This window comes from Galleria mellonella, unplaced genomic scaffold (assembly GCF_026898425.1).
Source record: "Galleria mellonella isolate WM207_F2 unplaced genomic scaffold, CSIRO_AGI_GalMel_v1 utg200, whole genome shotgun sequence".
Classification (NCBI taxonomy): Eukaryota; Metazoa; Arthropoda; class Insecta; order Lepidoptera; family Pyralidae; genus Galleria; species Galleria mellonella.
Window position 1 is genome coordinate 1,414,102 of NW_026442034.1, and position 144,179 is coordinate 1,558,280.

Here is a 144,179-nt window from a genome sequence, read left to right on the forward strand (position 1 = left end):
CACTCAGTCATTTAAGCATGATTGAGTAATAAATATGTAAACAAACTTTTACATTTATAATATTAATGTATTTTGGTGCAACTGCACTGGGATCAAATGAAAATTACATCGAATAAATATCAAATACAAGGACCACTTGACGTCTCTGAAATTTTTGACGTGAACATTTCGAAACAGGCACTCAACTGTCGAACACGCCGTCGTGAGAGACTCAGTTATTTTTTAATTTTATTTAGTTTCATCGATAGAACACACCCACTTTTTTTTTATACCACTTAGAATGGCAAACAAGTTGAAGTGATAACTGTCGCCTATAGACATGAGCAGTACCATGGACATAACAGAGTATACTGTTTCGCCCATGATACCCCCTCCCATGCATTGCCATTCTCGAGAACTCAGATGTTGTTTCTCTGTACCCTATAAATTCACGCCATATCCCACCCTTCAAACCGAAACATAGCCATGCAAACGCAACTGCTTCACGGTAGAAACACGAATGGAACAGAGGTTGGGTACCTCAATCGACTAAAGCAATCGACTTTTGTACAAAGTCTCCCTCCCTCCCTTCCATAAAATGATTATGATGTTTTAGATTTCATAAATCTTAATTGGAGCTTGTTATGTCATATATCCCAAGATCATCGCACGCATTGTACAAGATTGTCCATTATACAGGTAGAGAGGTGATGAAACAGACTTGTTCACCTTGAAGTAGGACGCAATCCCTTGGACACTGAAGATGAACATGTTAATTTACTTATAACTGGTTTATACACGCGACTTCGTCCGCGTAACCGAGTTATAGTTACTCACCGGGATGAAAAATATATATCCTATATTCTTCTCCATCCCATATATTACGTGTATAGTAAATTCCATAGTGGTTAGTTATGCTATTAAGACGGTATAAGGTAACAAACAAACTCACTTTTACATTTATAATATTAATAAAGTATATGTATATAAAATTAAAAATAATCTGTATTTATTATATTTTATTAATAAATAATAATAGAATGGTAACCCCGCACTAACGGTGAACGTTGACGGTGCACCAGTGAGGGATGACAAGTAAGAATAAGTCGCAGGTCAGTTGTGGTGAATACACCTGGAATTCAGCGTGATGGTTTCCAGGGGGATCACGGGGAGGTAGACCTGAAAAGGTCATTGTTAGAAATGAGACTGGTAGTCCGCATTACTAACAATCCCTTCCCCCTAGTTATTATTATCTGTAATAGGTTAGTGTAACCTTTCTTTGCATGATTTTTTTTATTGGTGAAATAAATCAAGGTGATATAATTCATGTTCAAAATTAAAAGAAAAATGGTTAAAAAAATAAATTTGACAGCTATGTTTTTTTTTTCTGCAATGAACATTAAAAAGGTATCCAGACACGATCTACTAAAAGTGAACTTGTTCTTTTATATAATTTTTGGGCATTCAATGTTATGATGGAAATTTCCACCATTATGCAAAGAAAGGTAAAGTCTTCCCTAGTACCCACATTCATTCGCATTGTATACCTCTTTATTGAACTTTCTTTCTACATACCTGAACTAACGTAACTTGCTCTTTCTCAATTTAATACGAATTCTATCTGAGAAAGAAGTCAAAAGTCTTCGGAACTGATGTGCATGTATTATATGATAATTATCAAAATGCATATAGCAAGACATGTGTGTAAGGATTAAGATCATTGGCATTTGGTTTTCTCTATTTATCCTGCCAGTGATCTGGCGTAAAGACAAATGAATTATCTATAATTATCGCGTATTAAAGGTTGACAAGAAAAAAATACTTAAAGGCTGAGGGTTTAAGAAGTAACATTTTAAAATATTACCAAAAGCCTAATTGCAGTTGCCAATACTCCTGCCAAGCTTGGCAATTACTGACAAAACCCTCCAAGAATAGGAGGAGGCCTATGCTCAGCAGTGGACAGTAAACCGCTGATATGAAGCAAAAAATACTGATCAAGTGCTGACATTGATAATGTAAATGCCATGTTAATAAGACTGTACGGAAGTGACACAGTCATCAGCCACAGGACGTCGTAGGTGTTAGAAATTGCAATGATGGTACAATTGTAGAATTAGTAATCATTTGTCCTTATCACTTTGAAATACAGTTCAAAATCGCACATCATTTTTGTATAAGTGCAATGTAGATGTAAATCAACTAACTCCGATGAAGCAAAGAACATTAGAATTAATAAAATAGACATTAGTTTCAAATTACATTGTTTTGATTACCTCCCTAATGCGTGGTAGGTTTTGAATGAAGTCTAAGGTCTATGATGAGTCAATTTAGGAAATTATATTTTCTAAATTGACTAAGATAAGGATGTTCTTTTGGTCCCATGTGTTCATTGTTTAATTTCTCATAAAAATGAGTAGCTTAACTTAGTAGGTACTTGGTTATAATATTTTTACTTGTAATTTTATATCTATTTTATTCAGTAATAGAGTTCCCAATACTCCTCTCCTGATAGGACAAGGATTGGATTCAGTGTTGGACAATTAGCGACTAATATGGCGTGATATAGTCTTCAAATTAGGGTACAGATTTGCTTTTAGAAATATTAGTTCCTCAATGTTTTTTCTCAGAGCAGAGCAGAGCATTTTGACTTCTCAATATAGTATAAGTAATGTTTGGATTCTTTAAGGAAAATGTCATAAAAATTTAACTACTAAATGATGCGGCATTCTGAATAAGCAGAAACTGCGTAATTAATGACTAGATGTTTATTAAAAAATAACATTTGAACATCGAAATAAACTCTAATGTCAAGCTCATGCTCGCATCAAAGCCGCTAACACTGATGGTCCCGAATAGTCATGAAACTACTTGAGATTTTTCAATCTAATTATACGGAAGACAAAACCGGTGGTTTTTTATATTAAAATGAAATATATAGTTGAACCTTTTCGTCAATCCATTCCATATATTGTTTTTCCTTTTACTGTACTGTAGGTGGTGGATACCTCCAACAAATATATTCCCAAATAGGGTTGTCATCAGGCCGGTCGTAAAACTAAAATCCAAAATCTGGTGCAGTATGAATAAACTCATATGATCTCAACCCTAATAATTAGAAGGAAAAGGGATTGTTAGCAATGGAGTTGGCAGCCCCATTGCTAGCAATATGCCTTATTAGGTCGACCTCCATGTGGTTCCCCCTGGAGACCATCGTGAACAATTCTTGTTGAATTCGTCACAATGGGCTAACTGACCTACTTCATCCTCACGTATTTTTATTTTATTTTTATTTATTTAACACTTTATTGCACCAACATAACATGATTTGTTAAAACAATTTACAATACGTATAGTGTAGTACAAAAGGCGGTCTTATTGCTAAGCAATCTCTTCCAGACAACCTTTGGGTAGAAAGGATTAAAGCATAAGTAGGTAGGTGGCGCGTTAAAAAAGATAGATTTGTAAAAAATAATATTTGTGACAGCATAGTCAAATACATATACATACATAAATAAACACATACAACCAAACATATACATATATATACATACACATATAAATATATATACATACATATACATATATACGCATAAATACATACAAATATACCATATTAATACACATATATATAACACACATAAAACTGGAAATACGTAGGACTAAGTGATTATAAGGATAGGTAGTGGGCTTTAACTAAGTTTTTAAAAATGGGCAACGATTGAGCGCACCGTATAGAGGTAGGGAGTGAGTTCCACAAACGAACTGCTTGCACGGAAAAGGATTTGGAGTAGAAAGAGGAAGAATGGGTAGTCACGTATTCACGTATTTCACCCTTCACTGGTGCCCCGCCGGTGTATACCGATAGCGCGGGTGGGGTTACCATTCCATTATCATCCATTAAAAAAAAAACCCCTAATAATTAAGATAAGGTTAGAAAGATGGCGATAATGATGAGTATACAGCTGAATCACAACCAAGAACTATAGACAGGGCAATTTAAATCTTAAAACAAACAGATAGAGTCACAATTTACCGTGTACAAGTTTATATATAAATTTACTTCCGTATGCAACTACCAGCCTGTTACCCAGTTACGAATACAAAACACTATTATGTCTGCTAGCCTTGATGGATGAGCTTGTTATCAAGTCTTGAAGTCTTCAAGCAGCACGTTTGTGCTAAAACGAGATCGGTGTTAAATAAAGTGCTAATGAGATTCGTGTTAAGTAAATTTACGGTACTTACTTATAGTAAATATACCCATTTATTCATTATTCTAATGACATAGGAATGATTTAGGTAGATCGAGTGTAAAATGTTTAAATACATATATTTGGACAGAGAGGTTAAAAAACTTGTTTTAGTATCTATACGATTTGTTTTAAGTTTTTTATTACTTTTTGTTTTTGGGTCTAAAACTGAACGAATAATTATCTCGAAGGAACAAATGGCCGTGTGGTCCGGCATAGAATAGGCCATCTCTCATTATCCCGTGGGTGTCGACTAAGAGAAGGCGAGAGATAGGCAGCAGCGTCCCTCGTAAAACATATCTAAAGCCTAACTGCGGTTGCTAATACGTCTGTCAAGTGTAGCAACTACTGGCAAAATCCCCCAAAGGGGAGGCTAATGTCCACCAGTGGACAGTTATAAGCTGATATGATGATGAACAATACAAAACTCGAAGTATGGAAATAAATTTTGTAATTTTTGAAATAAAATTAATTCGCTAAATTTGTTGTAAAGTGCAAGACGACTATGTCAGTTTAGCAATTTTTTTTTCAAACATTCGCGGAATTCTGAGAAACTGAATTGTGATGAGAAAATTGTCTGAAACAATACAGTTTTTCTTTTGTCTAAACTATTCCTAACTGGCAATTCAAATATTTGAATCAAATGTGGATTTCAAACACGTTAATTAATATCTTTTAGTACAATGACATTTGTCGGATCAACTAGTATTTAATAATATTTTGATCTATGTTCTTTAAAGAAAATTGTTCAGTTTTCGGGTTGTCGATTATACTAATCCGAAAACTGAATAACTCACTCCAAGTATGGGTGGGTAATATTGCAATATCTACATATATATTTCAATTACAATATCTTTAAATATCTTTATACTGGTCCAATAACGAATATGTTAAAAGTTGTCATATTCGAAAATGGATAACTGCCCCTAATGGGCGATATCGAAATGGGTGACAACTTGTTCAGCCATCAGTGTCCAGAGGAACCCAATATATAAATATCGGACCGGTATCCATATTACGAATGCCATACTCCAAGTCACTGGCAAAGCTAATATAAGTAAGGATAAGATTATTAAAAGCAAGCAAGAAATAAGTATTTGAAGTCCAAAAATGAAACAAATTGGTACAATATTTTCGGCAGTGACCGATAACCAGTTTCCCAAGGTCGGTAGCATCATGTGGTATTTAAAGAAACGATACTTTATCCTCTGCATTCGAGTTATAAACGAAAGAAATGAAACTTGTTTGGGTGTTGCAATTTTAGAGAGTATCCGATATCATGCAATGTCCGTCACAGAGAGAGAACTTAAAAAGAGTTCTTTAGCGTCAAATTGAAATCTGCTATGTCATCTCTATGTTCTATTATATAAAACGTACTTACTATATACTTGTAATATTATTTTTTTAATTTTTATAATAGTCACATCTTATATTTAAGGAGAGGAGATAGCGACTAACCTCCGGCAGAAGCACAGTCGGCCGGGGTTCATGGCCCCAGGGAGAGAAACCGGCATACAATGCGGGCAGAATCTAAGAACACCGCTTTCTGCATTTTCCCCGGGTGTGAGCCGCCTCGGAATCCCAACCGTCTGAGATGTTGTACTTATAATATTAACATATATATATATATATATATATATATATATAATATTATATAATTTATATTATTTATAGTGTTAATATTTTCGTATTTTGCCACTACATCGTCATTTTAATCGACTTTAAAAAGAGGGAGGTTATTAATTCTTTTTAATGTTTATAACTTTTTTTTTAATTGTATATCGATTTAAAAAATTCTTTCCTTTTCTGAAAGGCTATACTTACAGATTGATTCTACAGAAATCTTACTAAAATGGGTCCAGCACTTCAGTATTTAGATTAAAAAAACTGATTTTGTCACAATTGAACTCGATTTTTTTTTTTTGTAGAATTTGTGGAAGAAAACAATTTAATTAATAATATTATTAGTTGTTTAATTTTTCATTAGATTTTTGTTTTTAATCCGCTTTATAAAAAAAAGGAAATTTTGTATTTGACGTAATTGGATTTTTTTTCTACGTATATCGTTTTTCTGTGTAATTTGTTTACATAGTATTATTGTTTTAAATTCCTTCTTTTTAACCACAGAGGTGCCAAACATATAGGCCGTCTGATGGTAAACGGTCACTATGGACGCCTGCAACACTAGGGGTGTCACGTGCGCGTTGCCGACCCTGAAGAAACTTTAATATACCTTTTTTGAAGAATCTCATACTGTAATCTCTTGGGAAAACCTCGGCAGGGAGCTCATTCCATAGCTACAGCGTTCGCGGTAGAAAATTAAATTTTGTAATTAAAATTAATTTCGGAGAGGTTTTTACAGTTTATTTAATAAAAAAAAATATTATGGTTATTAATTATTTATTATATTAATCACATGTTTTGGAATATTCTAGTCTTATGAAAATATCGAGGAATTATAATGGTTACTGTTATATAAAGGAATTTCGGTGGAATGTTGACTTTCATCACCTATTTCCTCTCACACTTAGGTTGCTGGTTCAATGAGTGGTGCACTGGTGCCCCGCCAGCGTATACCGATAGCGCAGGCGGGGTTACCATTACATTTTCATTCATAAAAAAAAATGCTGTTGATTTCTGGAGTTCAATGAAGAGTGTTTTATTAAGGTGCAGTTTATTTAATGAATCGTGTAGAAGTATTGGGATAACACCGGTAGAAGATATTGTTTGTAAAATATGCCGGTTCTTGTTTTGTATATGTTATTTATTAATTACATTAGTTGTAAAATAAAATGCCGTCTGTTGACTTGAAGTATTGTATATTTTGTTTTTTATTTTCAATTGTTTATAAATATTCTTTTTTATAAAAAAAAAAAAAAAATTATAATTGTCAGTATATGTAAAAAAAGGTTCATTTTGAACAGATGTTATTCCGGGATTATTTCAACATTTTTTCGTGCCTTGTTTCTTGCTTCTTTTCTACAATAATATTGTGTTGTTGTATGATTACTGAATTAATAACACAGGGAGTCCTATTGTACAGTTTTGGGATCTAAATGCGTAGTAGTTACATGATTTTTCAGTTACAATAAATACCAATTATTATTATTATAGTAATAAAACAAAATACCGAGGTAAATAAATGGATTGCTTACTTGCCATTATAGTACAATTATTCTGACAAAAGTATTTTATTAAGTAGGTATTGTATTCATTCTAGCTGACCTTGTACCCCTCTCAAGGTCACCTCTCTGTTTCGTTGGTAGTAATTCACAACATCATTGCTAAAACCCTATTCACACTGCTCCGGTCTGATTATTACCGGAAAAAGTCCGGATTAACGGCTGTTAAAGTTTTGGAGCTCAGACTTTTTGCATTTTCGTCAAAAACAGGAATAGATTCAATTATTAATTTTATACAGTTTTATATTATTAATACAAAATTGTTATTTAATATTATAGATGTGAAAACTAAGTTTATTTTTAGTTTTTCGTACATTAACATCGCTAAATGGTATAAATATGGTGTGACTACTTTTACATAGTGTTTAATCCATCATTATTATCATCATCGTCATCATAGCCATTACCTCTTTACTATTTAATATAAGCCTCTCCTAGGTTTTGCAAGTAATTGCCATGCTTGGTAGGTAATTAGGCAACCACAGTTAGTCTTTGGTGATCTTTTAAGATGGACGCTGTTACCTATCTCTTAACCATTGCGTTCCCTTAGTCACCTCTTACTCTTAGACACTCACGGGAAAGAAAGAGGTGACCTATTCTATGCTGGAACTACACGGCTTAATTAATATATATATATAATTTTATTACCGTTTCATATTTTATTAGCTACCTAATATCCATCGTAGGTAGAGAGTCACAGTGGAAATGAACATTTGTATAGTAAATATATTTTGTATATACAGACGTATAGGTACAGCACAAGACAAGCATTTGAATAGAAATAAAGTTTAATATAAAGTAAAATAATATCTACTTATAGATGTGGCCAGACTTAAATTTACGTAATGACTGCAAATAAGTTTCAATATTGTAGAGGCACTGTTTAGTTTGGCTTGATGGCATTGGTTTTATATAGTACTTCCAACATTAATTAATAAATAAATTATTATTATTTATTCCCGTAACTTTATACGTGTGGATTTTGGCAATGGGTAATAATAACTAGATGGTGTATTAAAATTTATTAGATTTGATTTTAAGTTAAATTTTTAGGAATATATCAACTGCATTTAATTCGGTACAGCAGATAGCTTTAGTGTGATGTCACAATAAATAATATAGACAGACAATTTTTTTTACTTTTATTGTCTTTACGAGTATTATTTTTATAAGTAAAATCGTTTGTACTAATTCACTATTAACACACAGTTAAAACTATTAAGTCAAGACAGTTGCATGCTGGAATATATCTCTCTCTCTTCGTCCTCTTCATTACTGAAGGTCGTGTCCTTGAAAGGTGTCTGTTGCCTCTCTTATGATGTTATTCCATTTTGTACGGTCTTCAGCTTCTCACAGGGCAGCTGCAATTGACAGTCCCGTAACGGCGATAACTTGGTCCGACCATCGATTAGGCGATCGTCCGTGTGGTCTTTTTCCCTCTATCTTGCCTACAACCATTAGTTTGTCCAGATTGTCGGACTGTCGTCGAGCAACGTGACCGAAGTATCCAATAATCCTCCGATAGCAGACTGTCGAGAGCCTATCGAGCCGTTAGTTACGTCATAATATATATATCGTGCGCTTTGCTGTCCAGTGAATTCTCAGCATCCTTCGCCAACACCACATCTCGAGAGCATCAAGTTTTTTTCGCTCCTTTGCTCTTATTATCTATGACTTGACTCCATACAAAAATATCGAAAAAATCAGAGTACGGACTAGTCTTGTCTTGGTGACATTTGAGATCTTTCTGTTCTGCCAAATGCACGTTAATTTTTTAAGTTTTTTTAAGTTGGAACATAACATATAACAGGTTTATTTTATAATGTAAGCATCCGTTGAGAAAGGTTTGGGCAATATTGTATATATTATATTTAGTAGAAGTAGCTACTGAAAATCCGGCTGCTTTACTAATCGCCGGATCAGTCGGTCCTGCGTAGTGTAAACAGGGCCTAACTTTGAAGCATCTCTCGGATAATAGGTATCCACTTAATTAGTTTTGTTTTCTCTCTATTTTATAAGTGGTTTCTCTGTGAAAACAAATGTTTTTTAATGAAATACGAGCGGACCTGGTATCATTTACTGTTAAACGATACCTAATTAATTTGATACTAGAGGTGTCCAAGCAGACGACTTTTGTTTTAAAGACTCTTTATAGTAGTATGTAAGGCTTTGAATTTCTTAAGATCCAATATTATCTCTTAACATAAAATATTTTTTATTCTAAAACCATAAAGTAACAATGTAAATTTTGTATATGGAAACTGAATAATACCACTGTAACACGGCGATCTGTTTCCGTTCCTTCTTCCTCCATCAACTTTCATACGGGTCACTGTGAATTTCTCATTCTTGTAGAATAAATAAATAATTAAAATAATTTCAGCGCATTTTGATTCCAACATGCGTGTGTGTGTGTGTGGGGGGGGAACGGATTGTTAGTAATGGAGACTGAGAATCCCATTGCTAGCAATATACCCAACCAGGTCGACCTCCTCGCGGTTCCCCCTGGAAACTATCATGGTTAATTCCTGATGGGCTAACTGACCTGTTTTAATTCTCATCGATCACCCTTTACCGGTGCCCCGCTAGCGTATCCCGTTAGCGCAGGTAGGGTTACCATACCATTTTCACCCATCAATAAAAAAAAACATGCGTGTGTGGTCCTTCGAGCCGGATTATAAATATTCGACATGACAAAAACCATACTTTTACTGAAGTAGGTGCTACCTTGCAGAAGTCCATATTTCTTGCTATTTGTTCAGAATTATTTTGTTTAACTCCGCTACCATTAGTATGTGTTCGACTGCCAACACTTGAAGATTGACCACCACTATTACTACCAGAAGTTCCACAACCTTTCATATTAGCCACTGCTTAGAGCCTAGTTAACCGTTCGGCGTCTAAACTACGAAATTTTAAGAACTAGTGATATGGACTTCTGCAGGATAACACCTAGTTTTAAAAAATATCTTCTAGACTTCTATTAAATATTCCTTGTAAAATATGTCCAGCTTCTTATAAGTAAAAAATGCCTATTATTTTCATTTTAATTTATATAAAATAAAAAAAAAAGTATTACATATTTTTTTAACGCCGACATCTGTTCTTATCATAATTACAGAGACAATTAACGTCTGTACAGGTGGAAATGTGTGCGTGAGTACTTTTTTTTAAATAGATAATAGTGGAATGTTAACCCCGCCTGCGCTATTGGTTATACGCCGGTGGAGCACCAGTGGGGGATGATAGCAGGTCAGTTAGCCCATCGTGATAAATACACCTGAGGGCCTACCATGAAATATTTTCCGAAATTTCGGGCACGAACCAAACAGAAGTTTGATGTTAAAATTACATAATACATGCCGTTTAAAATTATTAAAAATGTTAAAATATCATTCCTCTGGACTATTAGGATAGGATTTATGATGAACGAAATGTTAAGCTTCATTTACTGGGTCGATTTTGGTACGAATGAAAACACGAAATTGAGTCCGAAAATTCGGATTTTCGTTTCATGGTAGACCACCTGGAATTCAGCACGATGGTTTTCAGGGGAAACCACGTGGTAGACCTGACAGGGTATATTGTTAGCAATGGGACTGGTAGTTCGCATTACTAACAATCCCCTCCCCCTTGAGTACTTACGATTAGTGCGTGAAAATAGAATTTGGGTGCTGACGCGTGTTTGAAGGGAGTGAGGTGAGATCGCAGCGGTAGGCAGGCAGTGTCCATACTGTATATTTTACTTCACTTTAGTACAATTGTTTATACTATATATATATATATATATATATATATATATATATATATATCTGTCACGCCTGTCTCCCATTAGGGTAGACAGAAACAATGGAACGCCAAATGCTTCGATTCAAACAAACCTCATTCGCTTCTTCCACATTCATCAATCTTTTCATACACGCTCGCTTCGCTTTTCATTGTTTATATCGTGGTATTAAATTTATTAATTTTATATTTCAAACCAGCTATCAAAATTTCTCCACTAGACGCAAGTTCATTGCATCCAATAAAATAATACTGCGATATCAAATGCAAAGCACCGTAAAATCAATTTTATGTATGTAGGTTTATTATTGCATGTCAGTGAATATTGAATATGTATGGTTGTAATGCATACGCAATATCTCAATATCTATTCAGTCATCTATAGGAATTTAATTATCCTATTGTAACTACACGTGAACGAATATTGGACATGCGTGTAGACTGCTTAAAAATGTGACGTATATATAATTTTAAATCATTTAAAAATATTAAATTTTATACTCGGCATAGAAGAGGCCACCTCTTCCTTTCCCGTGGGTGTCGTAAGAGGCGACTAAGGTGAGCGAGGGCAGCAGTGTTCCTTTTTTTTATACAACTTAGAATGGCAAATAAACTGACCGCCCACCTGTTGGAAATGTGGTAACCGTCGCCTATAGACATGAACAGTACCATGGACATAACAGAGTTTACTGTTTCGCCCATGATACCTTCTATGCGTTGCAATTCCTGAGGACTCAGGTGTTATTCCTCTGTGCCCTGTAAATTCACGCCATATCTCACCCTTCAAACCGAAACACAGCCATGCAAACACAACTGCTTCACGATTGAAACACGAATAAGACAGAGGTATCCAAGCAAACGACTTTTGTACAAAGTCTCCCTCTGGATGGTTCCTCTTAAAACATCTCCAAAGCCTAACTGCTTTTGCCATTTCGCCTGCCAAAAATGCCAACTACAGCGAAACCCCCAAAGGGGTGGTTTATGATCAAGGCTGGTATGAAAACGATTGCTTGTTACTGTAGTAGAGCCTTCAAATAACGTATTAAGATAACAAAATATACTATATTTTAAATTATACCTTTAGGTATAAATCTATAAAAACCTCATCCAATTTCGTGCAGTAATTATGCGTGACACCAAAATAAAATGTACAGATAAATATACGCTCATCAAGCAGACCTTGATATATTTGGACTGAGTATCAATATCGTAGACAATTGTATTAAATTATTTGAATAAAGTTTAAAAGCGTCATAATTAACTTTTGTTTTGTTTTTTATTTAACTTACATTTTTATGTTTCATTTTAGTCAGGTTGCTTGGAAGATATCGCTCTTAGCGATAAGGCCGCCCATTGTTTTCTCATTGTGATTATTTCTTGTAATTATTTATATCTATAATAAGTTTACTATTGTAATCTTTTGGAGGAAACAATAAAGAGTATCTATCTATCTATCTGTCACTAATAGTTGCAACCGAATGGTTTTGTTGCAGTCGCATTTATTATTGGATCATGCTGTGTGCACATGTTGTGGCAAGTTTACCTGATCAATACATAAATATACTTGCATGTTATAGCTTAAGTTTGTATTTGTAAACTTCTGTCATGTGCGCTAAATAAATAAAATAAAAATAAAGAAAATACAATAGACAAGATTCCCAAAAATTATTATTTTGGTTTTTTTTTTTATACAACTTAGAATGGCAAACAAGCTGACGGCCCACCTGATGGAAACCGGTAACCGTCGCCTATAGACATGAGCAGTACCATGGACATAACAGAGTATACTGTTTCGCCCATGATACCCCCCATGCGTTGCCATTCCTGAGGACTCAGGTGTTATTCCTCTGTACCCAGTAAATTTACGCGATATCTCACCCTTCAAACCGAAACACAGCCATGCAAACACAACTGCTTCACGGTTGAAACACGAATGGGACAGAGGTACCCAAGCAATCCACTTTTGTACAAAGTCTCCCTCTGGTACCTCTGGTTTCCGTTACTCTTAGATTATATTATTAAATCCGTCATATCAATTTATCTTAAATACCTTCTATGTACAAACTTCGTCTAAAAGCAATTTTATTATATTACTAAGATTAACTTAGTATTAAACTAACTTTTACCTGCAACTTCGTCTAATCCTCTATCTAATACGTGTACGAATATACCAAATTTCATAGTTATTAGTAAAGCAGTTTAGGCGTTATAAGGTAACAAACAAACTCTCTTTCACATTTATAATATCGATAAGGAAAAGATTAATTCCGAAATAATATTTTTGTAATAATCAATCAAAATTAATTACATTAATTGTAATGATACAAGAAAAGAATAATCCAATATTATTTCCTATTAATCTCTTGTGTGCACAAGAGGTCCAACTTTCCAATCATTGTTTTTTTTTTCTTTTTCCTTATATTGTACAATGCATAATAATATTCTGCAGTAAAAGGGCTCAAACGGATTACCCCACCATTATCCCCCCCATTAAATATACGCGTGTACAGAATAAATCAGTTTTTGTTTACCCCGTATTGAAAAGTTCCTGTCATATAAGAAGTTACGGTATACTTTCGTCGGAGTATTAATGCATGTCTGAATTATTCAATAATCATTCGTATTTTACCAGAGGGAGACTTCGTACAAAAGTTGTTTGCTTGGGCACCTCTGTCCCATTCGTGTTTCTACCGTGGAGCAGTTGTGTTACGATTTGGAGGGTGGGATATGGCAGTGAATTTACAGGGTACAATAGAATAACAGTCCTCAGGAATGGCAACGCATGGAGGGTATCATGGGCGAAACAGTATTCTCTGTTATGTCCACGGTACTGCTCATGTCTATAGGCATAGTTAAGGTAAGTTGCATAAAAAAAAATGAAGTCAGTTTTTTGGTGGGACAAATTTTTATTGCATGTAATGATTTCAGTGTACATACTCCGGCCGATGTCGTGTGTAAAAGCAAGTATCATTTTAATTCTTGTTATAAAAAGCCCATAAATATGTTTCCAACTTTCATGTGTCACCATTACCCGTATATAGCCACGATAAAGCCCCCATATTGGTGCTATGAATGCTACAACACATTATTTGCTGTCAAATACAGCACACAAGTTAAAATAGTATTATTCCTTACTATTATTATAAATGGCAATGGGTTGGTTACATAGCTTGAAGAACCGACAATCGATGAGGAAGAAAGGTGTTTAAATGGCGACCCTGTACGGGCAAACGCAGTGTGGGACGACCCCCTCTCTATTAAATGGAGCGACGACTTAAAATGCATTGTAGGGAGTCAGTGGATGCAAGTGGCTCAGGATCGGTCCATGTGGCAGTCTATGTCTAGCAGTGGATGCAAGTGGCTCAGGACCGTTCCATATGGCAGTCTGTTTCCAGCAGTGGACGCATAATCGCTGAAATGATGATGATCTTGATGGTGATTATAAATGTGAAAGTGAGTTTGTTAGTATTTGAGTATTAGCTCAAGCAATTAAAACAGAATTTGCTATAGACTTATTATTTGGAACACAGAAAGAGTTAGGTTACTTTTGATCCCGGACAATGCGCGAATAAAATTAACGAATTACATAATATTTATTGTGGTATAATATACGTATATATATATTTACAGGGTACAGAGTTGTATATATACAGATAAATAGATATAGGCTACATATTCCGATCGCGAAAACAAAGTCGCAAATGGGAACTAATGTCAAACAATACACAAATTTAATCAAAGCATCCCATCAAGCTAACAGTCGTGATTCATATCTGTTTAATCACCGTGTATTATGACACTAACCTAGTTTTATCAGCGGCCACGTCAAGTACCCTTATCAGAATAGATGACAACGACCAAACCCTGAACACGACGAGTTTAATGACTCACAGTTGCCTCCAGTTTACCTGATAACAAGTTTTAATGACTACCTTTGTAGTACAGTAATCACAAAGATGAATTGGTGAGTCGGTTTCGATTCCCGTTCGAGTTAACTAAACAACAGGTTGACTTTTCACGTGATTTTCTGTATCATTGAGACTATACGACTCGCTCCGGTTTCGCATGGGGTATTTTTGTTTATGTAACTTACAGTGGCAAACAAGCTGACGGCCCACCTGATGGAAAGTGGTAACCGTCGCCTATAGACATGAGCAGTGCCGTGGACACAACAGTTACTTCAGTTAGTATACTGTTTCGACCATGATTATTCCCATGCGTTACCATTCCTGAGGACTCGGGTGTTATTCCTCTGTACCCTGTAAATTCGCTGCCATACCCCACCCTTCCAGAGACGGCCCACCTGATGGCAAGTGGTAACCGTCGCCTATAGACATGAGCAGTACTATGGAAATAACAGAGTATACTGTTTCACCCATGATATCTCCCATGGGTTGCCATTCCTGAGGACTAAGGTGTTATTCCTCTGTACCCTGTAAATTCGCTGCCATACCCCACCCTTCTAGAGACGGCGCACCTGACGGCAAGTGGTGACCGTCGCCTATAGACATGAGCAGTACTATGGAAATAACAGAGTATACTGTTTCACCCATGATAACCCACCATGCGTTGCTATTCCTGAGGACTCAGGTGTTATTCCTCTGTACCCTGTAAATTCACTGCCATAACCCACCTTTCAAGCTGAAATACAGCCATGCTGACTGCTTCACGGTAGAAACACAAATGAGACAGAGGTGTCCAAGCAAACAACTTTTGTACAAAGTCTCCCTCTGGTGTTGTTTTTTTTTTTGTCAGTGAACATATCCCAGTTATACGAAGCCGCGGGTGAAGACTAGTTTTGTTATATTAGTAAGATAAGGTTTTATAACATTATTCAACCAATCAATTTCCACAGTTGAAACGTTTTTCGTGTTTCAACAAAGAAACCTTCATGGCGTATTTACGTGACTTCATCTCTAGGTATTTTTACATTATTCATGTAGTCACGTCTTGTACAACGTGCTATTTTCACAAAACTATAAAACTTATCGTATTGGATGGACGTAACAACTGGATTGGATTTTAGTTAATCTACTTTACTAATTACTATTACTGATCTTAGTTACTTGTATTTTAAATTTTTTTATACAACTTAGAATGGCAAACAAGCTGACGGCCCATCAGATGGAAAGTGGTAATCGTCGCCTATAGACATGAGCAGTACCATGGACATAACAGAGTATACTGTTTCGCCCATGATACCCTCAATTGCGTTGCCATTCCTGAGGACTCAGGAATCATTCATCTGTATCCAGTAAATTCAGTGCCATTAAATCCCAGTAAATCCCACCCTTCAAACCGAAACACAGCCATGCAAACATAATTGCTTCACGGTAGAGCCCGTTAAGACGTCGGTACAGATGGGTGTTATTGTATACAAATGGTTCTAAGTTGTATAAAAAAAACGGTTCTGAGCCACCTGCATTCACTCCCTGTAATGCATTTGACGTTCTACAGAGTTCGTCTCAAAACATCACCAAAAGCTAAACTACAGTTGCCTATCCACCTGCCAAGCGTGGTAACAACTGCCCCAATTCCCCCAATGGTAGATTGACATAAGAAATAGTCCTGTTCCTTAAGACAGTCTTTGAAGGAGGCCTATGCTCAACTGTTCACAGATAACGACTGATTGATGATGATGATGATGATGATGATGATGATGAAGGGGAAAAGGATAATCAATGGTTATTAGAGCAAAGAACATTGGTACATTGTACTGGCACCAAACCTTCACGCAAGGTTGATGTAATTGCGTATTTACATTTAAAAGATTAAAATACTATTTGTATATGTATTGTCGAGAATACAAAACGAGATAATTTGAATACAAGGTGTGCACGTGAAATATATGAGAATTCCATTGTCTTTATAAAATATTAATTGATTTTTAAACGTCCTTGTCATAGGTATTGCAAGTACCGCCATCTAGTTTCAAATTGAGGAAAACTATTGTTGTAGCTAATAGTCAGTTTTGATTTCAAGTAATTTATCCATACTATTTACACACAAATAGATTAAATACCTTCTAAAGTTAACAGTTTCTAGATCACCTTTGTAATATAGGAAGGCTTGTGATATGGCTTGTTGTGTATGTCGTTTATTATCCACTGCTAAACATAGCCTTCTCCATAAGAGGTTTGCCAGGATGCCTGTAGCTGCCACGAACCCGCTTGGGGTTAGCAACGGCATTTTAGCTTTTGTTGCTGAGGGACGAGATATAATAGGGACGCTCCTGCCTAATCCCCTACCATAATCTCCCTCAGTTGAGGTTGCCTATTCTATACTGGGACCTACGTGATGATTGCGATATAGCTTATCGGGTGATAATTACTAGAATTTTTTTAGACAATAAACAGTTTTATTGGAGGCGCGATGAAGATCGTTTCAGCGGTCTCAGAGATGTTTTCTCCCACGAACATTCAGATTATGGAATGAGCTCCCTGCCGAGGTTTTTTCAAGAGACTACAGCATGGGGTTCTTCAAAAGGGGGGTAAAGAGGTTTCTTCAGGGTCGGCAACGCGCGCGTAATACCCCTGATATTGCAGGCGTCCATAGGCTACGGTAACCGCTTACCATCAGATGGGCCGTATGCTTGTTTACCACCTTAGTGGTATAAAAAGAAAAATCAATGTTAAATATGTTTTATTTAATTGTAGATTTTTTGCTGATTTGTATGTTATTTATAAAGTGTAATAAGAAATAGTTTGTCTCCCAAATAGTAAAAAAAAAAAAAAACACTTTTACGATTATGTATGTAGTATCAAAACAAGTCAAATCCAAATATTTCCACGTACCGACTGCCTGCCATCCATGTAAGTGGTAAGTGCACTGACCTTATAGTTACACGCAATTGATTTGATCTCCAGTCACCGTGGCAAAACAAACAAACACCGGTGACCTAGATAATAGTGTGCTGCCTATGATAATGCAACCGACAAACACGTCAATTTATTTTACTGCTTGTTAGTGAAAGTAGCTTATGGTGTTTGGATATATGGGCGATTCACACCACGCTGCTCGCTGTTTATCGATAGGATATTTTGGATCGAGGTGTGAATAGTCCAACGGGTTTTTTTTCTATGTAGCAAACCATTAATTGAGATCAAGAGACAAGAGTCTTTAAAGTACTAATTTATTAACTAGACAACAATTCTAGATGATCAATACACATAAACAAACGAATGGTAACAAATAGAATGGCAAACAAGCTGACGGCCCACCTGATGGAAAGTGGTAACCGTCGCCTATAGACATGAGCAGTACTGAGGAATACCACCTGAGGTGTTATTCCTCTTTACCCTGTAAATTCACGCCTTATCCCACCCTTCAAACCGAAACACGGCCATGCAAACACAACTGTTTTACGATTGAAACACGAATGGGACAGAGGTGTTCAAGCAAACGACTTTTATATAAAGTCTCCCTCTGGTAACAAAATACTTGTCATTGTTTCTGTAGTTTAAACATCTTGCCATTATCGGGACCCAATTTAGAGACCCGACAATAGAGGGGCCGTTGTTTCTTGTTCTGCTATCGGTACGCGGTATTTTGATTGCCAACACTATGATGTTCTTTTTAAGGGTGAAAATGGAATAGTAACTATACTTGTACTAGTGGTGTATGCTGGCGAGGCACCAGTAAGGTATGATAGGTGACGATAGTAACAGGTCTTTTTTTTATGGGTGATAATGAAATAGTAACCCCACCTGCGTTATCGGTATACACCGGCGGGGCACCAGTGAAGGATGGTAGGTGAGGATGAAGCAAGTCAGTTAGCCCATCGTGACGAATTCAACAAGAATTGTTCACGATGGTTTCCAGGGGGAACCACGTGAAGGTCAACTTGATTGATCATATTGCTAACAATGGGACTGTCAACAGTCCCTTTCCCCCCAGAGGGACGCTGCTTTTTTTTTGATGGATGAGAATGAAATGGTAACCCCGCTTGCGCTAACGGGACACGCTGGCGGAGCACCAGTAAAGGGTGATCAATGAGAATGTAAACAGGCCAGTTAGCCCATCATGATGAACTCATCAGGAATTAACCATGATAGATTCCAGGGGGAACCGCGTGGAAGTCGACCTGGTTGGCTATATTGCTAGTAATGAGATTCTCAGTCTCCATTACTAACAATCCCATTCGCTCCGAGGGACGCTGTTGTCCATCCCTCGCTCTCCCTTAGTCGCCTTTCAAGATACCCACGGGAAAGGCTATAGAAGGGGTAGCCCATTCTATACGGGAGTAGACACGGCGAAAATTAGCAATAAGTTCTGTTTATATCTACAACATAATTTAGAACCTCATTCTTTATGAAGTCGGTTGAAAATAGATCAGTCCCAGTTAAAATTAGAGAAGACATAGCCTTAAAGTATAAAGTTTCCGCTTAAAGTTATAATAAGTTTTGACAAATTTCCGTGGTTACTAATTTTATGAAGGTATTAAAATTTATTTAACAGTAACTTTGTACCCTTAGATTTTAGAAATAAGAAAATCAATGAAAAAGGAAATTCTTGAATGAAACATACACCGGATTTTAAGTCAAATGATCAACACAATTATGCTAACTGCCTCCAATTCGTTCCAGCAGTTTATGCGTAACGCCGGAACAAAAATACTGATAGGCAATAATAATTCTAATAATTGTTCTTTTGGCTTACTTCTCGTAACAATATACCTTAAATATCTTCTTTGTACAGTTATTTACAAATTTATAAAGGCATAATCCAGCCTGCTGTCTTTTACGGATCGAAGTGTTGGCTAGCAAAGATGTTGGATGAAAGGTGACTGCATGTTTCTTTTTTTTCATGTAACTCAGAATGGTAAACAAGCTGACGGTCCACCTGATGGAAAGTGGTAGTCATCGCCTATAGACATGACCAGTACCATGGACATAACAAAGTATACTGTTTCGCCCATGATACTCCCCATGCGTTGTCATTCCTGAGGACTCAGGTGTTATTCCTCTGTACTCTGTAAATTCACTGTCATATCCCACCCTTTAAACTGAAACACAGCCATGCAAACATAACTGCTTCACGGTAGAAACACGAATGGGACAGAGGTGGCTAAACAAAAGACTTTTGTACAAAGTCTGTAGCTGAGATTTGAATGTTAAGATGGGAGTGTGGTGTGACAAGAATGGACAAAATTAAGAATGATTTGGAAGAAGTATGAAAGTAGCGCCAGTGATGGAAATGTTAAGGAGTAACTGTCTAATCTGGCCCTCTAGACAAGTAGCAAGCGAATTCGTCGATGGAATCGACATCGCTAGCGAGTGCGTGACTTGGAATGAGTCATCCGGCGTTGCTATCTTATTCTGTCTCACGGACTTGCTAGCGATGTCGTTTCCATCGACGAATTCGCTTGCCACTCGTCTAGAGGGCCAGGTAAGGATACGTGATGTGCAGGGATGAAGAATATATTTTAAGAAAGATATTAACCCTTCTTTGCATGATTTTTTTATTGGTGAAATAAATCAAGGTGATATAATTCATATTCAAAATTAAAGGAAAAATGGTTAAAAAATAAATTTGACAGCTATGGTTTTTTTTTCTGCAATGGACATTAAAAAGGTATCCAGACACGATCAACTTAAAGTGAACTTGTTCTTTTACATAATTTTTGGGCATTCAATGTTATGATGGAAATTTCCACCATTACGCAAAGAAGGGATAAGTATATGAATGGCTATAAAGGCTGAAGAAGACCTAAAAATACATGTATGAATTGTATGAAAGATGGTATGATCAGAATTGGAGTGTATGTGCAAATGACTGCGAGTAGATAAAAATAGTCCTGTCTGGTCACGGCATAGAATAGGCCACCCCTTCCTTTCTCGTGCGTGTCGTAAGAGACGGCTAAGGAGGGCAAAGGATGGGTAGCAGAATCCCTCTTAAAACGTCTTTAAAGCCTAACTGCGGTTGCCAATCTGTCTGCCAAGTTTGGCAACTACTGGCAAAACCCCTCAAATGGGTGTCTTTTGTTCATCAGTGGACATTTTAAGACTGATATGATGAGAGAAGAATGAAAGAAAATAACATATTACGCCGATCTCAAATAGTAATTGGGCAAAAATTACCAATGTACAGACACCATCCAGTTATAATTTTATATTATTATGTATTTTATATATAATTTTATATTATTATATATATTTTATATTAATATGTATGTATCTTATGAATATCTTATGACTTTAAGAAGATAATGAAAATTTAACAAAGAATTAAATTAACAACAAATGGAAACTTTCGATCAATTAATGAATTTTTAAATTGTTCTATTATTGAATATCAACGGACTGTTTTACAGTCTGGTTAATTAATCATTAATTTATAGCATCATTAAATTTAGTTAATGAAAACAGATTTTTAGGTGAATGACCCCTCATTAGATGGAGTAACGACCTTACATGCATTGCAGGGAGTCAGTGGATGCAGGTGGCTCTGGACCGTTCCTTACGGCAGTCTATTATATAAAAAAAGAACATATATCTCCCATATATGTTCTTTTTTTATATACAACTTAGAATGGCAAACAAGCTGACGGCTCAACTGATGGAAAGTGGTAACCGTCGCCTATAGACATGACCAGTACCATGGCCATAACAGAGTATACTGTTTCGCCTATGATACCCCCCATGCGGTATTATTCCACTCAGGTGTTATTTCTCTCTACCCAGTAAATTCACGCCATATCCCACCCTTCAAACCGAACCACAGCCATGCAAACACAACTGCTTCACGGTTGAAACACGAATAGAACAGAGGTACTCAAGCAATCGACTTTTGTACAAAGTCTCCCTCTGGTGAACTGTGTTCAGCTGTGAACAGACGACGGATGATAAGATGATGTAGATAGGTGAATGAAGTCACTGTAAAATAAATATGATATCGCAAATGGTGACAAAAATACGAGACACCGATATAAACGTTGAATCGATGTGTGTTTTATAACCATGCGATTGTTTCAATTAAAATCTCCGAATCAAATGGTCGGTCGTGGTTAACGGCTTGCCGTAGATGAGCGATATGAGCAATACGAGGCGTTTTTTGTTTTTAATTTTTTTTAAATTAATTTCTAAATTTGAATAATGCGTATCATTATTTTCCGCGATGTAAGGTTAATTAAATTTCCATCTTGTTGCCAGTTTGTATATTTTTACGTTAAAAAATCAAAGAGTTTTTTAACGTAAAAATACTTCCGCTAAAATAGATGGGCTATCTAACCGGATTTCTACGACATTGTTTTAGTCTATATTTTGTATCACTTCTTATTAAAATTGACTGTATTTTTTATTTTTATAAATGGTGCACTAAATGTTAATAAATAAATAAAGTATAGATTAGTATTAGTATAGACGTTTTAACATTCCATCCAAATTCATAAAAACACAAACGTCTTATATATCAAGACTTAGTTGTGGGACAGAAATGGGCTGTTTTAATAATGCCAGTTACTACTTAGATAAAATGCAAGATGATGTATACTGTATATTATACAGGTAAATATAGTGTGAGGTGATTCTCCGCGAGATGGAGTGACTATCTCAAAAATGTTGCAGGAAGTTGCTAAATGCAAGTTGCGCAGGATCGTATTTCATGGTGAAATATGAAGGTGGTATAGTATGTATAGCGGTGTTTCCCAACGTGGTGCCCACAGGGGGGCAATTAGATAGTTATGGGGGAGGGGGGGATTTAAAAAATGGACTCGAAGAATTTAATCCTTTTGCTCCGGGCCATTTAAATGCAATGCTACAAGTGGATATCGGTCCCAAATTTAACAAAAAAAGTAAATTAAGAAAAAATGCTGTACATATTTATTAGGTAGGTATAATTTCGTTTCACATTACCAAAATATCAACTGGGCGATTAGAGTCGTCAAGTAATCTTTTTGGGGGAAAATTATGTATGGGGACATAAAAATTAAAAAAATGTTCAAGTGGGGCATGGTACAAAAAAGGTTGGGAAACACTGATGTACAGTATACACTATCTGTGATAATAGAAATTTTAACACCATCTATTGGTTGCTTGCTGTACTAATACGAATATGGTAGATTCACTTATAGCTAAAGGATGCCTAGCCCAAAAATTACCAGGAAATAAGAAGGAAAAGTCAAGTAGGACCATTCTAACTCTCCTTTGATCGAAGTTATCTAAAGTAATAAAATATTTCATTACCTGTGAAGGAGATTTATAGTAAAAGTGGACAATGAATAAGTTAAATGAATAACCAAAGGTTGTCTGTAAGAGATTACCCTAGCGATAAGACCGCCTTTTGTACCTTTATATGTATATTTTAATCTGTACTTAATGTTACTGTATTTCTGTTGAATTGTTTATATGTCATTGTTTATTTTTATGTTTTTGGTGCAATAAAGAGCTAAAGAAAAAAATAATATATAAAGCTATAAAAAGATTAATCGCAATCGACGCTCGTGTACCACGATCCGGATTCGATAGTTTTTTAATCGATACAATGGCGTGACCGCGGATGTCGGGCAAAAACATCACGGTCGAACGGAAATTGTATTAAATTGAGCGTGCACTGGAATTGTTGCCGCTCGTAACGTTGTGGCCAGTGGAAGATACCGAGATGAGTTTTGTAGGTTATCTTTTTAAGTGACTTCCGAATGGAGGGAAAATTCTTATTTCGATTGTTTTTGTATAGTTTGGTCAATTCTGAATCGTTTCAGAATAATTAGTGAGAGAAAATTTTAAATATTTTATACTAATATACACGCATGTATATGTACTTCGAAGAATGGGTAGAAACGTTCCTCTTAAAACATCACCGAGACCTAATTGCGGTTGCCAACCCGTTTGCTAAGCATGGCAACTACTGGCAAAATCCGCCAATAGGGGGAGACCTATGTTTAGTAGTGAACAATTAATGGCTGATATGATGATGGTATGGTATAGTATGGTATACTAATCTATATTTATAGATACTATATTAAAAATATAGACCTCTTTTAGGGATTGTCAAGAAGCAATGTATAATGTTTTTTTTTATAATATTTGTATATTATAAAAATAAAACTGTATTAAAAAGATAGAGTAAGAAACAGTGTGATTAGAGAGAAGTGTGGACTGAAAGACGATATAGTGACAAAAATCGAAAAAGGAATGTTGCGTTGGTTTGGTCATTTGGAGAGGATGGATGAAAGAAAAATTACGAAAGAGATTTATCGAGCAAGAATGAATGGAGATGTCGGTAGGGGCCGCCCTAGACGGACGTATGTCGACCAAATACGCGACGTGCTGAAGAAGGGCCAAATTAAAAGTACCCGTAACCGGCGAGCGTGTGTGAAAAGGTTGATGAAATGTGGAATAAGCGAAAGAGGTTTGTTTGAATCGAAGCATTTGGCGTTCCATTGTTTCTGCCTACCCTAATGGGAGACAGGCGTGACAGATATGTATGTATGTATTAAAAATATTATATTATGCAGACACAAATAATGTATGATTTATAATTAACTTGAATATAATATCAATTTTAATACAGAACTGTACGAGAACACATAAAAAGAAACGGTAATGAACGCCATCATTTAGGTAACTATGATAATTTAGTTGAAATACCGTCGTTACAATTTGGCCGTCTTACGCCGGCTGTGGTCACGAGTAGACTGATGTAGCGCTGTTATATCTTCATTTTCTAGGCAGAAATTTTTACATCTACCCACTGATTGTCCCATATCACACAAATGGTGCCAATGTATAAACCATAAATTATGCAATGTAAAGGTGAGTTTTCTTTTTTACGGATAATAATGAAATGGTAACCCTGCCTGCGTTAACGGTATACGCTGGTGGGGCACCAGCTAGGGATGATAGGTGAGAATGAAAAGGTAGGTCATTAGCCCATCATGATGAATTCACCTGGAATTCAACATGATGGTTTCCAGAGAGGATCACGTGGATGTTGATCTGACTGGGTATATTGCTAGCGATGAGACTATTGTATACTGTTAGGAATGTAGATTACAGTACTAACAATACATTCCCTACCCCGCCCCCCTCCCGTGCAAGTAACTAGATATATATACTACTTCCATGTTCCTTTAGGAGTTTACAGTGGATGTAGATAAAGTGAAAGACTTAGACTAACATATTCTGAGCAGATAGACCGTGGTCTGTGTGAGAGAGAACTCAAATACCTATTAAATATAAAAGTTCAGGAACCAATGTACTGACGTCTTTAAGAGATCTTTGGCACTCAATTCTCTACCTACACAGCAAAGGATTCGGCGTAAAGATAGACAGATAACAAGACTAGACAATTGTCTATCACAATAAGTCGTTTCTCTATTGTGTTTATGTTGTGGATACAGTAGTGAGATATTGTATAAGATAAGCTAGAACCTCCCAGACTACTCAGACTGAAGGCAATTTAGTAAAGATTGTTTTCTGAATTAACGCCTACCAAATTTATATTTTTAATTATACAAAATCATGTGCTGGATAAAAATTGTACAGTTATTTACATGAATTGTAAAAATTCAATAATATATCTCCCTCTGATATATCAGAGGGAGACTTTGTACAAAAGTCGATTGCTTGGGTACCTCTGTCCTATTCGTGTTTCAACCGTGAAGCAGTTGTGTTTGCATGGCTGTGTTTCGGTTTGAAAAGTGGGGTATGGCGTGAATTTACTGGATACAGAGGAATAACACCTGAGTCCTTAGGAAAGGCAACGCATGGGGGTATCATGGGCGAAACAGTATACTCTGTTATGTCCATGGCACTGCTCATGTCTATAGGCGACGATTACCGCTTTCCATCAGGTGGCCGTCAGCTTGTTTGCCATTCTAAGTTGTATAAAAAAATCTATTTATAAAAAATATATATAAAATTTTACATCTCTACGATTTAAAGGCAATCCAGAGCTTCGTAACGTCAAACCATTGCGGCCATTTTGGATTTGGATTTTATTATTTTGGAATTTTGGTAATGTTGAATTACATCATTATACAATACGCCATGAACTAAAGTTTCATCTCAACCATCTGGAAGAGTGGCGGTTCTCCATTATGCGTTTTTCAAGGCACTTTCCTCTACGCACTACAACGCTTTGTAATCAACTTCCATCAACTGTATTTCCGGATCGATACAGCATCTTTAAGAAGAGTGCATATTTCTTTCTAAAAGGGTAAGGCACACTCATAATTTCTCCAGTGCTGAGAGTGGGCTCTCAGCACCTGTCATTATGGGCGGTGGTAGTCATTTTTCATTAGGTATTAAATAAAAATAAAACCTTTAGAGGTGAAACACATATCATAAAATGTCTGCAAACAAAATGGCAGTCGAAGATTGATGATTAATATGGCCGGCATAGCATATTTCCCGAAGCGACCAAGCTCCCTTGGTCGCCCTCTTGGATCTTGGACTCCGGAGGGCAACAACATTCTTCTTAAAATATCATTTAAAGCCAAACTGCAGTTAGGCTTTGGAGATGTTTTAAGAGAAACGCTGCTGTCGATACCACGGGCGAGAGGGGGGGGGGCGGGGAAAGAGATTGTTCATAATGCGGCCTACCAGTCCTATTCATAGCAATATACCCTATCAGGTCGACTTCCCCGTGGTCCCCCTGGAAACCATTGTGCTGAATTCCAGGTGTAATCACCACGATGGGCTAACTGACCTGCTCTTTCATCTTCATCTATCATCCCTCACTGGTGCCTCGCCAGCGTATTCCATTATCATCCATTATAAGATACCCACGGGAAATGATGAGGTGGCGTATTCTATGTGGACCACACGGCCAAAGCCTTTTGGCCGTGTGGTCAAATACCTTTATATTAATTTTTCTCAAATATCTCCCATGTAAATACAATTTTATTATATTAGTAAAATAAAATGTTCTCTGAAAATAAATTATACTTGTCGTACATACATATGTCGCATAGTCTATCAATGGAAAGATATTTCACCTCTGGGAACAATCCCGGACCCTCTGCCTTACTATAACATTCTTTTATGATGAATATCTTACATTTCCTTGAATTATATCTGTATCTAACATGGCTGCCTCTGTGAACAGCATTTCTTTGCTTATTTACAACTGTAGGAATGATAAAAGGTTATGTTTTCTACCTCGCTCTTTTGACCGAGTAATACATACATACATATTTTTATTCACATGCTTGTTTCTTATTGAGGTAGGTAAAAATGGATGAATGAGTATACTTTATTTGCCGTATAGGATATAGGGAATAAGCAAGACAATTAATAAATGTAACGATACAGTTGTGTAAGTACAGTAAGGCGGTCTTATTACTGAGCGCAATCTTTTCAAGGCAACCTTAAGGTAATGGACTAATTGTTGTACGAGTACAAGTAGGTATGATAGTGCTGTATAATTAAGAAAGTAAAACATTAGGTAAAATAATTACAAGCATCTATTATCTTTCCTCTTTTCATGATTAAGTAAGTTGTACCTCCTTCATGCCTCTAAGGTCCGGCCTTGTAGCTACTGCAGTTTTTTGTTTCTTTTTTTTTCATACAACTCAGAATGGCAAACAAGCTGACGGCCCACCTGATGGAAATTGGTAACCGTCGCCTATAGACATGAGCAGTACCATGGACATAATAGAGTATACTGTTTCGCCCACGATACCCCCATGCGTTGCAATTCCTGAAGACTCAGGTTTTATTGCTCTGTACCCAGTAAATTCACGCCATATCCCACCCTTGAAACCGAAACACAGCCATGCAAACACAACTGCTTCACGGTTGAAACATGAATGGGACAGAGGTACCCAAGCAAACGACTTTTGTACAAAGTCTCCCTCTGGTAGTCTTCTATGTGTTTTTACGCGAATTGAAAAGAGAGGAGTTTTTCGAATTGTTTGATTTGTTTTGTTCATATGTTAGGCGATATCTTCGGATTTAATAATTGTTGATATTTAATTTACAGGGTACAGAGATATAACATCGTAAACCTCAACAGCAACGCACCCTGTACTAGGCGTAATAGTGTATTTTGTAACATATCTAGTGTTGTTCATGTTTATAGGCGACGGTTACCACTTTCCATAAGAAGGGCCGTTAGCTTCTTTACCGTTATATCATAAAAAAAATACATTTCAATTTTTAATACACGCGGTAGGGTGGAAAGGGATTGTAAGCATTGGAGTTTGACAGCCCCATTGCAATATGCCTTATTAGGTCGACCTCCACGTGGTTCCCCCTGGAAACCATCGTGAACAATTCTTGTTGAATTCGTCACGATGGGCTAACTGACCTACTTTATCCTCACCTATCATCCTTCACTGATGCCCCGCCGGTGTATACCGATAGCGCGGGTGGGGTTATCATCCATTAAAAAAATACACGCGGTATTTATATGTCGTGAAAACTTTCAAGAAATATAGATGTGTCGATATGACCTTAAAGATTTTGCTAAGAAAAAAATAGCGGCTTTAATCCTCATAAAATGAGTATAGTCTAGTAGTTACTAGAGTTGTTGTACAAATACGAATACAAATAGCTTTGTTTGAAAAGTGGTATAAAGGTTTGTACATAATATTTAAATATTGTTCACACTTTTCACCAGAATTTGGCGTACAAAATTAATTTAATTGTGCTACTGTGCTATACTACTACATAAAGACATTTATATAATATATACGTATTATATAAATGTCAACATATTTACATATTAATAATTATATTGGTTAGTAATAATAATTAATTAATTGAGTCACATATTTAAGCTTTACAATGATTAAAATATTCATTAACCGAGTAAAAACATTTTTCTATCAGCCACCTTTTTAGTTTCTTTTTAATAGTACATTACTGCAGCGGCCAGCAACTGAGGCATTGATGGACGAACGTGCAAATGTGGGCCGAGGTGTAGCCGAGGCACACATACGTGAGTCCATCAATAAATATAAAACTGTATCTTGTATTACTAACAATCCCTTCCTCCCCCTATTTACACATATTAGCGTAAGTATAAATAACACATATAAAAATGAAAGCAATAATTTCCCCAGTTAACCCGGTTTCGTTGGCGAATCGTATTGGCCATATAAGAAAATATAGTACTCGAAGCGTAACGAGGTCGAAGGATAATAAACAATAGTAACGACGCTCATGTATTTTTAAACCGACTTTAAAAAGAAAGTTTTCATTTTGGTTATATTTTTTATGTTTGTTGCATTATAACTACATACATCATAAAAATTACGCAAAAGGAAGGAAAGATGCTTGAGGCATTTGAAATGTGGACATGGAGGAGAATGGAAAGGATAAGCTGGACGGAAAAAGCAACATATAAGTCTAACAAGAAATCTTAAAAAAGGAGAATGAGAAGAAAACAATAGAGAATAGAAGATGCAAAATGCTGGCCTATCTTATTCGAAATGACGATTTTTAAAGAGCATAGTAAAAGAATAAATAGAGGGCAATAGAGAAAGGGGACCCAGGAATAACTACATGGGACAGATAAAGGAAACATTAGGTGTTATGTCGTATAGGGAAGACAAAGATATGGCATGGGATAGAACTACCTGGTACAGTATGAATGAATTAGTTGTGCCGACAAGAGGAAACTCTTAAATGAAAATAGAGACACTGGTGCCCCGTCAACGTATCCCGTTAGCGCAGGCGGGGTTGCCATTCCATTAGCATTCATCAAAAAAATATTAGTGAACATAGGCCTCCTCCTTTGAGGGTCTCACTAGTAGTGGTCACGTTTGGCAGGTTGGTTGGCAACCATAGTTAGGCTTTGGACATATTTTAACAGGCATGCTGCTGCCCGTCCCTCGACTTTTAAGTTCCCTTAGTCTCTCACCTCTTTTGCCGTGTGTTTCCCAACATAGTATGTGCCAACCCTTCCTTTCCCGTAGGTGTCGTAAGAGGCGACTAAGGGAGGACGAGGGATTGGCAACAGCGTCCCTCTTAAAACATCCTCAAAGACCTAACTGCGGTCGCCAACCCGCCTGCCAAGCGTTACCACTACTAGCAAAACTTCACTAATGGGAAAGGCTTATGTCCATCAATGGACAGTCAACGGCTGAAATAATAATAAAAAAAAGTCACCTCCTGCGACACCCTGGGAAAGGAAGGATTGACCCATTCTATACCGGAATCAGACGGAAAACTGTACAGTTACGCCACAAGTATTGATTTTTGTTCCTATTTCGACATTTGTTTCGCTAGTCACCTCACTAGAAATAGCTAGAAATAAGCACTTGAGTGATTAATAATATAGATAATTGACTTGAGTAATTAATATAGGTATAAATGTGTTACATGTGTGAACAGGTGTGTAATGTATTGTGCAAATAATCAATATTTACACATACGAGTACAATAACCTTATTAAATTGTTCTAGAAAAACATGTGCAATATCAATAAATATTTTATTGTTAAGTGGAAGATATTGTTTCTTTTTAAACGACGTCAGACAGGAGTTTTACAATTCGGTTGTATTTTTTTTTATGCAACTTAGAATGGCAATCAAGCTGACGGCCCACCTGATGGAAATACTTTCGGATAAAAATAATAATTTTCATCCTTCCCTTCTCTATTTCATTTATTATATCTCTATATATATTTGAAAGCGAACAGAGTTTTGTGTCTCCAATCAAATTGTTTATAATCACTTCTCTTCATCCAAAGGTTAAAGCCTGAAGAAGTTTGCCTATTGTGCGATAATTTCTTATAATTGTTTGTATCTATAATAAGTTTACTATTGTAATCTATTGGAGGAATCAATAAAAAAGTACCTATCTGTCTAACTATATAAAAAAAAATGTGTCTGATTTTATAATGGCATTATTATGGTATAATTTACAATAACAGGGCAAGGTAAAAGTGACCTTTGATCACAATAGCTAATAGTGTCGAGTTGACCTCGTGCGCGCGCGCCGATTATGGCAATATGTCACAAATGTGCAATATATTATGTACGTGTCATTATTGATAGGTATGTATGTTGGAAGAACTATTAAATGTGGATCTATGTTAGTTTTACAAGGTTACAAGTTAAAGCAAGAAATAAATTGTACAGTAATGTATTAATTTTAGTATTATTCTATCTTTTTTCTTTTATACAACTTAGAATGGCAAACAAGCTGACGGCCCACCTGATGGAAAGTAGTAACTGTCGCCTATAGACATGAGCAGTACCATAGACATAACAGAGTATACTGTTTCACCCATGATACCCCTCATGCTGAGGACAGGTGTTATTCCTCCGTACCCAGTAAATTCACGCCATATCACACCCTTCAAACCGAAACACAGCCATGCAAACACAACTGCTTCACGGTTGAAACACGAATGGGACAGAAGTACTCAAGCAATCGACTTTTGTACAAAGTCTCCCTGTGTTCTCTTACACTATGCTTCCCATAGTACCCCTTATGCATTGATGTTATTAATATATAAATAATTTCGAGAAATATTTGTTTATTTTACACTTTATTGCATTATTTATAAAATAAGTAATACAGTAAATTTTATTGAGAAGTGATACAAAAGGCGGTCTTATCGCTAGGGCAATCTCTTACAGACAACCTTTGGTTAGTCTAGCCTAAACTGGTTTATCCTAACGGGCTTAGGACAAATTAGTTTGAACTAGGCTATACTAGTTAATCCTATCATGTATAGGAAGAACTAGTTTAGCCTGAGTGGGGAAAGGAATTGTTAGTAATAAGATCTAGAAGTGGTTAATTCTTACGGAATTTTTCACGATGGGCTAACTGACCTGCTTTCACCCTCACCCATCACCTCATCACTGGTGCTCCGCCAGTGTATAGATAGATAGATAGATAAACACTTTATTTGAGCCATTTGTGACACACGTAAATTAATAAATAAATTTATACAATCTGATTATTTACATTTTTTCAAATATAAAACAAAAGATGAATATTGGAGATATGTTAGTATACCGATAGCGCAGGCGGAATTATCATTCCATTTTCACTCATTAAAAATACTAGTTTGTCCTGAAATCGGGTTTGGCCGGTAACATATATATATATATATATATATATATATATCATTATATTGCATATAACATCTGTCTGTGTACATAACGTACACAACTGCAAACATAATATTATCATATCATATTTATTACCACATTGTAAACTGTGTATTTGATTTGAATCAACATTCAACAGTATTGATACGATTATATTGTTTATTGTTGATGTAACTATTGTATTTTACTGCGGTAGATAAATACGATAGCTAGTTAAATCTAACGTAACTATTTAACTATAACTGAAAACGGGACATCGGTTTATTTAGGTCAATTAATAGGCAGTCTTAGTATTTATACAGAAAATGTTTCTTAAAAGTTACGAATTAAAAAATATATGTATTTATGTATCAGAGGGAGACTTTGTACAAAAGTCGATTGCTTGGGTACCTCTGTCCCACTCGTGTGTCAACCGTGAAGCAGTTGTGTTTGCATGGCTGTGTTTCAGTTTGAAGGGTGGGATATGGCGTGAATTTACTGGGTACAGAGGAATAACACCTGAGTCCTCAGGAATGACAACGCATGGGGAGTATCATGGGCGAAACAGTATACTCTGTTATGTCCATGGTACTGCTCATGTCTATAGGCGACGATTGCCACTTTCCATCAGGTGGACCGTCAGCTTGTTTGCCATTCTAAGTCGTATAAAAAAAAAAAACATAATAGCCAATATAAAACAGTAAATCTTATTAAAAAGGATGGTGAGTTCACTAAATTTACTAAAAACAGACATAGTGGCAAATTATACTCTTTGGTCTTCTGTATAATCTGCCATAGCGTATGTATGTAGTTTATGGTGCTAAAGCCCTTTTGGAAATTGTATGTATAATGGAGAAATTGCCTGTACTACAATGTCTTATATATATGTACGTATGTGTGATTGTTTGTCAAATAGTTTGTTGTCGTTTGTTTAGCAAGTTTATAGGCAGTAAACCGTGAGTGGTGAATACTCATAAATTACTATTCTGTTTACGTATTGAATTAGGAATTTTCCTCAGAATGTGCCGTTTTATAGTATTACTAAATTATCTGTATTGAGTTTAGGCATAAAATTTCTTTATAAAAAACAACTATACGAAAAATTCTTGACTAAAATATTATAAACTGTTTTTGTATACAAATAAACAAATGAAACCCGCATGCGCTAACAATATATGCTTATCGGTCAATAGTATAAAACGAGTTGAGAACATAATTTTTTAAGTCGGTTAAAAGTACATTCCTAATACTGATCGCTTCACTTGTTCCAGGACACGGAGTAGCTCGACTAATGTGTAATTGAGAGACAAAAGCAAAAAAAAAAATTAATTACAGACTGTTGACTGAGGAGTAGTCAACCGGAGTGAATAGCTCGCCGTCCGGTACAGGCTTGACAATCTTCGTATAATTGTAATTCTATTTAAATCCGGAATAACATTAATTGTTACATTTTTTTGTTTGTATTGTATTTATATTGATTGTAAATTTAATTACACGACGAATAAGTGTTCATGAGTTTTACAATTTATTTTTAATTTACAATCGTGCAACTATCGCCGTATTTTTGAGAAGCGATTTCGCATTTGAAATTCGAATAAAAAATTTTAAATTATGCGTAAATACGCATTTTAAATAAAATTTAATATTTGTTCATTTATTTTTTATTGCACATTAAAATTTGTACAAATTTTTACTAGCAACCCGTCGATCGTCGATGCCTTTTATTTGTTTTAAAATAACAGTATCAAGATTACTTGTTTATTTATTTATTTTTATATTCTTTTTTGCATTAGTTATTATAGAATATGCAGTAATTAATTTTTCAAACATTATTTATCAATAACTGACGTCGCTTTTTTGTCAATTGTCTTCAAAAAGATGGTGGTTATCGATTCAACTTTTTTTTTTATGTTTATAACTCCGTCAGTTATAATCTAGTTTAATTTTTTTGTTATCTGAAAGATAATATTTCTTTTTTCAAAATCGCTTTAGTTATTTTTAAATCTTAACAAATGATTTGCAACAAAGTTGATGGTTTTTTGGAACATCGACAAACCGACCGGAAAACCGAATTCGATCTTTTATTTAAAAAATTCAGTTATGTTGATTTAAATACTAAACTAATGAGACGATTTTGTTGTAATTTATATGAGACCAATATATGCTTTCAGACAAAAAAAAAAGATTCTACCGAATTGGTTTTTTTTATACCACTGAGGTGGCAAACAAGCATACGGCCCACCTGATGGTAAGTGGTTACCGTAGCCTATGAACACCTGCAATACCAGAGGTGTTACGCGTGCGTTGCCGACCCTGAAGAAACCTCTTTACCCCATTTTTGAAGAACCCCATGCTGTAGTCTTTTGGGAAAACCTCAGTAGGGAGCTCGTTACACAACCTGAGTGTTCGTGGGAGGAAAAATCTCTGAAACTACGCAGTACGCAACCATTGAGGCTGTAGGACATGAGGATGAACTCCCTGTCGATGGCGAGCCGTACGATGGTAGAAAGTGGCTGTGGACATCTTATGGAACAATTCCTCTAAGCACAGTCCATTGTACAGGCGGTAGAACACGCAGAGTGAGGCAAAATCTCTCCTAAGACTTAAGGGTTCAATACCGCTTATGAGCCTGGGATCATCGACAATTCTCATAGGTCCGATCGTTTTCGAGTAATCAGGAAATGTATATAAAAAATAATAATAATTCTGACGAAATGACAAACTTCTCCTTTTTTGATGTCAGTTTAAAATAACCCAATACACATCATTCGTACACAGCACTGATTACAGTCGGTTAGTTCAAAGTTTGCGAAGCAGTTAAATTAAACAGCGGGATTAGTTTGTAGACTAGACTGTTCCCGTCGATAACACCGCAGGATTTAGCAAACGGAACGCTAACACTGACTTCAGGATTTGATACAAGTCAAAGCTTATGTGTACTTTGACGTACGAATGATGTTCTGAGTACGGTTTGAGATGCCCTCGTATTGGTTTTGATGTTTATTACTTGATATAACTTACGTACACATATGTAGGTGAAATTAGTACCTACTATATATGTGCCTCTATACCTAGGGTTGCCAAATCTCCCGGATTGTCCGGGAGATTCCGGTAATAATGTTTAACATCCCGAATTGCATTTTTTTGTTTTTTTCCCAGTTTTTCTAAAAATATATATTGACTTAGACAGTGATAAATTGTACGATGAGGTTGGAATTGTGTGAGATGTAACCACTTCTCGGTGAAGAAAATCGAGTGGATTTATGCTAGGTTGACGAAGTCTTTACGAAATCAAAAGACAGAAGTCCCTGTCGTAAATTGAAAACTGTGGTCTGGTTTGTTCTTTTCATTCCTGTCTCTCATGCCTCATGCGAGCGCGTATTTAGCGTGATGGAGCAAGGAAAGAAACCGATTAGGTGTTTCTTTAATAAAAGCAGAGTGTAGTAACTCTCCTTTTACTGGGGGGAAGGGATCGTTAGTAATGCGAGCTACCAGTCCCATTGCTAGCAATATACCCTGTCAGGTCGACCTCCACGCGGTTCCCCCTGGAAACCATCGTGCTGAGTTCCAGGTGTATTCATCACGATGGGCTGTCTGACCTGCTTTTTTCATTATTTACCTATCATCCCTCACTGGTGCTCCGCCAGCGTATACCGTTAACACAGGCGGGGTTACCATTGCATTAATCATGCATTTAAAAAAGCTCTGCTTTTACTAGTAGTTAGTTACAAGTATGTACTGACAAACTTCGATTTTACATGTAAATTTTTATATGATAGTGAAAAACTAACAAATATTTTAGATGCTGCCCGATAACAAAATAAATATAAATTTTAAAATTAATTAATGATTTTCTTTTAATAACTCCCTCCTTTTCTTCTATGAAATTCTTACACATAAAATTCTCCGGGTTGGTCCTTTTGAAAGTTGGCAACCCTAATGATACCTGATACTTACTATATATGATTTTACTTGTGATTCCGCCGTAGTATAGGTAACTTCTTCCCTTCCCGTGGGTATCTTAAAAGGCGACTAAGGAACTTTATGGTCGAAGGATGGGTAGTTACGTCCCTTTTATAACATCACCAAAGCCTGCTTGCGGTTGCTACTCTGCTTGCCAAACATGGCAACTACTGACAAAACCCCCAAGAGGACGGCCTACGTTCAGCAGTGGAAAGTTTACGGCTGTAACAATGTCGTCACGATAATGATGGCTGCTTAAAAATAAGTTGTATCAACAAAAATGGATTGAGAAAAAACTGTTTACCTTCAACTTGGTCTCATAATTCGTGTGTACATGTATACGAGTATACACACTATATAAATATACTGTATATTTTTATATAAATAGATAGGCACATACATACTCATATTTTGTCTTATTTTTCTCAACAAAAACCTACGTAGTACTTAAACTAAATTCTTATAACTTATTCGGGTTCTGTACTCTATTACTTAATTAATAGTAAGCAATAATTATACATATAAAAATGTTGCATGCCACGCTGGCTAAATGTTAAGGCTATACAAATGTATAATATTATTTTTCTCAAACATGCTTGGATATGTGAGCATTATTTTGACAATCTTCTTCGAGATAAATCAAAATTGCCGTACTGGCCAGATACATGCGGGCAGCGGCCGGCAAAAGTTGTATGAAAATCCATATCTGTCGTGTTTTGCGGCTAGATAAATTACTATGTAAACTCATATCTGTCCTGTAAATTAAAAATGGAATGACCTTTTAGTTCAAAACATGGCTACCAAGGAGGTAACTGATAAAAGATTTTATTTAAATTTCGAACTGGTTTGCAAATAGAAAGCTGTTTATTGAAAAAAAAATCCTGATGAATTCATCATAATGGGCTATCTGGCCTGTTTTCATTCTCATCGATCACCCTTCACTGATGCCCCGCCAGCGTATACTGTTAGCGCCGTCGGGGCTCCCATTCCATTTTCACCCATAAAAAAAGGGGGTTGGAAGTCCGCGTTACTAACAATTCCTTACCCCAATAAATAGCGGTTTCAATCATGGAAAGGCATGATAACCTTATCGATATAACACTTCGTCTAGCCGATGTGGTAATAGTAGGCTATATCTTCCTTTTATGGGGCACTTCCCATAAAATAACTATATTCCAATATTCCATAATGATAGACCGTATACACGTCTAGGGACTCATTATAGGGAGCCCTAAAAATGTTTTATAGATTAAATTGAGCTGCCCTGTAATTTGGCGCCAAATTTATAGATAAAACAGGTGATTTTGCATTAGGTCATGGTATGTGTAAAAGAGGAATCGGTTTCGATTTCCGTTTGGGGCATTTTAAGAAACGAACTTTTTGTTTTTTTACCAGAGGGAGACTTTGTACAAAAGTCGTTTGCTTGGGCACCTCTGCCCCATTTGTGTTTCTACCGTGAAGCAGTTGTGTTTGCGTGGCTGTGTTTTGGTTTGAGGGTGGGCGGCGTGAATTTACAGGGTACAGAGAAATAATATATGAGTCCTCAGGAATGGCAGCGCATAGGGGGTATTATGGGCGAAACAGTATACTCTGTTATGTTTATGTTACTGCTCACGTCTATAGGTGACGGTTACCACTTTCCATCAGGTGGGCCGTCAGCTTGTTTGCCATTCTAATTTGTATAAAAAAAAAAGAACTTTTTGGATAGACTCTGATCTATGTGTTCTAGCTTGGATCCCTAGATGATAGTGGGCTAGTTCCTTTTAATTAGAGACATTTTTATTTCGTTCACTTCAAGAATTCAGAATAAAGTCGAAATAATAGTCGGGAACCACAAACATATCGAGTTTATAAATATCCCTTTGCACACACACACTCACACGTATGCAGACATGCACACACGCACACACGTACGCGCACCTACGTACGCATGCACGCGCGTGTTCCATGCACGCACGAATGCACGCATAGCCCCACGCACGCACACGCGAACACTTAAATATAAATAAATGTAGTTTTAGATATACAGGTATATGAACCCGGCCCCACGAACAACTGCAGTTTCTGATTGGGTTAGTACCCTAAAAGCAACTACAATGTTCTCAATTAATTTTTATTACCAGCTTTCTTTACGCATTCCAATGTCCCCTTCCTTTTTTCTTCATATCGTAGGTGACAGATACCACCAACAAATATATTCCCAAGGAGGGTTGACGACAGGCAGGTAGCTGGTCGTAAAATCAAAAGCGAAAACCTTAAGTAATATAGGAAAAAAAAAACATATTACGCCGACCCTAAATAACTGGAATAAGACAAAATGATACGTTGTAAATACTCGTATCACTGTACGACCGCGTGGATCTCTAAAATACCCGTTTCGCATGGAACGTTTCACGAGAAATCTTCGTGATGTATGGTATGTCTATAAGTATAATTGAGTATTATTCATAGCAGTGCATCATCATACATATTAAAATAATCTTTACCTATTTATAGCATTATTCTATTATGCAGTAGATACTGTACTTTGAAATTAATATCAATTTGTTTATTCCTACTTATTATTTGTTTGTTGTTTATTATTTGTTTATTAAATTTTATGTCAACGGTAAGGGGGGGAGGGATTGCTAATAATTATCATTATCATCATCATCATCATGTCAGATATTAAATGTCATCTGCTGAACATAAGCCTCTCCAGGTGGGAGGGGGGGGGGGAGAGCTTTGTCAGTAGCTACCATGCTTGGTATGCAGGTTGGCAGTTGCAGTGCTTTGGTGTTGTTTTAAGAGGGATGCTGCTGCCCATATCTCGACCATAAAGTTCTCTTAGTTACCTTTCACGCCACCCACAGAAAAGGAAGGGGTGGCTTATTCTATTCTGGGACCTCCACAGCCATGGTATAACTTTGTACCCAGTAATTTCATTACCTTAGCTACTTCAGCCTTATAACAGCGACATAGAATGAAAAACATCCGACGACTCACCTGAATGAAAGTGGCATGGACATGGAGAGTATACTGTGTCGCCCATGATATCTTTCATCTGTTACCATTCCTGAGGACTGAGGTATTGTGCGTCTGTACTTTATAATTTCACTGCCAAATTTCATCCTCCAAACTGAAACATAATCATGCAAATACCACTACTTCACGACAGCATAAACAATGGGGCAAAGATATCTAAGTAGCAGACTTTTTACAGTCTCTCTTTGGTAAAAATTTTGATATCAAATGGTAGAAAATAGTAGAATTATAGTTCTTTAAACATTTTATGGTGGACTACACTGGATAAGGAATAGCTCGATCGATTCCCGATAGGTCCAACTTAGGGAGCAAACTTTAAAATTGCTTCGAAATGTTCGCTATCTATTTGCTGATTATGTAGATACATCTATATCGAGGGCTCAGGCCATCAGTATACTTGATTCAAACCTATTATTTGCTATAAGCAAGTTTGGCTTAAAAAATGCATCTTAAATCATATATTTTTATACCACTGTGGTTGCAAACAAGAATACGGCCCACTTGATGGTAAGTGGTTACCGTACCCTATGAACACCTGTAATACCAGAGGTATTACACGTGCGTTGCCGAACCTGAAGAAACCTCTTTACCCCACTTTTGAAGAACCCCATGCTGTAGTCTCTTGGGAAAACCTCAGCAGGGAACTCATTCCATAACCTGAGTGTTCGTGGGAGGAAACGTCTCTGAAATCGCACTGTACGCGACTATTGAGGCTGTAGGACATGAGGTTATTAATGAGCCACTGGGAAAATGAGCCAAAGGGAACTGAATAGTTAAGGCATGGGCAGCAGCGTCCCTCTCAAAACATTATCAAAAACATAACTGCGGTTGCCAATTCGAATGCCAAACATAGCATCATTATTATATTAACCGTTAACTGTTCACTGCTAAAAATAAGCTTTCCCTATTGAGGGATACCCCCCTTCCATCCATATGCCAGTAGTTATCAAATATGGCAACTGTTTTGTTGGCAAAATCCCGTTATAGGGGAACCTTATGTTTATCATTATAGTATATATGTAGATGTGACTAGGGAACAAATAAAAAATAATGCGTCTTTGTAAATAGTGTATTTAGATGATTTTTTTTTATATATATTTTTTATACAACTTAGAATGGCAAATGACCTGACGGCCCACCTGATGGAAAGTGGTTACCGTCGCCTATAGACATGAGCAGTGCCATGGACATAACAGAGTATACTGTTTCGCCCATGATACCCCCCATGCGTTGCCATTCCTGAGGACTCAGGTGTTATTCCATCAAATGTAAATAATTTAGGATAAGAAAAGAACTGACTTCAATTGTGTCGAAATTAGTTATTTAAATTTAAAAAGAAAACTGTTAAAAAATTTTTGGTACTAATCTGTAATAGATAAAAAAAACCCAAATCGGTTTATAATTGACGAAGTAATGAGGTAACAAAAAGATACCATCGAATTGAGTACCTACTCCTTTTTTAAAAGTTATTTAAAAAAAAAATATATACGAGTATCAAATCGAATATTAAAAGAAATAAAAATCGGTAAAAAAACTTTTAAGTTAAACGGTTTTATTTTATGTGCACTGAAAACTACAAAATAAATAAATAGTTACTTACCTATCAACCTACGTAGGTGATCTCGGTCATTAATATCTCTGATGGTAGTGGTTGTCATAACATGAACCATGTCAGCGGCCGAAAGGCAGTTCATGAGAGAACACTAACACCAGGGTTTGCTTGGTAGGTAAACTAAGCAGCCCGCACTATAACAAGTAGGTATTTTGACCTTCTAGTTCAGAAATATTTTAGTACTAGGCAGAATAGCTTTTAGGCATATTAGACTAAAATAAAAACGTGGGGCCCATTAACTATTTCTGTATTACTTTCTACTATACTAAGTGTGGATTGCATCGACTTATTATAATCGTCATCATCATCATCCTAGTGGTTTATCCCGGTCGCATCCGAAACCTCATAGCTCCGGAGTCCAGGGTCCGCTGAATCGACTTACTATAATCGTAACTGGAGGTTTTGACCATCAATAACCAGCCGTTACGGCTTCACCAGCGAACGCCGAGCTCATGATCTAGCAAAGTATAAGATATGCTCTGCTATAGGTATGATTTCAGAGGGGCCCCACGTTTTTATTTTAGTCTAATATGCCTAAAAGCTATTCTGCCTAGTACTAAAATATTTCTGAACTAGAAGGTCAAAATACCTACTTGTTATAGTGCGGGCTGCTTAGTTTACCTACCAAGCAAACCCTGGTGTTAGTGTTCTCTCATGAACTGCCTTTCGGCCGCTGACATGGTTCATGTTATGACAACCACTACCATCAGAGATATTAATGACCGAGATCACCTACGTAGGTTGATAGGTAAGTAACTATTTATTTATTTTGTAGTTTTCAGTGCACATAAAATAAAACCGTTTAACTTAAAAGTTTTTTTACCGATTTTTATTTTCTTGTTTTTAGTATTTAGTGAAATTGTTTACCGAATATTCCTCATTTTATTTAATTCATTCAGTGCATCATCATTACATGGTTTCTTACCTGATAATTTAGTACAATCTAATTCCTCAATACATAGCCCTTCCAGAGACTTGACTCGACTTAGAGCCACGTATGCTTGTCCTTCCTCAAACCATTTTGAGCCCAAATATACTACTGCATGGTCGACGGTGCTGCCCTGCATTTTATGGACGGTGAATGCTCATGACAAAACTAAGGGCAACATCCTTTTTTCAGCCGTACCATAATTGAATTTTGCTGGAAACTGTATGGCTTTAGGGTAAATAACGTGCATGCCGTCTGTGCCAAAGTGAATTAAAACTGATGATATATCTGTTTCGTACATTTGGGTTCGACGGAACTGAGGCCAAAAAGGTGTCTGAGTGTCAAGTGTCTGAGAGTCTAGTGTCTGAGTATCTTGTATCCGAGTGTCCAGTGTCTGAGTGTCTAGTGTCTAGTGTTTAGTATCTGAGTGTCGAGTGTCGAGTGTCTAGTGTCTGAGTGTCGAGTGTCTGAGTGTCTAGTGTCTAGTGTCCGGTGTTTAGTGTCTGAGTGTCGAGTGTCGAGTGTCAGAGTGTCTAGTGTCTGGGTGTCTGAGTGTCAAGTGTCTGAGAGTCTAGTGTCTGAGTGTCTTGTATCCGAGTGTCCAGTGTCTGAGTGTCTAGTGTCTAGTGTTTAGTGTTTAGTGTCTGAGTGTCGAGTGTCGAGTGTCGAGTGTCGAGTGTCGAGTGTTGAGTGTCGAGTGTCGAGTGACGTCGAGTGTCGAGTGTCTGAGTGTCTTGTGTTGGTGTTTAGTGTCTGAGTGTCGAGTGTCGAGTGTCGAGTGTCGAGTGTCTAGTGTCTGAGTGTCTAGTGTCCGATTGTCTAGTGTCTGAGTGTCTTGTATCCGAGTGTCTAGTGTCTGTGTGTCTAGGGTCTGAGTGTCTGAGTGTCTAGTATCTGAGGGTCTAGCGTCTGAGTGTCTAGTGTCGAGTGTCGAGTGTCGAGTGTCAAGTGTCGAGTGTCGAGTGTCGAGTGTCGAGTTTCGAGTTTCGAGTGTCTAGTGTCTTAGTGTCGAGTGTCAGAGTGTCTAGTGTCTGGGTGTCTGAGTGTCAAATGTCTGAGAGTCTAGTGTCTGAGTGTCTTGTATCCGAGTGTCCAGTGTCTGAGTGTCTAGTGTCTAGTGTTTAGTGTCTGAGTGTCGAGTGTCGAGTGTCGAGTGTCGAGTGTCGAGAGTCGAGTGTCGAGTGTCGAGTGTCTAGTGACAAGTGTCTAGTGTCTAGTGTCTGAGTGTCGAGTGTCTGAGTGTCTTGTGTCTAAGTGTCGAGTGTCGAGTGTCGAGTGTCGAGTGTCGAGTGTCAAGTGTCGAGTGTCGAGTTTCGAGTGTCTAGTGTCTGAGTGTCTAGTGTCTGGGTGTCTGAGTGTCAAGTGTCTGAGAGTCTAGTGTCTGAGTGTCTTATATCCGAGTGTCGGAGTGTCTAGGTGTCGAGTGTCGAGTGTCGAGAGTCGAGTGTCGAGTGTCGAGTGTCTAGTGACAAGTGTCTAGTGTCTAGTGTCTGAGTGTCGAGTGTCTGAGTGTCTTGTGTCTAAGTGTCGAGTGTCGAGTGTCGAGTGTCGAGTGTCGAGTGTCAAGTGTCGAGTGTCGAGTTTCGAGTGTCTAGTGTCTGAGTGTCAAGTGTCTGGGTGTCTGAGTGTCAAGTGTCTGAGAGTCTAGTGTCTGAGTGTCTTATATCCGAGTGTCGGAGTGTCTAGTGTCTAGTGTTTAGTATTTGAGTGTCGAGTGTCGAGTGTCGAGTGTCTAGTGTCTGAGTGTCGAGTGTCTGAGTGTCTAGTGTCTAGTGTCTAGTGTTTAGTGTCGAGTGTCGAGTGTCGAGTGTCTGAGTGTCTAGTGTCTGGTGTTTAGTGTCTGAGTGTCGAGTGTCAGAGTGTCTAGTGTCTGGGTGTCTGAGTGTCAAGTGTCTGAGAGTCTAGTGTCTGAATGTCTTGTATCCGAGTGTCCAGTGTCTGAGTGTCTAGTGTCTGGATGTCTGAGTATCTAGTGTCTAGTGTTTAGTATCTGAGTGTCGAGTGTCTAGTGACGAGTGTCTAGTGTCTAGTGTCTGAGTGTCGAGTGTCTGAGTGTCTTGTGTCTAAGTGTCGAGTGTCGAGTGTCAAGTGTCGAGTGTCGAGTTTCGACTGTCTAGTGTCTGAGTCTCTAGTGTCTAGGTGTCTGAGTGTCAAGTGTCTAAGAGTCTAGTGTCTGAGTGTCTTATATCCGAGTGTCGGAGTGTCTAGTGTCTAGTGTTTAGTATTTGAGTGTCGAGTGTCGAGTGTCGAGTGTCTGAGTGTCGAGTGTCTGAGTGTCTAGTGTCTAGTGTTTAGTGTCTGAGTGTCGAGTGTCGAGTGTCGAGTGTCGAGTGTCGAGTGTCGAGTGTCGAGTGTCTAGTGTCTGAGTGTCTAGTGTCCGATTGTCTAGTGTCTGAGTGTCTTGTATCCGAGTGTCTAGTGTCTGTGTGTCTAGGGTCTGAGTGTCTGAGTGTCTAGTGTCTGAGGGTCTAGCGTCTGAGTGTCTAGTGTCGAGTGTCGAGTGTCGAGTGTCAAGTGTCGAGTGTCGAGTTTCGAGTGTCTAGTGTCTTAGTGTCTAGTGTCTGAGTGTCTAGTGTCTGGGTGTCTGAGTGTCAAGTGTCTGAGAGTCTAGTGTCTGAGTGTCTTATATCCGAGTGTCGGAGTGTCTAGTGTCTAGTGTTTAGTATTTGAGTGTCGAGTGTCGAGTGTCGAGTGTCTAGTGTCTGAGTGTCGAGTGTCTGAGTGTCTAGTGTCTAGTGTTTAGTGTCTGAGTGTCGAGTGTCAAGTGTCGAGTGTCGGGTGTCGGGTGTCGAGTGTCGAGTGTCGAGTGTCTAGTGTCTAGTGTCTGAGTGTCGAGTGTCTGAGTGTCTTGTGTCTGGTGTTTAGTGTCTGAGTGTCGAGTGTTGAGTGTCGAGTGTCTAGTGTCTGAGTGTCTAGTGTCCGAGTGTCTAGTGTCTGAGTGTCTTGTATCCGAGTGTCTAGTGTCTGTGTGTCTAGGGTCTGAGTGTCTGAGTGTCTAGTGTCTGAGGGTCTAGCGTCTGAGTGTCTAGTGTCCGAGTGTCTAGTGTCTGGGTGTCTCAGTGTAGTCCTATTATTTGATACCCATATTGTGGTGGTTGTGGAAAAATATGTACCTAGTCCGCCATATTGGAACGGCGTCCATCTTGAATTTTAAATTTTGACATAATCATCGTGTTTTACTAGTGTAGCCCTTTCATTTGATACCCATATTGCGGGGGTTAAGGAAAAATATGTAATCCGCCATTTTGTATCGGCGGCCATCTTAGATTTATAATGTTATTGATTTTATTATATTGTATTGTCATCTAAATTAAATGTGTGTACCAAATTTCAGATCAATCTGACAACGGGAAGGTGCTTAAATTCCAATTTCTAATTTTGACCCAAATAAATAAATACCGTACAGGTCGAGCTAAATAAAACCGTTTAAAAACGGCAGGCTATTTAAGTTGCCAGCTATATTATTCTAAATTTGAAATTAATAAAATGTACCGACAAATAGCAAGATTTAAAAAAAAAGAAATTACTTTGACTTGAGAGTGTGATGCCCTTTACAGAAGGTCATACACCTTCTGTAAATTACTATATTGTAGTATCCAGGGAAAATCTTAGTAGGAAGCTCATATAATGATCCGAGAGGAAATTTCTCTGCAAGACAGCACTGTGTATGATTATCTAGCTTTTATTTCAAATATCCGTTTGCAACGTTTAGCTGGAGTTATTCCAGGCAAAAACTAAACCGTAACATATTATTGTACGTGACTGTATACTAGTAGGATTGCTTATAAAATCACGACACGAAAAGGATAATAACTCAGATGTCACATGCACGACTTCGCTGAATGTATGCGTTGAAATATAAACTTTAACCGTACGTTAATAGGGTATAAAATTACTTGCAAGTATTTGAAATAGTCTAAAATCGCATGAAGTTTACTCGAAATAGGTTTCCGAGTTTGCCTCCCAGCATGCAACATCTATATTTGCTTAAAATTTCAATTTAAAATGTGAAGCGATCATGCGATGACACGGCATTATTTTTATTGCTGTGCTGAGTGCATATATTGTGGTTGTACAGTCGACAAAATATTTTAGATTTGCTCTACATAAAAAATATTTTTGAGAAAACTTTTTAAATATTCTTGATTCGACTTTATTTCCAGATGTTCTGAATTCGGGTGTATTTTTTTTTTAATGCTGTTATCTCATAGATCTTTATTTATAAACAGAATTGAATTTTAATTATCTGAAAGTATATACCTTAAAAGTGAAGTTAGAGAAATTTTATTAAAATCGGTTTAGTGGTTTAGTTTTAAAAACAAAATAACTACGTTTGGCACGATTAAAGTTTTTTTTTTGTGGAACACAGTGCTAATTTTATCTAGTATCTATATTCTTGCGTATACATATACGTAACACACTTACATACCAGAACAAAAAATACCTTATTCAGAAATGTTGCTTTAACTACTGTTTCGATTTTATATAAATTTTGCTATAATTGATATTTCGTTTTGTTTCCAAAAATTTCGCTTCATCATCATCATCATCACTTAATAATTTCAGAGATTGATGCATTTTAACAACAAACTCTTCCGTTTCATTACATTAGTACCATCATATGAGCCATTAACTGTCCACATCTGAATATAGGTCTCTCCTATAAAGGGGGGTTTTGCGGTTAGGTGATGTTTTAAGAGGGACGCTGCTGCCCATCCCTCGCCCTCCCTTAGTCGATTCTTACGACACCCACGGGAAAGGAAGGGGTGGCCAATTCTATGGAACGCCGAGACTACACGGCTATTTTATATATATGATGGGGAGAGACTCATGTTTGTGCTACGTTTCAAAATTAGGGTATCAGTACTGAGAAATCGATTGATAGATAGTCGATAACACTCACCATTTCTATTGTTTGTAACGCTCTAATCCGTTCAACTATCAACTATATACATACATACGTACAGTCTCTAGACTTTGCTTAAAACAACACAATGACTCGGTAATCCCTTTTGTTTTGTACAATGTAATTAAAATTCAGCGCTAGTTTGCTCGGCCCTAATGTATCTAATTGTAAAGCAAACGATAGTTGTCTATTGTATGACAGGTCAATGGTCATACTTGCCATAATAATAAAAATTAATACAACATATTGTTCATACAAAATTGTTAGTCATACATACTATGATTTGTTTTACAATAGAATTTATAAAAAATAAAGATTGTGTCCTCTCAAAAAAGAGGTTTCACTAGAGGGAGACTTTGTACAAAAGTCGATTGCTTGGGTACCTCTGTCCCATTCGTGTTTCAACCTTGAAGCAGCTGTGTTTGCATAGCAGTGTTTCAGTTTGAAGGGTGGGGATATGGCGTGAATTTACAGGGTACAAAGGAATAACACCTGAGTCCTCAGGAATGGCAACGCATGGGGGGTATCATGGGCGAAACAGTATACTCTGTTATGTCCATGGTACTGCCCATGTCTATAGGCGACGGTTACCACTTTCCATCAGGTGGGCCGTCAGCTTGTTTGCCCTTCTAAGTTGCTTAAATTTTGCAAAAATTGCAAAAAAACAATTATTACAGTAATTACCATGGAAATGATAATCTGGAAGAGATTTTCGTTTCAACAAGATTTTAATCAATACAGAACTGTGTGTAAAGAAAATTGACTCGGTCATTATTATAATCAGATTTATAATCATTGTATAGAAACAAAAGCCATCATCGTTGTCAATTATAGAATGATTATGTTTTCATTAAACACGCACCATTGTTCATGGGATGGAACAATTAAACCGGCTCACGTGTTGTTTTATAGATTTTTAATTTTATTTAATTGGTGTGCAAATAGTGTTTTTTTTTGTTTTTATGACACTTAGAATGGCGGACAATTTGTTTTTAAACGGTTTTATTTAGCTCGACCTGTACGGTATTTATTTATTTGGGTCAAAATTAGAAATTGGAATTTAAGCACCTTCCCGTTGTCAGATTGATCTGAAATTTGGTACACACATTTAATTTAGATGACAATACAATATAATAAAATCAATAACATTATAAATCTAAGATGGCCGCCGATACAAAATGGCGGATTACATATTTTTCCTTAACCCCCGCAATATGGGTATCAAATGAAAGGGCTACACTAGTAAAACACGATGATTATGTCAAAATTTAAAATTCAAGATGGACGCCGTTCCAATATGGCGGACTAGGTACATATTTTTCCACAACCACCACAATATGGGTATCAAATAATAGGACTACACTGAGACACCCAGACACTAGACACTCGGACACTAGACACTCAGACGCTAGACCCTCAGACACTAGACACTCAGACACTCAGACCCTAGACACACAGACACTAGACACTCGGATACAAGACACTCAGACACTAGACACTCGGACACTAGACACTCTGACATTAGACACTCGACACTCGACACTCGACACTCGACACTCGACACTCGACACTCGACACTCGACACTCAGACACTAAACACCAGACACAAGACACTCAGACACTCGACACTCAGACACTAGACACTAGACACTCGTCACTAGACACTAGACACTCGACACTCGACACTCGACACTCGACACTCGACACTCGACACTCGATATCAGACACTAAACACTAGACACTCGACACTCAGACACTAGACACTCGACACTCGACACTCAGATACTAAACACTAGACACTAGACACTCAGACACCCAGACACTAGACTCTCAGACACTGGACACTCAGACACCCAGACACTAGACACTCTGACACTCGACACTCGACACTCGACACTCAGACACTAAACACCAGACACTAGACACTCAGACACTCGACACTCGACGATACTCGACACTCGACACTCAACACTCGACACTCGACACTCGACACTCGACACACGACACTCGACACTCGACACTTGACACTTGACACTCGACACTCGACACTCGACACTCGACTCTCGACACTCGACACTCTGACACTCGACACTCAGACACTAAACACTAGACACTAGACACTAGACACTCAGACACTCGACACTCGACACTCAGACACTAGACACTCGACACTCGACACTCGACACTCAGATACTAAACACTAGACACTAGACACTCCGATACTCGGATACAAGATACTCAGACACTAGACACTCAGACACTTGACACTCAGACACTTGACACTCAGACACTTGACACTCAGACACCCAGATACTAGACACTCAGACACTAGACACTCAGACACTAGACACTCAGACACTAGACACTCAGACACTAGACACTCAGACACTAGACACTCGAAACTCGACACTCGACACTTGACCCTCGACACTCGACACTCGACACTCGACACTCGACACTCGACACTCGACACTCGACACTCGACACTCGACACTTAGACACTAGACACAGACACCCAGACACTAGACACTCAGACACTAGACACTCGGATACAAGACACTCAGACACTAGACTCTCAGACACTTGACACTCAGACACCCAGACGTTAGACACTCAGACACTAGACAGACACTCGACACTCGACACTTGACACTCGACACTCTGACACTCGACACTCAGACACTAAACACTAGACACTAGACACTAGACACTAGACACTAGACACTCAGACACTCGACACTCAGACACTAGACACTCGACACTCGACACTCGACACTCGACACTCGACACTCGACACTCGACACTCAGATACTAAACACTAGACACTCCGATACTCGGATACAAGATACTCAGACACTAGACACTCGGATACAAGACACTCAGACACTAGACTCTCAGACACTTGACACTCAGACACCCAGACGTTAGACACTCAGACACTAGACACTCGACACTCGACACTCGACACTCGACACTCGACACTTGACACTCGACACTCGACACTCGACACTCGATGCTCGACACTTAGACACTAGACACTCAGACACCCAAACACTAGACACTCGGATACAAGACACTCAGACACTAGACTCTCAGACACTTGACACTCAGACACCCAGACACTAGACACTCTGACACTAGACACTCGACACTAGACACTTGACACTCGACACTCGACACTCGACACTCGACACTCGACACTCGACACTCAACACTCAGACACTCAGACACTATACACTCAGACACTAGACACTCAGACACTAGACACTCAGACACAGACACTCAGACACTCGACACTCGACACTCAGACACTCAGACACTAGACACTCAGACACTCGACACTAGACACTCAGACACTCAGACACTCAGACACTAGACACTCAGACACTAGACACTCAGACACTAGACACTCAGACACTAGACAATCAGACACCCAGACACTAGACATACAGACACTAGACACTCGGATACAAGACACTCAGACACTCGGATACAAGACACTTAGACACTAGACTCTCAGACACCTAGACACTACACACTCGGACACTCGACACACGACACTCGACACTCAGACACTAAACACTAGACACTCAGACACAAGACACTCAGACACAAGACACTCAGACACAAGACACTCAGACACAAGACACTCAGACACAAGACACTCAGACACAAGACACTCAGACACAAGACACTCAGACACAAGACACTCAGACACTAGACACACATCTCACCAGATGGATGGTGATGATGTGGTCTTAGACGAAGCTTGTGGACCCGAGAATAGCCTATTCACAATTGCTTTAAATTAGTTGTGATTATTTTTTAAACGGTTTTTATTATTATTATTAAACGGTTTTTTAAACGGTTTTTAAACGGTTTTATTTAGCTCGACCTGTACGGTATTTATTTATTTGGGTCAAAATTAGAAATTGGAATTTAAGCATCTTCCCGTTGTCAGATTGATCTGAAATTTGGTACATATATTTAATTTAGATGACAATACAATATAATAAAATCAATAACATTATAAATCTAAGATGGCCACCGATACAAAATGGCGGATTACATATTTTTCCTTAACCCCCGCAATATGGATATCAAATGCAAGGGCTACACTAGTAAAACACGATGATTATGTCAAAATTTAAAATTCAAGATGGACGCCGTTCCAATATGGCGGACTAGGTACATATTTTTCCATAACCACCACAATATGGGTATCAAATAATAGGACTACACTGCAGAATACTGTCATTATGTCAAAATTTCAAATTCAAGATGGACGCTGTTACAAAATGGCGTATTAGGTGGAGGCATGATTAGTCGTATCGAGAACAGTTGCGTCTAAGATTGTGTGACGTTAGAGGGGCAGATAAAAAAAAATAGGTAATTAGATACCTCGTTAGTAAGCGGTAGTTATACCACCCAAGTTAAGGTAATAGGTTAAAACGTGCCGAGGACTGTATGGCATTAGGGTGGATAAAAATGTAATGTCGCAAGCGCTTCCCCCTCAAGATTGGGCGCATCTTGTTGTATATTAAGCCTTGCCCCTTTACTGGACTGCGGGGGGGGGGGGGGGGGTCGACCGTCAAAATGCCCCTTAATCGTGGGAACAACATGGTAACAATAAACAAAAAATACCAACAAATATAAATAAGACTGGAGGCTTACCATCAGTACTTGAAATATTTATAGGTGCAAAAGTAGTGTTGCGGTCCAACATTGACGTTACAAAAGGATTGGTAAATGACGCTATAGGCCACATTACAGAAATTTTTTGGCCTCAGTTCCGTCGAACCCAAATGTACGAAACAGATATATCATCAGTTTTAATTGACTTTGGCACAGACGGCATGCACGTTATTTACCCTAAAGCCATACAGTTTCCAGCAAAATTCAATTATGGTACGGCTGAAAAAAGGATGTTGCCCTTAGTTTTGTCATGAGCATTCACCGTCCATAAAATGCAGGGCAGCACCGTCGACCATGCAGTAGTATATTTGGGCTCAAAATGGTTTGAGGAAGGACAAGCATACGTGGCTCTAAGTCGAGTCAAGTCTCTGGAAGGGCTATGTATTGAGGAATTAGATTGTACTAAATTATCAGGTAAGAAACCATGTAATGATGATGCACTGAATGAATTAAATAAAATGAGGAATATTCGGTAAACAATTTCACTAAATACTAAAAACAAGAAAATAAAAATCGGTAAAAAAACTTTTAAGTTAAACGGTTTTATTTTATGTGCACTGAAAACTACAAAATAAATAAATAGTTACTTACCTATCAACCTACGTAGGCGATCTCGGTCATTAATATCTCTGATGGTAGTGGTTGTCATAACATGAACCATGTCAGCGGCCGAAAGGCAGTTCATGAGAGAACACTAACACCAGGGTTTGCTTGGTAGGTAAACTAAGCAGCCCGCACTATAACAAGTAGGTATTTTGACCTTCTAGTTCAGAAATATTTTAGTACTAGGCAGAATAGCTTTTAGGCATATTAGACTAAAATAAAAACGTGGGGCCCCTCTGAAATCATACCTATAGCAGAGCATATCTTATACTTTGGTAGATCATGAGCTCGGCGTTCGCTGGTGAAGCCGTAACGGCTGGTTATTGATGGTCAAAACCTCCAGTTACGATTATAGTAAGTCGATTCAGCGGACCCTGGACTCCGGAGCTATGAGGTTTCGGATGCGACCGGGATAAACCGCTAGGATGATGATGATGACGATTATAATAAGTCGATGCAATCCACACTTAGTATAGTAGAAAGTAATACAGAAATAGTTAATGGGCCCCACGTTTTTATTTTAGTCTAATATGCCTAAAAGCTATTCTGCCTAGTACTAAAATATTTCTGAACTAGAAGGTCAAAATACCTACTTGTTATAGTGCGGGCTGCTTAGTTTACCTACCAAGCAAACCCTGGTGTTAGTGTTCTCTCATGAACTGCCTTTCGGCCGCTGACATGGTTCATGTTATGACAACCACTACCATCAGAGATATTAATGACCGAGATCACCTACGTAGGTTGATAGGTAAGTAACTATTTATTTATTTTGTAGTTTTCAGTGCACATAAAATAAAACCGTTTAACTTAAAAGTTTTTTTACCGATTTTTATTATTTCATGCTGTGATAAGGTAATGTAGGTAACAGATATTGTATAGTGAAACAAAAATGATTTATTGGACAATAATTATTATAATAAAAGGAAATAGAAATATTTTTGAGTTCTCTTTTTGTTTTAAATTATTATCAAAAGAATGAAGATTTCAATTTGTTTATTTTGAAGCGAATTAAAAAAAGTTCGTAATTCGGTTATATTATTTTTACGAGTATGTTTGTCACTTCATAACTCAGCCATTTATAAGCCAATTTGGAAAAATCTTATTTTTATCTAAAGTATCAAAAATTTTGCCGTATTAAAGCTAATATAAAATACTATTATTATACGATTATTTTTCTATCTGTGTAGCCGTGCAAAGCCGAGGCAAATTGTTTGTATATAGTGAATAAAATATATAAATGTGCCGTGTGTATTTTTTGTATATTTTGTAACAGGTGATAAAGTAAATGGTCTAGGAATGGGCAGTAGCATCCCTCATAAAACGTCACCAAAAGCCTAACTACGCTTGTTAATTCGCCTGCCAAACGTGGCAACTACTGGCAAAATTCCCCTTTTAGAGGCTGTGTTCAGCAGTGGACAGTAAATGGTTGATATAGTAACAAAAATAAAATAAATTTTAACTCGCAAATTTTCGTAAAACATCTAAAAAGTGTACTCGTGTTTGTTACGTAAATGTATTGTATTTGTCATGATATATGAGATTTTATAGGAATAATACAAGTTCGTGGAACTTCTCGGAATCGTCCATTTTATATGGCCGTGAAAAATTTCTTGTGTCACGAACTATAATTTTGTGTTTTTCTTAGAAATCTCTACTGTGTTTGTGTTAGCGTGACGCGAATTTTTTTGGATTGTGTTGTCAATTGTTTCGACTTCGTCTGGACTTCTACAGGGTTTCGAGCTGCAGCCCGCAGTGTACGACGAGACTCTTTGATTTTGACGTTCTTTAAAGAAGATATCGTTAAGAAATGTTTTTTTTATACAACTTAGAATGGCAAACAAGCTGACAACCCACCTGATGGAAAGTGGTAACCGTCGCCTATAGACATGAGCATGGACATAATAGAGTATACTGTTTCACCCATGATATCCTCCATGCGTTGCCATTCCTGAGTACTCAGGTGTTATTCCTCTGTACCCAGTAAATTCACGCCATATCCCACCCTTTAAAATGAAACACAGCCATGCAAACACAACTGCTTCACGGTAGAAACACGAATGGGACAGAGGTAACCAAGCAATCGACTTTTGTACAAAGTCTCCCTCTAGTTCAACTCGTATCACTGATTCGAAGATATTATCCTTAAATAAAATGAGATAAAAAAAGAAAAAAAGCAAAAAGCATATTAACTTTCTTCGGCTTATTACATCGTATTACTTTCCGATGGTCGCTGATTCGATTTTCGTACAATACAAACATTTGTATTCACGAGTGAATCTATTTGTATTGCTTTGAATGCTTTCTATGTACATATGTATTTACGAAAAAGTACTTATGTATGTATATCAATTATATAGTATATTGATACATTTTTTTAATTGGTGAAAATGGAATTGTAACCCCGCCTGCGCTAACGGTATACGCTGGCGAGGCACCAGTAAGAGATGATAGGTGACGATAAAAGCAGGTCAGTTAACCTATCATGACAAATTTCACTAGAATTAACCACGATCGTTTCCAGGGGTAACCGCGTGGAGGTCGACCTGATAGGGTGTATTGCTAGTAATGAATTCATTAGACCCCATTACTAATACTTCCTTTCCCCCAAAATATTTATACTGTATTTTTTTTTTGATGGGTGAAAATGGTATGGTAACCCCGCCTGCGCTAACGGGATACGCTGGCGGAGCACCAGTGAAGGGTGATAGATGAGAATGAAAACAGCCAGTTAGCCCATCATGATGAATTCATCAGGAATTAACCATGATAGTTTCCAGGGAGAACCGCGTGGAGGTCGACCTGATAGGATGTATTGCTAGCAATGAATTCATTAGACCCCACTAATAATACTTCTTTAGAGCCTAATAATAGACTAATAGTCCCTTTCCCCCAAAATATTTATCCTGTACTGTATATACCAGGGGTGGCCAACCTGTCAATGGTGATCGACCGGTCGATCGTGACTATAAGTCTAGTCGATCGTAGCAATGGCCAAAAATATAATATTTTGCTAACCTAGCGGAAGGTGATCAGACGCAATGATCACACTGATATAAATAAGTAGTTACTAAGAATAATTTTTAGTTTTATATTTTCCCTCTTAATAAAATAAAAAATACTACAACACTACATAATAGATTTTCTTTGTTCCTTATCATGATGGCAGTTAGTAATATATTACTGATGTTTGTTTCTGTGGAGGGGGGCCTGGTGATCTAAGACACAGGCAGCTCGCTGCCCAATTTAGACGCCAGTCTCCCACAACTGTGTGTAGTTTTATATTATTGTTGCCAATTAGTGTATAATATGGTTGTGGTGGAATAATAAGAATTATTATTATTATTATTGTGTAGTGAACTATGTTGTTTCATTTGAGATTTCAAAAAGTATATAATTGATCGCACAGGGTTTCGTCAGTAAACAGTAGATCTTGAATCTAGTCAAGTCGGCCACCTTTGGTATATATTGTAAAATTCAATCAACGGGCTCTTCTAAACATTCCTTGTTAGGAGGGCTATGTATGGGCCTCGGAGTGAACCCTTTTGCTTCGGCTTCAACTCTGGGGCAACTGGCCACAGTTCACTGGCTCTAAGCTTCTTTTGAGTGAGGCGACTAAGGAGTGTAACGCATGGGGGGTATTATGGGCGAAACAGTATACTCCGTTATGTCCGTGGTACTGCTCATGTCTATAGGTTGTTACCACTTTTTATCAGGTGAGTCGTCAGCTTGTTTGTCATTCTAAGTTGCATAAAAAAAACTACAATAAGTCTGTAGACAAAATATCAACAGGTAGTTTGTAGAGACTAAATTAACATATTTTCTTGGTATGAATTTAACGTTTTAATTGTCAAAACCTTAAAAGCTACTTGGCGAGTGCGAAGTGATTTTAAGCCTTTATGGAACAGTAAAGCCTTTTCTTTAAACCCTCATTAAAATTTTAAATGGCCCTTACAAAGCTTTGGACCATTAAGTACTTTGTATAATTAATAGTCGTAATACATTTGCTTCGATCAATTGATCATTAAATATTTATTAAAAAATAATTTTAGAAAAATGCAAGTATCGAAAGATGTCTGACATTAAAACCTAGGTATTATTAAGAAACATTTTTTTTTTACAATTTAGAATGGCAAACAAGCTGACGGCCCACCTGATGGAAAGTGGTAACCGTCGCCTATAGACATGAGGAGTACCATGGACATAACAGAGTATACTGTTTCGCCCATGATACCCCCCATGCGTTGCCATTCCTGAGGACTCAGGTGTTATTCCTCTGTACCCAGTAAATTCACGCCATATCTCACCCTTTAAACCGAAACACAGCCATGCAGACACAACTGCTTCACGGTTGAAACACGAATGGGACAGAGGTGAAGCAATCGACTTTTGTACAAAGTCTCCCTCTGGTAAGTGGTTTATTTATTTATTTATATGTGAAAACAAAACCAATACTTATTTGCATAAAAAAAAAATATTATATAACAACAATGAAGTCACTTATAGGTTTTCACCAATAGACGGAATATACAAAATTTGACAGTGGTTGCCTCAGTTTTTTTTGTAATATTGTTATTCCTAGTTTGATACTACACTTAGTCGAACTAGGTGTCCTCACCATTTTGCTTGACAATACATATACGCAAATATTTTGTACATACGCAGAAATCTTCAATTGTTTCTTAAAAACAGCGATCTCAATTATCTTAACACTAGATATAAATATAAACTTGCTGTTCCGAAGTATCGTTTAAAAAAAGTTAATAGGTCTTTTATGGGAATGGGCATTAAATGTTATAATAAGATACCGAAGGTTATTTTGGATCTGCCTTTTAATAAGTTTAAAACTGTTATTAAAAAACACCTATTGAACAAAGCCACACACACTAAACTATTGCTTTAATGACAAAAGTGCATGATGTTAGTCGATCATGCATGGGTTGTTAACGACCATGTAATTTAGATATAGTTCATTGAAATAAATAAACATAATGTTAACAGAGATATAAAAGAGTAACTGTTGAGTTTCTTGCGGACTCTTCTCCATAGATTTGTCAATTTTCCGAACCTTGCAGTAGGTTAAAAAAAATGACAATTTAAAAGTGCTTGTAAACAAGTCTATTTAAATAAAAACTGATTTGAATTTGAACACCCAAAGGTGTGGTGTTATATAATATATTTTTTACATTTTTTTGATGATTTTTTTTTAATTTTTATTTTTTTATGATTTAGCATTGAAAAGTACATACAACTTAAAATTTTCACCCATTTACGATTACCACCACCCACCTGTTAATCGCAATTTTTATATTCTCCAATAGGGTTGAAAGATAACAATCGAATATAATAATTGCAGTACGATGAATTTTCATGTATAATTCTAAAAATAATGTATATGGCAAAACAACGTTTGTCGGGTTAGCTAGTATTAATATATATTTACTGTCTTAAGTTAAAATCGAAATTTTTAGAAACTGACCCGTATTCATAGAACGAGTTAGGTATGTTATTTAAGTAAGTTATATATATAAAAATAGAGACATTTGACACTCGAGTTTTTCATTGTAACCGGCGTTTATCTGGCGTGAAGATAGAAAATAAATAAATGCATACGAACAGCAAATAACCATTTTGCTGTATGTTTTATAGATTGCATACAATGAAAAGCACTCTACCACTTCAAAGTGACGATTTTAAGCGCGTGCAAATGGATGCCGTCTCGGTGCGATGACATTGCTGAATCGTGGAATTTGTACTAAATCTAAGCTTTTTTTTTTACACAACTTAGAATGGCAAACAATCTGACGGCCCATCTGATGGGTAGTGGTAAGCTGTTAAATTTAACAATTTTTATTTGAAATAAAAAAAAAAATATTCGTCATGTAATATTCCATACATGTGTTTTGTCGATTATATAAAATAAATGTGTTGACTGTATTAAAACATGATAAATCATTACTAGTTGCATAAAAAAAGTCATTAATTTCAAGTATCTGAATTAGTTATATCCGTAACTATTTTAAGAAATAAAAATGGAATCAGTTATAAAAAAAAAAATCAGCACCAAATCTCAAACGCACAAAAAAAAAGTAAACGATTTTCCTGTTTACTTATTAATAAAGTGTATGTATTTTTGTGAAGTTAAAATTAACTATATAAATATGTGAGTCTCTTTAATAAATAGATTATGCACTCTAACAAATACACAGTTTACAGAACTTTCAACGGATAACAAATAACTCTCACATTGAAAGTAGCATCTCTAAACGATTCAATTTCCTTGAAGTAAATCACCTCATTCCCAAAAGACATTTAGGAAGCTGCGGGGACGAACACAAACCCTCCGATATAAACAAAATTTGAACGCACCATAAACAATAGATCTACTCTCAGATTAATTCGTCTGGTTTATGGGGGAAAAAAATAATGTTTGTATTCTTTGTGTAACCGGAAATGGCTGACAAATCGTTGGACCATTTGGCACAAAGTGGTAACCGTCACTTATAAATATGAATTGGTTTTGAATTTTCGTGTTTCTTAGTTTTTTTTTTTTTATATTAAAATAGTAATCTATGTACTAATTGAGGTACTTGAAATTAAGGACTTGTTTATGCAATCTACAATGGCATACCTGATAGAAAGTGGTAACCATGGCCTATAGACATGAATAGCACCATAGAGATAACGGAATATTCCTATGATGCCGTCCACCCGTTGCCATTCCTGAGGATTGTTTTGCCTTCTTATTGCTAAATATCGCTGCCAGACTACATTCTTCATGTCTAAATACGGTTATACTTGTATAGTTGCTTCACGGCAAACACACAAGTTGGTCAGAGGTACCTACCCACTTAATCAACTTTTTTACCAAATTTCTGTATATGATATGGTAAATATAGATTATACATAATTTTTCCTCTGTTTTTAGTAGATTCATCATCATCATCATATTAGATGTTATTTGTCCACTGCTGAACATAGGACTTATCGATAAACTGCCATAAGGAACAGTCCTGAGCCACCTGCATCAACTGACTCCTTGCAATGCAATTTGTGGTCGTTGCTTCATCTAGTGGAGATCGTCCTAAATTGCGCACCACCAAGTACGTACGTAAGAACCTTTCTACCCCATCGGCTGCCACTTTTTCAAGTTATGTGACCAGCCTATTGCTATTTTAATTTGTTTATTCTTCGGGATATATTGGTCAGTCTGGTTGTTTTGTGGATATCCTCATTCCCTTTGAGCATAGCCCTCTCCAGATATCGCTGAGTAACTTGAAGCTTTTGCATACAATCGTGCAGGCTCTTTTTTTAAATTTTCAACATTTTATATTTTTTATTTATGTATTGTTTTCTTAATTTTGTTTTGTCATAGTCTTTTATATATTTTATTATATCAGCCATTAATTATTTACTGCTGAACATAGGCCTCCACCTATTGTAGTGTTATGTTGGTCGTTGCCAGTCTTGGCAGGCGAGTTGGCAACAGCATGTTTTAGTGATGTTTTAAGAGGAACACTGTTGCACGTCCCTCGACAATTAAGTTCCTTTAATTGTTCTTTCCTTTTGTCTTACGACACCCATGGGAAAGAAAGGGGTGGCCCATTCTATGCCAGAGCCACTAGGCATTTATAAAATATATCTTATATTTTTTCACTAAATCCAGAATATATTTATTACAAATATATGTATACATATAAACGTCTTATTACTGTATTCTGCTGTTTACATCAAAAATAAATTCACATTATACTAAGCAGCTTGTAAACAAATTTCGGATTGAAGAGGGAAGCCGCAAGTTTTCCATAAGATTAATCCGCAAAGAAGTATGTAAAGGTTCTTTATAACTTTTTCTTTATAGCCGACTTTGAAAAGGAGGTTTTCAATTTTAATATATTTTTAGACGAAAACCTTTTATTTGTATTTTTAATTGAAATTGTTTTCACAAGGCCTTATACCGAACTAGCTGAATCTCGCGGCTTTGTCCGTATTCTAATCATGATGTCAAATAGCTTATAAACCAGCTATCAAATGCAAAAGGATTTTGAAATTTTTCAAATAAATTCTTCCTCTTGACTACATTAGTATCAACATATCGGCCGTTAGCTGTCTACTGCTGAACATAGATCTCCCCATAAGTAGGATTTTTGCCAATAGTTGCCACGCTTAGCAGGCGGGTTGGCAACCACAGTTATAGTTTGGTGATATTTCAGTTCCTTTAGTCGCCTTTTACGACACCCACAGGGGGTGGCGCGTTCTGTACCGGGATCACACAGCAACATTGAATTATCTTGTTTGTTAAAAACGAAGTCGGTTTGATTTTGGAAAACAATTATAAAGAGGATAGATTTTATTATTAATTAATAATAATAAACTTAACAAATTATTTAACTGATTTTAACCATGTATTTATTTCTGTATTATTTTTTTAATTATTAAAAATACTATACGAAGTCTAAACGAATCACTAGTATGAAATATTTAACAAATATTAACGTTACTGTATGAAATATATTATTAATTTTGTTACAAATTATGATAGAATTAGCTGTTTTTATGCGCATTATTTATATAAATTACATATATTAGAAAAATAAATTAAAATATATGAAATTGTAAATTTTTGTAATAAATAAACAAGATCATTTAATATATTTATTAAACGTCAAGGTTGTCTTTAGAATGTTATATAAATCAATATAAAATGTAATTAGCAAAAAGAAGAAAATATCTAGGAAGTTGCATGTATTTGTGTGTGTAAATTTACATTATCTGTATTTTAACATTAGGTTTAATAGTAATAAAATTTTACTAATTAAGAATTCAGATTAATTGTTCGCATATTGAAAGATGTTTATTTTTCTTTAGCTAATTAAGACTATTATATTCCAATGTATAAAATTTGAGAAATTATTAAACACGTCACTTAAAAGCTCGGAATATTCTTGGAAAGCAGATATTTATACATTTTTAGTTAAAATTTTTTGGACATGATAATAAATGAAGGTTACATTTCGTTAATGTAAAAATAATTAGATTCTTAGAATAAGCAAGTTAAATAACATTTTATTGCTCATCAAACAAATAAACACAAATATAAATAGCTATGTAAAACAGCTCATAGGTTTTCAGGTACTGTTAAAGGAATGGTATATTAAATATTCATATTGTGAATTCACGTAGGTGGATTCTAAGCTCGTTCTCGTGTTTATACTATAGAATATATAATATTATTTTTATTAGATAATTATTATTTTTATTATTTATTATTTTTTTTAGATAAAAATTATACATTATTGTAATACCTACTTGTACAACAATTAGTCCATTACCCTAAGGTTGTCTTGAAAAGATTGCTCTAGCAATAAGACCGCCTTACTGTACTTATACAATTGTATCGTTGTGTTTGTAAATTGTCTCGCTTATTTCCTATATTGTATAATGCAAATAAAGTATACTCATTCATTCATTCGTAAAAAAAAAATATTTTTCCAAATCCATTTATAAATGACAATTGCACGCCCCTCCAACTTATTACTTCTATGTGTGTGACCATATAAATTATAAATTTATTATTAGCCCTTTTTTTCTTCCATTTTAGCCTTATTATTTTTCGCCTTGACCATTACTGGCCAAGTTTTAATTATTCCTTTCCATCCTAAGGTTGCCTGGAAGAGATCACTATTAAGCGATAAGGCCATCCATTGTTGCCTCTTTGTCTTGCTTTTATGTAATTAAGCTTATGCAATTATATATTAATTTTGTTTGTCTTCATATTGTTAATTTTTATAGTCTGTAACACTCTTTGAAGGGAATAAAAAAGACTTTTCATTTATTCATATACAGATTATTTATTTATTTATTTATTTATATTTATGTTTGTGTTTATGAGGAAACGTCTTCAGTAGTGGTCAAAACCTTGTAAATATTTTTACTCACACATTTTTGTGACTTTGGATTTTGGGGTTGCCATATCTACGTAGACAATCTATAACTATACCGACTACTTTTGCACTACGTCTCTATTCTGTGAAATGTAAATTTTAATACAAATAAACTCAAATTCAGACAAGTGAATTATCTAATAAATATCTCGGATGATACAAGAAATGAATACGAGTATTGTGTTACGTCTTGAATAAAACCTCAGCTTGTACACCGAGTATCTCATTGTGTTCCGCCGAAAGCAATATTTCTAACTTTCTCATAACAATGAAAAAGTGCTTCTTGATACCTTAATGGCCTAGCTCTTTGTGGAGTTGTATGCAAAGAATTCCGGCCTCATACTTTTCCCGGCATATTGTGTTAGCTTTGATTTATTCGTCCTATTAACATTACGGGACGCTTGGCTCTTTGACATCTCTTGGAATTAATTCTTAATTAATAAAAAAAAAACCGCCGTGTGTGTCCCGTCATACTATGGGGCAACACTTCCTTTCCCGTGAGTGTCGTAGGAGACGATTAAGGGAACTTAATGGTCGAGGGACAAACAGCGGCGTCTCTCTTAAAACATCCTCAAGGCCTAACTGTGGTTGCCAACCCTTCTGCCAAGCGTGGTAACTACTGGCAAAACCTCTCTTATGAAGAAGGCTTATGCCCAGCAGTGGACAGTTAATGGCTAAAATAATAATAAAAAAAAACATTTTTTATTTTCTCCACATTGTTACTTAAAAAGAGAATGCAATTGACAAAGGAATCTGTTGGTAGTGATGTGTTAGAAAGAACAAGAGAGATAAGACGTTGCTTCCTTTGTCTTATGCATGGGGTAGTGAAAAAAACTGCATATAATATCTACTGATACCTTCCTTTCAAAACTTTTGGGAGACATAAGTTCAGTTATGGTAATGTCCGAAATGATATGGTTATCAATATAAAATATCAAAGAGTCATATCAGTACTAAATTAGAAGTATTGGTACAAATGACCTGCTAACCCTGAACTATTATACTTCGCCAGCGTATACTGATAGCGCGGGCGGGGTTACCATTCCATTATCATTTCACAAAAAAATAAACCCCGGTAAAAGCACAGTCGGCTGAGGTTTTCAGGGGCTCAAGGAGAGAAACTAGCGTACTATGGATTTACTACGTGCTGGTGTACTACGTAATATGAATTTTCCACCTAATAAAGGTATTACGTATTTATAAATAACCGCCTAATCTTATATCTCTATAGAATGATATACAGTGCCTTCTATGTTTTGTGTATTTTTTCTTTATATTACTTTTCCGACTTCCCCTCCTTCATTCACTAGATCTTTTATTAAATTTGCCGTGAGGCTGAAAACAACCGCTATCCCCTTACAGCTTTTATGGGGAACATAGCGGGAATTCGAATTCACTTGGAAATTTACTCATGGCATTATTACCGAAAGAAGTATAAAAGATTTCTTTTGAAAAACCTCTAGCGATTTATTGAGTTACTTCATTCTATTTGTGGGACTTCTTTGCAGTTTTTGAGCAATTTACAAATGGAAGTAATTCTTATTTCGCTTTGGTTTTTGGCGATCTTCAAAATTCTATATACGAGTAGATATTGCGTTAAAACAAGCAGTTGGTATTTTGTGGAGCTTCAAACATAATAACATAATATAAAAACCAAGTCAAAATTTTGTCTTTTAAATATCACACTGGTTGACTGAATTTACAATAGAGCTTTTCAATTTCAGTGATATTTTTTAAGTTAGTTAACTCATAATTCCGTCAGTTATAAAACGACATACATACTTTCAGATTGGTCCTATAGAAATGTTATCAAAACCGATTTAGTGGTATCGTTTTGAAATCAAAATATCTGTTCTTTTTTAATCAAGATTTTAGCACAAATTAAATAGGTTTTCTTGTGGAGTCCAAACTTAAATTATGAAGTTTTTTTTTTAAATCATAACGAAGACACCACTTTTTCAGTTTCAGTTCAAATAATTTAATTAAAAATTATTCGGATAATTTTTAATTTTAATTGAGAAATCTTTTTTATATAATATTAATATTCATATGTACATATTATTTACAAATTATTAAATATGTAGTAATTAAATTGTTAGGTACTTTCAATGATTTAAAAAATAAATTAAGTCTATTCGCAGATAGATATAAAAGCGAATGACTTTTGTTTGAATCGAAGCATTTGGCGTTCCATTGTTTTTTCCTACCCTAATGGGAGACAGGCGTGACAGATATGTATGTATGTATATAACAGTAACCAGTGAAGATAAACATCATTTTAAATCATTAAGCCCCGTTTACATTGTTTTTTTTTATATTATAAATTTCTCCTATATATGTACTCAGTAACATATTCTAGTATCCTGATTAACGTAGGTATACATAGATAAATAAGTTGATTTGTTTTTGGTGTAGCATTTGTATGGAAACACACCGCTTATATAAACTAAGTATTATGTACTTATTATACTTACATTATCTATATCTATCATACATATAATATAATCGTAACTGGTCGCTGTCTGTACCTGGTAGATATATAAGAAAAACTATCACAGAGAGGCTACATGAACGCAATAGAACCCAAAACAATTAGTTACAGAATTTTTGTGTTTGTCTGTATGTCTATTTGTCTGTACGTTTATGCATGGTAATCTCAGAAACGGCTCTGGTTTTCACTTATGCATTGCGATTGGCTCCACTTAATATTTAGTGTTTGTTTTATTTCAATCGGTTTAAAAATAAAAATAAAAAAATCAATGTAATGAATGTCCACCCGTGCGAAGAAGAAGAAGAAGGCGGGTTGCTAGTTATATATATATATATATATATATATTATTTTATTATTGTACTATTGGTCACACCAATACGGGCATAAATGTTATGCACTCAGGTTACAGGACGATGAAAATTGAAGCTATAATTAAATACATATACTGTTTCCTACTACCTTACTACCAAACCGCAATGTACCATTTGCCTCGACAATAAACAGTATTGGCTTTCCTCAAGCAGCACAAATAGTGACCTCTGAACACGTCAACACGTGAGATGCATGTCAGTTTCTGCAATCGTTGGCGGCTGATCGGGTTTTGCAAGAACCTGTTCGTGGAAAGCTGGAGACGGCTCAAACATACACGTTATATTTAAAATTTCTCCTATTTATTAATGATATTTGTCTATATTAGTATTAAAATTAGAAAATATTTTCTTTTCTCGTATGTATGTTTATTTGTTTTTGTAATGCTGGCAACCCGCCTGCCAAGCGTGGCAACTACTGGCAAAGCTACCCAATAGGGGCAGGCATATCTTCAGTAATAAAAAGTTAATGACAGATATGTTTGCGACATTTCTCTTCGTCCATCGAAGTGTGTATTTCATTAAATAAAAATCGTGAGAAAATCTAAGCCTGTTTGTGAAAACGATACAAGAAAAATGCCAGTTAAATTACAAGGTACGGAGGCATACAATTTAAGTTCTTAGGAGTGGCAACGCATGAAGGGTGTCATGGGCAAAACTACACTCTGTTATGTTTATGCTACTGTTCATGTCTATAGGCGACGGTTATTGCGCTTGATCTTACCTCACCTGACGGTTAGTGATGATAAGATCTAAGATCGCGCTTACTCATAACATACTTCTTCATCATCGACTTGAAGAGAACCAGATTGTATTTAAAAGGAAATGTATTTTATTACTCATCATGAGGCTCTAACTGGTGGCAGCAAGATGGGCCTTTTCCTTTAGGTCCCTAAAATATGTTTGAGTGTAATCATGGCTGACTTATCCATCATACTCGTGAACGGGTGCTGATTCCGTAAATTGATCTGCTCGTATTTGCTTGTTTATTTTCTATTTAATATGTAATACATACAAATAGGACTTAATGTTAAATTTAGTCACAGAACCCATGAAAATGTGAAATTCTGTAACTGTTGAGTTTCTAGCGGGTTCTAATCAGCAGAGAATAACTTTCTGAACTTAGCAATACAATTATAAAAAAAATACTATTTAAAAAAGGTTGTAAATAAGTCTATTTGGATAAGGATTACTCTATTCATTTTTAGTAGTTTGCATTAGAAAAAAGAGGCAAATAGCTTCGTGTAAATGTACAGAACTTATACGACGTAAGAAAGAATAGTATGCTTGATTCATCATTCAAATATAATAACAATTGTACCTCTACTTAAGGTACTTGTTGCTTTTAAATTCTATTCTTTTTTACTATTCCACTTCTTACTTATTGAAGTCAATATAACAAAATGACTAACAAGCATAACAAATATTTAAAACGTACAATATTAACATGTTTACAGGCAGTGTTGCCAGATTAGGTATTTTTTCGCAATTTCGGGTAAAAAATTTTTTGTTTACGAAATTTTAGAGAAATGAAATTCTTGGAGGAAAGTGAAATGGAGATTGAGAAATTTGGGTAAATTATTTGAATACATTAATAAAGATAGAATAACAGAAGTTTGAAAGAGATAATGAAGAGGACAACGAGCTACGAAATTTGTCGATGAGCTCAGTTTTACAAGTATTCGATAATCTTCAAGTCTAAGGAGAGATTTTGCTTCACTCTGTATTCTATCCCTTATACAAAAGATTGTATTCGGAGGAATTATTTAATATGACGTCTACGGCCACTTTCTATTATAGTACAGCTCGCCATCGACAGGGAGTTCACTCTCATATCATAGAGCCTGGATTATCAGGTACAGCGCGGTTTCAGAGTTGTTCCCTCCAACGAACGCTCAGGTTACGGAATGAGCTCCTTGACGAGATTTTACCAAGGGTTCTTCAAAAAAGTGGTAAAGAGGTTTCATAAGGGTCGGTGTGGCGCGCGTAATACCCTAGATATTGCAGGCGTTCATAAGGTACAGTACCTACCATCAAGTGGGCCGTATGCTGATTTTCCACCTTAGTGGTAAAAAATATATAGTACGATTATACAGAAGTACAGATTTTTATGGCGTCGTTCATTTTGTGATTCATGGTTAATGTAGTAAATACATACACATTTTTTAGAGTAAAGGAAAGCGATCTATTTAGAGAAAAAAGAAATGAACATTTGGCAAAAATCTACAATCGCATCTGGCAACACTATGTGTAGACAACCTGGTTTACTTCTACCTTATTTAAGCTAAAGTGCGCCGGCTGTTTCACACAAAGAAACGAGATGAAAGAAAGAAATTATACTTAACAACTCAAAATGGAACTTGAAAATATTTTAAAGTAAACTCATAAATATCCCTCCCACTTACAAATGCGGCCATGAAAAATGGTCTCGTTTGTATGAATATAAAAGCTTTCCACTTAGTGGCAAAAAGATGACTCAGATATTAGCATACGAAATGAGTAACATTATGTATAATTTGGTTTAACATTAACGCATACAGTTTGTTACAGAGAGACATCTTTGTTATTCAAATATTTTTCCATATTATTTCTGTGTCACATTATGTTTTTTTTTAAAGTTTATTTAATGAGTATTTTTACTTTATTATTGTGCAAATTTCTGTTTTGTTTAGTTTCTAATTGACTTCACTTATTAGTTTTGTAAGAAAAAAAAAATTATAGGTATCTATAATATGTTTTGCTCATTTCAGAACAAAGCAGTAAATTGAAATTCGATTAATTTGTATTTAATGATGAATGAATTTAGATCCGTTGAATTTTTGTCTTATCTTTTTTTATGCAATTTAGAATGGCAAACAAGCTACCTGTGGATAGTGTGAAATGTGTAAGTGGAAAGTGGTAATCGTCGCCTATAGAAAGAAACAGTGGCATGGCCATAACAGAGTCTACTGTGTCGCCCATGATACCCTTCATGCGTTGCCATTCCTGAGGACTAAGGTGTTATGCCGCTGTACCCTGTAATTTTATTGCCGTTTTCCACCTTTCAAATCGAAACACAGTTTTGCAAACACAACTGTTTCACGGTAGAAACAAAAATGGGCAGATATACTCAACGAGCCGACTTTTGTATTAAGTTTTCTTTTGTTTTTTCTTTGTTTGTTTAATCTTTGTTGTATTGTACCCGAACAAGAAAACTGAAAGAATTTTCAAGGTACTCAAATTTTTCTTAGAAAAAAATATGTTCCAGTTAACTAAAAGTTCAAATTATATACCTATAGATAGAGTGTTTCCATACAAATGCTTCGAGAAAAGCAGTTCAAGTTTTTCATACAATTTTGCAAAGAGGCGAACGAGCCTGCGGCGCACCTAATGGTAAGTGACTACCACCGCCCATGATCACCTGCAACACCAAAGGCATTGCAGGTGTGTTGCTGGTCTTTTAAAAAGGCATTTAAGCAATTTTAAGTATATGAAGTCGTATCGGTTCGGAAATACTGCTGCTGGAAGTTGATTCCAAAGAGTGGCTGTTCGGCGTCTTGCTTGTCTTCAGCAACTTTTGACCTTTCCCTGTATTATAAGCTGCAGAAGACGCTGTTATGCCCATGGTACTGCTCATGTCTTTAGGCAATGGTAACCATTTTCCATCAGGTGGGCCGTCAGCTTGTTTGTCATTCTAAGTTGTATAAAAAAAAAAACTGTATTTTCTGTACCGTATTATGTGTCCCAGGTACAGCAAATTACAGCGTAAATAAATAAATAAGTAAAAAAACAATGTTAAGTAACTTTAATTTTGCAATAAACTATTAATAGACAGGAAATATTTTATATTATTTTTATAGTAAAGGTCGTGGTCATAGTAAGAGGGTATTTATTTGCTTTACATAAGGCAAATGGGAGAGCGTCGAACTAATCTGTGATTTTCAATAGAAAATCTTATTAGAAAGAATACAGCGTTCCACGAACTCTTTGCTGAATATATAATTTCTTTACATCGAAGCAAAGCAATTTTCAAATGTAACGTTTATGTTTCTGGGAAACATCAACTTAGTGAAATTCCGATACGGGATCGTACAAAAACGTTATTCGATACTGTATCGGTGTATAACGAAAAATCAACACAGGAGTAAATTATATTGGTGGGAGGAAGAGATTGTTATTGATGGAGATAGGATCCCATTGCTAGCAATATACCCAACCAGGTGGACCTCCTCGCGGTTCCTCCTGGAAACTATCATGGTTAATACCTGATGAATTCATCATGATAGGCTAACTGGCCTGTTTTCATTCTCATCTATCACCCTTCACTGGTGCTCCGCCAGCGTATCCCGTTAGCGCAGGCGGTGTTATCATACCATTTTCACCCATCAAAAAAAATTATATTGGTTGCAAATAGTATTACGAAAATCATTCCCGAATTATTTCTTGTGGCTGTGTAGTCCCGGCATGGAATAGGCCACTCATGCCACACATGGAATAGGATGAATAAACTTGGAATTTAGCACGACGGTTTCCAGGGGGAACCATTGCTAGCAATATACCCATTTTGCTAGCAATGGGGTCCTCAGTTTCCATTACAAAGAATTCCTTCTCCCCCTAGGTACCTATATTAGAAAACAATTAATTATTAACCCATGGTGATCACTATAATGATGAAATAGGAATTTTTGTTTTGTCTTCAAATATTGACTTAGATACTTCTATATTTTTTAAATATGTTTTTGCAAGTTTAACTTTTCCGAATAAATTAATATAAATTCCGTTACAGTTGAGTTTCTTTCGGGGAACAGAAATTAAATTTGATTCTACGAATTTTTTTTTTATAAATACAGATACCTACAAAAATATGAGTTTTGTATATATTCTCTCCATTATACATTTTTAACCATCATATTTTGTCCGCTGAATTAGAATTTCCACAAATATTTATTATTTACTAGCTTTTACCCGCGATTTTGTTTGCGTAACCAGGATGTGTGTATACCAAATTTCATAGTGATTGGTTTAGTAGTTAAGGCGCTATAACATAACAAACTCACCTTCTTTACCAGAAGGAGACTTTATACAAAAGTTGTTTGCTTGAGCACCTCTGTCCCATTATTGTTTCTACCGTGAAGCAGTTGTGTTTGCATGGCTGTATTTCAGTTTTAAAGGGTGGGATATGTCAGTGAATTTACAGGGTACAGAGGAATAAAACCTGAATCCTCAGGTATAGCAACGCATGCGGAGTACCATGGGCGAAACAGTATACTCTGTTATGTCCATGGTACTGCTCATGTCTATAGGCAACGGTTACCACTTTCCATCAGGTGGGCCATCAACTTATTTGCTATTCTAAGTTGCACAAAAAAAATGTATATTAAAATGAATATAAAATACAATACAATAATAAAATAAAAGAAAATATTTATCTTCGGAGAAAACAAGAACCTTTAATCAGGAAAAACTATACCAATAGGCGAACTACTTCCCTCCGTAAACAGTTTATAACTTATCCTACTATACGATGAACAATTAAAAAAAAGGGGAAACTTCTCAAGAGTATTGGGAATATTGGTAATCTGCAAGTAAACGGAAGTTATTGTTTGCAAGGGTTGAGATCGGACGAATTGTTCGGATTGATACCTGCTGCTGATTTTCACCACCGCACAACCCGCCACAAACTAAAGTTTCATCCCAACCATCTGGACGAGTGGCGGTCTTCCACCATGCGTTTTTCAAGGCACTTTCTTCCACGCACAACCATTCTTTGGAATCAACTTCCAAGAAAAGGGCATATTCCTTTTTAAAAGACCAGTAGCACACCTGCAATGCCGTTGGTGTTGTACTTACCATCAGGTGAGCCGCATGCTCGTTTGCCCCCTGTGTTGTAAAAAAAGTATAAATAAAATTTTATATTTTAATTTAATATTATTCGGATGATAATGTACTTTTTTACTTTATATGTAAAGTTTTAATTCGCAGCTTCGACCACCAATGACCAGGATATGTCAATTGATTCTCCATTCCATACAGTACATGAGTTTCTTGCTTTTACTTTCTTACTTCTCAACAGATAACAGCTTTCCGATCCTTGCATATGTACATAAAAAAATACGATTTGAAAGTGCCTGTAAACAAGACTATTTGAATAAAGAAATGATTTGAACTCGAATATGCCAAATTTCATGATAATTAGTTAAGTCATTAAGGTGGTTAGAAGTAAACAAATTCATTTTTATATCTGTATAAATAAAAATTAACTGGTGACTGTATCTAAGTGCATCACAAAACAACGGCATTACTTTTTGTTTTGTTTATAATTGTCAGGACAAGAAAATGTTTAAACAAATAAATAAAATATCACCTACCCACTTTTATCTTTTATTCTTTAACCAGAGGTTGTCTGTAAGAGATTACCATAGCGATAAGACCGCCTTTTGTACTTTTATATAATTTTTTTGAAGTGAAAACTTCTTTAGGCGTTTTGGGCATTTTTTGAGATAGGATAAACCATTGAATTTGCGACACTGTTACCGTTTCGTAATCGACACCTCTGACGATTCAAAAATACAAACGTAATTGTTCAAGTTTTCACTTCTGTCGGTACTCCCGGACTGGTTTTTTTATCCGTACTTTATGCTACTGTATTTTACTAGAATTTTCTAATTGTCTATGTATATTTTTGTTTTTAGTGTAATAAGGAGTTATATAAATAAATAAAAACTTTTTATTTTAGATGTGTACCATTAGTTTACATTCATTTGTGTATTTTATTTTATATATATATATATATATATATATATATATATATATATAATATACTTGTACGGCAATAAGACCACTTTACTGTACTTATACACCTGTATCGATACATTTATTAATTGTCTTGCTTATTCCCTATATTGTATAATGCAAATAAAGTGTATTCATTCATTCATACATATATTTGAATAATATTTCAAATAAGTACACCTCTTTGAAGTCAGGATTGGTATAATATTATCATGGCAAGGGTGAGGATAAATTGAAGTAATCACTAATACAATACAATATTAAGTACTGCGCTACACGAAGTCGCTAGAGGAAATGAGCTTGCAGATAGCTAGAGACTCAACTTCATATAGAAACGCTAAGAAGCAAGAGCTTTAGTATCCAATATCGCCAAGATTGGAAAGTATTCTACATGCAGGTGTGACGAGCTGAACGTTTAAATTTCACTATTTTAAAATTGGATTTGCTTTATAAAGTGCAACGCTGAATGGAATGCATTAAATAAGGACTTTCATTGGCAATTTTCTTATTTAAATATTCGAGAGCAGCGTACTCAAGTAACACGGCATCTGGGAGGAATGTCGCAAGCAAGATGAAATAGATGCAAGTTTTATGCATTTTTTTTTAAATTTTTACTTTTAAAATGATGCTCATTTAATGACGACTGTCGACAATTGCCTCAACTACCACTTTAACGACTACTGTTGTGATAAGTATATTTATTTATTTTATTATGTTGGTCCTGGAATTAGAAAAAAATAACAAAAAATTAATTTTTTAAATTTTCTGTTAAATTTAATTAGAAAAACAAAACAGAAAGAATAAAAGAAAGAAATAAATAAAGGAAGAAAGAAACTTTATTTTGATAAATATTGCGGCGCAAAGAAAGTAATAAATAAATAAAGAAAGAAAGAAATGAGAAAGAAAGAAACTTTATTTTGATAAAAATTACGACGCAAATAAAGAATGAAACTTTATTTTAATGAATATTGCGACGCCCTTGCGTATTGTATTGAAAAGAAATAAATTTTATTTTACAAAATATACGACAGCACCCACAAACGTGTAAAAAATGACAAAAAAATATAATAAAAAAATAACTACAAAGTCAAGTAAATACATAGCAAAAAAAAAAACATATTATAGTAGCTTCAGCCAGAAAGTATGTGTGTGTATGCGTGCGTAGCAATATTTGTCAAAATGAGGTCCGTAGTCAGCAGTTGTAGTGTCAGGGACGCTAATAGAAGTAACTCAACCGACTAAAAAAGTCGATTGAGTTTCTTCTTTTTGAAGTCGGTTAAAAATCATATCATCATCATCTCAGCCATTATCTGTCCACTGCTGAACATAGGCCTTCCCCATAGACTGCCATAAGGAACGGACCACCGTGCAAATAATATAGTAAAATAAAAGTTTGTGGAAGTATTACAATGTATTAACTTATAAAGATTTATTTCATTGTTTGAGTAAATAATTAATGATTATTAAATTGCAATAAGAATTAAAGAAAAAAAAAATAAGAAAAAAGTCAGCCAGGGACAGAGGAAAGTGGAAGCAATGGGGTAAGACCTATGTCGACAGACAACCTGACCAACATAATGGTTGCTACTAAGCTAGCTTAGTAATAAGTAGTATGTAAGTTAAAGTAAAATTGTGGTCAGAGAATAAAGGCTTTATTATTATATTATTATTATTAAGAATTAAAGAAAGACACTAAACAAGATGTTGGTATATATTTTACACACACAAAAACCGGCTGAAATTATCGAGTTAAATTTTTTTTTTAGCGCAACTTAAAATGGCAAACAAGCTGACGGCCCACTTGATGGAAAGTAGTAACCGTCGCCTATAGACATGAGCAGTACCATGGACATAACAGAGTATACTGTTTCGCCTATGATACCCCATTGCGTTGCCATTCTTGAGAACTTAGGTGTTATCCCTCGGTGCCCAGTAAATTCACTGCCATATCCCACCCTTCAAAGCGAAACACAGCCATGCAAACACAGCTGCTTCACGGTAGAAACACGAATGGGACAGAGGTGGCCAAGCAAACGACTTTTGTACAAAGTCTCCCTCTGGTAATATAATATAATTAATTATTAATCGGTCAATTCGTGTAATTTATTATAAGCTAAGAACAATTTCTGATACTGACACTAGTAACAATTTGGAAACAATTTTCTAACCGTCCAATAAAATATTGTTATAACATATTGTATAGTTCAATTGAAAGTTAACTTTAAATGTTAGCAAATAAGAACTATAATGCTAGTCATATTGCAACAGATTCTTTCGAACTAACTAATAACTACTTGAAGTGCCAATCAAGTATATACTTCGAAATAGAGTGAGATCGATAAACGATATGATGTTTTTGAAGCGCAACTTGTTTATAATGATATAATCATAAAATATTATTATTTTATCATTTTTCATCATCATCATCATATCAGCCTTTAACTGTCTACTGATGAACATAAGCCAGAGGAAGACTTTGTACAAAAGTCGATTGCTTGAGTACCTCTGTCCCATTCGTGTTTCAACCGTGAAGCAGTTGTGTTTGCATGGCTGTGTTTCGGTTTGAAGGGTGGGATATGGCGTGAATTTACAGGGTACAGAGGAATAACACTTGAGTCCTTAGGAATGGCAACGCATGAGAAATAAATAAATATTATTTAAACGCTGATTTGTGGATGACCCCATCAACGTAACTAACTTCGTTCAACTGATGATAGTAACCGAAATTCGACCATATAAGCTTATCAACAATTCCACAGCGTAACAAACTTGTGCGCACTTTAATAGAATATGTACTTTTTTTTTATGGGTGAAAATGGTATGGTACGGTAACCCCGCCTGCGCTAACGGGATACGCTGGCGGAGCACCAGTGAAGGGTGATAGATGAGAATGAAAACAGGCCAGTTAGCCCATCATAATGAATTCATCAGGAATAAACCATGATAGTTTCCAGGGGGAACCGCGAGGAGGTCGACCTGGTTGGGTATATTGCTAGCAATGGGATTCTCAGTCTCCATTATTAACAATCCCTTTCCCCTCTAGAATATGTACTCGTAATATTTCGCAGTAGTGACTATGAAACAAAAATCCATTGAATCCGATATTATGATTAAAACATAAACCGTTGATTTAATTAAATAAATAAATAAATTTAAATCGAGTGTTGCCAGCTCGTGAAGTTTTCACAGTACAGTTACTCTTGAAGTAATACCCACAAGTTTGCTCATGTGTAAACCGCCTATAAATGTGAGGGAGTTTATTTAATATTGCCTCTTAAGAATTTAATTAGTCAAATTTTGTTAATGGAAAAATAGTTTACATTATTATTCAAATGGAATTTGGCAGGTTAGTGTAAGAGCGAGACTGAATTTTGTAAATCTTTAAAGTGTATGTATCGTTATCACCATATCAACCTTTAACTGTCCACTGCTGAACATAAGCCTCCCTATTTAGGGGGGGGGGAGGGGTTTGCCAGTAGTTGCTACGCTTGGCAGGCGAGTTGGCAACCGCAGTTATGCTTTAGAGAGGTTCTAAGAGGAATACTGCTGTCCATTCCCTTGCCCTCCCTTAGTCGATTCTTACGATACCTATGGGAAAGGAAGGGGGGAGGTTCTTATGGCAATCTATGGGTATAGTCTTCATAAAAGACAGGGTAGATACTCGTGTAAAGCCGGTGTGGATTGCTAGTGTTTTATAATTATATAATTAGGGTAGAAACTTTGTGAAACAAAATTTTAAACACAACAAAAAAAAATGAGCCACTTACTAACTCCGCTTGACACACCTGTCAATATAATATTAACAGACCCGTCAAGAAGTTAAACAAAATAGGGGAGGTTTAAAATTTATTTTTCGTTTATATATATATATATATATATATATATATATATATATATATATATATATATATATATATATATATAACCCATGTAAGTTTCTTACCTTTGTGAAAAATGTTTAGTTTCACCGTCTTAAAAGGATTGCATCCTTTTAAGATGGTGAAACTAAACATTTCAACTAAGCATTTTGATTTTATCCTTTAAAGTTAGATAGTCGTTGGTTAGGTGAATATTTTGTGGTATACATTCACTTATTAGACATGACAAAGTCATAAAAGAGATGATGATTATAAAAAAAGTTCTCGTATTAGCAAGTTTGTCACATCAATAATGACTAAAAAGTATTTTTTATTAACAAGTTCGTCACATTCACTTATTAAACCTAAGTCATAAAAAACAAGTAGACATAAGAAGTAGCCCATAGGCTACAACTACAGTTTACCATTAGATGGACTGTATGTTTGTTTATCAGCAAACCATGTCATTGGTGTATAAAAAAAATATAGTTAAATTTTACAATTAAATTATTTTATGATACATATTCACTTATTACACATGACAAAGTAAAAAAAAATAACGACTAATATTACAATAATAATATTCGTTAGCAAGTATGTCACATCGATTTATTAGATGTGACAAAGTCATAAAAGAGATAGTGACTATAAAAAGTGTTCGTATTAGCAAGTTTGTCACATCAACATTACGACGAAACAAAGCAACTTTTATTAATAAGTTCGTCACATTCGCTTATTAGACATGATTAAGTCATAAAAAACAAGTAGACGTAAAAAGTAGCTCATAGCCAATGTTTACTATCAGACGGGCTGTATGTTTGTTTGCTACCATCGTGTTATATAGAATAATGATAGTTAAATTTCTAAATCAAATAATTTTACATCATTTTGACAAATCAGAATGTTTAACAATTTCAGACAATTTCAGTAATTTTTTATTCATGAAATATTTACCAGCATTAGTTATATGAAATCAATTAAGGCTACATCAGAAAAGCATTATCCTCTGTTTTCGATAGTCGGCTAATAATTCTATTTAAATAATCAATAAAGCTAGTGCCCTCCGATGGACTTCCATAATAGAATAATAGAAGCGTAAATTGGCACTGAATCTATGTCTAGGATCGTCCGTTTTACCTATAAATCTAGTCAGTCTCCGTTGCTTTTTCAGTATTCAGTGGGGCAGTTGGAGTATTTGAACAAGAAATTTAACCACAGTTCTTTAGTTTGCGAATGCGCGTAATTCTGTAGATAGCTATATTCCATTGACCTCAAAGAAGGACGAAGTTCTTAGTTCGGTTGCATTATTTTTATGTTTATTAACGCAAATCTCCGTTATTTATAAACCGATTTGAAATACGAGTATTTTCTTTTTTTAAATGAAAACTTTTAGATACTTTTCATAGAAACTACATCAAAATCGGTTCAGTTAAGGTCCTGAAATTAAAATAAGTGATTCTGACACAATTGAAGTAGTTTTTGTGGAATTAATGTTCCACAAAAAAAGATTACTTAATTATTTAAAGCACCTTTTATTTCTCTAGTTTTGCGGATGCTCATGGACGGGTGATCAGCGGGTCTACCATGAAATGAAATTCCGAAATTTTGGACTCGATTTCGTGTTTTTGTTTGTACCAAAATCGGACCAATAAATGCAGTTTAACATTTCGTTCGTCATACATCCTATCATAAAAATCCAAAGGAACAATATTTTAACATTTTTAATATTTCCAAAGTTTCGATTGGCTCCGAAATTTTGGAAAACATTTCATTGTAGGCCCGCAGGTATTAAATTTGTTTATCCTTTGGGCTATATCAGCTACATTGGTTCTTCTGCGGATATCCTCATTTCGGATTTTAATCATGCAAAGATACATGAAGCATAGCCTTTTCAAATAGCTCGCTGAATAACATGAAACGGGCGATCGTGTAGGACCATGTTTCTCAGAATTGAGAAATTTTACTTAGAATTCGGTTTGAAGGGTGGGATATGGCGTGAATTCACAGGGTCTGTACCCTTAAGTCTGTACAGAGGAATAACACTATGAGTCCTCGGGAATAGCAATGCATGGAGAAACAGTATACTCTGTTATGTTCATGGTGCTGCTCATGTCTGTAGGCGACGGTTGCCACTTTCCATCTGGTGGACCGTCAGCTTGTTTGCCATTCTAAGTTGTATAAAAAAAAAGAATTAAAAAAATAAATCACAATCTGGTAATTATACGAGTACTATAAACTCACGAGTATTAGAAAATAAAGAGGAGTGTTTATTTTATCAAATAGAAGCCTCTTACAGTACAATGTCGCCGTTCTAAAGAGTTTATTCCTGTAAACAAAAGTGGATGAATGGCTTTTCATAGACTCGCTTTGGGATTAATGAATTGTATTTCAGTTTTGTTCTATTTGTTCTTGTACAGTGAATCATTTTTGTTTCTACACAAATTTAATTTATTCCATGAAATGTTAGGAAAACTCAAGATTGATAGAAAATTGTTAGAATAAAACTAATGCTTTTGTTTGTTTAATAAGAGAATTAATAGATTTTTTTATAAACAAAAAATGGACTTGTAACTTAGCATAAATAATTAAAAAAAAATGAAATAGAGACATTTTTGAGCAACATCCTTTTTACAACGTGACTGAATACCTAAATGCCAATATTAAATTATGACTGACATATTTTATTTATTTACTTTTTAATCTATATATTAATACGCAAAAACTTTGTACCCCTTTTTATGAAAATTGCGTAAACGGAGGTGTATGAAATTTCGCACACTTATATTTTATATAGAGAAGGAATACAAAATGATAATATTGTTTTTTTTTTTAATATGCATATAAATGTATTTTTTAAATAAAAAAAAAATATACACCCTACCATGTATTTGACATACACACGCATATACATTCTTTTGTTTATTTTTAAAGTCTGTTCAAATTAAGAATAGATTAGCATTGTTCATCTTTAATATTATTTGTCTATAGTTGTACTAAATGTCAAACATTACCATATTTTTTTTTATACAACTTAAAAAGGTACCTTTGTCCCTTTGTTGGTACCTTGGTACCTGTGTCCATTTGTATAAAAAAATAAAAATTCGGTTACGTCCATAGCACTGTTCACGTTAATAGGCAAACTTTACTATTTTCTATTAGGTAGACCGTCAGTTTGTTTGTTATTCTAAATTAAAATATATTCAAGAATGTATATCATACATTAGATAATTTACATTAATTTCAGAAAACTGCTAAAAGTCAATTTATGCTTAACACCGAACGAATTAGGCAATACCATTAGACCGTAATCACTTCACTTCACTAATAAGTGGAGATAGAACATTGCTGTACTAGTTAGGCACGTCCGAATCGATTGGCGTCTGAAGCAATAATGAGCTGCTTTGCTGAGTGATTTAGGTTTTATCGCTACATTATATCTTTATTTAATATACAACTTAGAATGGCAGACAAGCTGACAACCCACCTTTTGGAAAGTGGTAACCGTCGCCTATAGACATGAGCAGTACCATGGACAAAACAGAGTATACTGTTACGCCCATGATACCCCCCATGCGTTGCCATTCCTGAGGACTTAGGTGTTATTCCTCTGTATCCAGTAAATTCACGCCATATCCCACCCTTCATACCGAAACACAGTCATGCAAACACAACTGCTTTACAGTTGAAACACGAATGGGACAGAGGTACTCAAGCAAACGACTTTTGTACAGTCTCCCTCTGGTATCATCTATTATAAAAAAGCAAACAAACATTCAAGTTTTTATTTTTTCCTTTTGAAATTTATCACCTCGACCGTAAAATATATTTTTACAAATGTTTAAACTGTTTTAGTTTTTAGTGCGCCCGTTCAATTTATTCATGTCATCAGACAGATTATATCGACGCTTGAAAGGAAAAACGTGTTAAGCGACATTTAGTGAATAACAATAGGAGAGCAGAAACATGAAATGAAAAGACAAAATTAATGATAATAACTAGTAAAGTTAATGTAATATAACAGATAAAATGACATGTTTTATTTCAATAAAAAATATAAAACAACTGCTTAGGCCTTTACTAGTCTACTAATAACTTTAGTAATTGTTTAAGCTCTCAGTGTTACAGCATGATTAAGCTCGAACAACAATCAAAAGTTATTTATTAAGACTTAAAAATATTTATAAAGTTGGCCATTCCCATTTAACTTCGAATAAAACAGGAATTAATCGATTCGGTTATATTTTTTTTATTATTTTTTATCTCATAAATCCGTTATTTAGAAATCCATTTAAAAAATCTTACTTTTTTGTTTAAAACGTTATCCCTTAAGATTACTTCCGTAGAAAATTTTGAAAAATTGGTCCAGCTGTTTATTTCTAAACCAAAATAATTGAATTTGGCACAATTGAAGTTTAAATTATGTAACTTAGCTAAATTACCATCAACTGTTCTGATTACTTATATTTTTTTTTTATTATCCTTACTAAGTAACAACGCATAGTTAAATGGATTAAGTCTAGAAAGCTGAAATTTAAAACATAGGTTTATTGAACAATAGCATCCACTAAGAAAAATCGTTGTAAATTTTAACTTAAAGGTAAAATATGATTCGACGCATGTAACAATAGGCAACAGCTAGTTAAATATAAGATGCAGAAAAAAACTGGTTGTAATGATATATAATGTATACAGTATGTTAATTAACGTAACTCATTCCTTAAAACTGGTGTTAGTATTCATTAATAGGATTTTCAAAATTTCTTTTTTACTACAATTTTTTTTGCCAATAATTAAAAAAATTAATTGTAAATTTCAAAAAAAGAACAGTCTGTAGTTTTATCAATAGCACTACATAATAATAGGTGTATAATACTTTGTACTATGTTTTGTCATTGGTACAGATACATTTTATTCTTTTTTCGGGAACTTTAATTTATATTTTAATTTTTGGTAAAAATATCATACATACATACATACATATCTGTCACGATAATCTCCCATTAGGGTAGGCAGAAACAATGGAACGTCAAATGCTTCGATTCAAACAAACCTCTTTTGCTTCTTCCACATCCATCAATCTTTTCATACACGCTCGCCGGTTACGGGTACTATTAATTTGGCCCTTCTTCAGCACGTCGCCTATTTGGTCAACATGCGTCCGTCTAGGGCGGCCCCTACCGATATCTCCATTCATTCTTGCTCCATAAATCTCTTTAATATCTAATAAAAATATCCTTCAATGAAATAAAAAAAATATATTTTCTCAAACCACATTAATGAATACTAACACAAGTTTTAAAGAATGAGATGGATTACCTTAATTAACATATTAGATACATCTTAATATTGGCACTTACAACATTATGCCTATAGGGCGTCGATACACACTTGTGTCGTAAAGTGATACGAGCAAGTGTCGTTGGCAAACTTTTTACATATAAGTTAAATCAATTTAAGTCAAAATCCTACACGATACGTGTAGCGTCAAATAATTGAATTATTCAAATCCAATACATTTTACGAGAAAGCAGCCTAGGTGTTCTGTGATGAAATGGCAATTTCTGAAATATCTTATAACTTGTGTGTACTACGAGTAAGCTTTGCCTGCGACTTCGCACGCGTGGGTTATAGACATAACCATGGACATAACAGAGTATACTGTTTCGCCCATGATACCCCCCATGCGTTGCCATTCCTGAGGACTCAGGTGTTATTCCTCTGTACCCAGTAAATTCACTACCACATCCCACACTTCAAACTGAAACACAGCCATGCAAACACAACTGCTTCACGATTGAAACACGAATGGGACAGAGGTACTCAAGCAATCGACTTAAATTATGTAATTTAGCTAAATTATCACCAACTGTTATAATTACATATAAAATTGTTGGTCCTTACTAATTATCAAGCCTAGAAAGCTGAAATTTGAAACAGGTTTATAATAGTATCTACTAAGGTAAAATATTGAAAATTTTAAAATAAAGGGGAAATAACTCGAGAATGTAAAGCTACTTAAATATACGATGTAGGAAAAAAAAACTGATCGGAATAATATATAGAGTATGTTAAATAACGTAATTTATTATTATGTAATTTATTGAAGAAAGAGATACAATATGTGACAATAACCATTAAGAGACTACCGACTAAACTGTCTTTCAAAAAAAGTTCACTTTTTTTCCTTTGTCTGAGCAGTAAGTACTTTATATTATTCTCAATTTCGAGTAAGTATAATATAGTATATTTTATATATGTGTAAGTATATTTGTTATTTATATATATTTATTAGTTTATATATATAATTTTAGTATGAATGTATAGGGTAAAAGTGGGAGAGATGCCATACTTTTTGAAAAAAGGGTTACAAAAAATAAATTAAAACCTATAATTGTTTATTTTTAATTCTCAAGGCTATTTCGCTTATAGTCATAGCAATACTTTTTGGTTTGGACTATATTTGAAAATAATAATAAATGAAAAATTTAAATTAGGAACTGGCCATCTCTCCCAATGCGAAGAGTACATTGTGCATGACTCATGAAGCCATTTTTGATAAGAAGAACATTGAATCAACTTTTTTTTTCGTTAGGAAATAATTTTTCAGCACTCAGTGCATACATTATTATCGTTTTCAATCGGGTTGGATGCATTTCGTTGTAAGAATGATGATGCAGATGCATCAGCCAGCTTGCACTTTTGCTTCTCCTTTTATTAATTTAATATTAGCTGTTTTTTGTGGACGTTATCTGAAGATGTTAACACAGGCAAATAGTTTTCTCTTCACAGTTGATCGTGATAATTTTGGTATTAGGTTCGTTATCTCTAGAATCTTTGAAGGTGCAGTGTTGCCAGTACTAAGACGCCTAGATAAGGTACGAATTGTTATCCCATAGCGTCTTTGTGCCTAATTTTTTGATATTTCACCTTTTTTTACCTTTTTCATTGTCAAACCTAAGTTTTCTTAGGTCCATTGACCTCTGACCACTCTGTTGTTCCTAATATATATATAAAATAATATTTTTCACTGATAAGGACAGAATGTGTAAAAAATAATCATAGGTAAACAATGTTCGCGACTTATTTTAAATATACTATCGGTACTTAACACGATGTAAAAGCTTTTGCAGGTAAATAGTACCTACATACCTGCTTCTTTATTGCCAAAATTTTAAACAACAACACAAAAGTTTAAAATTAATTATTTAAAATGAACTAAATTTACATTTGCTTTTAATAATTATATTATATATATAATTTTAATTCAAATTATGAACTTAAGTAAATAAAGGTTGCATATATCGATTCTAGATCTAAGTAATTATGAAGACTAATTCAATAATTCTGAAGGCCGGTGCCACCGCACAAGTTAATCTAAGCTTTGGCACTGTTCCAAGCTCTGGTTAAGCGGGTGTTGACGGTTGATCGATAAAGTTAAGTGTGGCAGTCTGGAGTTTGGTGGTTAAGGAAAATTTATTAACAGTTTAAACATCGTTTTGATTAGTATTTACCAACTTCAATAAAGGGGGGTTTCTTAATTCTCCTGTAGATTTATCGTTTATACTATATAATATAATATAGTCTATTATATATATATATATATATATATATATATATATATATATATATATATATATATATATATATATATCCTCAGTGTGTCAGACAGTGACATCTATTCCTAAACTAAGTCCAACGTATCATCATCATCATTATTTCAGCTTTTATCTGTCCACTGCTGAACATAAGCCTTCTCCTTGGGAGGCTTATGTTTTCCTGTAATTGCTACGCTTGGCGGGCGGATTGGCAATCGCAGTTAGGCTTTAGAAATGTTTTGAGAGGGACGCTGCTGCTCTCCTTTAGTTATCTCTTACTACATCCACGGGATGCCTATTCTATGCCGGGACCACACGGCCACAGTCCATCGTTTACTACTACTTAATAGGTAAATATATTTTGTATAAATACACATAATATACAGAAAAAGCTCAGGCAAGTACAAACAAAATACTCATTAATACATATTTTTGTATTGTACGAAGATTGATCCCGCAAACATCGTCAGTAAACCATCAATGATGAATAACTTGCAGAGTTTTGAGTAGCAAATTCCGACACACCAATGACGATTGCCTGCACTTTACATTTGCAATACTGATCAATGCTAATAATGGCTTAAACAATAACTTTGCGACCGGCCTTGTAAGTTCATATAGATAAGTAGATTCTCGTGTCAGTATTAAATTCATGTGACGAACCCAAGCCTTGACTGTGCCTTGTTCAGTTATATTTAAGACATTCAAGGTGCAAAGGGCAACTGAGTTAAATGTACAATATTTCATTCCACAAACACGACGTTTGCCCTTATTCTAATTGTATTTGGGATCGTAATATCTCAATCCGTTCAGACAGCGGTGGCTTTGTTGTAAGTCATTTTGAGAGGTACCTTTGTCTCATTTAGTTTTATGCCGCCGTTTTTAGCTCTACTTGTTTGACTGTGCAATAGATTTTTTATACTACGAATCGTTCCAGTAATACTCTCCAATTATCTATCCCCTCTCACCGTACTGGTTTCGCTTCAAATTCATTCTCCTACATTCTTCACGACTCTGGAACGTGCTTTCTGATGCCATTAAGAGACTACCGACTATAGCGTCTTTCAAAGATAACGTTCACGCTCACTTTTTTACTTTATCCGAACAGTAAGTACTTTATATTATTCTCAGTTTCGTGTATTATATAGTATATGTTATATATGTGTAAGTATATTTGTTATTTATATATATTTATTCGTTTATATATGTAATTTTAGTATGTATGTATATCAATAATTAGTAGTACCGCATTTAAAAGGCCGGCAGCACACCTGCAATGCCGCTGGTGTTGTGGGTGATCATGGGCGGCGGTAGTCACTTACCATCAGGTGAGCCGCATGCTCGTTTGCCCCCTGTGTTGTAAAAAAAAAAAAAAATTCAGTATTCTGACACTTCCCTCTGATTGACTGAAAGAGAATGCTTTTAGTATTAAGGCCACCATGTACACTTATATGTACTAATGAATAAATAAAAAAAAATAAAAAAATGTGGTGAAAAAGCATACAGCCATATTTTTTTTATAACACAGAGGGCAAACGAGCAAGCGGCTCACTTGATGGTAAGTGACTACCGCCGCCCATGATCACTCGCAACACCAGAGGCATTGCAAGTGTGCTGGTGGCGTTTTAAAATGGAGCATGCTCTTTTCTTGAAGGTTAGGATGGTAAACGGTCACTGTAGCCTCTGAACGTATGCAATACTAGGGGTGTCACATGCGCGTTGCCGGTTCTGAAGTAATGTTGATAATAAATCACCAATATTATCATTTTATCAGCCGTTAACTTTTTTTAAGCAACTTATAATAACAAACAAGCTGATGGCTCACCTGATTGAAAGTGGTAACAGTTAGATAGATAATCTTTATTACCAGTAATAAATATAAAAAAATCAATAATAAAAAAAAAAACAATTAATGTTGCTGGTAATAGGAGCCGCCTCAGCTGTTGCTATATATGTAGAGCTCCAGCGAGAAGTACCTATATAGCGCTGACTTTCAGGCGGCCCCTTAACTCCTTTACCTTTAGCATGCGTGCGGGTCGCCAATACCTATTTCTCAATACGCTTAACAACAAATACATAAAACATTAAAACAAAAACTGAAAAGAACAAAATCTGAATAAATTATCGCACTTTACAATGACAGTATCATAAAAGTTGTTTATAGATTATAGACATGAGCAGCACCATGGACGTAATAGAGTATACTGTTTCGCCCATGACACCCCCATGCGTTGCCATTCCTGAGGACTCAGATGTTATTCCTCTGTACCCAGTAAATTCACGCCATATGCCACCCTTCAAACCGATACACAGCCATGCAAACACAACTGCTTCACGGTTGAAACACGAATGGGATAGAGGTACCCAAGCAATCGACTTTGCCCACGTGAGTCCATACTAATATAAATATATGTAAAACAGAGTTTGTTTTTTCTTTGCTTTTTAGCGTCTTAACGGCTTCTATTAATCACTATGAAAATTTCTTTAAATTTTGAATGAATGAATTAGGCGTGTGTTGCCAACCTTGAAGAAACCTTATTATCCTTTCTTTGAAGAACATCATGCTGTAGTCTCTTGGAAGAACCTTGACAGTGATCTCATTCCTTGACCTGAACATTCGTGAAATTTGAAAACCTCTTCCTATTTAAAATTGCTTGAAAAATACATTAATTAATGCACTGCCTATTGATATCAAAAAGTCCTTAATCAAATTTTCCTTCGATAAGTCCCTTCGTGAACATTACCTCAATTTATCACAACAATAAAAAGCCTTAATCTGTTATATAATTAGTTATTATTTATATATTTATTAATTAAGTCTATACTATGCATGGTTATTTATATATGTATTGTATGTGATTTATGTGTGTATATATTTTTGTAAGTATATTATTCTATATGTTTGTATGTTTATTTATCATAAATTGTTACTTTTTAAAATGTTTATTTAATTTACATTTTTTTTAAATCTGTGCACCGCCATTTGCTCTCTCTGTTTAGCGTGGCGGTTGACTGGTAGAGAATGCCATCAGACATATTTAGACATATTTCAATATGTGCAAAAGTATATATAAATAAATAATTTCGTTAAAGTAAGTTGTGTTTAAACTACCAATATAACTAAGTATATTGTATTATTTAGCCGAACAAACTTTCATTGAAGAAAAGCTGGCATTTTTAAACGAAGCAATTCAATCTTTTTGAATTTAAAAATTCAAAAAGACTTGTTTACGAGCGCTTTTAAATCATCATTTTTTATGATTCTACCGCTGGATTCAGAATGTTATTATTATCTGAGAAAAAGAAGCAAAAAAAAACTCAACAATTATTCTTTTAAATCTCAGTTAACAATATTTGTGTTTATTTAAATGACTAAAATAACATAGTTATTTAGCTCGTGTATGTAACGCCACATACGTTTGTCCTTCAAGTAACTATTTAGCATCTAATAGGCTTTGTTCAACAAATGATTCTGAATAACAGTTTAAAATTTGTTAAAGTTTTGATCTAAAACATCCTTCGGTATTCTGTTATAATATTTAATGCCCATTCCCATAATAGACATGTAAACTTTTTCTAAACGTTACTTCAGAACAGCAAATTTAACTCTTTAAAATGTTACTTTAAGTGTATTTGTATCTAGTATTAAGATAATTGAAATCGCTGTTGATTTATTATAGAATATCAAGGTCATTGATTCTCTGCAATCATTAGTTTATGCACTTTTTGTGAGTTACTACACTTGAGAACTGAGAAGTTGTACTAACACTAAAGAACTAAAAGTCAAAAATCATATATCAAAAATTCCTTAGCTTACCTACCTGTGTGTACCCTTCAATTTATTACACGGTTATATTTTAAGAGAAATGGGTTGATAATAAAAGTGCTTAATATTGTAGTTCTCTTTTATCACGTCTCCATCGGTAGGGAAACAAAGATTAATAATGACAGAATTCTAAAAACATAAGAACAATAAAAATATAAAAATATGAAAGACGGAATATGATGGCCAGTTATATAAAAGGCGTATTGTGATGGCCAGTAATACGCCACATATTTATTGCTAATCCGCCTGCCAAGCGTGGCTACTACTGGAAAAACCTCCTTTATGGGAGATATTCAGTAATTGTGTTTGCATGGCTGTGTTTCGGTTTGAAGGGTGGGATATGGCGTGAATTTACAGGGTACGGAGGAATAACACCTGAGTCCTCAGAAATGGCAACGCATGGTGAGTATCATGGACGAAACAGTAACTCTGTTATATCCATGGTACTGCTCATGTCTATAGGCGACGGTTACCACTTTCCATCAGGTGGGCCGTCAGCTTGTTTGCCATTCTAAATTGTATAAAAAAAAAAACCAAAAGTATTAGGAAATACTTTGGTATATAGACTTTGACATAATTTTAAAATTACTGTTCATCATTACTTTTTGTCTTGTCCTTTGTTGTTGTAATAAAAATGCACAATTCTCTCTGAATAAATTTTTCCTTTCCAATAATCACTTTATACATATATTCGATGATTTACAACACTCACTGTATGTACTCGTATACTAATTTCCTTTGCACCGTTGCAGTATTAAGGTAATTCGTTCGCAACTGTCTAATGTGAAATCCAATACAGTCGTACTCGCTGCTTGTTAGGAAATAGTTTAAGATCTTGTTTTACATAATTTCATTGTACGCTTTGCGTAAGAATTGAATAATGGAATACATTCCTTTAGCAAATTTAATCAAAAAGAATATAAAATGTAAAACGGAATACGAAGATACGAAGACAGATGGTGATTTGTACGTAACAAAGATGGTTGGCCATCTGAGGGTCGTATTATTTTGAATTTCTTTTATAAATCTTTGTACAATATATTTTTTTAATGGATGATAATGGAATGGTAACCTCGCCTGCACTAATGGTATAGGCTGGCGGGGCACCAGTGAGCTATGACAGGTGAGAATGGAAAGTCAGGTCAGTTAGGCCATCGTAATGAACATCTGGAATTCAGCATGATGGTTTGTACAATATATTAGGTTTTTTCTTTATACGACATAGAATGGCAAACAAGCTGACGGCCCATCTGATGGAAAGTGGTAACCGTCGCCTATAGACATGAGCAGTACCGTGGACATAACAGAGTATACTGTTTCGCCCATGATTCCCCCCATGCGTTGCCATTCCTGTGGACTCAGGTGTTATTCCTCTGTACCCAGTAAATTCACGCCATATCCCACCCTTCAAACTGAAACACAGCCATGCAAACACAACTGCTTCACGTTATATACATATGTATATATACCAGGGGGAGATTGTTCAAAAAGTCGTCTGTTTAGTTACCTTTGTCCCCTTCGTGTTTCTGTCGTGAAGCAGTTGTGTTTGCTTGTTTGTGTTTGGGTTTGAAGGATGGGATATGGCAGTGAAATTACAGGATACAGAGGAGTAGCACCATAGTTCTTAGCAATGCCAAGGTATGAAGGTATCATGGGCGACAAAGTACACTTTGTTATGTTTATGGCACTGTTCATGTCTATAGGTGACGGTTGCCACTTTCTATCAGGTGGGCCATCAGCTTGTTTGCTGTTCTCCCATGCACAACCACTCTTTGGAATCAACTTCCAGCAGCAGTATTTCCGAATCGATACGACAACATAACCTTCAAGAAAAGAGCATATTCCTTTTTAAAATACCGGCAGCACACCTACAATTGTTGTGGGTGACCATGGGCGGCGGTAGTCACTTACCATCAGGTGAGCCGCATGCTCGTTTGCCCCCTGTGTTGTAAAAAAAAAAGTTGCATAAAAATACTTATAAACACATAAGAAGATACGTTTATACTTATAAGTACAGTTAACCTTTCTCAAGGCTGACTACCCAGTCAGCCTTAAGAGAATTAATGTTTTTATAATAGGGGTTGTTTAATGGGTGAAAATGGAATGATAACCCCGCCCGCGTTATCGGTATACGCTGGCAGGGCACCAGTGAGGGGTGACAGGTGAGCGTGAAAATAGGTCCGTTAGCCTATCGTGACGAATTCCACAAGAATTAACGAAGTTAATTTCCAGGGGGTATTTCATGGAGGTCGACCTGATAGAGTATAGTAAAGGAGCAGTTCGATTCCCATTATTAACAATCCCATTTCCCAAAATATGAAGTCGGAGTAAAAGCATTCTATTTATTTATTTAAAGGAACACCAACAGCATATTGCTATAATGCAATATGCTCTTGGTGTATGTGTAACACATATAACAAACATTAAATACAATACAATATTAATGCACACGCCTATTAAAGGTATTCACAGCATTTACTTTAACATAATTATACAGTGCGAGAAAATGAAGTAACAAGTATAATGAAATGAATAACACTAGACTATTCTCAAAAATATGTCCAATACATTCGGCTAATTTAATCTCTAGAGCTTTATGTCATCAAGCTTGATGCAGGTGCTAGCTTTGATTAGTTTGATTAACTTTTCGACTTTCGAGCTTATTTCATGGAATATAGAAGCGAAGAGAAAAAAAAAAACTTCAGCCTCAGAAGCGGAGACATGGCAGTGTTACATCAGTCTACTCGTGACCTGGTCGAAACGTCGAGATAAATCGGGTAAATTATTATAGTTTACCTTACTGATCGCATTTATTCTCGTTTTTTATAGATCATATACCAGAGGGAGACTTTGTACAAAAGTCGTTTGCTAGGGTACCTCTGTCCCATTCATGTTTCAACTGTAAAACTTTTTAACTTTGTGTTATTCTTCAATTAACACTTCAACGATTGTTATAAATTCGTAAGACAAAAATATATACAGCCACCTATTTACTTCTATCTGTTCTCCTTTACTTAAAGGTTGTCTGTAAGAGATTGCTCTAGCGATAAGACCGCCTTTTACCTACCTTGTACCTTTATGTATATATTTTAATATGTATTTATGTTACTATATTTCTTTTGTATTATTCAATTGTATATTATATATTTTTGTTTCTTGTGCAATAAGGAGTTAAATTAACAAGTAAATATATTTTCATTTTCACAAATCTCCTGTTTCAATACCGAATACATAATCTTTCCGATAGCCGACCTATCGTTTAACTGTAATATGCACATTAAAACTAAACCGTTTAGATTTAATATCTAAATTTAAAACTTTAATTTCCTATCCATTTGCGAGCCCGGATATTAATCACTTGTAAATTTTGAATGAAAAGTAGAATTAAATCCTCTGACAAATTAATACTGAAGGTTCTTCGACGTTTTATTAATAGTGAGTTCCGAACGTGAGCAAAGATTAATCTATCTATAAATTGATGCAAGATTGCTTATGGGATAGGCAGAGAGAATTGAACAGCAAGGGGTTCGTCATCATCATCACCAGGGGGAGACTTTGTATAGTCGATTGCTTGGGTACCTCTATTCCATTCGTGTTTCTACCGTGACGCAGTTGTGTTTGCATAGCGGTGTTTCGGTTTGAAGGATGGGATATGGCGTGAATTTACAGGGTACAGGGGAATAACACCTGAGTCGTCAGGAATAGCAACGCATGAGGGGTATCATGGGCGAAACAGTATACTCTGTTATGTCCATGGTACTGTTCATGTCTATAGGCGACGGTTACCACTTTCCATCAGGTGGGCCGTCAGCTTGTTTGCCATTCTTAGTTGTATAAAAAAAAGTCTTTACCAGTCCACTGCTGAACATAAGTCTGCCCCTTGATGGGTTTTACTAGTAATTGCCTCGCTTGGCAGGTGGATTGGCAATTGTCAGGCTTTGGAGATGTTTTAAGAGGGACGCTGTTGTCTATCTCTCGCCCTCCCTTAGTCGCCTCTTAGAACACCCACAGGAAAGGAAGGGGTGGCCTATTCTATGCCGGGACCACATAGCCATAAGGGACTCAAAAAACCTGTTTAATTAATTTTCTTAAATTGTCTCATATTTATACTCGCAGGCAAGATTTCGCTGCTGACTTTTAAAGACGTAAAGATTTATAATGGACTTCAAAAAAAAAGGATTCAATTTTGGCTGACTGCGGTTGCCAATCTGCCTTCCAAGCGTGACAACTAATGGAAAAACTCCCCTTATTGGGAAGGCCTATGTTCAGCAGTGTACAGTTAACGGCTGACATAATAATAATAAAATTTACTAAATAAATGTCCTTCTTAGAAATGTTTTGTTTCAAGAATTCTCTGATACACATTTAAGAGCTTTTTTGGTTTGAGTTGGTTTGGTCATTTGGAGAGGATGGATGAAAGAAGAATTACGAAAGAGATTTATCGAGCAAGAATGAATGGAGATGTCGGTAGGGGCCGCCCTAGACGGACGTATGTCGACCAAATAGGCGACGTGCTGAAGAAGGGCCAAATTAAAAGTACCCGTAACCGACGAGCGTGTATGACAAGATTGATGAATGTGGAAGAAGCGAAAGAGGTTTGTTTGAATCGAAGCATTTGGCGTTCCATTGTTTCTGCCTACCCTAATGGGAGACAGGCGTGACAGATATATGTATGTATGTATGTACATTTAAGAGTTCACGGACACTGCCATTTTTGTTAAAATCGTATCTCTGCAATACTCGCTCCCAATATTATTCTCTCAGTTAGTACGCTCCCCCGTTTAGTACAAAATTGCTTTATTGAGTGATCCGATATTTAGGGACAGCTGCGCGTATTTATTTTATTAGGGTCTCGTAAACTTATAGAGGAAGTTTGTAAAATAGGGCATACAGATCTTTAAATATAGTTATGGACATCATATTTGGAAAGGGTTATGCTCGGAGTTTTTTGCATGATAGAATCTGAAACGAGAGTATCTGCAAAAGAACCAAAGTAACCGATATAGCCTGAAGAATAAGCAAACTGAAGTGGGAATGAGCGTTTTTTTTATGGGTGAAAATGGTATGGTAACCCCGCCTGCGCTAACGGGATATGCCGGCGGTGCACCAGTGAAGAGTAATAGATGAGAATGAAAACAGGTCAGTTAGCCCATCATGATGAATTCATCAGGAATTAACCATGATAGTTTCCAGGGAGAACCGCGAGGAGGTCGATCTGGTTGAGTATATTGCTAGCAATGGGATTCTCAGTCTCCATTACTGACAATCCCTTTTCCCCCAGTGGCAATGGGCTGGTCAGATAGCTCGAAGAACCGACAACAGTTGGGGAAGAAAGGTTCTTAAGTGGTGACTTCGTACGGGTGAACGCAGTGTAGGACTACCCCCAGTAGATAAGATGACGACCTCAAATACATTGCAGGAGGTCACTGGATGTAGGTAGCGCAGGACCGTTTCTTATTGCAATCTATGGAGAGGCCTATATTCCGTAGTGGACGGATAATGGCTGAGATAATGATGCTATTATATTATAATATTGGAGAACGTCTAAATGATCCAGCAATGAAGAGATACGAGCTAAAATTATGACGTTGATGTATACAACTAGTGTTACTAGGTACATTTATTAACAATAGTTGTAGATTTTTTTTTTATGGGTGAAAATGTAATAGTAACCCCGCCTGCGTTAACGGGATACGCTGGCGGAGCACCAGTGAAGGGTGATAGATGAGAATGAAAACAGGCCAGTTAGCCCATCATGATGAATTCATCAGGAATTAACCATGATAGTTTCCAGTGGGATCCGCGAGGAGGTCGACCTGGTTGGGTATATTGCTAGCAATGGGATTCTTAGTCTCCATTCCTAACAATCCCTTTCCCCCCAATAGTTGTAGATTCGACCTGTCGTTGATAAGCTATACGCCACTGTGAATCAGTATATGAAGTTTCCAATTATACTTCGCGCTTCGTCCTCGAGATTAGTATTTGTAGAATATAAACAACATGTAGACTTTAAAAGTTCCTTCATACATATGCACATATACATACATGCATATAAACGCCTACACAAATACATAAAAATACTGTTCACGAAAAGTATGCAAGTAATAAGTATGCTAACTAGACATATAAACATATTAAGAAGATGACAACTTGCTCAAATAAAAGTCCTTAAGTTTTGTTTTAAAGCTAGCCAGACATTTTATATTTTGTATGGAAACTGGTATAGCATTCCACAGCCGTACAGCTTGCACCGTAAACGATCTGTCATAGAAATTAGAGAAATGTACCGGAATCTTCAACTGGAGGCCCTCAGAAGGTCTAAGATTAAAAGAATTGAGTGTGTGTAATGTTTTTTTTATTGATTTAATGTATTTTTAAGCATAGTTTTGTTTTAAAATATTATCATTCTGCACTCCTTATTTATATAAACTATAAATGTGCGAAATTTCATACTCCTCCATCCGCGCAATTTTCAAAAGGGGTACCAAGTTTTTGCTTCACATATTAATAATTATATAGATTATAATGGTCAACACAAGTAGGAAACACTGAAATGTAAAAGTTTGCAGTAAAATTTATTCAGGCGCGCATTTGTTCTCTACAAGTTAGGTCAAGTTTCCAGATGGTTTGAAATTTATGTTGATTTTTTTCCCCCGCTGTAAATAAGTCTTGAATATATATGTCTTAATTTTAGTGTTTTATTTTTATAAATTATTACGAAGCATTTGGCATTCCATTGTTTCTGCCTACCCTAATGGGAGACAGGCGTAACAGATATGTATGTATGTATGTATGTATGTATGTAAATCTAAGAGCTTTAATTGCTTTAACGATATAATCAATTCATACGACATTTAGCATACACGATCTGTTTGGGATGAAGACGAACATACATTACTTTTATATCGGTTAATCAACATCTTACCAGAGGGAGACTTTGTACAAAAGTCGACGGCTTGGGTACCTCTGTTCCATTCGTGTTTCAACCGTGAAGCAGTTGTGTTTGCATGGTTGTGTTTCGGTTTGAAGGGTGGGATATGGCGTGAATTTACTGGGTACAGAGAAATAACACCTGAGTCGTCAGGAATAGCAACGCATGGGGGGTATCAGGGGCGAAACAGTATACTCTGTTATGTCCATGTTACTGCTCATGTCTATAGGCAACGGATATCACTTTTCATCAGGTGGGCCGTCAGCTTGTTTGCCATTCTAAGTTGTATAAAAAAAAATCTTACATATTTGTCGTGAAGCAGTTGTGATTGCATAACTGTGTTTCGGTTTAAAATATTAGATATGCTGTTAGTTGGTAATGAAATTACAGAGTACGTAGGCATAATATCGTAATTCTAGGAAGTAAGGGATTGCTAGTAATGGAATCGCTTCATTGCTAGCAATATTAAATCCACCTCCAAGCAGTTCCACTTGGAAATTATGTAGTCAATTCTTATGTAGGGGCCAATTGACCTGCTCTCATCCTCATGCCATCTGCATCCACTGTCTACCTATAATTGGTGTAATTGTATGGCAATTATTGATATATTTAAACATTTTTATCCAATTATGTTTTTTCACTTGAACCGTGACGAAATAAACAATTCGTTTAAATTTATAAGATTTTAATAATATAAAACCCTTCTTATAAGGTTCACAACTTTACTGTTAGCTGACTAAACATAGACCTTTAAGAAATTCCGAGAATTTCGTCTAAGCAGTAGATTTACGATGACAAATTTTCCCTATTTGCTCTTGCATGTAAACTCAAGCTTATGAATATTAAGACAAAATGTGATATAAAGTGTAAAACCTTCACTAATAAAATTATAGAAGGATACATTAATCATTTTCGTTGTATATTAATCATTTTATATGTGGACTAATACACTTGTTATATCCGTGTCACTGTTGTAACATGTTCATTATTTCATCATTACTTCAGTCGTTATCCGTTCACTGCTGAACATAGGCCTTTTCTAGAGGCCATAAGGAACGGTCCTAAGTCACTTGCATTCACTGACTCCCTACAATGCATTTGAGGTTGTCTCTTCATCTAGCAGGGGTCGTTCTATATTTTATCTTTGGCTCTTACACAGGTTACACTCTGGGTTTGTTGTACGCGTCCGTGTAGCCTAACTTCAGGCTGCAGCTGAAAATCAGTGCTTTGCTTTTAAGCAAAACCATCACTGAGCTGTAGCCTATTTGGGTCCTTGCGACACACATGGCGAAACCATATTTTCATATTTTATCTTTTGTTGTATATTTTGAAAAGTATTAATAATTTTATTGTATAAACTCATTTGTAAATTTTACGTGTGTCATAAATGGCTCAAATAAAAAAGTTTATCTATCTATCTATATTGCGTTTACTACGAGGTTACCACTCAATATCTTTCTTTCCCATCAGCTGTCAGTTCTTCGAACTATATGACCAGCCTATTGCCACTTCAGCTTGCTTATGCTTCGAAGTGTGTGTGTATTCTTATTGTGTTTAGTTTCGTTGTTATAATTCTTAATAATTTTGTTTTTTTTTAACCCCTGTGTGGGTGTAGTCGCATATATATATTTTTTTATACAACTTAGAATGGCAAACAAGCTTACGGCCCACCTGATGGAAAGTGGTAACCGTCGCCTATAGACATGAGCAGTACCACGGACATAACAGAGTATACTGTTTCGCCCATGATACCTCCCATGTGTGGCCATTCCTGAGGACTCAGGTGTTATACCTCTGTACCCAGTAAATTCACGCTACATTTCACCCTTCAAACCGAAACACATCCATGCATCACGGTAGAAACACGAATGGGACAGAGGTACCCAAGCAATCAACTTTTCGATAAAAATCTTTTCTTTTCTTTATTTACTTTACTTACTTTACTTTACTTACTTTATTTACTTTTCGAAATAAATCGAATAAAGTTTCATTCTTTCTTATTTCTAAGTATGTCGATCATTTTGTTTCTTCTACGGATATCCTCATTTCGGATGCTATCACATAAAAAAACTTCAACTACAGCCCTCTCCATAGGGCTAAAAGGGATTGTTAGTAATGGAGACTAAGAATCCCATTGCTACCAATATACCCAACCAGGTCGACCTCCACGTGGTTCTCCCTAGAAACTATCATGGTTAATATCCTGATGAATTCATCAGGTATTAACCATGATAGTTTCTAGTTAGATAGTATTAACCATGATAGATAGTTAGTTGATGGGCTAACTGACCTGTTTTCATTCTCATCGATCACCTTTCACTGGTGCCCCGCCAGCGTATGCCGTTATCCCTGCCTGTGCTAACAGGGCACAGGCAGGGCTACCATTCCATTTTCATCCATAAAAAAAGACCTTTCACATAGTTCACTGAGTAAATTGAAGTTTTTGCATACGGAGAAACGTGTATGACCATGTTTCGGTTCCGTAGATCATCACTGGTAAAACGCATTGATTAAAGACATTCATCTATAAATTTTGAAGTATTTTGAATGAGAAGGTTTAACGTAGTTTTCCAAACGTTGTTCAACTGAGTTTGATTTGTTGGTGGACCTCTTGGTTGGAAGACCTTTTAGTTCTCAAGAATAACAATACATGAGGGATATTGTAGGCATTACGGTATACTCTGTATGATTAGATATAGACAACAGTTACTACTTTTCATAAAAAAAAATTTAACGTATGACCGGGATAAACAGTTTTTAATGGGTGAAAATGGAATGGTAATCCCGTCTGTGCGATACAAGCAAAAATATATATTAACATTTTGCAGTGCAAAAAATTATGGTTAAAAGAATTTACTTTAAGTGGTTCAATCGGAATTATACATAATAATATATCTTCAAGATATAACATCAAAGGAAATAGGTTTTAATTAACGTTTAATGAAAATCTGAATAATGAGATATTTTGATTTGATATGCAAATGTGTTTGTTTTGCCTTATTTTTTTTTATTACCACAAAGGAGACATTCAAGCATACAGCTTGTCTAATAATAAAAGATTGCTGCATCATCCAGACATCTGTAGCATAAGGGATGTCAAATACGCGTTGCCAACCCTGGAAAAATATTAATAAACTTATTTTAAAGAACCCTATTTGGAAAATCTCGTTTATCGCTGTTTTATTGAAAGAGTTGGTTTCAAATTTATTTTATCGTAATTCGAGCTGGCGTTTGTTGTGTTCAACAAAGTATACCAATTATTAGAATTTAATGGACATTTCTAGGAATTGTGAAGAATTTAAAAAAAAAAAAAGATTTAGCATAATCTTCATGTTTTTAGAGATAAATTAATTCCGAGAAGTGTTAGGCATTCCAAATTGTTTTTTCCGGTAACACGTTTAAGTCTTTCTCGTGTTTTCTTGGAAATTGCTTCACTATTTATGAAACAATGCGTAGGTACATTAACGAAGTATTTATTTATTTAGTAGACTATATGCTAGTGTAGTATAATCCCACCATTGAATGGGCATCCCCCTCTTTTACCGTGGGTATCGTAAGAGGCGACTAAGGGAACATAATGGTCGAGAGATGAGCAGTATCGACCATCTTAAAACATCACCAAAGCCTATTTGCGGCTGCATACTCACTTGCCAAGTGTGGCAACTGCTGGCAAAACCCCCCTTATGGGGAGGCTTATGTTCAGCGGTTGTCAGTGAAAAGTTAAGGTATTTTAATACTCGTATTACGTTCCATAGAAAACCGACTTCAATCGTAGCAGTATCGTTATTTTGATTTAAAAATTAAACAACTTAACGATTTGCATAAGATTTCTGTAAAACAAATGTGCAAGTTTATAGGTCTCGATAAGAAAATAATTTTCCAAATCGGTTCAAAACTGATGGTAATCGTCGTCTATAGACATGAGTAGTACCATGGACATAACAGAGTATACTGTTTTGCCCATGATACCCCCCATGCGTTGCCATTCTTGAGGACTCAGGTGTTATTCCTCTGTACCCAGTAAATTCACTGCCATATATACATAATATATAGGTAATATGAGTATTATATATCATGTGCCAATTATTTAATTACTGTTTTAAGTTAATATTGTATATTACGTTTCACCGTCAATTGCATTTTCATCATCAACATCAGCATTCACTCCTTCTTCAGAAGAAACAAGGTTTATCTGATCATAATAGGTTAGTATAGATCTCTCTCGGTATCCATTACGGAGCTGTGGAGGAAAGGACTGTGATGACGTGATGAAATGATGTAAACACGGAATTTAGTAGCAAAACAAATGTAATTAAACAGCAAGCAAGCAACAGAACAATATGATATATGTAAAAAAATATAATATTTAAATTACAAATAATAAGAACATTCTAAAAGTAAATGTATATAAAAAAAGAATCATAATGTCTAAAGAGTTTGCATCGGCCGGTCGCCAATAGTATCTGTATCATCAGAGGGAGACTTTGTACAAAAGTCGATTGCTTGGGTACCTCTGTCCCATTCGTGTTTCTACCGCGAAGCAGCTGTGTTTGCATGGCTGTGTTTCGGTTTTAAGGGTGGGATATGGCTTGAATTTACTGGGTACAGAGGAATAACACCTGAGTCCTCAGGAATGGCAACGCATGGGGGGTATCATGGGCGAAACAGTAAACTCTGTTATGTCCATGGTACTCCTCATGTCTATAGGCGACGGTTACCACTTTCCATCAGGCGGGCCGTCAGCTTGTTTTTCGTTCTAAGTTGTATAAAAAAAACTATTTTTGTATAATTTAACATTCAACAGATCCTTCGTCAATGATATAAATTCTCTGTGTTCAACTTCATGAAGCCACTAGGACGAAATAAGCTGTGTTCATCGTCTCTTTTGCAGAGATGCGTGATACCGTTAAAAGGGCGGAAGGAAGCTGCAAGATGGTGGTTTCACGAAATGTAAACATACAGATCATTATTTGGTATGTTACCGTCCAATGATTTTAGATCGAGCGGTTTTAGTGGCGTTCTGAAAGTTGAGATTTCAATAATGTTTACAGATGCTCCCGTTAGAATCGTGAGACAGATGCACCCATTCATACAATACCACTACATACTACTGTGGTGACAAACAAGCATATGGCTCACCTGATGGTAAATTGTGCTAGGAGCACTATGCGCGTTGCCGACCCTGAATAAACTTCTATATTTATTTATTTCAACTTTAATGCACAGTAAAATTCTATGTACCTTTGGTGGACTTAACACCGGACGCTGTTCGATACAAGTCAACCATTGGGAAACCGAGATATAAGTAGGCAGTGCATTTTTGAATAGAGGAAAAATAAAGCAATACTTGATATATTCGTATAATATAAACATACACATAATATATTAAATAAATAAATATATACGAGTACATACAATAAATACATGAATAACTAAACACATAAAATATGATTATATAAAACAAATAAAACAACTTCAACAGAAGAGCAAATAGTAATCTATGACTCAAACAGAGTAACCAGCAGGAAAAGCTTTAAGGAAAAGTGATTTTTCTAGGAAATAGATGCGCAATTTGTGTTTAAAAGTTACCTTGCTTAGGGTAGATCTTATGTCAAGCGGGAGTCTGTTTTATATCCCTTTTTTAAGTACCCTATGCTGCAGTCTCTTGGAAAATCTTCGACAGGTGGCTCATTCTATAACCTGAACGTTCGTGGGAGAAAACATCTCCTAAACCGAGCTGTATGTGAGGCTTTAAGGTATGGAGGTGATCTCTTTGTCGATGGTAGAAGGTTTTGATAATTCATATTATATATAATAGATAATATTTACTTTCGTGTTGTTTGTACATTAATACTGTCATATTTTTTCTTTGTGGAGCTACAATTTGTTTATTGCTTAAAAAATACTACATATAGATACATAAAGGACGCGGTTGCTAACGTTATAGGCAGCCGTATATTTCGAAATACAGACCGAGAACGTCCGAGAATCCGCGATAAATGGAATCCCACTGTCGTCACAAAGATTATCCAAGGCTTTGCAAGAAATAATTTTTAAGACAGAATAAATTCAGTTATTCAATGACAGCTCAGCTAAAAAATGACTTGTTTTCAAGTATAGATATTAGTACCTATCTAATTAACCTACATCTAACCACTGTTGGTCTTACGTGCGTAGACTTCATTTTTGTCTTTTAATATATTAATTTTATTACATTAAATTACTTATAAGTAATTTCTAACATAACAAAATATAAGCCTCCACCTTGGGTGGTCTTGCCAGTAGTTGCCACGATTGGCAGGTGGATTGGCAATCGCAGTTAGGCTTTGGAGATGTTTAAGCAGGATGTTGCTGTCCAACGCTCGCCGTCTCTTAGTCGCCTCTTACGACATCCACGGAATAGGAAGCGGTGGCCTATTTCTATGCCGGAACCACTCGGCAATAACACATCTGTATAATTAAAAGGAATAATATTAATAAGAATGAAATCTCATAACAATAATAGAAATTGATTAATTCTATTAAATTTCTGAATACAAAAATTCTGTGGTCATTCGGCGAAACTCCAGCAACCCAACCATCTGGACGAGTGGCGGTCTACCACCGTGCGTTTATCAAGGCACTTTCTTCCACGTACAACCACTATTTGGAATCATATACCAGCAGCAGTATTTCCGAACCAATACGACATCATGACCTTCAAGAAAAGAGCATATTCCTTTTTAAAATACCGGCAGCATACCTACAATTGTTATAGGTGATCATGGGCGGCGGTAGTCACTTACCATCATGTAAGCCGCATGCTCGTTTGCTCCCTGTGTTGTAAAAAAAAAGTTGTACGCAAACATTTTTTTAATTTCTTTTATTGTCATTTAATAATTTCTATAATAAAAACTGTTTATGGATGAATCTTTAATCTTATTGACTTAAAATTTCAAAGTTAAACATTGAAAATAAATTCAAAATTTTAAATAGTTGATTAATATAAACCTTAGATTATATAGATAGAGCATCGAGTCGCAAAATCGGGTCTACTTTTTGTCAGCTAATTGTCAAATAAGCTGACTCATTTTTTATTAGTGTTCTATATACTTGACGTATATATATTTAATTGTTTAAGAAATAAAATGAGTGTTTACGTATAATATTAAAAAAGTAGCAAAAATTATAAGACAAAACTAATATAGAAGTTTTAAAGGAGTCACTCATAACTATTTATCGCGCAAAATTGTATAAAAAAGTTGACCCGCTTTTCTCGAAACATTTGTATGGACTCTATCTATATAATCTAAGTATAAAAAAGCAACTTGTTTCTTTGATTAACGATATAATTTATTTAAACTGATTAAAATTTAAATGAAACTTAATAAAATTATGTTGCAGACGATGCTAGCCTTGGCAACTTTGCGTGCAAATACCTTTAGTGCAAACCTTGACAAGTGCACCCTTGTAAAATGTAAGGAGTGAAGACAAGCATCAGTTGCATCTTGTTTAAGTATTAGTTATGTCGACTCCTATGCAAATTTTTTTTATACCACAAAGATGGCAACAAGCATACAGCTCGTCTGATAGTAAACAGTCACAGTAGCCTATGGACGCTTGCAGTACTAGGGATGTCATGGGCACGTTACTGTTCTTGAAGAAACCTTAATACATCTTTAAAAAAAAAAACTCACACTGTAGGGAAAACCTCGACAGGGAGCTCATCTTACAGCCTGAGCGTTCGCTGGAGAAAACTTCTTTGAAACCGCACTGTACGCACCGCACCAGAGGGAGACTTTGTACAAAAGTCGATTGCTTGGGTACCTCTGTAAAAAAAAAAAAAGCTAAGCAGAGTTTGTATTGTGGATTCTAAATAACTGATAAACATGTAAATTGGACTATATTTCTCGTACTAAGCCTCTCCTTTGGGCCGTTGTACGTAAATCACACTGTAAGACATATTTAAATATTTTTCTTTTATAAATACATACACTATTATTATTATCTCAGCCCTTAACTGTCACTGCTGAACATAAGCCTTCCCTATAAGGGGAGTTTTGTCAGTAGTTGCCACATTTGGCAGGTGGGTTGGCAACCGCAGTTAGGCTTTTACAGATGTTTTAAGAGGGACGCTGCTGCCCATCCCTCTATTATAAGCTTCCTTAGTCGCCTCTTACGACACCCACGGGAAAGGAAGGGGTAGTCCATTCTATAGCGGAGCCTAAATAAAAAAAAAATGAAAATAATTAGTTGAATTTAGATCACGCAAACCTATATTCAAAAGTAAATTTTTCTTAAGACCAAATAATTGGTACTGAACAGGAACATATACATTGCAAAAAGAACCATCAAAATCGCTTCACAATTGAGGGCATATTCGCGCAACACAGCGACACAAAATACAGACGAATTGAAATAAAATATTTGATGTTCAATATGAAGCCACTCTTACGTGCGTTGAATTTCGTTCCGTTTCTACATCACCACAGCTTCCCCTTCCATAATTTATTTTATGTCGGCGTGGATTTACTCTGCCTCCTTTTACATAGTTATTTTACACGATCAATTCATCTTGTTTAAAAACTATTTCTCCTTCGATGTAAATAGTAAATATAAGTAATATAAAAGATGCATTTATTTTCAGAGTAACACACATGTAATATAAACACCGGAGGGCAGCAACTTCAAAAGTGTTGCAACTGCAAATATAGACTGCTCTGTTTATGCAGTGCAATATTAGATTGTATTCAGTTGATGGAAAAACCAGAGGACTGAAACCGTCAAAGGAAATATGTGGAGTCATGTGTCGCAAGTTTACAGTGTGGAAGTTCTACAAAATGTGACTTTAATCGTGACCGTCTATAGACGGAACGCGGAATGTTTACTAATAGATTTCACATATACATGCACGCACGCACGCACGCATGCACGCACGCACGCACGCACGCACGCACGCACGCACGCACGCACGCACGCACGCACGCACGCACGCACGCACGCACGCACGCACGCACGCACGCACGCACGCACGCACGCACGCACGCACGCTCGCACGCACGGACGCACGCACGCACGCGTAATGCACGTATAATGGATGACAATGGAATGGTAATGCGCTAACGGTATACGCTGGCACGGTACCAGTGAGGGATGATAGGTGAGAATGAAAAAACAGGTCAGTTAGTCTATCGTGACGAATATACCAGGAATTCAGCACGATGGTTTCCAGGAGGGACCACTGGGATTGGTGGTCCGTATTACTGAAAATCCTTTCGTCCAGACCATGCACGCTTGCACTCACACACATAACTTAAGCAATATCAACACTTAACTGCTTAATAAGGATTATATTAGTAAGGTTGTCTGTAAGAGATTGCTTTTAGCGATAAGGCCGCCTTTTGTATATTTTAACTCTGGTAAATCGAGTATGCCTAGCACAGATTGCAGCACAGGCTGAGGTAAATTAATATCACCTTGCAAAGAAATACCCATCCACAATTGTATCTATTATACGAAATGTGCATATACACATTCTGTATAAATACTCCTTGTATACATCTCTATTGTGCGCAATAAAGAGCTTATTATTATATTAAATATTGTAAATTAGTAATTATCTATAAGTACTAGAAATAACACTACAATATTGTAGTTTTAAAACTAAAAACTAAAATTGAAATCACGTAGGAGTAACTGAGTCAAAAGGAAATCATATAAATCAACTCCTTTAGAACTTGCATTTCTATTGTAAACGAGAATGTGAAGAAATATCTCGGAAAGGCGTGAATGTTAAAATAAGTGTTGTAAATTTTATTTGGTTTTTTTTTCATTTTAAACAATATTTTCTCGTTTAATATAAAATTTCTTTAATTTATTATACATACAAGTTGCATGACGTGGGTGCATTGCATGCATTTAAAATCAATCTCAATCAAGACATAACTAGATTTGTTCTAACATTTATTTTAGGGGATTTAGTTACTTATAACTAAATCCCGCGGTTTTACTCGTGCGAATCACTGTGTACACACAATACTTCATTAAAGCTAAATTTGGTTATAATCTACTCATGTACCAAATTTCTTTTAAATCCGTTCAATAGATTTAACGTGAAAATGTAAAATAAACATCTATCTATTCATTCATCCATTCGTCTATCCATCCATTTATCCATCCATCGATCTATCCATCGTTACAAACTTTAAAATTTATGATATTAATACGACACGACGAACTTATGAACATTACAATAGAAGGTAAGATAGAAGGAAGGAGGGGTAGAGGGAGACCGAGACATAGTTACATCGGGCAGATCAAGGAAGGAGTTGGTGTCGTGTCGTATCAAGAGGTGAAGAGACTCGCTGAAAATCGTAGTGAGTGGCAAGAGCTCCACCGACAAGAGCGCAGCTCTTAAATGGAATAGATAAATAGATAATACGATGAAATATTTTTTACTAAGCTTGTCTATTGTGTATCCTTTAAGCATGACAATGAACTTGATTACTTCGATTTCACTGAATAATAAAATATTATTTCTAAGCTGGATTAATTTAAAGGGTTTTTTAATACACGAAAAGGTAAATTCATTAAGTCAATTATGAATCCTTTAAGTTTTAGTTATGTTAATTGAAGAGCTTTGCGTAAGCAATCCTTAATCCTCTTTTATTCTTGGTCATTCACCTCATAGTCAAATAAGATATCTTTTTTCAATTTTGAAAATGGGAGACTTTTTTATATATTTTTATAACTCTTAATTTAGCAAAGAAGTTTACGGCCCACCTGATGGAAAGTGATAACCACTGTTATGCCCATCCCTTCTACATTGCCATTCCTGAAGATTGAGGAGTTATGCCTTGGTACCCTGTAATTTCACTGCCATATCCTTCAAGCCGAAACAAAGTAATGCAAGAACAGCTGCTTCATTCATGGCTGAAATATTAGTGGAATAGAGGTATCCAAGAAAACGACTATTGTACAAATTCATCCCTCAATATTTGGCTGAATGGATACCTCTTTTCCATTCTTTTACTGATGTTAACTTGCTTTGTATTTATATTACAATTTCAATTTGAAGATTGGGATCACCATCATCATGTCAGACTTTAACTATCTACTGCTGAATATAAGCCTTCCCCATAAAGGGGAGTTTTGTTATAAATTGTCATGATTGGCAGGTGGATTGAAAATCGCAGTTAGAATTTGCAGATGTTTTAAGAAGGACACTGCTGCCCATCTCTCGCCCTCGCTTAGTCGCCTCTTACGTCACTCACTAGAGAGGTGTGGCCTATTTTATGCCGGAATTACACGGGAAGGTTTGGATTTGGCAGTAAAATTACTAGATACGGAGGTATAACATCAGACTTCATTAGAAGGACAACGCAAAAGGGGTAACAGGTGTGTTCATGGTGTCATTTATAATGTTCATGGTGTCGGTGTGATCATTAATTTATATAGATGATGGTTACCACTTTCCATTAATGGTAATGTCTGGTAATGGTACCACTTAATAAATTATTATTTCTTTCTTTCTCTGAGGACGTTATAAATTACTAATTGTATTATTTTTTGTGTGATGTTTTGCAATTTAAATTCTGCATGTAACAGTAATGTACTCGTAAATTGACATTGTACATTGGTTTTAACCTTCATCATCTCAGCCATTATATGTCCACTGCTGAACATACGCCTCCTCCATAGACTACCATAATGAACGGTCCTAAGTCACTTTCATCCACTGACTCCCATGCACTTGAAGTCGTCAGTCCATCTAGTTAGTTGGTAAGGGGTTGACCTACACTGTGTTTGATCGTACGGTGTCGTAACTCAAGAACTTTTCTTCCCCATCAGTTGTCGGTTCTTCGAGCTATGTGACCAGTTCATTGCCACTTCAGCTTGCTAATTCTTCAGTCTATATTGGAGACTTTGACTCTTTTGCAAATATCCTCATTTCGGATTCTGTCACGCAAGGAAACTCCAAGCATAGCCCTCCTTATAGCTCTGTAAGTAATAGAAAGGTTCATTCTCCAGTTCCATAGGTCATTACTGGCAACACGCACTGGTTAAAGAACTTCGTCTTCCAACTGTGAGGTATTTTGGGTGAGAAGATGTGGCGTAGTTTACCGAACGCTGTTCAGCTGAATTGGATTTGTTCATTGACCTCTCGGTCGAAATTGCACTTATCTAGTCGTACAAGTTGTCCCAAGTATACATACTCATCGACAATTTCGAGCGTAGTGTTCTCAATCATAACCGGTATAGGTGTGACATTGGCTTTAGACGTGCTTTTAGTTTTGTCCATGTTCAAATTAGGACCTACCTGTTGAAAAGCACTATTGAGGTCATTGAGAATAGTGTTCAAGTCCAAGAAGAATTCCACAATGATTATCATTGGCTACTGCTAAACATTCACAACAAGCCTCCCCCTTGGAGGGTTTTGCTTGTAGTAGTAGTTGCCACGCTTGGCAGATGGGAGTTAAGCTTTAGAGATGTTTTAGGAGGGACGCTGCTACCCATCGCTCGTCCTCCTTTAGTGGATTCTTACGGCACCCACGGAAAGGAAAGAGTGGCCTATTCTATACCGGGACCACACAGCATCATCGGCAATAGTCATGTGTTTAAGTTATTATTCTTTTTTATACCACAAAGGCGACAAGCAAGCATACAGCCCGTCTGATGGTAAACGGTCACTGTAGCCTATGGACGCTAGCAACATTAGGGGTGTCGCGTGCACGTTGCCAACCCTGAAAAAAACATAATATACCCTTAGTTATTATTATTATTAATATATAAATAAATAAACCTCATTTCTATTTCCCAGCATCATTAAGTCTTAATTATATCCTTTAAGCCGATTTTAATGAAGAGAGAAAATTATAATTTCCCGCTCTGTGGAGTAAGTTAAGTATTTTTAGGGGAACTAAAATAGAATTGCTCGGTTAATGACACTTCTAATGACAAATACGAGGTGCATTAATCATCATCATTATTATAACAGTCTTTAAATATCCACTGCTAAACATAGGCCTCCTCTATAAAGGGGGGTTCTGCCAGTAGTTGCTATGCTTTTTTTTTATACAACTTAGAATGACAAAGAAGCTGACGGCCCACCTGATGGAAAGTGGTAACCGTCGCTTATAGACATGAGCAGTACCATGGACATAACAGAGTATACTGGTTCACCCATGATACCCCCCATGTGTTGCCATTCCTGAGGACTCAGGTGTTATTCCTCTGTACCCTGTAAATTCACGCCATATCCCACCCTTCAAACCGAAACACAGCCATGCAAACACAACTGCTTCACGGTTGAAACACGAATGGGACAGAGGTACCCAAGCAAGAGGTACCCATGCTTGGCAGGTGGGTTGGCAACCGCAGATATCTTTGATGTTTTAAAAGAAACGCTGCTGTCCATCCTTCAACCTATAAGTTCCCTTAGTCACCTTTTAAGATACCCACGGGAAAGGAAGGGGTGGCCCATTCTATGCTGGGACCACACCACAATTATACGCAAAAGTGCATTAATAATCTACACTTATAGTTTGTGGTGTGGTCCCAGCTATGCTGCACCTATATAGTTTTATATATACCCACGCGAATCCGAGGCGGATTGCTAGTTATAAATAAACGAGTCAAAAATACCGTAATATGTAATGTATATACAGGGTGATATAAAAATATTAGTATACTTATAAAGACATATCACACAAAAATCACATAAGGGAAACTGAGTATTTTTACAATTGTATATAAGTCGAAAAATGATAAAAAATATCTAGCCTCCTATAATAAATTGATCGCACTTTGCGTCATTTGGATGGAACATCAAAACAATCTTTATTGTTACGTACGTATTGTTACATTTTTTTTTAAAATAATATTTTTTTCTCACATGTACAATGCTAATTATTTTCATATCATACTGTAGTTACTCAATATATTATTTTAGTTAGATACCAAAAATGGATAACTACCTTAATTAATTGTTACTAATATTATAATTTGAAGAGTTAATTTTTTGGTCATCTCTCTCTATGTCGATTGTCAAGATTTTGAACACTTGAGGATTTAGAATGGAGGAGGGCATAGGCTACTTTATTTCGGTCAATAAACTTGGCTACACAGACGACGTCGCGGGCAAAAACTATAGGGCAGATAAATATATATTTCAAGTAATACACTCTTTTCGTAGAATACACCGTATCCACTCCTTGTATATTTGGGAACATCATCGTCCGAAATTATACAAAAGTAAATACTCGCCCAATATTGCTTAATGTATTTACTCCTGTAAAATTTCTAAACAGAAACAATTTTGTTTACGTAACAAACGGAAATTAATTCGAGAATTTAGCAAACCGTTGAACTGTGGACATTTCTCGGTCTTCTAATATTGAACGGAGCTTGTGTTATTATTTTTGGCGAACATAAAAATCTGTACACTCGACACGCACTTGTCCGGCCGTTACGTCTCTTGCGAGAAGTTTTAATAAGTTCGTGCCACCGCCAAAGAATTTATTAGACAGAATTCTCCAACGAATTCTAAAAGGACAAACAGGATTGTTCTCTGTTGGAGTTCAGCGAAGTTTTAATTTTTTTTCCAAGACAATTCTTGTCCACGTGCGGTGTTTTGCTTTATTATTGGTAACTACACGAGCGTTTATTACGTGCGGCCTGTGGATCGCAAACAGCGAATCCAAATGTAAAGACAATTGTTAGTCTAACGGCCTTTAGACATTCCTATTCTATTAAGTTGAAACCATCATGGTTAATTCCTTATGTATTTTTTTTATAGATGATAATGGAATAGTAACCCCCACCCACGCTATCGGTATACAACGGCGGGGAACCAGTGAGGGATTATAGATGAGGATGAAGCAGGTCAGGTAGCCCATCGTGACGAATTCAACAAGAATTGTTCACGATGGTTTCCTGGGAAAACCACGTGGAGGTCGACCTAACAGGGCATATTGCTAGAAATGGGGCTGTCAAACTCCATTGCTAACAATTCCTTTCCCCTATTCCTAGTGTATTCATCACGATGTACCAACTGATCTGGCTTCACTCTTATTTATTATCCGTCACTGGTATTTCGCTACAATTAATAGTTAGTAGGACAACTATTCTAATTTTATTTCCAAAAAAAAAATGAAATCAACAAAATTGGTTCAATGGCCAAGAGTTTTTTTATACACAATAGAATAGAAGTAAAAAAGTTGACGGCCTACCTGATGGAAAGTGATTACTGTCTCCTACAGACATAAACAGTACTATGTCCTTACAAGAATATACATATACTGCGAATGATTTTTTTTATGCGTTGCCATTCCTGAAGACTAAGGTGTTATGCCACTGCATCCTGTAATTTCATTGCCATACCCACACACAGAACTGAAATACAGGCATGCAAATAAAACCGCTTCATGACTGATATATTAATAGGTAAAGATACCCAAGCAGACTTTTGTATAAAATCTCCTTACGGTAAATAACAGACATATCTGAATTGAATAAATCCTCCAATTAACATCAAAAATGAAATTACTAATAATAACTATGTAAGTGTCAATTTACATTATAGGTAATATGGGCTATTATTCGTATCCTTTGAGATATACGAGTATTCACCAGAGGGAGACTTTATACAAAAGTCGATTGCTTGGGTACCTCTGCCCCATTCGTATTTCTACCATGAAGCAGTTGTGTTTGCATAGCTGTGTTTCAGTTTAAAGGGTGGGATATGGTGTGAATTAACTTGATACGGAGGAATAACACCTGAGTCTTCAAGGATGGCAACGCATGGGGGGTATCATGGGCGAAACAGTATACTCTGTTATGTGCATGGTACTGCTCATGTCTATAGGCGACGGTTACCACTTGCCATCAGGTGAGCCGTCAGATTGTTTGCCATTCTAAGTTCTATAAAAAAAAAAGATACACGAAGTAAATTTGTTTAGAACTTCAGTTATTCGGAACAGTTGTTTAAGTTTCTGGTGGGATAATAATTTTAAACTTAGTATCACTTTTGTATTTCCTGTTTGATTATCATATAACAATGTTTACGTAAAGTCCTTTGTACTTCCAAATTTATCTCGTTTCATGCAATTTCATAACTTGTCATTTGCATGCACGTCGGTTCCTTCTATCCTTACACTATACACATTTCATTTTATACATTTTTAAAATTTTTCACATGTGTGAACTTCAGTTACAGAGATTTTAATTCCTCCCTTAAGTATACATCTCTACCGGTACCTTCAGTAATATACCCTATCACCCGTTACTTACCTGCTATTGAACACGTGCCGCCCTCTGTTGGGGAGTTTTGCCAGTAGTCGTCACGTTTAGCAGACGGGTTGGCAATCGAAGTGAGGCTTTGGTAATATTTTTTTTAATTTCATTTCATTTCATTTAATGTCACTTCATTTCACTTTATTTCACTCATTTAATTTCATTTAATTTCACATCATTTCACTTCATATCACTTCCTTTCACTTCTTTTCACTTCATTTTAGTTCATTTCACTTCATTTCACTACATTTCACTTAATATTATTTCATTTCAAGAGGGACGCTGAATATAAGATCTGAAATATAAGAGTATATAGAATTATTCAAGTACATAACGTAGAGACTGTATTGATGGAGACTTGAGATTTTCTGTTTACTGGTAATTAAGGGATATTAGGTATCAATTATTTATTTATCTTTTACAACTTGATCTGTGTAAGGGGTATCATATCTGTAATAACGTTTAGTTCTTAAATTTGAATTAGATATTATATTATGTAAATTAAAAAATATAATCTAAATCTATATATATATATATATATATATATATATATATATATATATATATATATATATATATATAAGCTAATCAAGAAAGTCTTTCCTTTAAACAACCGTATAATACCACAAATACCACTAAAGTGACACTCGCCATAAAACTTGGTAGTAACACCAGGAATTGTCGCAATTAGATTCACTTCGCCAAGTGCTCTGAATTGGATGCTTTAGTGTCTGGAAACAATAAAATTCCCGGCGACTTCATTTTTCAGCGGTCACAAATAATTTTAGTTTGTTGGGAGGGGAGTTTGGAGAACACAAATACCTATTTGTCTCTGATGAAAATTATTAACTTCACTTGGAAAAAAAGTATAAAATGGATTCTTATTAATATTATACATGCTAAAGTGAGTTTTTGTTGATTTTAATTGGTGTATTTAAATTAAAAATGAGACAAAATATAATATAAATTACCTGAATAGTCAGTTCTCAGTTTCTCAGTTAGCAGCTACGTAGGTTTGCCAGACAACCCTCCCTTGCGGCCATTTTTTATAGGCAACTATATTTTAACGTGTATAATAATGAATAAAATTGATTTATTAAAATTATTACCTATTTTTCCCTGGAATTTTAGATATTTATTATATTTTTGTTATACTTCCATTTAAACAAATCTTCAACAAAGAACTTTTACCTGCATTCTATTTTTAAAAATTACATTAACAGTTTTTTAAAAAATAAAAAAGAAACTGTTTATTGATATATAAAGTCATCTTCTTATTGATCTGTTTCGATCGCTAGAACTTTGTATTGATTTGCAAAAATACACATAAAACTTCTCATATACAAGTGCTCGTTAATCAAAGACGATGGCATTTCTTCCAGCACGTACCAACTTCATCTCTTAAAGCTACGGTCTCTGAGAACGTAACGTTGTAGACAGTTTAAGTATATTTAAGTAAGGAATAAACGTCTTTTATAAATTTTAGTACAAATAAATAATATAATAAATACAAAAGTTTGTGAGTATGGATGAATGGAAAGATGAAAAATAGATGGTTTGTTACTCTTTCATGCCAATAAAAACTAAACAGATTTGAATAAAATTTGATACATGGGTAGGTTATATCCTAACCAATATATGAAGTATATAAGATACTTCATATATTGATTTACGCGAAAGAAACTGTTGGATATATATAATATAAAATATATCAGTGGAATTTGGGACACTCGTATTATTTGGAGTAATAAAGGATAAAAGCTAAGTTTTATGCCGGCCAATCAATTATATTTATTCTGCTATTAAAATAAATTGTTATTACTTATTCTGTCAGTGAATACACTAGCTGAAAAGTACATAAAATTTGTCTTTTTTTATACAGCTTAGAATGGCAAATAAGCTGACGGCCCACCTGATGGAAAGTGGTAACCGTCGCCTATAGACATGAGCAGTACCATGTACATAACAGAGCATACTTTTTCGCCCATGATACCCCCCATGCGTTGCGATTCCTGAAGACTCAGGTGTTATTCCTCTGTACCCTAAATTCACTGCTATATCCCAGCCTTCAAACCAAAACACAGCCATGCAAACACAACTGCTTTACAGTAGAAACACGAATGGGACAGAGGTGCCCAAGCAAACGACTTTTGTACAAAGTCTCCCTCTGGTAAACGACACTACGATTGTTATTATTTTACCAAAATACACATCGCCCTCTTCCCTTTTTAAGGAGGGGTGATGGCAAACTAACCAGCAGAGGCACTGTCGGCCAGGATTCAAGGCCCCAGGGGAAGAAACCCTATACACAGCAGTACCCAATGGCATTATTATTATATGAGTTAGTTGGTGCCTAAACCAAATGGATGTTAATATTATTAAAGCCCCATTAACTATATAGATCTAAAATAATTTATCGCTGGATTCCAACCCTCAAATATCTGTACAGAATTCGTGACGGCCCACAAGGAATGGCGGGATTTGGATTACTACAAATATCTTCTCAGCTTCTAAACTTGGACAAATGGCAGGCCATGCCATTTGTTTATCTATATACATATTAATATGTGAAGTAAAAACTTTGTAACCCTTTTTACGTAAATTGCGCGGACGGAGGTGTGTGAAATTTCGCACATTTATAGTTTATATAGAGAAGGAGTGCAGAATGCTAATATCATTTAATGCTCATGTCTATAGGCGACGGTTACCAGTTTACATCAGGTGGGCCGACAGCTTGTTCGCCATTCTAAATTGCATCAAAAAATGTGCGTTAGTAACTTTATGGGACAGCAAATAAAACTGAAAATAAGTCTATTTTTTCATCATTTCCGTGAAACAGTAGTGTTTGCATGGCTGTGTTTCGGTTTGAAGGGTGGGATATGGCGTGAATTTACTGGGTACAGAGGAATAACACCTGAGTCCTCAGGAATGGCAACGCATGGGGGGTATCATGGGCGAAACTGTATACTCTGTTATGTCCACGGTACTGCTCATGTCTATAGGCGACGGTTACCACTTTCCATCAGGTGGGCCGTCAGCTTGTTTGCCATTCTTTGTTGTATAAAAATAAAAAAATAAAAAATTCTACTTTTTTTTTACAATTCAATTCTATGTAAGAAAACTATTTGAAATGGAGATTTCTGATTGGTTCAGGCGATATACTCTACTCTGAACAATCAAATCAAATTAGGTGAGCAGTCAGTTGGTTTGACATTTCAAGTTGTATAAAAAAAAGTGTAGAAAGACTCACTAGATAGAGTGACGACCTTAAATGCATTGTAGGGTGTCAGTAGATGCAGGTGGCTCAAGACAGTTTCTTACAGCAGTCTATAGGGGAGGCCTATCTTCAACAGTGGATAGATAACAGCTGATGTGATGATAAATAATAATTATATTATATATATAAATAGATAGAGAAATAAACAAAACAAACAATACACAAATATAATTTACAATTAAAATTTAAATGATCTGCAACCCAATATTTCGATATTGGAGAGTCAAACACTCAAAACAGTATTGCTATATTATTTATAATACAATTCGTAGTTATGCATAACTGTTATTTAACACACAATAATATTAATGTAATATTTATTGAAACATTATTTAATAGAATAGAAATAATTTATATTTAAATAATTATAAAAGAATAAATGAATATATATATATATATAAATTGGGTTAGCGTCATGAAAATAAAAAATAATGCCAATTCAGCTTAAAGTTCCTGCAAAAGTAGCAACACTGATTTTTAATTAGCACTTTATCACCTTGCCTATCTATCAATATCAAAAATTAACATTTTCGGTAACATAATACAATAAGGTCACACAAACATGTGCAAAACAAAAGATAAGCAACGAAAAACATTAAAAAAAAAACAACCATAATAAAAGAAAAACAAAAAGCCTTGGGATTCTGTATACAATAAAACAAACTCTTTCAACTCCTCACTTTTTATGATTCTACTGTTGGGTTCGAAATATTGATATTTACTGAGAACCAGCAAGAGTCTCAGCTGTTACTCGTTCCATACAGTTTTATACATAGTCATATGTTTAGTTTTATTATGCAAACCATTATTTAAGAGCCTTGGTTTACTACCACTACCATTAATGTATATCTATGAAATTTGTAATTTTGTAATTAAACATAGAACATTGTTTAAAAAAGCAAGAGTATAAGAACTATAGATTAAAAAGAGATCCGGACAGACTTGTACTTACCGAAATACCAAGATCAGACAAATATAAAAGAATCTGCCTTACTATATGCGTTCATGTATATAATAAATTCCAAATGAATTTAAAGATTTGAATGTCACTTTATTTGGGAAAAGAATATATAACTGGCTAAAGGAATAGAATTTATATGACATAAAAGATTTCCTTGGTAGACGTTTTTGACATTTAGTATTAACAAAAACTTTTGTATATCTAACAATGATTGATAATAGGAAACTTAATTTGCATGCTATATGATTTTAGCAAGACATGTGCACTCTTAAATATAATTATAACATCACTGTATACCATGTTTAAAGCAAATAAATATTTATTATTATATTACATATTATAATATTAATAAACTAGTATTATATAGTTAATTATTCTGATTGTAAATGACAATTCAGTTCTTGTAATGTGTGGGTATTTTGACAATTACAAAAGTAGTATATTTCTTTGTGAGTGAAAATGGAATGGTAACCCCGCCTGCGCTAGCGGTATACGCTGGCGGAGCACCAGTGAAGGATGATCAATGAGAATGAAAACAGGCCAGTTAGCCCATCATGATGAATGCATCAGGAATTCATCATAATAGTTTGCAGGGGGAACCGCGAGGAGGTCGACCTGGTATAAGTAGTGTACTGACGTAATTTGTAATCCTGAAGGTAGTCATGCATACTATAAGGTCCTAATTGGTGGTGGTGTGACGATGATATCTCCGCTTGCGTTAACGGTATACGCTGGCGGGGTACCAGTGAGGGATGATAGGTGAGAATGAAAAAGGCAAGTCAGCTAGCCTATCAAACAGTATACTCTGTAATGTCCATGGTACTGCAAATATCTATAGGCGACGGTTACCACTTTCCATCAGGTGGGCCGTCAGCTTGTTTGCCATTCTAAGTTGCATAAAAAGAAATGCCAATTATAAACTATTCTATAAGCAGTATCCGTTTACGAGTATGACGAATGAGCACCATCATTCCCAATCGCCTTATTGCATTTTATCTTATAAAATTTGCGCCATACACAATACAGCGTTCATAAAAATAAATAACATTGACAATTTTGTTTGCGAAAATGCTACAAAGCGTAAACTCTTGGGCTTAGATTCCGACCCTTTTTTTTAATTTTCATCTTCACTTAATTAGAGCGACTAGAGAATAATTTACTGGCACCGTACTAAGGCTGCTTCGGCGAGATTTAATTTATAATGTGTGCCTCTGCGGAGTGTAATTTGGACATTTCTGTACTCTTTAAACAGAATAAACAAGTCTCGTTCTTTATTTGCGTATTTTGATGTTAATTTCTTAATAGTTCCAGTTATTTCATTAGACGTGTATCTTAAGATTGTATACCACAAAATAGTTGGACTTCAATCGTGGTATAATGAAATATTTTTATTTACTTTACTTACTTTATTCTTTATTGTACACAAAAGGTTATTGAAATGTAAAAACAAACATAATAGTGCACAAGGGCGAGCTTATCTCCAATAGAGATTTCTTCCAGCAAACCCAATATGAGAAAAGTGACAGTTCATTAGTAGTTACAGTCGTACATGTGTACCAATCGACTTAAATGTTATAGTTAAAAATAAATAAATAAAATAGCTTTACAATTGAAAAGACCGATAGGTATAAATAAAAATATATATATAAGTAAATACATTTAAATATCCAAATGCCAATTAAATATCCAATTTAAATATTCAATAATAGCAATTAATATTTTATTGTCATTTATTATAAATATGGTATAATAATTATATTAATAAAAACATTGTGAAGTTCTAGTACCGACACCAGTCTCTAACAAAGATTGTTTTTAAACTGTAACCTATATTTATTATGTTGTCATTTTGTGAGAGAAATAAATAAATAAATATAATAAATAAAAAAAATATGGAAGTACCGGTATGCCTGGCAATAGGTAAAAACTCAGCTTTTGCTGGACTGACGTGTGTTCAGCGCTTATTTTTAGTTTGCACCAACAGTACCGTGTAAGTGCAAAATTTAAAAAATACAGTTATTTTAAAAGTTTTTTAGTTAAAGTAAAGTAAACTTTTTTGATACATTTTTTACAACTGATTTTGTTAAATTTTTTATGGGACAATTCTAAAAGTATATTTTTTCAGATAAAGCAAAATCCAAAATAACAACAGTTGAAAACCTCCTTATTTTTTAAAGTCTAAAAAAATAAAGAGATATTGTAATCGTAAAAATCTTATATATACATACATACATACATATTGGACACATTAAAAAGATTTAATTAAGGATTTATCCCATAGAGAGTATCTTACAGTCAACCTTTGAGAAGGTGAAAGAAAACTATAGAATGTTCCACATCTAACATTCTATTAACATTTAGATATTTAAATGTCTTTTATGCTTACCCCAAAAGTAGTCTGTGTGTTCTATTTTTGTTTCGACAATAACTGACTATCCTATTAAGGATTATCGTCTTAAGTATGCCTGGATTTTATTTCAGGCAGAAAGTTTTTTTATGCAACTTAGAATGGCAAACAAGCTGACCTCCCACCTGTTAGAAAGTGATAACCGTTGCCTATAGATATGAGCAGTACCATGGACATAACAGAGTATACTGTTTCGCCCATGATACTTCCCCATGCGTTGCAATTCCTGAGGTGTTATTACTCTACTCTGTACACTGTAAATTCACTGCCATATCCCACTCTTTAAACCCATTCACAGCCATGCAAACACAACTGCTTCACGGTAGAAACACGAAAGGGACAGAGGTACCCAAGCAAACGACTTTATTACAAAGTCTCCCTCTGGTAAAAGTGTATTTTGGCTATATACACCTTCATTACCTCTTACTTCACTGCCATATCCTACCCTTCAAACTGAAGCGGGCATTGTTGCTTCACGGCATAAATACGGGTTAGACAAAGGTACCCATGCAATAGACATGCAAAGTTTCTGTTAACGAATTCAAAGTGAATTTACTGTAATGTTTTAGCTAAACAAGCTTTTGTAACCTTGAATATATTTTGTATTCATACAAACTGAGCTTTTCATTTACCGCAACCTTAGAATTATTAAATTAAGAGGAGAAAATTAACTAACCCAGCGCGTACACAAAACACCTGCCCTTTGTTTAGGACCTCGCTTTTACTGACCATTCGTGATTGTTATTGTATACCTACAAGGAGTTATCTAATTGAAGAGATTTTTTTTATACAACTTAGAATGGCAAACAAACTGACGGCCTACCTGATGGAACGTGGTAACCGTCGCCTATAGACATGAGCGGTATCATGGATATAACAGAGTATACTGTTTCGCCCATGATACCCCCCATGTTGTCGGAGTTATGAAGTTACAAAGAATTTATCATGGGAAGTGCTCTGAGAAATTGTTCGGATTGATACCTGCTGCTGAAACCGCCATAAACTAAAATGTCATCCCAACTATCTAGACGAGTGGCGGTCCTCCACCGTGCGTTTTTCAAGGCACTTTCTTCTACGCACAACCACTCTTTGAAATTAACTTCCAGTAGCAGTATTTCCGAACCGATACGACAACATAACCTTCTAGAAAAGAGCATATTCCTTTTTAAAAGGCCGACAGCACACCTGCAATGCCGTTAGTGTTGTGGGTGATCATGGGCGGCGGTAGTCACTTACCACCAGGTGAGCCGCAAGATCGTTTGCCCCCTGTGTTGTAAAAAAAAAATACAACCGAGTTCAGAATTTTCATCTTTTTGAAGTCGGATGAAAAAACATGTGTGGCATAGAAGTACTCAAGCGAGCATCTAGTTACTAAGTAGTATATTCTTTCGTACAAATTTACTGTTGCCAAAACGATTTAGTGTAACATCTTTTTTTCTATCGTCCCCCATGGGACACATTGAGTCGATCCGAATCCGAGATCTTGCTCACATACTAAGAGACCATTATAAAGTTACTTCTAAGAAAAACGTCACGACTGTTTGTCTTTTGTGGTTTATTTTAATGTGTGTTATTGTAAAAGCCCTTACATTGTTAATTCATAGATTTTACCGGTAAATATTAGGATTTACAGGGTGAAGAGGTAAATGTAAGTATAATGTATGGTGTGATCTTTGAATAAAGGCTTAAAATGAATGATGTATAAAGTTTATTTGTTTTAATTTTATTCTACTTGTAATGACATAAGCAAATCAGTAAGTAAAGATCACCGTTTCATCTAGTGTACATTTATGAGCGTAATAAATTTATCATTTAATTTAATTAAGGTAAATTCACTTCAGTTTTCAACAACAGCATGGGGTTCTTCAAAAGGAGGTGAAAAGGTTTCTTCAGGATCGGCAACGCGCGCGTAATACCTCTGGTATTGCAGGCGTTCATTGGCTACGATAACCACTTATCATCAGGTGGGCCGTACGCTTGATTGTCACCTTAGTGGTATAAAAGAAAACCGGCAGCACACCTGCAATGCCGCTGGTGTTATGGGTGATCATGGGCGGCGGTAGTCACTTACCATTAGGTGAGCCGCATGCTCGTATGCCCCCTGTATTGTAAAAAAAAATTAAAAAAAATTATGGAATCATACAAATTTATATAAAAAACCTAATATAAAATGATAATAATATAATAATACAAACTTTTGAAGTAAAATTGATTCCATATTATATCAAATAGGATACAGTTAGGGTATCAGAATATATTGGTAAAGTTTTGTAAGAAGAAATAGAAAATATTTTTAATAGAAACCAATTCAAATCAATTGAATAGGTCTCTTCCAAGAAGCTTCGTCTGAGTTTCTAACCGACCTAGATACATTTATGTCTATACTTTTCACCTAAGAATAATGAGCTTCACCCAACAAAAGTATGATTTTCCCAATAGCATTTAAAAGTAACAAAACTGTTTACTCAAAAACGTGTTCAAAGGAAATATTGGTATACAAAATTTTGAAACACTATCTTGAGCTTTGGAAATTGTCTGTCGGGTAGAATACATACGTGCCAATAAAATGTACGGAGCTGCAACGTCTTGGTGTGAGATTATGCAACTATTGTTATTATGTTTACCAGAGGGAGACTTTGTTGAAAAAATCGTTTGCTTGGGCACTTCTGTCCCTTTCGTATTTCAACCGTGAAGCAGTTGTGTTTGCATGGTTGTGTTTCGGTTTGAAGGGTGGGATATAGCAGTAAATTTACAGGGTACAGAGATATAACATGAATCCTCAGGAATGGCAACGCATGGATGGTATCATGGACGAAACAGTATACTCTGTTATGTCCATGGTACTGCTCATGTCTATAGGCGACGGTTACCACTTTCCACCAGGTGGGCCGTCAGCTTGTTTGCCGTTCTAAGTTGTATAAAATAAAAATAAAATAAAAAACACAAAATAATGTTCATATTATAGGTCAGTTGTTGGTAAAAAGGTAACTTAAGATAGAACCTTACACTAAAATTGTTGAAAAATCTGGATTTTTTTTTTTTAATTAAGTTTAAGTTAATATAACTTAATGATAAAATAACTCTCATGATCGTAATCTTCTTTCTAATAGCTCTATTTTGCTTACACCACTTCACAAGTCTGGTTTTATATCAGATTCTTTCAAATCCAAGCTTCATGACTTTGGAATGCACTGCCTGAAGGTATTCGAGAACTTCCAAATAATTTAATGTTCAATTGAAAAGGCATAGACATGCTTACCTTATAAACTCATTATAACAATAGTAGCTTGTCATTTATATTTTATTTATATATATAAATATATGTTATTTATATTTTATATATCTATTTAGTTGTATAAATACATATATGTTACTGTAAAAGCCCGTGTATTAATAAATCTACAAGAGTTGGGAAATGTAAGGATTTTATAAAATAAAATAATTTTATGAGCTTTCATCAAACAAAACCTAATCTACCCTTTCTGATCACGAACACTGCGCACTAAACGTGTCTAAATATTACGTCTGTTACTGTAAAACTTGCGTTAAATCTATTTTTTCTATATTTACATCAGAGACGTGGTAAATGTCCAAAAATAGACATAATATTTAGACACGTTCAGTGTGTGATGCTCGTACTCGTAGTCGGAATGGTAAGTTAGATTTGGTTTAGTGAAAACTCAAAAATTGATATTTTTTTTTAAATATTAAACTTACCAACTCATGTTGGTAAATCTTAACTTAAGATTTATCAATATACAGGCTTTTACAGTAACACACGCACGCACGCACGCACGCACTAACACACACGCACGCACGCACACACGCACGCACGCACGCACGCACGCACGCACGTCCGACACGATTGAAACACGAATGGGAAAGAGGTACCCAAGCATATCCTTATCAAATAATGGATCAGAGATGATAAACATCTGTTTTTCAGGAGCGGAATCGCTTAAACTACTCTCACGTGTTCTTCCGTATTCGTCCGCTCCGACATTCCTCCCGGGGCACCACTCAGCATTTCGTCCTCGAGGGCACTAAAATTCAGCTATTGATATCGTAAGCGGCGTTCAGTAGTACTTGAGTGCTTTCCTATGTCGAGAAGCGACGCTTTGTACACCCGAAACAGGGTTGCCAGTTAGAAAACTGAATCTAGCCACTCGAATTCAAATTTTGTTCTTTTGAGTTGTCATTTTACGATTTTTTTTAAGAGATTTCGAGGGTGTTTTGGTATTTTTAATGGAATTTAAATAAAGGACAAGTGGGTACAAGTAGTATCTAAGCTTGTCTGGATTTCGTTTAATTAAAATCGGATATTTTTGAAAATTGATAATGATCAATTGAAAATCCATCTTTGTGATGTCCTTTATGAGGTTAATAAATTAATTATTTAGTTTCGTTATTTTTCCCTTTTTTATATCATTTTTTTATTATTTTCATATATTATATTATTATACAACTGGGATCTAAAACTTCACCTAAACTGAATTAAATACCATAACATACATCCAATTACGTTGTTCCAATTTGTATATTAAATATTGTTTTATGTATTTTACATTGAATTCTTTACAGTTTAGGTGAAATAATATTTTAGTAACTCAAGTTTATTGTATAATTTTCATAAATTAAAAAAAAATATTTTTTATTTAACGTAGTTATTTATTGAATTTTTTATTGTACACACTAATTATACATAAACTTATGATAGAGGTAATCAAATGTACAAAGGTGAGCTTAACTCAAAGAGTTTTCTTCCAGCAAACTTAAAGTGGAAAGGAGCATCAATGTCAGAAGGTAGAGCGTTAACCTATCTACCTATTTATTTATTCCTTTTCGCACAATATGATATATTTCTGTCTTGCACTACTACTGCCCACTCACTTCCTATGCCACTGTGTTAGGTTGACTGGAAGATATCTCTTTTAGAGATAAGTTCGCCTTTGCTAACATTGTTATTAACTTATTGTTGTTACTGTATGTTTTTGTGCAATAAAGAATATATATATATATATATATTATTTTGTCTGTTATTAATAATAATATTTATTTATTTATAGATTACAAAGATCCATTCTTGTTAGTAACAATTGGAAAGAGGATCGGGCTATCGTATTTATTACACAATGCCCACAGAATGCTGTTACTGCTTCCACGCAATCGGTGTAAAAGAGATGCGATCCGTTTGCGTCTGATGGCATAGAAGTCATCTGTCCATGCCGCTGCAAACGTTGTGGATGCACTACAAAAACGTTATTGCAGCTCTTTCGGGACAGTCCAAATTAGTTAAGATTCCTTTTTTAGAATCCTAAATTTGGTATTTCCTTCTATAGCTTGTGGTTTTATCTCATATATGTTTATATAAAATATTTTTTCTAAATAAAAAATATTTCTATTCAGCAATAGTACGAAAATAGCTGTAATACTTCAGTGGATAATTAATGAAATAATCGTATCATAAATATTATTTATTTATTTATTTATTTATGATTACCAACATAAGATACAGCGAAACATTTCGATACAGTACACTAGTGCATTATGGCTTACTGTTCTTACATTTAAAGGCAACCACAGTATGCTTCGTGTTTAAAAAATATTAAAATAGAATTAAATTATTTTAACAATTAAATGGCATAAAATTTATAAAATAAAAAACAATAATTTAGTGTAATATTATATAGTATCATAAATAAAATGGAAATACGGATAAATTCAAAACTTCTTAATTTTGGAAGGCGCCTAAAAAAATGTTTACCTTCAGTAAGAAATGGTATAAAACAAAAATATGAAATAATTTTTCTCGGCTACTTACTATACATAAGGAACCCCATATTATGGGAACCCAACAAGCTATTTGCCGATCATATTCTATCTACAGTATGGTTCGTTTGAATTGTTTCCAAGTTATCCCTTTTTGAGATCAAACCTTTATCTTATAGGTGAAATATCCCACAAGGCCTTCCTTTGAAGGTAACCTATCTATGGAAAATAATGTAAATATGATTGGAATGGAAAAATAACTGTTTTCTATTGTTCATAGCTAATTTTGTTATAAGGAAAGTATGTATCGGAAATATATATGGGAATAAAAAACTAGTTGAATTGACAAACGTGTTTTGCTCCCTACCGCCATCTATCGGGCTTATTTTTTCTTATCGGAACAAAAACTCTTCCATTTCTTGAGCATATAATAAATATTTATAAAAATATTTTAATGAAATAAAATCGGTTGATAGTCTTCGGAGATTAGCGTGAACGAATACTGTGACATGGGATTTTTCTTATATAAAATATAGATAGATAGATTTTTTATTACCAACAACAATAATAACTACAAAAGTCGATTGCTTGGGTACCTCTGACTCATTCGTGTTTCAACCGTGAAGCAGTTGTGTTTGCATGGCTGTGTTTCGGTTTGAAGGGTGGGATATGGCGTGAATTTACTGGGTACAGAGGAATAACACCTGAGTCCTCAGGAGCGGAACAGTATACTCTGTTCTGTCCATGGTACTGCTCATGTCTATAGGCGACGGTTACCACTTTCCATCAGGTGGGCCGTCAGCTTGTTTGCCATTCTAAGTTGTATGAAAAAAAAAATTACAGTTAAAAGAAACTTTAAAGAAAGTAATAAGTCAGTATAATTTACTGGTAATAGGAGCGGCCGCGTGAGTCGCCGCTGGTTTTTTTTTCTTAATGAGGGCAAATGGAATGATAACCCCGCCTGCGCTATCGGTATACGCTGACGAGGCACCAGCGAAAGTTGATAAATGAAGGTGAAGATGAAAGTAGGTCAGTTAGCCCTTTGTGAGGCATTTTACAATAATTCACCACGATGGTTTTCAGGGGGAACTGCATGAAGATCGACCTGATAGGGTATAAGTTGTATAAAAAAAAATAATAAACAGCCTAAATGGTCGCGTACAACGCGGTTTCAGAGATGCTTTCTCCCACAAACACTCAGGTTATGGAATGAGCTCCCTGCCGAGGTTTTCCCGAGAGACTACAGCATGGGGTTCTTCAAAAGGGGGGTAAAGAGGTTTCTTCAGGGTCGGCAACGCGCGCGTAAGACCTCTGGTATTGCAGGCGTTCATAGGCTACGGTAACCGCTTACCATCAGGTGGGCCGAATGCTTGTTTGCCACCTCAGTGGTATATAAAAAAAAAAAAAGATTAGAAAAATAATTATAATTTTACACGAATTTTGCAGAGCAAAATCTTGTTTATCTACAATTGGTTTAAGGTTACGTAAACGTTATTAATTTCGGTGAACATTGTTCGAAGTACATATAGATACGTAGACGGATCACCGTCTTAACCAACTCTGTAACCCACGTAGACGTTACAACACGGCTATAAGCCCGCCGAGCAAATATTAATACTGTTACTAAATGGATTACATTGACAAATCTACAATATCATCCGGGATCCGAGGATTGGGGGGTTATTTATGGGGGTGATTAATTGGTAAGACTGTTGAGAGCGGAGACAGGCGCACAGAAATGTCAGTTGAGGTGCATCAGTGTGCAGTGACTGATTTCAATGCAGCTGTATGGCGTAGAATACGAGTAGCGTTCTATAGCAATACACCGTTCGTGTTGTAATTTCATGATTAAACTATTTTTTTATACAACTTAGAATGGCAAACAAGCTGACGGCCCACCTGATGGAAAGTGGTAACCGTCGCCTATAGACATTTTATTCGTTATTTAATTAGAATTGAAACTATTTCATTTATTAGACTAATTGTTAAGTAGTTAGTGGCATAATATAGTGGCATATATAAAAAGGTGGCAGAGCGAAAAATGCCCCGTCAAGCCAGAGGCCCGTGAAGTTTACTAAATTACGTAATATTTAATGCGGAATTTAGGAAATTATGTATTAAATCAATTTAAAAATTTGAGTATTAATTCAAGAATGTGCATGAATTATTTTTATTATATTTTTAAATTTCTAGAAAATTCACATTGAGATGGTAAACTAACCCCCGGCAGAAGCACAGTCGGCCGGGGTTCAGGGCCACAGGGAGAGAAACCGGCGTACGAAGCGGGCAGAATCTAAGAGCACCGCTTTCTGCATCTTTCCCGGGAGTGAGCCGCCTCGGAATCCCAACCGTCTGAGATGTTGTTCCAGACTGGTTGGGATAAGACCGTTCACCGACAAAACGATTGGAATGATTTCGGTGGATGTCACCGCTGCTACTGGATGAGCTACACGATGTTTGCTTGTACAGGGTCGGTAGTCTAGAATATTTCTATTCTATAAGTTCTGGGTTCTTTGAACTGTAAGACTAATTTAAGTAACAATTACCACTGATATTTGTTTTAAATTGAAAAATAGTATATGCGTGTAGTTTGTGTTTATATATTTGTTAGGTTATATATAACGAAAAAATGGGAAATGTATGACAATAAAAAGGAAAATCTTTTTTATGCAACTTAGAATGGCAGAAAAGCTGACCGCCCACCTGATAGAAAGTTGTACCCGTCGCCGATAGACATGAGCTTGATGCTTGTCCCATTGAGTACTCAGATCGTCGAGAGTTATCAGATCGATAAATATATATATTACCCATGCCTACTTGCAACACTGAAAAGTTCACGTTTATTTATTTATTTTACACTTTATTGCTTAAAGTACTAAAATAATAAATACAGTAAATATTAATGAGAAGCGATACAAAAGGCATACAAACACAAATATATAGATAGATACTCTTTATTGTTTCCTCCAAAAGATTACAATAGTAAACTTATTATAGATATAAACAATTACTAGAAATGATCACAATGAGAAAACAATGGGCGACCTTATCGCTAAGAGCGATCTCTTCCAGGCAACCTTTGGATGGAGAGGAGTAATTATAAACAATTTGATCAGAGGCACGATGAAATTCTATTTCTATAATATAGAGACATGATATATTACCTACATTATAAGTACTAAACTGCTTATAAAAGTTTCAAACAAAAAGCATCGACAACACGGAAGCAAACCTTATATTTTATTCCACTCGTGAAATCTACGGAAATTCGGTGGGCATCGAGACAAAGGCGGGCCCAGTCACCGCAACGCAGCGATTATGATTCAAAAGCGCTCTTTGGGAGCTCAGCACATCCTTTCACGGTTCACGGACGCGACCACTGCCCTGTGCGACTTTTTCTATCGGATTATTGCGGCATGATTTATAGGAGTCGAAGATCTATCGATGTTTTTACGATCTGCCCCTGTTACCGTTCCGTACCGTCAGAAAATTGGCCAGTATTTGTGGCATTGAACAGGAATATTCATATTTATTTTTGGCCGTGTAATCCCGGTATACAATAGGCCACCCCTTCCTTTTCCGTAGATGTTGTAAAAGGCGACTAAAAGAGGGCGAAGGATAGGCAGCAGCGTCCCTCTTAAAACATCTCTAAATTCAATTGCGATTGCCAATCCGTTTACCAAGCGTGGCAACTACTGGCAAAACCCCCCAAGGGGGAGGCTTATGTTCAGTAGTGGACCGTTAAGAGGTAATATGAAGATAATAATGATTCATATTTCTTTAATAACCAATATATTAATTATTTCTAAATGAAATATCGAAAATAATTAATAATAATACTATCTTATATAAAAGAACAATTTATTATACTCGTATATGTTCTTTATTGCATTAAAACATACAGTAGTAATAACAAATTAGTAACAAAGTAAGCAAAGGCGAAATTGCCTCTAAAAGAGATTTCTTCCAGTCAACCTAACACAGAGTCTGTACCAGAGGGAGACTTTGTACAAAAGTCGATTGCTTGAGTACCTCTGTCCTATTTGTGTTTCAACCATGAAGCAGCTGTGTTTGCATGGCTGTGTTTCGGTTTGAAGGGTGGGATATGGCGTGAATTTACAGGGTACAGAGGAATAACACCTGAATCCTTAGGAATAGCAACGCATGGGGGGTATCATGGGCGAAACAGTATACTCTGTTATGTCTATGGTACTGCTCATGTCTATAGGCGATACCACTTTCCATCAGGTGGACCGTCAGCTTGTTTGCTTTTCCAAATTGTATAAAAAAAAAGAGTCCTTCCCCTTAATAGGTTTTAGCAGGTAATTATCACGCTTATAGACATTGCTCAGTTACAATTTTATTATATTAGTAAGTACAAGTTAATTATTTCCTATGTTGTATAATGCAAACATAATATCTTTATTCGTTCATACACTAGACTTTCCAAACAATACTTGCAGACTGAATACTTTGTTACTTCAATATATTAAGAAGTAAACACAGTAATTATTAATTAGTCAAGAAAAATTGTGTGGATCTGGCAAGAGATGCAGTAATAATTATATAGCTTGGAAAAAGTAATCCACTTTCCCTGCGGATCCATTACTGCTCTTTCACTGTTTAATCTTCGTTGTCTGACAGAAAAGTTGCAATTATAATCTTTCTAATGCCATCTGGCTTTCTTGGCCAGTTGCTTTTGTGTAACGTGCATCTTTTATAAGCAATCTCTAATGCACACCCAATAGACTTGCATACTTTATTCATTACTGGGAGAATTAACAGCCAGATACTTTCCTTATGAGCAAATAAAGGTTTATTCAGTGTAGTGAATTATAGACGATCAGCGTCTTATTGTCCGTCTCAGTCAACTGAAACAACGTAAAGATATTGCTTTCTATACCTCTTGTATCGAATATATCATAGAGAGTGAGTGGATATATAATGAGAAATTGTTACTGAATTTCACCACCATTCAACCCGCCATAAACCACAGTTCCATCCCTACCATCTGGATGATTAGGAGTTTTCCACCTAGCTTTTTTCAAGGCACTTTCTTCCACGTCCGATCACACTTTAAAATCAACATAGAGCAGCAGTATTTTCGTACTGATATGACATTGTAATCTAATATGTAAAAGAGCATATTCCTTTTTTAAAAGCCGATAGCACTGCAATTCCTCCAGTATTGTGGATGCTCGTGGATAGTGTAGTCACTCACAATCAGGCGAGTTATATGCTCATTTGTCCTCTGTGTTAAAAAAAAACACATTATTGTAACATTCTCCATACTTATATGTATTCTTATGTCAGAGGCTTCCTACATCAGTCATCTGCATACTATCTACTTTAGCACTCCAACAAGTGAAATGTTGAAATGAACGTCGTGTGGTCCCAGTATAGAATAGGCCACCCCTTCCTTTTTCGAGGATGTCGTAAAAACCGACTTAGGTAGAGCGAGTGATTGGCAGCAGCGTCCCTCTTAAAACGTCTCTAAATTCTGATGCTAATCCGTCTGCCAAGCGTAGCAATTACTGGCAAAACCATCCAAGGGGGAGGCTTATATCCAGCAGTGGACAGTTTTTTTTTATACAACTTAGAATGGCAAACAATCTGGCCCACCTGATGGAAAGTGGTAACCGTCGCCTATATATATGAGCAGTACTATGGACATAACAGAGTATACTGTTTCGCCCATGATACCCCCCATGCGTTTCCATTCCTGAGGACTCGGGTGTTATTCCTCTGTACCTAGTAAATTCACGCCATATCCCACCCTTCAAACCGAAACACAGCCATGCAAACACAACTGCTTCACGGTTGAAACACGAATGGGACAGAGGTACCCAAGCAATCGACTTTTGTACAAAGTCTCCCTCTGGTTAAAGGCTGATATGACGATGAAGATGATAAATATTGATTTATAATTCCAAGATAAAAAGAAAAAAGTTTCATTTAAATACTGTTACAAACATCCAAGCCTTTTCACGAACTTCCAACTTTATAACATTACATAAACAAAGCAGAATAAAAAATATGAATAAATAATTATGTAAAGGGAAAATTCGCAATTAATCTAAATTAATTAATCTCTTTCGAGTACACAGTCATAAAGTAATATTGCAGTAGATAATTACTTAGAACCCAGCAATCGAGTTATACAATCTTTCGCAAAATACACGAAATAAGTTTGAAAGGGAAATAGCTCCAAGTTCAAATATAAACGAGTAAACTGCTCTCCATTATCAGCACAGTACTAAGAAGTAAACATTGTTATTATGAAAACGTAAAAAATGCAAGGCAACGAAGAAATTTTCTATTGTTTGAAGGGTGCCTAAATGGCGTAAGTTATAAGATTAACGCGGAAACGCTATTAATACATAATATTAGATACTTTTTGGTGACTGTTAGAGTAGCACGCCCTCTGATGTCAGAGTTTAAAAGTATACTTCGTTTTCAAATCGGTTGTATGTTTCTTTTAATGTTTCTTACCTTATAACTCCAACAATTATAAAACGATTTGAAAAATTCATCTCTTATCTGAAAGGATATACTTACGAGAACAGATCGGTGTCACAGAAACTTTATCAAAATTTGTTTAGTCAACAGTTTAGTTTTTATATCAAAATAACTAGTTTTGTTATATTTGAAGTCGACTTCAATTGATTTTTATTACACAATTTATATATATATATATATATATATATATATATATATATATATATATATATATATATATATATGTAAGCCTCTATGGTGATATATGAACCGTCCGAGAAACAAGTTAGTGACAATGACTGGATGAAAGACTTTTAAAAATTCAGCTTTATTTCGGCCTTATAATACCAGATCGCAATCAGGCTTTGTCCATTTGAGCTATCAGCAATTATTTTAATGTATTTTTTCAAACAGATTATTATTTATCATAAATTAATATAAAGTTAATGCTGTTTTTAGCATTAATTTAAATGTCTGATTTTTCTATGATTAGAATATTGATAGATGCAGTTACCTTTGTTCCATTTTTTATTTAAGGAAAAGTCTATTTACATAACACTACGAATAGGGTAAAAGGATTTACTCTAAATAAACCCTTCACTATTCCCTGATCTCTTTTGTTATCAATTGCCACTTACCTGAATCGGTTTTATATTATAGTAAATCCAGTTATTATTATATGAACCTTCCGCCCACGTGTTTTTATTATGTTATTATTTACTTTTCTGTAGCTCATTTTCTTTTTGTTTTTATTGCTATTTCTGTATTCTTTTTTTTATATTTTATTATAATTAAAAAAGTTATATAATTTTTTTGAGTTATAAAATTTTTAGTTCGCTATAAGAAGTAACATATTTTACATACTTTTTATTTATTTTTCTGTTTACTTTATCGTATTCCATTCTAGCTCTATTAAATATCATCAAAGAAAATATTTAAAAATAATCTTTATTATACAAACAATTTTTTTTGTATTTTAAATACACAATCGGGACTTAATGCGGTGAAAGTCGTGGTCCTGTCGTGGCCACGACGTGATGCAATCCACGTCGAAACGTCGGTAATAAAGAAGCAGGTATGTAGATACTATTGATCTGTAAAAGCTTTTTCACCGCGTCAAGTCCCGACTGTATATTTAAATAATACACATATTTTAATAAACAATGCTAAAGTTTAAAAATAATTTTGTCATACATTCAAATCCGCTACCGCGCCCGCTAGTGACTTACGGCGCGACATAAATGAAGACCCTTCCGGACCTGGTGATTCAGGGATTTCGTCTCCGATAATGGGAGATAGCCTTAATCACATCTCTGGAAGGAATGGCGTCTTGTAGGAATTTCCCTTTGCCGTTTACACTTCTTACTCTGCAATAAAACTGTGATAAGAATTGAAAAGAAACGCCCGAATCCGGCACACAAATGAAAAGGGGGCGCCCGTTCTTTTTCTTAGAAAAACCAATGGCGAGTAAGCCGTTTCGTAAACCAGCCTGTTAGCACGTTCTTAATTATATTGAACTCATTGTGATAACATAATTGATTTACGGTAACTTAGATTTTCAATCGACTTCAAAAAAATAAGAAGGTACTTAGTTCGGTTGCATTTTTTTAGGTTTGCTACTTCATAACTACATTAGTTCTAAACCGATTTGGAAATTTTTTTTCATCTGAAAGGTAATACTTACAGATTGGTCTTATAGAAACTTGATCAAAATCGATGCAGCAATTTAGTTTAAAAATAAAAATATCTGGTTTTGCCGTAAATGAAGTATTTTTTTTGTAGAATACAGTGTTGAATTTTTTTTTATAGCACTGCGGTGGCAAACAAGCATACGGCCCACCTGATAGTAAGTGGTTACCGTAGCCTATGAACACCTGCAATACCAGAGGTATTACGCGTCCGTTGCCGACCCTGAAGAAACCTCTTTACCCCCCTTTTGAAGAACCCCATATTTGTTACATTTACATTGTTGAATGTTACAAATATTACAAATATACTCGTATATTGTAAAAATGTTTGTATGATACTCAAACACGTCTAAACTAATACACGATCTGATACGAAAATTTGATACATGAATAGACTACAGAATACTTAAGGTGATAATGGAATGGTAAGCTTGCCTGCACTGACAGTATACCCTGGCGGGGTACCAGGGAGGGGTGATAGGCGAGGATGAAACAGGTCATTTGGCCCATAGTGATGAGTTCGTATAGAATTAACTACTATAGTTTATCACTTTCCCTTTAAACTTTTCCTGCTGGTTACTATGTTTGAATCATAGATTGCTATTTGCTCTTCTATGACAGTTGTTTTATTTAGTAATATTTTATGTATTTATTTATATATGTATTTATTGTATATATATCTTTATTTATTAATTATATTAGGTGTATGTTCATATTAGTATAATTATATGTTTATATTTATATTGAATATATCAAGTATTATTTTATTTTTCCTCTATTCAATAATGCACCACCTACTTATTTCTCTGTTCGCCCAATGGTTGTCTGGTAGAGAACACCGTCCGGTGTTAAGTCCGCCAAATGTACATAGAATTTTACTGTGCATTAAAGTTTAAATAAATAAATAGTTTCCGGAAGCAAGCATGCATCGACCGAGCACGGAGTCGACCTGATAGAGTATTTTCCAAATGATGGGGTTCTTAGATGCCCATTATTAACAATCCCTTTCCCCTCTCGCGGCTGCAGTAGCTAGTAAAAATTATGTCTGATATGTTATGTGAAATAAGATTCCATCCCTCTGTTTACACCTCATAACTCTTGCGTGAAGTTTGTCGAGTGCCTGAGGGTTATACTCGTAATTATAAAGGAACAGTTCCCCGAATTAACCTAATTACTGCGCCAACGCCGGCCACATTGAGCATTCCGAATTTAATCCAAAAAGTTTGCTGTAATGATAATGTCCTAATGACATTAACATTGTACAACTCCATACATACATTTTAAAGTATAATTTGAAGTTTTTAATTATCATTTTTTCATATTAAGATTTATAAAACACTAGCGACCCGCCCCGGCTTCGCACGGGTGCACATTACATCACATCACATAAGAAACCTCTAAAATTATCAGTGTTTCTTAACTATATTATGCATGTTTTATACATATAAACCTTCCTCTTGAATTACTCTATCTATTAAAAAAATCGCTTCAAAATCCGCTTCAAAAGATTTAAGCATACATAGGGACGGACAGACAGCGACAGCGACTTTGTTTTATACTATGTAGTGATGGTAAAGGAGTGCATAGTGCATACACGTGACGGCAGATGTGAAACATTTTAAAAAGAGAATAGCAAGAATAAGTTTTCTTTCATTTGACTCATTTTTCAACTTTTTTAAAAGGCGTTATAGAAATATAAAAAGAAACGAAATAAGAATCTGCTTCCTTGAGAAGTCGCTTAAAGACTAAAAAGTCAAGAGAATTCATTCGCTCGTTCAATTTCTACAAGAGGGAGACTTTGTACAAAAGTCGTTTGCTTGGGTACCTCTAAAATAAATATAATATAATCTTGATCTTTTATAGTTAATTATTAGTATTAAATTGGTTTGGTCATTTGGAGAGGATGGATGAAAGAAGAATTACGAAAGAGATTTATCGAGCAAGAATGAATGGAGATATCGGTAGGGGTCGCCCTAGACGGATGTATGTTGACCAAATAGGCGACGTGCTGAAGAAGGGCCAAATTAAAAGTGCCCGTAACCGGCGAGCGTGTATGAAAAGATTGATGAATGTGGAAGAAGCGAAAGAGGTTTGTTCGAATCGAAGCATTTGGCGTTCCATTGTTTCTGCCTACTCTAATGGGAGACAGGCGTGACAGATATATATGTATGTATATAGTATTAAATATTGTAAATAACTTGACATGTACAACAATTATAATTATCTGTAATGTGTTTGGATTTTAATCATCTGTAAACTGCAGGTAATAATAAATAAATTAATAAATAAAGAAAGAAAATGCTTAGTTGACAACCAACTGCATTTACATAAAAAAGACAATCATAATAAATTGTAACAATTACTTGCCGACGGCCAGCACTCAGCATTATGCTATGGTAGTTTATTTAATGCCGCAGCGCTCTTATTCGCTAAGACACACAAGTCTATTTGTGGATACTTATTGAGCACATTGTTAAAAAGACGCTATTTTTTTTTATACAACTTAGAATGGCAAACAAGCTGACGGCCCACCTGATGGAAAGTGGTAACCGTCGCGTATAGACATGAGCAGTACCATGGAAATAACAGAGTATACTGTTTCGTCCATAATACCCCCCATGCGTTGCCATTCCTGAGGACTCAGGTGTTATTCCTCTGTATCCAGTAAATTCAAGCCATATCAAATTTATTCGATTTAATCGATTAGCCCTTCAAACCGAAACACAGCCATGCAAACACAACTGCTTCACGGTCGAAACACGAATGAGACAGAGGTACCCAAGCAATCGACTTTTGTAAAAAGTCTCCCTCTATCGCTATCTAAGTGTGAGAGGAAAATATTTAAATTTATGCTTTAAATATTTGAATTTAGAATTTATAATCATATGTTTCATTGTCACAGAATTTATATGAATCCAACCAGAAGTAAACGCCATCGACTTAAAAAGGACTTAATCAATCGTGGCAAAATTAAAAATAAGTCTGGTTAAAAATATTTTGATTTAAAAACTAAACTCTTGAACCCATTCTGATAAAATTTCATTAGGACTAAATTAATCTGTAAGTATGTCCTTTTTTTAGCCTTAGAAGAAAAAACAATTTTACAAATCGGTACACAACTGATAGACTTATGAAGTAACAGAAATTTAAAAAAATACAATCGAATTGTAAACTTCTACCTTTTTTGAAGTCAGTTAAAAATCAATTTACAACTTTACTGGTAAATATATCACGTAACATAAATAAAAAAATACAGACGAATTCAGAAATTCCTCCTCTTAACAACCAATGCGATGTCGCACTAATTTTATATTTTTCTATACTAATAAAATTTCATTTAAGTAATTCCTACTACCTTAATTTTATACAGATTTTTTTTATATTTATAGACAAAAGTTTGAAGAATTCGGGAGAGGGACAAAGTTTTCAACGTTTTCAGATCTCATATATCTGGAAAGTAGCACTTCATCAAAAACTTTATTTGACATGTTTCAAACATTTTTTTCTTTGGAAAATATTATAATTTTCATAGTTACCATCTTAAAATCTATTTCATTATATATATACAGACATATAGTTACATACAACACTAAAACAAAACAAATTCAAAATATTCTCTTATTTGAAATCCTTGACGAATTCAACAATAGTCAACGATGATTCCCACAGAGAACCACGTGGTGGTCGACCTTATAGGCTATATTACTAGCAATGGAGCTGTTAGAACCCATTACTATTGTCTTATGCAACTTAGAACAGCAAACAAGCGGACAGCCCACCTGATGGAAAGTGGTAACCATAGCCTATAGACATGAAAAGCACCATGGACATAGTAGAGTATACTATGTCATCCATGATACCCTTCATACTAACAAATCCATTTATCATCCACTATACGAGAATTGAACCTGTAATCATCAAAAGATGTTATAAGCCATTACACCACTAAGGTCAAAACAACGTAGCTAAAAGTAAAGGACCTAGTCTCCATTAAACAAAGGAATGCTTCAAGAAGGTTTATATAAATTCCGGCTGTTTTATAAGAAAAATAAAAACGGGAAGTGCAAAAAGCACTCAAAGAAACAAAGTTAGTTATGTAATAAAACCTTCAAACGTAGTCACTTACATGCTAGGGTATTTTTTTGTGCACCATTCAAATTGTTTTAGAAGTGTAGATTAGTAAGGCACTGCGTGGGCGTTTCCCACAATACCGAAAACGTCTCCAAATTTAAAATTAAATTAAACAAGTTTAAATTCACCTCATTACAGTGTGATTTCATAATTATTGTATTTTGTATTATTTTATAATTTAAAGATTTAAATTGTATATTTTTTTAAAATTTATTATTTCATTTCAAATAACTGACTATTGACTTTTTTTATAACATACTGGACAAAGGAGCATGCGACTCACCTGATTGTCAGTGATTTATACCTGGAATTATGGAACCAAAACAGGACCATGTTTTTCGACCACCCGATTGCTCGTATGAAAAAGCTTCAAATTACTCAGCGAGCTATGGAGAGGGCTATGTTTGGAGTTTCTATGCATAATAGAATCAGAAACAAAGATATCCGCAAAAGAACCAAAAGTCACTAACATAGCCCGAAAGATAAACATGCTATATTTACCAGAGGGAAACTTTGTACTAAAGTCGTTTGCTTGAGCACCTCTGTCCCATTCTGGTTTCTAACGTGAAGCAGTTGTGTTTGTATGGCTGTGTTTCAGTTTGAAGGATGGGATATGACAGTGAATTTACAGGGTACAGAGGAATAACACCCGAGTCCTCAGGAATGGCAACACATAGGGGTATCATGGGCGAGACTCACGATACTCTGTTATGTCCATGGTACTGCTCATGTCTATAGGCGACGGTTACCACTTTCCATCATGTGTACCGTCAGCTTGTTTGCCATTCTAAGTTGTATAAAATAAATATTAACACGTTATAATTTTCATAACGTTTATCACCAAGGCTTTAGAATTAATTACTAGATTTTAAACGGCAGAAAATTGCGACTTCAATAGAGGAAGAAAAAATTAATGAACGACGTGATGATTCGGAGAAAATTAAATTCTATTTAAATGGTAAGTTTACTTCGCGACAAGCAGTTTTTTGCTCTGCAAACAAAAATGGCAGCTTTAATCAACACAATATTATAAAATTATAATGAGACCAACGTGGAAGAGAGCCGTATTTATTACGAAAAAGAGTTACTCGTATTTAAGTCGCGTAATTTAATAAACCGCGTAAAAATGTGATTAATTGCGTAATAAACAAAGAAAAAACAGTCGAATTGAGTCAGTCGAATATTCTTCCTTTTAAATTCAGCAAAATAAATAGTTGCGTAATTTTCATGGAGAATATTGTTGAGTTGAGAACCTCATTCTTTTAGAAGTTGGTTAAAAGTAAGTATAATAATACAAGCTTTTACCCGCGACTTTATTCGTGTGACCGGAATATGTTCACTGACCGGGTTATAATAAATCCTTCCCTATTCCATATTGAATGTGTATACCAAATTTCATAGTAATCGATTAAACTTTTAAGGCGTTAAAAGGTAACAAACAAACTCACTTTCACATTTAAAATGTAATTAGTTGTTTCCCGCAGTTTTGCCGCGTACATCAATACATAAAGTGTCCTATATGCTAAGTAACAGTATTACGTACCCGTGTACCTATCAATTAAATTCATTTATTAGTTTTGGCGTAAAATAATAACAAACATGCATCAGTACGTACAAACTTTCAGATTTATAATATTAATAATAGGTTATTATAGTTTATTTTTATAGTTTCCATTGTTTCTGCCTACCCTAATGGGAGACAGGCGTGACAGATATGTATGTATGTATGTATTATAGTAAAGATAATAGGATCAATATGTAAATACTATTCATTGTATAAAGAGTTCCTTTCGCGTAATTTAAGAAACCATCATTTAATTAATATTAATTAATAATAAATTATAAAATAAAAATGTTATTAATTGCGTAATAAACAAATTAAATATAGTCGAATTGAAAATATTTTTCTTTTTAAATTCGCTAAATATATGTATTATATATATATATATATATATATATATATATATATATATATATATATATATATATATATATATATATATATATATATTGTTAAGATAAACTAGTAATTGAATAGCCAGACCCCCTATATAAAGTAGAAAAGATTCTATTGATAGCATTGTAATTGCTAGTGAGTCTATGACATAGGACGAGATACGCGACGTGCACGCTCTTATTTCTTTTCAAGTGAACGCTTATCAAAACGATTCCATTGATAAATACATTTGTATTTGGTTCAGGTCTAGAACTTATTTTTAATGAGTGAAAATGAAACGGTAACTCCGGCTGCTGTCAATATATGCTGGCGAGATACCAGTGAGAGATGATGAAAGCAGATCAAGTCGCCTATCGTGACGAACTCATCAAGAATTAACCAAGATAGTTTCCAGGAGGATAAATTGCTTGCAATGGGGCCGCTAGGTCCTATTACTATCATTCCCTATCCCCCTGTTTAGGACTCATTAAATTCTAATTAAACTAAGTTATAACATACTATTATAATATAGTTTAAAGTTATAACTCAATTAAACTAAGTTATAACGCACTAAGTGTTATAGTATTGTTTAAAGTTATAATTTAATTAAACTAAGTTATAACACACCAACTTTTATAGTATAGTCTAAAGTTATAACTCAATTAAACTCAGTTACTACGCACTAACTGTTATAGTATTGTTTAAAGTTATAATTTAATTAAACTAAGTTATAACACACCAACTTTTATAGTATAGTCTAAAGTTATAACTCAATTAAACTCAGTTACTACGCACTAACTGTTATAGTATTGTTTAAAGTTATAATTTAATTAAACTAAGTTATAACGCACTAACTGTTATTATATAGTTTAAAGTTATAACTCAATTAAACTAATTTATAAAGCACAAACTGTATTAATATAGTTTAAAGTTATAACTTAATTAAACTAAGTTGTAACATACTGTTACAACTTAGTTCAATTAATCAATGCCATAACTTAGTTTAATTAATGAATTAATAAGAAAATATCATAATTAAATTAGTAGAATCAAGATATTCAGCAAGTTCATAGAATTCTGACATTCCATTCTTTGTTGGAGACTTTAAAGAGAATTACTTTATAACTAGCGATCCGACCCTTCTTCACACGAGTAGACAGAATTTTCGAAAATTAATACATATAATAAAAAAAAAAGTTTCAGCCAATTCAACTGATTGGTTATTTTATAGCTTTTTATATGTGATTCTTTAGATCGATATAACTTTCTTATTTATGATCCGATTAAAATAAAATAAACACTAAATGTTAAGTGGAGTAACCATAATGCATTAGTTAAAACAGATTTTAAATTAGTCAAGTCGTTTCTGAGATTAGCGTGCACAAACGCATAGTCAAACAGACAAATAAATAAAAATTCTAAAAAACAATATTTTGGGTTCTTCTGCGTCCATACCCCCCTCCCCCCATAATAGTTTTTCTTATGTGTCTTCTATGTACAGACAGAGACCAGTTACGATTTTATTATATGTATTGATATAACTTTGTAACAACATCAATAATAATTTATTCCCCGTATTGTTATGCAAGTCATTAAGTCGAACAGTCGTGTAGGCGCATCCATTACCCGGCATACGTAGATTTCCCATGGGTTTGGAGCCAATTATCTGTTGCTTTCATCACATTTGAGTGTTTTCCATCGAGTAGGTGTTAATTAACTTCCAAAGATTTGAACTCGTACGGCTGTTTGAAATTTCAAAAAGAGAAGATTCCTAATTTGTCCGTGTTTATTTGAGAACGTATTTTTTTATACAACTTAGAGTGGCAAACAAGCTGACGGCCCGCCTGATGGAAAGTGGTAACCGTCGCCTATAGACTTGAGACCAGTGAAGGGGGATAGATGAGAACGAAAACAGGCCATTTAGCCCATCATGATGAATTCATCAGGAATTAACCATGATAGTTTCCAGGGGGAACCGCGAGGAGATCGACCTGGTTGGGTATATTTTGCTAGCAATGGGATTCTCAGTCTCCATTACTAACAATCCCTTTCCCCCCAAATAAATGCGTTGAACAATATTATACTTAATTATGTATGTGAGTGTGAGTGTGTAATTAGTGTTAATATCAACTAAACATATGCCTATAAATACTCGTATCTTCAAACTAAAATGAACTCTGAGTTCTGAACTATAAAATTTATTTTTCTCTGAATATTGTATTGTGTTTTTTAACACAATACAATATTGTCATTGGAGATAATTTCACAACATTCACATTAGACAGGCAAGAGCAAGAGCGAAAACAAGAACAGTCGAGGGCTCTCAGAGATGCAGATGAAAAGCTGAAATTACTTTGGTGAAGTCGCAAAATATTCCTCGCCTCGAATTCCAATAATCTCTAACGTTTGCAAGTTGCTCTGATATCTTTTTTAATCTTCAATGCAATGGAAAAACGTGTATCCGTAATAATACTTCACAAAAGAAAAAGAACAGAAAGCTGCACGTACATATGTTGTTAGGACGTTGATAGAAATTGATGATATATAGATACCACATCTATATATTGATCTAATACTGTATATTTAGTCGCACGATATCTATATATTCTGTTGATGTATATTGGAGACGATATCGTATTTATAGATGTCTAATTGATAACAGCGATGACATTTTTAATGGGATTATTATCAGTTGTTGTATGAACTGTTACTGGCTACTGCTGAACATAGCCTACCCCATAGGTCAGGTTTTGCAGTTGCCACGTTTAGCAGACAGGTTGACAACTACAGTTTAGCTTTTGATGATATTTTAAGAGGGATACTGCTGCCTATCTCTCCACCATAAGCTTCCTTAGTCGCCTCTTACGACACCCACGGGAAAGGAAGGGGTGGTCAATTCTATGCCGGGACCACATGATTCATTATAATCAATAAACAACTTTTATTTGCGGACCTAAAAGCCATCTTGGTTAATGGCTGATGAAAAATCATCACAATGGACTAATTGACCGGACTTCCTCTATTATCATGCTTCACTGGTAACCTACACAGTTAGTGTACCATTCCATTTACACGCATTAAAGAAAGTTCATTTAAGCTCGGACATCTTCCGTCATCACTGAAATCTAATTAATCACTTATTAAGAATATTTCGATTTCATGATCGCTGTCATCTGCGTATTAAAATGAAAAACAATTAATTTTCTTGAAGAGTCATAACTGGGAAGTGGAGTTGGGGGGTAGGTGGGGGTGGGCAACGCGATATAATTTGGTTTAATATCACGGATATCTTGACATTTAGACGGGGGAGAATATTTATTAACACGAGAGATAGAAACGGATAGAAAATTGATTTCGCGAACTTAATATTATTAAGTGGAATTAGCAATTACGAAGTGTCGACTGTAAACGAAAAGAAATTTTAAATTGAATACTTACTATCTTATCTTTCATTTGTTTATGGATTCAGTTAAGAAATTGTACGCCGACCCATCCGGATCTTTTGTGTTTCTTTTACTTTTGTGCCTTATACTATCATTTCATGATAGTATAAGGCAGGAGGAACACAAAAGATATCATTTCATGATAGTATAAGGTAGGGGAAGCACAAAAGTCATCCTATAAGTTACCTTTTTTATTTTTATTTATTTATTCTTCATTGACTACATTACAAAAAAATATCTGGTACAAAAAGGCGGACTTAATACTATATAACATTCTCTCCCAGTCAACCTTTGGCAAAACAGAAATTTAATTATGCGGTAAAAAAATGAAAATTACCTTAACAATATCCCGCGGTTTAAAATATCTGTAGTCCCTTGACTCCGGATAAGGCGTTCCCAGTAGACTCATACACATAATTGCCAACGAATCGCAGATGCACATCAAGTATTCCATAGATTCCGATTTCTCACCGCACAATCTGCACAGTGTCTTCGAAGCTAAACCTATCTTGTATAGTATATGCCTTATTGGCATGTGTTCAGTTAAGGCATCCATTATAAGTCTTGCCTGTTATCTGGCATCACTATAGATATGTTTATCCCATCCCTCAGACATGTCGTTTAAGAAACTTGAATTCTAACTAAATTGAAGATTTTTTTTTTCATAGGTGTAAGTGATATCTTCAAAATCTTCGCAGAATTTAAATTGCTCACTCCGCGTCTAGAGAGTATGTGGGAGAGAAATTTCTTTTCTGAAATCGTATATCTATAAATTTTATCCAAAAATATAATGAATTTACCAAATTTACAAAACTTTTGATCTATTTTCACCTGACAATATAAAGTCGTAATATGGAGTATACTACTACTAACTAAGTACAAACAAGATGGGTGCGATATATTCTCGTATTATTGCTCATATTTCATTTAAACAACGTTTTATAATAATTGTATATTTTTGTATTCAAATAAATTTAATTTGAATATTTTTGAATGGTTACTTTTTATGATTCTACCTCCAATTTGGAAAGAAATTTCGGGTGAGAAAAATGAATAAGAAACTCAACTGTTGCTTCTTAAATAAAATTTAATTTCATAATTATTAATTTGTCTCAATACAGTCTGGTAAACAGCAAAAGAGTTGATTAAACTATCAGATAAATCAAGTCCATTATAATAAATAACATATTGCATTACATGTCAAATAATATATTCATTAAAAAAATTTTACGTCATAAATTCAGCTGTAGAATCTTAGGCGGAATATAAACGATATCTGGATATTGAGAATTATGATGGAAATCCCCCCCCCCCCCCTCATAGTATCACGACACTTTATCGTTACATTACTTCCAGTACACAAACAGATGTTACGATTCACTAATCGCCTCTAAAAGCCACCATCTCATAATTCGCTACAAATTCAGAGGAAGCCGAGACAAAGTAGCGGGAACATAATGCAATAGGAGTTAGTTTATGGGTTATAAAAGTAAAAATTTAGTACGAATTGCGAAGTTATACTGGAGATAACAGATCTTGGACCGTCGTAAAGCAGGCGGCCTGTGGGAGATGCGGTATTACAAATTGTACAAGAATATTGTTTGTTTTATCTTGTATCGTTATTTTTGTTCAAATAAAATATTTGTTGCTGGTGACTTGGACAGTAGACTTTTCTTTTTTTGTATTTGGTAGTTTTAAATTAAATTCTTTTTTTCTACAATTTTATTTTGTTTAACGGTCTCGATAGTTATTATTGTTCTTCAAGCAGATATTGTTAATATTTTTAAAATGGGAAGTGCGTTATTCGAATTAAGATTTATACATCACTTTAAAAAAAAAAAACGTTATAACACGCTGTAAGTTGCTGTACCTGAGACACATAATGCGGAATAGAAAATACAGTCTTCTGCAGCTTATAATACCGGGAAAGATCCAAAGTTGTCGAAGACTGGGAAGACGCCGAATTTCCTGGTTAAAAAATCTAAAGCAGTAGTTTGGAATGAGCACCAGATCCCTTGTCAGGATGGCGGTGGACAAAGTCGAAATCGCCATGATGATTGCCAACCTTCGGTTAAGAGATGGCACCTTAAGAAGAAGAAGAATATCAAAAAGCAAGGAAATGTATGAAGACGTTTTTATATTTACCACAATATTTTCTCAGCTTATCGCTTTTAGATCAAACCAATTCAGTAAAGTCCGTTTACTAAATCAGTAGGACCAGGAATCGGACCCACGACCTCATTTGCGTAAAGCCACATACTCAGCACTACACCACTGAGGTCGTTAAACTCATCGTCAAGTTATTTAACAACAAATAATTTCATGAGAACGTCATTATTTAAATTTCTCTGTCATCAATCTACGTCAGTATACAAAATTTCGTCTTAATATTTATTTAAATGAGAAGACGGGATAACTTTGTTGTGATCTATTGTCATATAAATATACTCATTAGGTTCTTTTTAAAGGGGTCAAATTTCCTGCTTTAGTAGGGTTTTTTTTAATGGATGATCATGGAATGGTAATCCTATTTGCGCTAATGGTGTACGCTGGCGGATCACTAGTTAGGGATGATAGGTAAGAATGAAAAGGCAGGTTAGATAGCTCATTGTAATGAATATACCAGAAATTCAGCACGATGGTTTCCAGAGGGGACCACTTGAAGGTCGACTTAAGTATATTACTAGCAATGCGACTGAAAGTCTACATTATTAGCAAAACAATGCTATTAGCATTAAGGACAAGTAACGGTCTTCCACCGTGCGTTTTTTAGTGCACTTTCTTCCACGCACAACCACTTTTTGGAATCAACATCCAGCAGCAGTATTTCCGAACCGATACGACAACATAACCTTCAAGAAAAGAGCATATTCCTTTTTAAAAGGCCGGCAGCACACCTGCAATGCCGTAGATGTTGTGGGTGAACATGGGCGGCGGTAGTCACTTATCATCAGGTGAGCCGCATGCTCGTTTGCTTCCTGTGTTGTAAAAAAAATTCTGCCTTTTCTACCATATTTTCTTTTGATCGATAGAGTTGTTTAAATAAATAAATAAGGAAATTTTGCCAGTAGCTGTCATGCTCGGCAGACTGGTTAGCAACCGCAGTTTGGCTTCAATCGTTCTTCAATCGTCAGCGATGTTTATAAGAGAGACGTCGCTGCTCATCCCTCTGTACTCTGTACCATCCGTACGTATTATTAAATCTATATATAATTTTGATAATCTTATACTAACATTTGCGAATGTAACATTAAATTATTCTAACAATAAGGAACAATGACGTACATTATTGCTGTCAACTGAAACGTATTTAGGCTAACCGCGGATTCATGCACCAAGGAATACAATCTTCTTAATTAAAGTACTAATTAAACTTAACTAGTTTGGAAACTCTAGATATTCAACGTACTCGTAATTACGCTTTGTGGCTTTAAAAAAAGGAGGCTCCGCTTTATTTTATTATTTACTAGTTTTTAACCGCGACTTCGCCTGTGTAATCGGGGTATATTGATTGATCTGAATAAATGTAGCCTATTTTAAAATTGCCGTGTAGCCCCGCCATAGAATGGGCGACCCCTTCCTTTCCATGAGTGTCGTAAAGGAGCCTAATGGTCAAAGGATGGACAGCAGCGTCCCGCTTTACATTCATCATCAACATCACTAAAAGCTAACTGAGATTAACTGGGATACCATCCCGCTTGCCAAGCGTTGCAACTACAAGCAATCCATCTAATTCATACTCTTAGCAACAAACTGATGCTAAAAATGTAAGCATATATGCTCTTGAGTCGCTAGTAAGTGAAATCATATTTAGAATTGGGGGGAAAGGGATTATTAGTAATACGGACTACTGGTCTTATTACTAGCAATCCTGTAAGGCCGACATCTGTCCCCCCTGGAAACGATCATACCAAATTCCAGGTGTATTCATCACTAACCGTTTTTTTATCCTAACTTATCACCCCTTACTGCCCAGTTCAAGTTGCGGGGGGGAAGGAATTATTAGTAATGCAAGCTACTAGTCCTATTGCTAGCAATATACTCTGTCAGGTCGACATCCACGCGGTTCCCCCTAGAAACCATCGTGCTGAATGCAGGTG